The sequence below is a fragment of the Astatotilapia calliptera genome, chromosome 15 (genome assembly GCF_900246225.1).
Source record: "Astatotilapia calliptera chromosome 15, fAstCal1.2, whole genome shotgun sequence".
NCBI lineage: Eukaryota > Metazoa > Chordata > Actinopteri > Cichliformes > Cichlidae > Astatotilapia > Astatotilapia calliptera.
In genome coordinates this window covers 12,702,730-12,846,908 of record NC_039316.1, presented here as the reverse complement: position 1 = coordinate 12,846,908, position 144,179 = coordinate 12,702,730, and the positions used below count along the sequence as shown (strand labels likewise).

At 39.5% G+C, this 144,179-nt stretch overlaps 5 protein-coding genes across 6 annotated transcripts; 2 read left to right on the top strand and 3 right to left on the bottom strand.

The window, feature by feature from the left end:
* Positions 1-14,778: 14,778 nt before the first annotated feature.
* Positions 14,779-18,544, bottom strand: hlx1 (H2.0-like homeo box 1 (Drosophila)). Of its 2 annotated transcripts, XM_026142284.1 has the most exons (4): positions 17,941-18,544; positions 17,249-17,431; positions 16,896-17,080; positions 14,779-15,594 (listed from the first exon to the last, which is right to left on the bottom strand). In XM_026142284.1, the coding sequence occupies exons 1-4, from the start codon at positions 18,380-18,382 to the stop codon at positions 15,265-15,267; spliced, it is 1,140 nt and encodes a 379-aa protein (XP_025998069.1). In that variant the 5' UTR covers positions 18,383-18,544; the 3' UTR covers positions 14,779-15,264. The 2 variants fall into 2 exon arrangements, with proteins under 2 accessions (XP_025998069.1, XP_025998070.1); XM_026142285.1 differs by lacking the exon at positions 17,249-17,431.
* A 10,731-nt stretch (positions 18,545-29,275) lies between these two features.
* On the bottom strand, positions 29,276-38,336 carry slc35f6 (solute carrier family 35 member F6). Its single transcript, XM_026143132.1, has 6 exons — positions 38,103-38,336; positions 34,002-34,074; positions 32,505-32,676; positions 32,213-32,428; positions 31,933-32,043; positions 29,276-30,913 (listed from the first exon to the last, which is right to left on the bottom strand). Exons 1-6 carry the CDS (start codon positions 38,177-38,179, stop codon positions 30,429-30,431), a joined length of 1,134 nt encoding a protein of 377 aa, XP_025998917.1. The 5' UTR covers positions 38,180-38,336; the 3' UTR covers positions 29,276-30,428.
* A 25,094-nt stretch (positions 38,337-63,430) lies between these two features.
* Positions 63,431-110,011, bottom strand: kcnk3a (potassium channel, subfamily K, member 3a). The gene is made up of 2 exons (XM_026143329.1): positions 109,610-110,011; positions 63,431-65,870 (listed from the first exon to the last, which is right to left on the bottom strand). Exons 1-2 carry the CDS (start codon positions 109,890-109,892, stop codon positions 64,945-64,947), a joined length of 1,209 nt encoding a protein of 402 aa, XP_025999114.1. The 5' UTR covers positions 109,893-110,011; the 3' UTR covers positions 63,431-64,944.
* A 7,052-nt stretch (positions 110,012-117,063) lies between these two features.
* Positions 117,064-120,137, top strand: LOC113037551 (zinc finger BED domain-containing protein 1-like). The gene is made up of 3 exons (XM_026194778.1): positions 117,064-117,267; positions 118,232-118,568; positions 119,584-120,137. The coding sequence occupies exons 1-3, from the start codon at positions 117,064-117,066 to the stop codon at positions 120,135-120,137; spliced, it is 1,095 nt and encodes a 364-aa protein (XP_026050563.1).
* Positions 120,138-120,143: 6 nt separating this feature from the next.
* On the top strand, positions 120,144-121,592 carry LOC113006730 (uncharacterized). The gene is made up of 3 exons (XM_026142876.1): positions 120,144-120,286; positions 120,432-120,748; positions 120,957-121,592. Coding segments are annotated over exons 1-3 (675 nt in total). The 5' UTR covers positions 120,144-120,284; the 3' UTR covers positions 121,313-121,592.
* The last annotated feature ends 22,587 nt before the right edge of the window (positions 121,593-144,179 follow it).

The following is a 144,179-nucleotide window of genomic DNA, read 5'->3' as shown; positions in this document are numbered from 1 at the left end:
GGGAAGAGATCCCTCCCTGTAGCCTCAACAGGCTACATGACACTGCAGACTTGTTCCTCCGGCCCCCTCCGACATCAGCTCTGGGAATGCAAGAGTGATGGAGGGAGGGGGATTCCCATGTAGAAAAAAAAATACAAATCTGTCCAAATAAATAACCTGAAGTGGCACTCGAAGCGATGCAGTGCATCTCCATTTTCTGTGACTGTTTCCTGCCATCACACAGGATCACTTTATATCTCAATCCACAAGCTTGTACCAGGGGAAACATTATGAAGCTGATGACTTTTTGTTTCAGCAGGAGAGGAAGTGAGGGGTATGTATGCAACACCGGGTTACTACAGAAAGAGGCAGAGGTGTGGCGATTGGAGTGTGCAGGTCATGACCTCCAACTTGTAATGTTCACCTGATGGATGTTGTGAGTCCGAGGTCAACTGTGTGTCACGGGGAAATAGAGTGAAGGCCAGTTATGCAAGGCTGCATGTGCAGCAATGGAAAAAGCTTCAAAACAATTACATTTAGAGACTCATTTGACACTACCAGGAATTAGACTACTTCCTAATAGTGCTATTTGTGGCACTGAAGCAAATCATAATCTTTTTTTTTTTTTTTTTAAATAACCCGTGTTAATAAAGGGATATGAATTAGCAGCTATTAATAGATAGCTGCAGAAAACCACATGGCACATAAACAACACTCATGGAAAATATGTTTGACCATGCTGGAAGTTCAGTCCAGCCTAATCTGGAGAGCATGAATGACAAAGATGCATTAAAAAAAAGACAAAGCTATGATCAATGAAGCAGGAGATTCATGTTATTTTTGCTGGTTTTGCTATAGTTATGATGTACTTTCAAGGCAGTTACAATAGACTGTAAACAAAAGATGGACTCCCTGAGCCTTCACTTTAATGCTTTGGTACTCATTGTTAAACATCAACAAACATGAAAAACTGAAGATGCTTTTACATTATTGACATGCTGATATGTATGTATGTACAGTAGCAACCTGTTAATAATGAGGTAGACCTGTGCAAAACAACACGCACCTTTACTATGTATTTTTCTTTAAATACAACCATCAACTATAAAACGAACATCGCGCTGTGTTAAATAATAACTGAAACACTTTGGTCAACCTGTGTTGTTTTTAAATGTGCTTATAAATAAATGAATAATAAATGAATAAATAATTAATTGAAACTGAGATTATATAAAAGGTTTTCAGTCATGACAGAGCAAGACATTGTTAGGGTTTTTCTGTAGACTTCTACTGAGCCTAACAACCACTGGCTGTTGGAGAAAAATGTGTATTCCCTAACGAGTTAGTAGTGGTTCATGGAGCAAATTGGAAATGGAGTAAGTTCACCTTCAAAGTAAAAGTTCTGCCTCAAAAATGTAGCTAACATGTTTCAAAAGATGCACTTTTACTTTTGGGCAAATGGTCCCTGTTTCCAGTTTTTGTCACACTTTTCAGTTTCAGTAAAGAGAGCAGTTGGACAGTGTCTGTAGACAAGTCCATCACTTCCATTCAGACTATGTCTGCAGGGATAAGCAACCACTAGCGTCCGTGGAATACTCATTTTTCCTTTAGAACCAGTCGTTGCTTCTTGATTTATCTCTAAGTTTCACTCACTCAATCCTACATGGTTACCATGATTGTGTCACACACGTCTCATGGTTAGCATCCACATGTCTGTACAGCCAGACTTGTCTTTGGAATCAGAGGAGTCAAACCCCTGCAGTCCTTTAGAGAGGCTACAGTTTTAAGTTCTCCTATAAATGCTGCGGTAATTGCAGAACCATGGAAGTTCATAAACCAACATCACAAAGTCGACGAACACCTTGAGGCGACTGTTGTTGTGATTTGGCGCTGTATAAATAAAACTGAATTGAAGTGAACAGTTGTACAGACAGACAGCTTAATGATATTACACAATCTCATTTGTTTAGGATTTATACAGAAAGAGAGCGGGCGTGACTATAAAAACTGTGATTTGTGTTTATGTTTTCACTTCCACTGCTTACTTGGGTCTATTGGGTCCATCTGGCTACTTCTTCATGACAGAGCCTTGTTGTTGCCAGGTTTTAGCATTTATCTTGTTGGATACACTGCTGCATGAAAAACCCCAAGAAGGTATTCCAGCAAAAACAATCAGTAATGCAGCTGTCTGAAATTGTCCTTTAAAGCAAGTTATGTTTTTGCTTAATTCGCATATAAGAAAAATCAAAAGATGTATAAGATAATATAATGGATAAAACCAGCGGAGGAAGTATGCAGGTGTCTTAACATACAGGACTGTGTATTCATAGACCTACTGGGTTAATTTGAAACCCACCAAACAGTCACATCTGTGCAAACACAACTTTTGGATGTTTATCTTTACCACTTTCATTTCATTCAAGAAGGTTTCTGTCCTTAGTTCAAGTGCAGTTTTTCTGAAGTTGGTCCTTCTGGTGTTTCTGGTATTAGCACTAACAGCTATTTAATGTACAGTAGACGGAGCAGAGCAGTTCCTGATGAGGAGCGGAGCGGAGCAGCAGATCTGGGGTTGAGGCCTCCATATGTCCATAGTGGGAATAACTCCATCTCTCCCTGATAAAGGCAGCTGGCTCTGGCGACGCTCAGTAAAGTTTTATAGTCAGATATGCACAGATGATTAGGCCAGCTGCGCAGTGTCATATATTCCTAAACAAACCCTGCAGGAACTGAACTCTCACCCCTTGCGCATATGGGTTACAGGGCTCGTACTCACACGCTTGTTCGTGCACTTAAATATGTGCAAACATTACGCACAGAGACACACGCACACACATAGCAGAGCAAGAAAGTCACAGCGTCCCGATTGGCTTGCACGAACGCGTGGACTACGTGACCCTTATTAAACCAGTAAAAATTAGAGTATCTGTCAGTGCATCAGAATTGGCTTTACTGGAACCACTCAAACACAAATAAGGACAGTAATTATGTTCTCTCACCCGCATCTGAATCTGTCTGCTAAATCAGTTAAAAGGAAGTGGGAATAAAGGATGTGAAACCGAGCAGTGATTTCTATAAATCACCTGTTCACTCTCACTTGCATGTCTCCTCTCTGGTTGCTGTGGTGACGAGTGTGTGGCGCTTTTCTCTATCCAAATTGTTTTGATCAAAGGAGCTGTTTAAAACTCAGCAGCCCCGAAAGCCCCAGCAGTTCTCTGTTTATTTTGGAACAAGAACAAGACAAACCCAAGTGACGTTTTATTTATTTTCCCGCTCTTGCCCTCTCCTCCCCTTAACAAGCAGAGTTGTGAAGAGGAATTCCTTGATAATCACTCAGTATCAGTCCAAAGTGTGTGTTCTCCAGAGTGTTGACATCAAACACACACACACACTCGCATGTATTTATAATGGAGTGTGACCAGGTCTAATGCTACAACAGTCAGATAATGAGGGGGGGCAATATCAGATAAAAGCAGCATGAGCAATGAGGCAAGTGACATGCCTGATTGTGATTGGTCCCTGGGGTGGTCTAAATACTGCAGGCTTGCTGTCTCTCCCACAAATGTAAACAGGCCTGATTTAAAAGTGGTTTTGAAAATATTTTAATGATGAAAAAAAAAAACTCGGCGTTGGTATGCTGCGCTTCACCGTCAACTCTCGTTGCCATTTAAAAGTAGTGCTGCTTTACTCTGAATTTAAATAAAGGTTAGGGAACATTTGTGTTGCCTTTAAATGATAACATCTGATTTGATAAACGGAGAACATATGGTGACTTGTCATTTACCCAATGAAGAGGCAAAAACACTGTTAGTCATTTGACATAAGCAATAGGGGATATACAGTTGGTCTTGGTATTCACTGACTGGTGTTTCGTTTTAGCTGTTCTCTATAAAACTGCATCTGCAAGCCACGATAAGCACCGAAAAGGGGAAATAAGGAAACCTCAGACTATACTCAGCAGACCTAACATTTATCTTCTGAGAGGCCACGCAGGTGAACTTAGCTGCATTTGTCAGGTTCTGTCTGAGTGTAACACGGCTTTTTTGAGCTGTACAACTTAACGCATCATACGGGAAAAACCACAGTCTTCTCCTAACTTTAGCTAAAGGGTTGTTGTTACCGAAACCCAGACACGGATGGGATTCTGCACACAAATTCCCAATCTGCAAAGTTGAAGCCCTCCATACCAGCCCCTATTCCAGTAAACACATAAACTTAGCATTTTAAACAGTCAAAAAACAAAAATAAGCAATAAAATAAGTGTAAAAAATAACCTTGATAAGACTCCGGGTGGTAAATGACATCAAAACAGTAAATCCTGTGTTTTTGTACTATTCAGCAAAATTTATGACAATAAAGAGTAGCAAAATGTTTTGGACACACTATTTAGCTTCACTTTCTGAGTGATAAGGTGCCATTTAAAGGCTGGGTAACCCATAGCAACCTCCTAATTACAGCTAGTAAGGAAGTAGTTATATTTGCACTAATATTTGCTTTGTAAGAATTACCAATAGTAGAGTGAATCTACCCAGTCCCCATTCACCACTGCCTTTTAGGTGCATCACTGGATTGTGGGATATCTGTGTAGGGACAGCATTCTGGGATCATCATCGGACACTTTCTGATGACGAGCAAGATCAGAAAGGAAGGTAAAGCAGGTCATGGGTGCACAGTGTCCTCTGTTTCTAAGTCTGACTTACCTCTTGCTTGTCAAGGCTTCAAACCAGGACTGGAGCAGCTTTATGCAGTGCCTCTTACCTTCTTATTAATTGTACTGAAACTGGTTGTAATTCGTCAAAGTGATTCTCAATACATTGGAGTGAATGGTGCTAAGCAGCAAAGTAATTATTTGCACTTGCTTATAGATAAAAGCCAATATTTTAGTTTAGATTAAGCTTATATAACACCAGTGTTGGGTAAGTTACTTTAAATGAGTAACTTAGTTACATTACTAGTTACTTCTATCAAAAGTAACTCAGTTACTTCAAGTTACTTGTTACTTTCAAAGTAACTAGTTACTAGGGAAAGTAACTTTGGTTTAACTCAGAATTCTCTTGTTAATGTGTTGCTTCTGTAACTGGATACCCAGCCAGAGTGCCAGTCTTCTAGCTTGCTTACTTGCCACAAGTGCACTGTGCCACCTACCAATAGAAAGGAAAAGATAATGTGCATATTTCCACGAGAGAAATCCCACGCCTGGACCGTCGTTGACCGCCGCCATGATTCTAGCCTGTGCGCTTTTTATATCCAACACAAAAACTGCAGTCGTGGTGTTTTCGATTGTACTCAGAACTCAGAAATTCTGCCTTCTGAATAGGAAGATGTAGGTAACACCAGACTGCAGATGAGCTGCATACAGGGCTGGACTGGGACAAAAAATCGTCCCGGGCATTTTGACTGACCGGCACGCCATTATAGGAAAAATCATAAAGCCTTTGAATGAAAACAAACACTGTTGTGACAGTGATGTACACTGTCTTGATGGTATATATGTATCAATTTGTCAATCGTTTGTTGTAAGACTCAGATAATTATTTTTTTAAAAGCTAGATATTTTAAATGTTAATGCCCTATCTGCCCCCCTGGCAAAACTTTGCTAGACCCGCCCCTGCACAGTTACCAGCTGTCAGCTACATAGAAAGGGATCCTGGTGTTATTTGTCTCTCAGAAACAGTTCATAACTTCCCTTCAACTCGTTCATGTCACCTAAAAGGTAAACCTGTTTCACCATCACCTGTTCAGCTCTGATGATCCAGTAAGGACATCTCCTGGTTTCATCTTCCTTTTCACCTCAATACGAAAGGCGTAATGTTTTCTCTGAATACAGGACAATTCCGTTTTTTAGGGGACGGTTGGCAACTCTAATAATTAACCTTATGAACAAAATAAAGTTCAACATCAGTAACATCATAGCACCCACCCAGCTGTATAGAAACTCCGTCATGCTAGCTAGCACGCAGGACAAAAAAAGTCAGCATAACGAAAATAAACTCCACCTAAACTTGGTTTATATCTGACCCAGATAGACTGCAGGTCATAACTTCTTACCTGAAGTTCGGTTCACCTGACACTTGGACCGCCGGCCGCTTCGGGTCTCTCCTCTTGCCTCCCCTTTCCCTCATCCACCTGCTGGCCTCCACCACTTGCTAATGTTACTGAATCTGTGGAAGCTCCGCGATAGCCACCACAAGAAGTAACGAGTAACGACCCTATCTAAATCCTAGTAACGATTAACGCGTTCCTGGTTTTGGCATAATAACTAGTTACCGTGCTCGTTACCACAATAATAACGTAGTTACTGTAACGCGTTACTTAATAACGCGTTAGTCCCAACACTGTATAACACTGATCAAACACCTGAACTGAACCATAACAACACTAATGTGCTTTTGTTTTTTCTTACGGTGAAGTGTACCCATAAAATGTTGACAATCTGCAGATATATACTCATTTAACAGTGAAGGATTTAGGATGGGATGTTTTTCATATCCACTATCCCTCACCTTCACACTTCCAAACCATCTCAGCCTTGCCTCTCTAACTTTTACTCCAAACACATTGAAACAGAAAATTGCTAAAAGCTACAGCTCTATAGGGCCTTATTCATTCTGGGCTTTGAGTTCCTTTAGTTTTAAAAATTGTTTCATAACTGATAACATGCCAGCATTACATTTCATTCTAATAATGATGCAGCAACTTAGTTTCTAAGGGATGGAGCTTTATTACTTATGTTTCATATATTTTAATTTAACTGGGTTGCTAAAGTTGTAGGGCAGGAAGAAAACTTGTTCTTTTAAGTTAACCAGCTTCAACTTTGTGTCGAATCCATTCTGAAATTTGTACACGAGGCCTAAAATTTAACCTCATACTATGATATTCACATCACCGACAGAAATAACAATTTAATCCTCCTGAAAGCCAGAGCCAAGGTTGAATATGCTAGCAACTCTCTCATTTGCACACACATAACATCAACTCTATCTGATGCGTGGACATAGCGTACGGTTAGTCTAAAAGCCACAGGCACTTCGCCCCGGTTTCAGGCAGCAGAGTGAAAATTTGCTGCTGATGACAGGTCCAGTGAAATGAAAGTGCTTTTTACATCCTCCCTTTTGTGTTTGCATCTCAGTGGGCAGCCAGCGCTCGGCCATAATCCTCCTCCCAGTGTGTACATCACTCAGTGAATTCAACCTCTATGGAAACAGGCAGGCGGTCGAACCGCTGCCATTTCACAGCCCTAATTAATATCAAACCTCTGCACCATTTACAAATTACAGCCTATACCACATGAGGTTGGCTCAAGACAACAGTCTGCAGTCTGCAATAAAATGGTTCCTTCATGGCCACCTTAAAAAGCAGGGTAGGTCAGAGGACTTTTAGCTTGTAACTGATTACCATTGGCCATCAGCTCAGAGTGTGGAGGCAGTGTATTATTTGAGAAGGGTGGTGAAAAGAGCCTAAGTAGCGCTGTCCAGGTGGCAGATTCTCTGAGGGATTCTCCTCTGAGCGAGCCATCCAAGGACAGCCAGGAGAACTTTTTAGTGGAGGCAGTGGGGAAGGGTTTCTTTTCAGGCTGAGAGGGAGGAATGGGCCACCCCACAGTGCTCCGCTGGCTGTGGTCTGCAGTCAGTGCAGCAGTAGGTAACTGTGGAGCCAAGGTGGAGTGAGAAAGGAAGGGAGGAAACTCAGAGAGAAACCATGAAAAATGTGGAGCATGAAAATGTCTCCCTTGGTTTATGGCAGCGCAGCCTGGCTTCCAAGAGAAACACGTCTTTAAATTTAACTTGAGATGTTTCTCTCTCTTTTTTTTTCTTCCTTCTTCTTCTTCCACTCCCAACTGCTGGCAAGAGCCTGGTTTTGAAAGCAAAGCAAAGATGCTTGGAAACTGCGACCATGTTAAAAAAGCACTCAATAATGTGGCTTTTTGGAAATGTGGCGACAGCTTCTGTACGAGAGGGTCAGATTTCAGCGCTGGTGAACATGTTTGGTACTTGTGCAGCTGCAGAAAAGCCCTGAGTACCAGTAGTATTCAGAAAATCCCTTGATTTACACAGTGGTGGTGTATTTACTGAAGCCTAATGTGATGTGAGAGGAAGGGAATCGAGATCACGCAGATAAATATTCTGGGGATTGTTTTTGGTGATTTAAATTTCACATGCAGTATATCAGATATAAACTCTGGCTTGGCACTGTGGTCAGTTAATGTGCATTTGACTGTTTCTCCATAGCAACTTCAGCCACACTCTCCTCTAATACTCAGGGAAAAAGAAAATCCCAACTGTGTTTGGAATAAAAGGCTATAAATAAAAGACTTGATACTGGTTATTCCAGAGAATTGGATTAAAATGAGGGGGGGCGGCTGGAAACATTTTGGCCTGGTATCAAATTAAAGCTTTGTACCATGCAATAATATTTTGCTAGTCTCGGGAGGAAGTCATCTCTCATGCCAATGATTCAGAGCTCATTTAGGGAAAAAAGCATGCAGCCGATCTCATAAATCAATATTTGATGGAACAAACATACCTCGACACTCGCCTTCGTTAGTTACTGAATAAAATGCTCCATTGATGATGAACACATTTTTGGGGCTTTTTTAGTTTAAGGCACTCTAGCCAAAAGCTAACACCTCTGAGTGCAGCAGAGGCCAGAACATATTCATTAAGATCTAAGATATTCTAATGCTGTGTGCAAACACAGCTAGGGAGTGATCCGAAATGTCAGCAGTGGGACACACTTAAGTCATCATAGTGGTCAGAGTCCCCTTGCCTCATGTAAAGTATTTTGGTGCAAAAACTGATGACTAATCCAGAAAATTCCTCCTGAATAAGTGTTTTCCATGGGTTTCTCCAACACAGTGACAGTGTAAGAATTGTGTAAGATGACTGGTGACTGTGAAGCTGTGGTTATGAGTGCAAATGTCACAGTCAAAACTTTAAAACGGTGGATAAACACAGATATAATTTAAGGTCTGTTTGTGCCCACAGTCATGTGAATAAGAAAATTTCCGCAGGACTCTGTGCAGTTCTCACCTAAGTACACCCTTACTGCTTCAACAGGAATTAAGCGTGCCAGGTGCTACTAACCAAATGCACATGATTAACCTGAACATCTGCAAGCGTGATCACTACTAACAAAAGTATGAGTTTTGGCAGTTCTCTGATCTGGAGGGTTCAGGTGTGTTCTAGCACAATCCCACAATCTTCCCAGGAGTTGACATCCCGGCAAATTCACCCAAAGTTAAGACTGTGAAAAAAATCTATTAGCTATATCTCAGACTCATCAGGTTAGCTTGTTAAATGTTAAAGTTCATGACAGTACAGTTACTAAAAGACTTAACAAGTATGGGTTGTTGGAAGGGTTGTGAAAGGAAAAAAGCCTCTTCTCTCTAGAAAGAACATGACAGAGCAGCTAATGTTAACAAACCACAAGACTTCTGGAACAATCACCTTCGAACAGACGAGACAAAGTGGTGAAATGTATTGGTATAGTGCTTTACTTAGCCCCTAAAGAGCTTTACACTACATACAGTCATCCACCCATCCACACACTGGTGATGGCAAGCTACATTGTAACCACAGCTGCCCTGGGGCGCACTGACAGAGGTGAGGCTGCCGGACACTGGCGCCACAGGGCCCTCTGACCACCACCAGTAGGCAACGGGTGAAGTGACTTGCTCAAGGACACAGCAACTGAGACTGTCGGAGCTGGGGCTCGAACTGGCAACCTTCCGATTACAAGACGAACTGCCAACACGATCACCCCGAGCGGAGCTCTCACAGTGGAGATGTTTGGCCATAACACACAGCAACAACTGTGAAATATGGTGGTAGAGAGAGTCGGATGATGATTTGGATTAATTTTTCAGCCACAGGCCCTGGGAACTACGCAGACATTGAGCTGACCATGAAAGTATCGTAGAATGTGAGGGCTCTGCACGAGTCTAAATCTAATGCTGGGCAGAAACGATGTCATACAGCAGGATAATGATCCCAAGCACGGCAGCAAATTTATAACAGAATGGTTGAAAACCAAAATCAAGGTGTTGCAATGGCCCTGTCAAAGTCCAGACCTCAGCCCGACTGAATCACTGCAGCGCGACCTAAACAGAGTTGTACATAAACAAACGCCTGCAAGCCTCAATGAAATGAAGCAACATTGTAAAGAAGAGTGGGGCAACACTGAGAGACTGAAATCATATGAAAATGATTAGTTATTGTTGCCAAAGGTGGTTCTACAAGCTACTAAATCACGACTGTAGAGTCCTGTGAAAACGTTCATATGATTTAACACAACTTTAACACAAAGTATGGTTTACACATGGGTAACACCTCAAATGACAATGGGGCTGTTATTTTTCACATTTTTTTCCTTATTCTTTTTTTTTATGAAGCAAACATGACACAAATTAGACATCACTGGATAGCAGCGCACCTCTTCTAATAAGTACATGTGGACACAACAAAAAAAAAGGTTCCTCCATGAAACTACTCACAACAAGTTTAGTGGAGCAGCTGCGTCATGATTTCTGGAAAGAAACACTGCTTGTGACCTTTTCATATTAAGCACAGGTTACTTCTGTCAAACTCGTGTAGCAGTCCCATTAGATCAGCTGACCCTAATGCCAGCCCATGTCAGCTGATACCCTTCTGTACATTCTTTTTGGCAAATGTCATATCGGGCTTTTCCCATCATCATCATCCACTTTTCAAACCTGCCTCAGTTTTTTTGGCACCTTGAGGCAAGTGCCATCAAGTTCCACTATATTAAAGAGAAGATATCGCTACACTCAGTGTCTTCAAAACCAGGAAGCTCACAGTTAAAGTACCATCACCATAACAACCAAACAAATGAAAAACCCAGTGATCATCAAAATTCAATACATTTAGTTATGGCTCCAACAGCATATTTTTATACCAAATTCGCTTCTCGATGCAACCCTGAAAGGATGTTTGTCTCCTTGTATGCTCATTTCTTAGACAGTTGTGTAAACCACTACAACAATGAGCCACTAAACTGGATCAATGTAGGTAATGTAACTAAAATTAGTAACTGACTTTTATCAGATAAATAAAATAAAATGCGGTTCACTCCTTAGATAAACACCCTAAAGGAACCACTCTGTGTCCTTTGTAACCTTCCAACACACTTTAACCAGATATTCAGCTTGTAAAATACATGATGCATTGTTATTTAATAACCACAATAAAGGACTTAAAACTCTGCTGCTACACCATTAAAGTGCAACATTTGCATGATAATCCAATAAACTCATTTGAAAGGTCTTAACGTGTAAGTTTAAGCAGTTAAGTGCCAGTTTAACACTTCTTCTTTCTAGGCTGGTTGAAGAAATTCATGATCATTTTCTTGAAATGTTTACATCATGATCCTTATCCCTATCACCATGACAATTAAAGATGCTATCAAAATCATCTTCCAAAAGAGGAAGAAGCAGACTTACTAACATAAACCTTTATGTTTTTTTGCACGCAGCTTTTATCAGCGGCAGTTTCATAAGCACTTGTTCTGTTACTTTGTAGAGACATACGCAACACCATGGGCGCTAAGGCCTTGTCTGATGTGTTACAGCAACGCGGGAGAAATCTCCATCAGCCTATCGAGCAACTTCACAGATAATGCCTCAAAGCACTTGAGACGTCATGGCTTTTAGTCACGTTAATCTCTCAAGCACTGCTGACAGAAACCCCCTCCTCTGCTCTCACTGAGGTAATTTGTTGTACACAGTTACTTTTTCAAAGCGTTAAATATTGGCTGAAATCTGCGAGGTTGGTTTGTTTTATGGGTTGCCCTGTCCTGGGGCTGTCAAGAGGGACGTATAGGACAGCTTTTAATGGAGGCGGAAAGGCTGACATTAAATACAGGCCAGATGGACTTTCTCCTATCCTGCTCATAAAAGTTCTTAGGACAGTTCACAAATCAAGGCCTCTCAGTATTATGTTAAGGGTTCGGATTGTTATTGTTATTGTACATTTGCAAATACTAATGTAATTTATGGCTTTTTGAGGATAATTCGAGACTCAACCCACCCAGACATTTAATACACGAGTGTTTAACAGTTAATATTAGCTTGATAAAGTGCCCGGAGCTTTTACTGCCTTCCATGGAAACTGACTATCATAACTCTGACAACTTCTCATCCAGCAAGAATTAAGAGTGAAGAGGAAGATGAAGAGTGCCATCTACTTCTCTACCGTCCCAAGCCAAGTTTAGGAGAAGCGACGCTGAATCAAGCTTAGGGGTAAATAAAAGGCAGCAGGTATACTGTACGGCCAGGCATGGCGGCAGGAAAGTGAAATTCAAGATGCTAAAGTAAAACGGAAAACCCCCAGGTCTCTCGGGGGGCAGCGCTCTTTCCGGAGGAGAAGAGAGAGGACTCCGTAGTTGAGAAAGTTTCTGGTGGTCCAGGTTTTTTGGGTAACTCACTATGATGTTGCTGATTACATGACAAGAATGAGCGAAGAACTTTGAGTTTCCTGAGTGGATTAAGGGTGGAGATTAATTTGTGCATCACTGCAAATCATGCCACCACCCCATTTTCATTCTGTTTGGAAGATTTTAATCTAAAAAAATGTTTAAATGTTTGCGCTATCTTCAGCTACATTTATGTCATAGTCTGAAAATTGGGATTTATCACACATACTAATGGTAACTTTATAATGAATAAGGAATACTGTTACAGATTATCATATAGTCTTTTACATCCCTACATCCCCAGCAGGTCCCTGAGGTCATGTGATCATGAACTGGCGACTGTGCAGCATAAAAAAAACTGTGGAGTCTCTTTTATATGGCTGCTAAAAGCTCATTTTTTCAACATTTCTTTTAAATAATTAATAAAAAAAAAATCTTTATCTTTTTAGCATTTTACTGTGAAGCTCTCTATGATATTTATCTCGAAAGGGGCTTGACTTAGTGAAAATAGTTCCAGCTAGTCACGCTGTGATCAGCTTTATTGTTGTTCTTGGACTGAATTGATTAAACCCGAGTGAAAGCTGCACCTGTTTAAATCTGTGATTTAAGTAAATATAGAAATACCACAGGAGCACAATATTTGAAATATAGCAGGATTGTACAGATTGTTAACAAAATAAAATAAAATGCCTTTGAATCAAGAATATATATATATATATATATATATATATATATATATATATATATATATATATATATATATATATATATATATATATATATATATACACACGCAATTTTCAGTTCATTAATAGTTTTCGTGAAATCCTGGATGCCCATTGCCTAGGAGTACTGTGTGGCACTAACTCCAATAAATCCTCATACATCTTCCAGTGCTGGTGTTTAGGAGTTTAGGAAACATTGTAAAACAGTACAAAGCTTATTTATTAGCTTGTTTTCCCATAAAGTTCCTTCAGGCTTATTTTCCATCAACAGACCTTCTAGTAGCCGAGGCAGGTTGCTTCAGATTAATGCAAAAATTATCCTTGCTGTACAAGACGCACGACACTGGAGCTCTTAAATATATTTATACTCACATTAATAAACAACAGTGTGACTCAAACTGTCATCTTACACAATCATTACGCTGGCCTGCAGCTGGCCTGGAAAACACTTACACAGGAGGAATTTTCTGGAGAAGTCATCAATTGTTTTTTGGGTTTTCTTTTTTCGTAACAGAGTGCTTTACGTGACTCTGACAGCTATGATGACCACTCAGAAATGAATATTGATCTTTGTTATGACACTTACATTGTATTTAAAACTGCAGTATGAGGAATGAAGAGTTTGAGGAGATGTCACTGCGTTTTAGTCAAGATTTACGAGTGCCTTATAAAACAGAATTACTCCTACAGACACAGATAGACATAATAGACATGTAAAAGTGGGGAGTGTGTCATGACATCATGCTATTAAACATCCTTTAGCTCACTTCATTGCCCTGCACGTGCAGCTTTCTGTATATGGCTGCAACAATGTTGATTTTTTTCCCCTGTTGCCTTCGTGATTGGCTAACTGGGACATTTCACTGGGTCACTGACACATCATTTGATGCTGGATTATGAGCGGCATCGTTTATTTGTATTTGGTGTGAATAGTGACTTCAGATGGGAGATTATGAATAGATGTTGATTGTATCTGTCTGGATGCATAAAATATACTAATCCGGGTCCTCGCTGCTATCTGGAGCCAGTAACTGTATACAAACTGTAAATTATCCTCTGGGTGTCTCCCCCGTTTTCGGCACTGCCTGAATTAACAGCGTCCAGAGGACAGAAATGCGCTTCCACGAGGGCAAACATTTATTTACGGTAGATTTACAAATTATTATGTTTTAAAACTAATGTTGCATTTAAAATGTTTAAACAATGATAAGTTCGTTTGGTGTTTCCAAATAATAATAAAAAATTAGCTACATATTGATATTAATCGTCTTTTATTTTCGCAGATTATTCTTTTGGACAGCAGCTGCTATTAACCTTCATGAAAATAAAAAAAATAAATGTAACAAAAGTTACCTACATCATTTTTCTGAAATTTATTGCTGTTTGTGTTAGTTGAATTTTCTAGTTGCACTGTTTACAAGCAAACAGCCAAGCATGCATCGCACAGAATATCTTTGTTAATAGTGTGGCTATGATAGTAATAATAATAATACGATTTTCAAGGTAAGAAAACATTTTATTTACAACATTTTCAGTGCAAATGATTAACAAAATAGCATATATATATATATATATATATATATATATATATATATATATATATATATATATATATATATATATATATATATATATATAACATGAACACTGGCGTGATGTTCTGAGATCTCATTCATAACGTGAAACGAGTGGTTCATAACCTCAAAATAAAATTCACAACCCCGTATTTCCCTCGCATGAGGAAAACATCATGCACACAGAAGCTCCTGAGAGGAAAACGACAGTAAGCAGACACTGGAGGAGGCCGGAAGTCTGCCTTTTGTTTCTTTTCTTTTTTCTTTAAACTTTACGTGCACTGTGGTTTTATTATAAGGCCAAAACAGAGATCAAATTTAGTAAAATTCACACCATAATCTGCAGCATGCTGGGTGTATTTTGCAATAAAGCTGTCTATTTGCGTCACGTGTTTCCAGGAATTAAACCGACCTTTCAAGCTTAACTTCTCCACCACAGCAGCGGGAAGTGATACTGCTTCCCCGGCGTCTGAACATATTGTCGTTCTTCTGTCAGATTTATTTATTTATTTTTATAAATTCTCATTCTTCTAATGATTGTTCGTGACCTAAATACGTCCTCATATTAGCACCTGTGATGCCGCTGTGTCTGTGACTGTGGCCACCGTCTCTGTGCTGCTCGCCGGCGCGCTCCCGCTCATGATCACGCTGGGCTTATTGTGCTCAGAAATGTCCAAGTGTCCATCAGCGCTTTCCTCCCCGGCCTCGTCGGATTCACAATCGCTCCCGCCTTCGCTCTCACACTCAGACTCCAGCGGCTCTTTGGGCTCCCTGCCGCCGGACTCAGACAGACTCTTCTCGCCCTTCTCGTCCTTCTCCTTGTCCTTCTGGGCCTGCGCTTCTTTGGAGTGTCTCCACTTCATGCGTCTGTTCTGAAACCAAACCTTCACCTGAAAGCAAACATTTAAGTCAGGAAGCGTTAAATTCTTGTACTCCCCTTCCCCTAAACAACCCCTAAACCTTCACACAAACTGGAGCAGCATTTCAAGGGTTAAACAGTTTTTGTTCAAGGAAAAAAAAAATCCCAATATTTTCTTTCTTTCCTCTCTTGTTAAAAATGAAAAATAGTCGACACAATTCAAGGCAAACCACTGCCCAGGAACATTTCACTTTACCAGGTGAATCCCACTGGTACAAAGGAGCAGTCCAAAAGCAATAAACACCACAAATGCAAATGCAAAAGCAAAAGCTATAAAACCTCTGCAGATGACAAGAAGTTGGAACCCTCATATAAAATATATCCTCAAATGTGACATAATAAAAATATATGATTAATTAAATATGAGAATCTGTTTCTATTTTAGTTATTAGCATTAATGTTGCTTGGTGAGATTAAATGACGCTAAGTGAAGAAATGCAAACACAAAAGAAACGTGGCGAAAGGTTGCCCAATATAGGGTGAGATCTGGCACATGGCAGAAGGCCTCTTAGCCAATCACATTGCACCATACAGTCACAATGCTGCCTGAGGTGGAGGTAAAAGCCTGTTAGGATTTCAGCTTTGTTACTCATTTCCTTTTTTTTTCTTTGTTCTTTATATAAACGAGCCCAAAAAAAGACAGAAAAATGAAGAAGAAAAAAGATTGAAAACAACCTTTTTGGAGAATTACAAATGTGGGGAGGCACAAAAATCATCTGACCTCTTCACTGGCTGCAAGTGAGGACGCTGAGTTTGGCAACAGCTGGGTTAACTAGCCTACAGTGAAGTATGAGAAACAAGCACACTGTGGGTATTTTACAGTGTGTGCAATGATTTAGAGGGCAGAGAGGTCAGCTTTTAGAGCAGGGGAATTAGGCTAAACATAAACTTTGACTGGGCAATTTTATGGGGGTAAATGGGTTCATAACTCGAGTGTATTTAAAATGCCTCATGTCTTGTTGCCTTGACTTCTCCTGGATCTACTTTAAAAGATACCTTAGGTTACGTAAAATAAATATATGAAAGCGGGTTTACGTGAGCTGTTGATAAAATAAATTACTAATCTGCAAAATCTGTCTCTGAGATAATAATAATAATAATAATAATAATAATAATAATAATAATAATAATAATAATAATAATAATAATAAGAAGAAGAAGAAGAAGAAGAAGAAGAAGAAGAAGAAGAAGAAGAAGAAGAAGAAGAAGAAGAAGAATGACAAAAACAGGCCAGTGCAGGCCCCATCCTCCTGAGTAAACACTGCATCTTACCTGAGCGTCTGTCAGTCCCAGCATGGCAGCCAGCTGCTTTCTGTCTGGCTTGGTGACGTACTTCTGTATTTCAAATCTTTTCTCCAGTCCTTTCCTCTGCAGGTTTGAAAACACTGCTCTGGACCATGACCTTTTCCTCTTGTACGTCTGAGGCATCGTGTCTTTTGTGAGGACAGCGTATGGACCTAAATGGAGAAAAAAGAAAGAAAAGGACAAAAGAAAAGAAAACACGATGAGGTTAAAAAAAATAGACTCCAACAGTCATAGTGGACATTCTCAGCAGGTGTGTCACACATTAAAAAAAGATATTAGATTTTTTTCCGTCTGCTACAGTCCTATAGTGTGATCTCTACCTGGGAAGGTGTCCTGAAACTGATGCTGGCCTGATTGTCTGCTGCTGCTGCTGCCTAGTGAACTCATCATGGAGGACGCGTCGCTCATCCCGTGGTCTATGGAGGAGAAGAACTGGCTGGCTGAAGGCTGAACGGGGACGTGGATGCCTGACTGACGGTTCGAGCTAACGATGGATGCGAGATCTGTTATAGAGAGCGAGAGATGAGGGGCTTCAGTCAGCACACAATTATCGCAGAGACACACACTTACACCTCCGCTCTTTTCTGCCGGGGGCAAACATTGTCAAGTTTAAAATAAAGTTTGGGGGGATGGGGGGGACCTTTCTGACTTTATTACCCGGATTTGATTTGGTTAAAGTACTGCGTAACCATCTTCCAGCTGCGTTGTTGAAGTTTGAAGCTGATCCTGACCTCTGACCTCTTGTTAGGGGGGGCAAGAGAGGAGATTTCCCCACAGGACTCGTTAATGCGAGACTATGTGCGCCCGGACTCTGTCACCAATCTGTCAGTGCTATAAAGTGGAGCAGGTTGCTTCTGGTTTCAGTTTCTAAGCTTTGGATGTGATTTTGTGTTGTCTTCTTGTACAGCTATGTGGTATGATAGAAATATTTAAGGTAATAAACACACCCCTGTTTTGTTGTTTAACCGCCTCTAAAATGTAACTTGAGTGGGATAAAAACCTCTCCGCTCACCTCTTAGTGACGACTTTTCTTTGCATTTTGGATCAAAGTCTGTTGACAGTATCCGATCAATTCCAAATTTGAGGTCTTTGCTTGAAGGCGGGGGGACTTGTTGGGAGTTAAATGCCGTTCTGGGTACTGATGTTAGTTGTAGTCCGTGTCTGTGGTAGGGTGACGCCGGATTCACCCTGGCACCGTACGGCTCCGGCGCAACGGGAGAAGGGCGCAGCGGAGAGTTGCCCGAGTGCCCCTGTTGTGCGCGATGGTGGTGGTGTCCCATGTGCACCATGAGGGCCGACGATCCCGAGATGTTCTCCGCATCTCCAGCCTGCAAAATGTCTGCGATGCAAAACGAGGGTTTCTTCATGGTATCCACAGCGAAGCCCCCCGCGCAGTACGCGGACCAGAGGCTGAAGTTTGATGCATAAAACGGATTGAGCCCGGCCGTGTACATCCCGGAGCTTCTAATGCGTCGCGCTGTTGCTCAGAAGTGGGTATAAAAGGACAGGCATGTAAAAAAGCACGGGTAGCGTTTTAGGAGGACAGATGATCGTGCTCTTTGCGTAAGTGCCAAATCGCTCTCTCAACTCTGAAATCCTAACCCTGCAGTTCCACTCTGAAGTTTCTCCGCTGACACTGATTGGTCGCTGTCGGAGCCAATGGATGTTTTGCATTTGCTCACATCACGCCCTTGTAAATGAGGATGATGTGTAACATAGTCTCTCTCTCTTTCACACACACACACACACACACACACACACACACACACACACACACACACACACACACACACACACACACACACACACACGACCGGGGCTCGTTGGAGCAATTTTGATCCTGAGATGATGGATTGATCACTTAAAGAGAACCTCCTCCTCACTCATATCACCACATACAAAAACAGTCATTACGCACAGGGACTGTCACGTTAATTTCGATTCTTCTTCGTGGAAATTGACGCGGACTTTAAATATAGGTCTGTTTTTTGTCTTCTTTTTTTTTAACAAAACAAGTTTGCAATGAAAACGAAAGACGGGCAACACGCAGTGATGCGAAAATCACTATTTAATAATGAACTGTCAACTGTTAAAACTCCGGGCCCAGGAGAGTCTCTATTAGCTCCATCTCATCCTGTTTTTGATGGGCTGTGATTCGTGTTAAATGAGCGGATATGCCTGCTAGATTTGCCCCCAAAATAGAACATGTTTTAGTATTTTAGGATACAGCAGAAATCCTTATTTCTTCCGGAGCTGAGGGGGGGAAACTTTATAATGACTGTTAGAACTTCCCTTTTTCAATATTTGTGCAACTTTATCTCGACCTGCAAGTTGCACGGTGACGCAAATCCGTCCCCATGCTCATAATAAACAGAGGAAATCTATTCCCCTCTAAAACGAAAACACAATTAACTTCAGAGGCGATACTTCATCCGCAAGGCCCCTCAAGATGCACACACGCTGGGCACCGGCCAATAAGATTTTATAATCAGGGACTTTGCTTAGAAATGATCCTGCAGCCTGGCTTGGTCCCCCCCCCCCCCCCCCCAAAAAAAACCCCCCAACCCAAACAAACAAACAACAACAACAACAAACAAACAAACCGATTTTTAGCATCTCTGATCTGATAATACTGTGTTTCTAAGTGTGACTGTCTGCGCTGTCTGCATTTTGAGTTTAAATGAACTGCCCTTCACTTTCTTCTCCTCTGATACTGTCTTGTCTTGATTCTGTTTTCGGGTCCCCCTCCTCCTTCCTCAAAGACTCCGATTGCATGTTTCTCTTGCATGTGTTGAAACAATGGCTTCTGAAGTTCGCATTCATTTAGTCTTGATTCATGCGGGCGGAAGGGCCGATGACCCTGACTGCCCGCTATCATGATGTTTTCGAGTGACACTTTTCCGGGTTAAATTTAGAAATGACATTTAACGTTTGCCCTCCACCGTGCAGTCAAAACAATCCAGGGAAGAGGATGTAGCAGACGCAGCACGCCTCGAGTTATTTCAGGTGCAGCTGATGAGCTTTTTCGGTGGGAAGTTTATAAGAAAACAGGGCTTCAGATCGGCCTTTACGCACAGCTTGTCACTGCACAAACTGTGAATGGCAGGGAGAGAGTGGAAACTACCAAACCCATTTTAGCCCAGTCAAGTTTCATAGCTCGGGAGAGCACTCCTGCTTTGAAAATATAAGTTCTGGCGCACATTTATGAGCCAATCTGGAAAATGTAAGAAACTGCAGAAAGTGAGTATGAGAGTAAGAATTCGGCGCATACAACGCAAAAGGAGGCACGGAGAGAACAACGTTTTTAACGATTTTAAAGACATCAGGTCATAGGGCTTTTCGTGCCAAACAGCTTTTCATTTAAGCAATTTTTAAAGTTCTTAAAGTGACAGTACCGGTGTTCACCTTTCGAGGGTACCCCCAAAAGAAAAAAAATCTTTGGAAGGAAAAAAAATGCTGATTTCACAGATTTTACTGATGATTTGTGGAACTAATTCTTCACCTTTATCGCTCCTTTCCTCGGTGAGGCTGAATAAATGATGGCAGGTGGTACAGAGCCAGCGATTGTGCCTGGCTCTGGTTAAGGGACTGTAAGTGCATGAGACTTGAATGAGTGTGACTGGGGTTTTCTGAAGTAGTCTGAACACAGAATATGTCATCCAAATATCGTGTGTGTCACCTTTTAGTCAAGCCCTTAATGGAAGTAAAGACTGCTTATTCCACGATTAGTGCACCTTCCCAGTTACGCACTGTACTCCAAACCTTCTGTATGAGACAGAGATATTTTTATTTTATTGTACAGTTAGAGTTTGGCCTTCTTTGCAGGCTTAGAATTGATATGAAAAATGATAATCGTAATATTTAATACCTAACTAACCTTTCTGACTTGAACTTTCTAATAATAAAAAAAACAAATACAGGAAAAATAGATCTCAAAACATTTACAGTGCCTGCATATACACTATACGTGTGTATTACATGCAAAAATAACTGTAAAAAATAACTGTAATGTGACCGTGTTCGTGCAATTTTAGTATCTTTAAAAAAATCATATTTGTAGTGCATTTGGTTTTATGGGGCAGAAGAGAACAAGTGAGGGTGAGTGTAGGGGGAGGTTGAGTGAAATCTGGGCTGGGGGAATCACGTTGGGTCTCACCTACTGTGAAGGTTTTAGAACTGACTTCACTGTGCATGCACTGGGTTTGGTGTGTTCTCATCCTTCTAAGGGTGGTGTGCGCATTTTTCGGCTGCAGAACTGGTGCGGAGGCATCCCTCGGGCGTCATAGCTTCGCCCCCCCCCCCCCCCCCCACCCCCTCCCCCCGACCCCATTTTAAAGTGTACCAGTTTTGAAGTACAGCCGGTCATTTTACCTGTACTTTTTGTGGCTGTTGTTAGATTTCAGGACTCTGACAGATAACCAGTTTTTACATAACATCTTATATATTGTAGCATAAGGGTTGCTTTTCTGTAGAAGATATCCAAAAAGTATGAATCTTTTTTACTGTTCTGCTAGTAATACTTCTGTGCTCATAAACACAGAGTTCATTTACTCGTAATTGGAGGGTTTTTCAAAATTATTGTGTCTATTTCTTGATTTTCCTACATCACAGGTTTCGAAGACTTCTTCCATCAGGCTAAAATCTCTCCAACCTTTGAGTTTATTTTAAAAAGTCCAAGAAAATTGAGGACCCCCCCCCCCCCCCCCCCCCACCCCCGTGACTGAGGTCTCACCGCCCATTAAAAGACCAATAAAATATGTTAGAAGATTAAAACGCTAATGAGGGTTTAGCTGAACAATCAACTGCAGAGTGCAATCAGAGCTCAAACAAACAACATGAAACCCCAAATCTCAAAGCGTTCATGAGTCACATGCTAGCTATGGGGGGAAAACAAAGCCGTGCAATCTTGCGCTGTTGACTACCTGAAGTTTAAAGCGTCCGACGGAGCCTATTGTTGTCGCCTGATTGCTCGCTGTGTGTTTTTCAGGAAGTCTTATCAGGCGGAGGAAAACTGAATGAGCACCTCGCACCGTAGCCCTGCAGGATCACATGCTGCTGGACAGAATTAAACGATTTCCATTATTACACCGAGAATTATTGCTCCCCTCTCGTAAGGCTCCAGTTCAGGCCAAGATTACTATTTCTGGCAATGTTTGCCTCAGGAAGGAACTTTCGCAGATTTAATGGGACCTGGGCCATTGTACACAGCCTTCTGTATGGCACACTGCCACCATTTCCACAGAGAGAAAAAAGAACTTAGGGATATGTTTAAAGTCAGTTCAAAACAAGCCCGTCCCGTTTGTGTGACCCTGAACACATCCCGTGTATTTCAGACGCTGAACTCTGTCCGAGGTTGAAATGAATGGTCTCTAATTTACACGCAGGAGGTTAAATGTCAAAGTGACAGCAACCATAGTCTGCTTTTTTTTTCTTTTTTCTTTTTGAATGACTGACTGAATGAAACACGGATGATTGTTCGTCCAATTACGACTACTTTTGACCATATAGTAAACATGGTTATGGATATATGGATAACAGTATTGAGGATGGTTTTAACCTAGCAAAAGTAGAAGTGCCACAGCGCATTTAGAAGAGAACAAAAACTAAATCGTTCTTTAGGCACAAAGTGGCTTATTTCTATAACACATCATATCATTTTTACTCATGAATAAATCGTGGGTAAGCTCCGTTTTAATGCTTAAGTTATATCAGTGTGTTTTATTTCATGCCGATACAGGACATTAGATATGAGATAATTTAGCAGAAGGAATATAAAGTAAGATATAATAAAGAAAAAAACATAAACACGTGCAAATGTACTTAGGCCCTTTTTCATTTCTGACTCCGAATAAGCAATTTATATAAATATCCATTGTTATTACTAATCATTAAATTCATTAATCATAAATATTTATGTAATTAAATGAAACCCTTTTACAATTTTACATGCTCTGTGATCAGCAGGTTATGGGTTAAATAGTGATTATTTACACAGACAACATGTGGAATATTAATGACATACGAAGGTATGTCGAGTAGCTCCCCCCAGTGACAGCAATGAAAAACCGCTCTCTCTGTTATTGCGCCGTGCTAATTGTTTTAAGGTGGTAAATTTGCTTATTCCAAGCATTCAAAAGAACAAAGTGCATTTTGTTTTTATTTATTTACATTTTTAAATGAAACAATAAATTGCACGTTCAAAAATAAAGCATTACTCTGCACGTTAATCTCTTGTATATAAAGAAGCCGATTGTTTGAAAAGGAATGGAAAGAAGGATAAACTTATGTTAATCCCATCCCTTCGTCTCTTTACAGTAATTACAATATTCTTTTTTTTTTTCAATTAACCGGTTCATGTCCCATATATACATGTGTGTATACAATTTACCAACACCTACTTATCTGTACATAGAATCATTCATACACACAGACACTTACTGACAGTACATCATGCATATTTATCCTGTATTAAATAAATAATCCTTCTTATACTGTAATATATATGTATTCATGCTTATATGCGTTTTCAGTTATGAATACATACACATGTACACAATCATTCACATATATCAGTGCACCACACATACCATTTGGTACACTGATGAAAACATTCCACACACGTTTTATATACTTTTGATTTTTTTTTAAAGTATTTTTAAGACGGAAAAATGTTTGAACACTGATGCTGTTCTGCTGAAACTTTTCACTCCACAGACTAACACACAAAGGATTTTCATTGCTGTTCATGTTTTGCGGTCCTTTAAATAAAACCTTCCACTCAGATAGACACCTAACCCTGTATTTGAATAAACAGACGAGTATTTGCAGCTGGCTTGAAAAAGGGAAGAAAGAAAACACTTAAAGATGCCACTGTTGTTGTTTTACATTAGGACACTGTGTAGTTTTGTAGAATAAATGAAAAAACAAATCAGTCACAAAAATAGTTTTATGATTTTTGTTGCTTATTTGAGCCTCCTGAGAGCAAGCGTCCTCATATTGGGATACTGCATTTTTGGATTTTCTGCACCTTAAACTTTATTCTGCTCAATAAAGTGTTTTGTACTAATTTAAAGAGTGTTTAAAGAGTTTTTTAAAACTGTTTTCTGTTCAAAATTGCTGTTTGGTTTCTGTACTTAACATTTACAGCAAATTTCAAAAAGCTAGGAGAAAAAGTCGGAATTTAAGATTATTTTTACATTTCCATGGCTAGAGGAAAATTAGTTTTTTGCTGCCAGTATTCCTATTATACTAGCAAAACAAAAGAAAAACACACCAAATAAGAAAGAAAAGTGTTCAGTACTGGTACTACTGCTACAATAGTACCAGTAATCCAAACATATGGTATTTGTCAGGATTTAAGTATATAGCACTCAAAATTTAAAAGGTCACAAAGGCTTTTAGTGAGAATAAACTGAGAATAAACTATTTTTACTCGTGTGAGTAACATTTTTAATATTACAGGACAAACTCACATGTAGCTGCTGTTTTTTTATGTGCATCCCATGTCTGTTATGTATAATACTTCAATCCACTTCACCCACTTTACATGAAAACGTCAATTTTATTGCACGTTTTAATACCCCATTTATTGCAATGTTGATATGAGTGAGGACGAGAAAGCAAGGAATTATGGTTGCCACATTGCCACATGAATGCAAGATACATAAATAAAATAGAATAAATTTAAAAAAATCAGAAAATACCTTATACATATTATGGGAAAAGGTAAACTTTTTAGGGGTTTTCTGGCTGTCGGTGAAAGTCTAGAGTTGGCCGCATCTGCTTTGAATTAAAACGTCAGTTTTAGAAATCATGAAATCTGCAGCTTTTTTTGTCCAATAACCTGCTGATCGCCCACGTGTTTTTATAACTATCTGAAGAAAAAGACGGATTATGGCAGGTACCGAAAATGAATCCGTTATGCTGAGATCCTGTGAGAGTAAATCCCATTACAGCACCGTGTTTCCTTTTGTGGTATCTGGGTTTTCACTCTCTGCTCTGCGCAGTCATAGTTGGACACATTAAGTGATCATTAGCTGGACATTGGAGTGGCAGACTAATCACACTCACCACAGTCCGGCCTCTGCTGTAAACAACCTAAGGGCCACGCTTTAATGGAGGCTTTTAAAATAAGATGGTGACTCTGTGCCTTTGAGCAAAGCCGTCTGTTTACATTAAAACAGATTAAAGTCGCTTCTTGTACAGAGATTCGGGGCCCTCTGCAGCCCCAGTGTGCAAATGTACACACGTATAAACCCCGCGTACTGTAAGCAGCTGCGGGCTGAAGGCTGCAGGAGAGGAGCCTACTAATAGAAACACAAAAGGTCATAATAACAAACCATTAGGCTCGCTGGCTCTCCAGAGGGGTGCCACGAGGAGCATGAACCAGCAGGCCATTGCAGTCAGATCTGCTTAAAAATGTCATTTTCCAATTAAGTGGGGGGAAAATGCGCAAAATAAGTTCCTAAAAAGTCACACACTGTATAGAGATCTTTCTGCAGATGCACCGAGGGCACAAGGTTTGATGCAGAGCAGCTCAGCCTGGAGCTTTTAATAGTTCATACAGGCAAACCCGCTGCTCTCTAACGCTGGTTGACTGAAAAGGTTTGGTCTGCTTCAGATATGATAATAACAGCTTCCGCGTCAGTAAAGTTAAAGTGAATTGGATTAAAATGACAGGCACTAATTATAAGGTTGCAGGTCTATCTATCTATCTATCTATCTATCTATCTATCTATCTATCTATCTATCTATCTATCTATCTATCTATCTATCTATCTATCTATCTATCTATCTATCTATCTATCTATCTATCTATCTATCTATCTATCTATCTATCTATCTATCTATCTATCTATCTATCTGTTACTTTTGTTATACTTGTAGCTCGGTTTGTCTCTGGGGAGGACACACAGATCACACTGGGAAAAGTCAGTCCACAATAGCAGCTACTGGAAATCATTTTCCACGCTGTCCCAGGAGTGTATTTTTCTACGTCTTTATCCAGCTGTTCGAGCTGTAAACATGTTTCTCTCATATAAATTTGGTTTCGCGTATTGTAAAGAAAATAAAGAAAATGCTCCGAACTAATTCATTTACTCTTACTGAAATTAAAAACATGTCCAGACTTTTAGTTTATCCCCCCTACAAGGAAATAAAACCTCACATAAATTAAACTTAATCGATTACCTTTAAATGATTTCTCGACACATTTAACAGGTTTCATTGTAGGCTGCTTATTTTTCAGGGTTACTGATGTTACCCGTCGCTGTAATTCTTATAGTTGGAGCTATATCTATTACACTACAGTTATTTATTTTAGAATGTGAGTATCGCAGTACTGCAGACAGTATAACGCAGGCAATGACAGGGTCGGAGGCAATGACAGAAAGCAGCCACACACGTTGAAGAGCGGCCTTCTATTTTCAGCAAAATGCTGCCATCTAGCGGCCAGTTTCTTCTTTGCTGAGACAGACTGCCGGTCTGCAGTGAATGTGTTCGCATGTGTGTGTGCCTGTATTCCTCATGCTGCATGCCCCCATTTTTTAAGAACAGAAAGCAGGTCTTTGTTAGAGTTTTAGGAAAATAATTTAAGCCAAAGTGAAAAGTATTCCAAAAGTCTTAAATTTAATATTTCTCACAAATAGTAAACCAGAGCGTGGATCACATCTGTAATACTGGGAGTCACTTCTCTTTGGTCAGGGTGGAGTCCATTCACATTTTAGTGCCTGTTTCCAACTCCAGCGGAGCGAACACCTCCACACTTGACTGTTCCCACCACCATATTTCACTGTGGGTTTGATACACCGTGGGTAACATTCTCTCTGCTGTTAGTCTCCTTACATACACCCCTCTGTTACATCCACAAATCTCAGACTTCACATCATCTGTAAATGGGTCTTTTTTCCATCGTCTACTGTGAAATGCTGGTATGTCTCAGCCTGCCATGAGTGTTTGGCCTTGAGACTGTACTTGCCGTCTGAGACCACTAAAAAGCAGCATTCTTTGGACAGGACCTTTGCTGACTAGAGGCTTGTGTTCATTATTTAGCATATTTTGTATCTGAGATGAAGTTAATTTTCTATGAATAAACAGAATTTGATGGTTTGATTATCTAGTGGTGTGGTCTGTACTGTAGTCATATTTGGCCTGCCTGATTGTGGATTTAGCCAATCCAGTTTCCACAAAGTGTAAAAGAGTAGCCTGCCTTACACCGCCTCCTTAAAAACCTCCAGTTTAGTCTTCACTGGAGAGCATGAAAGCCACTTTATGAACTTAGTACTGATGCCATGTTTCCCATTATCCCATCAGGCAACCATAAAGCCCTATTTATACAAAAACAACAATTCAAAGTGATTTACTTAAACAAGCCTTTCATGATTGATAAAATCCATTTGAGTATGATGAACACTGCTTCAGAGGAAGAATACAACTTAAAGAAATCTGAACTTGATGTGACTCTCCTGTTCAACCACATGTCAAAGGTGCTCTATTGGATTGACATGCGAAACTAGCTGGATATTTTCTCTTTTTCTGACCTTTTCTCTGTAAATCTAGCTTTAGTTACACAGGAAAGTTGCCGTTGATGAGCATTTTCTGAAATACTCTTTATCTTCTTTATTTTCTTCCCAGTTCTACTGTTCGGTTTAAACTTCAGCAGGTTGCCTTACTTTGTCTGCTTGCTTGCATGAGTTGCTCTGATGTGATTGGCTGATGAGATATTTGCATTAACAAACAATTAAACAGGTGCACCTAACAAAGTAGCCATTGAGTGTATATTATCGCTTCTACATTCAAATGATGGGGTTTTATACTTAAAATTGTGCTCTTGAGCTTTTGGACTAGAATGAATATAATAGAATATAATTAAAAAATTCTCAAAGTCAAAGATCTATTTCTACCTGTTTTGTTACATGAATGCACCTTCATTTAACAATGAATAGAGCCTCTCTTTGCTCTTTAATGAGCCCAGTTTCTTGGTTTCGCTCCACATGATGTTAGATTCTGCTCCTCGTTGGAACGATCGTGATCACCTCCGTTCTCCTGATTTGTCAGCTCAGTTCTGGATTCAGAGCTGCTGACTGTGGAGGGCACTGTTGTCCACTGGACTACTTTTTATGTCATGAAAACTTTTCAGGAAACTTTGGTTAATTGCATGATTGAAGCTAGATACTCCTTTAAAAAAAGCGAGCATGTATAAAGTTGTTTTTGTTTTAAAGTTTCTCTAAATTTTTATGTTATTTTGGTTACAACAAATAAAAAACAGAAAAATAAAATTTACTTAAATAAATCAAAGTAATCAATCATTTTATATTTTTCAAAAATGAACACCTGTCGTCTATTAAACAAAACCTACAATAACATTATCTTGTTCTTCGTGTGTTCACATGGATAATTACCACGTGTCAATGTGCATGTGGTCTGTTAACACATTTTCCTTCTTCCTGTTCCGCTACACATACAAAGATCTCTGGGGGGGTTTTCAGTTTAACCTCTGACCTCTCGTAGAAGGGCTGTTGACTTGACTCAGGAAGTGAAAGCAGGTGTCAGCTGCTGGTGTTGGTGTGATTAAAGCTTTTTAATGATGCATTTTTCTAAACTTGAGGGTTAGATTTTGAACAGTATTCCTTATACTCTTTCACTATATTATCTTAAACAGGAGTTACTCAGCTGCTTGTTATGGGTCAGTAAAAAACTGGTGTTTTATTGTTTATTGTACATGATCATTAGTGCCGTTTTCTCTAATAGCAAATTTATGATTGAAAGGGAAAAAAATCTGGAATTAGCTTCTGGGTCTGAAAAACTCAGTAGGAATAGGCTTAAATTTGGGCAACTCCTCTGATTCTAGAAACAAGTCCAGTTTATAGTCATCTGTCGAATCTATGACTTCAGGAAAAAGATTCCTGCTAAGTTTATGGGCTCAGTCCCTAGTTTAAAGCTTTATTCAATATATGGTGATGTTCAGTTTGCAATGACCTAGCCACCTGCTCAATGGATGCCCTTCTCCTACCTTCCTGCACTGTCTGTAGCCAAGAGAGGCAAGTAACTCTTCCCTCAACACCGCTACTGTCCCTTTACCCATCAAAACGGCCTCTTTCACCCATGTTCTTTAAAAAAAAAAAAAAAAAAAAAAAAAAAAAACCTGGTCCAACAACCTTGATAACTTCAGGCTCATTTCTAACTTTCAGTTTATCTCTAAAATCCTGAATCCCACAGTTAAAAAAAAAAAAAAAAAAAAAAAAGTTTATTTATTATTAGCTTCTTTTTCCCCCCCCTCAGTTGGATTCACTTCCCGCTCATCACATCCACTTTCACAACATCGACATAGCGACACCCAAAACACTCAGTTTGAGGCTTCACGCGGTGATTTTATTAACATCCATGTTGGACATAAGAGTCTGTGCCTCAAGCCCACAGTCTGACTTCAACTGATTAAAAGAAAAGTAGCGAACCTTCACATCAGAAAGGCGGCTGCCTGTGAATAAAAGCGTGAATTGATAATAGTTCCCTTTTTCTTTTACTGAACATTACAGTCAGCACCTTGGATAACTAAACAGAGAAGTGGATTTACAATACAGAATACAAATCGATTGTACAGTCTTGACGTCTCCATCAGTACAAATAAAACTAAGAGAGGAACATAAAGACACTTCTTTTAAATTCAAAATTCAGAAAAGAACTAAAGTGAGGTGAGGAGAACGGGCATGCAGTTTGATTACGAAGGATATGTTAAACTAATGCCTCTGTAGTGTCGTCACAAGGGTGTGAATCATTTTGTCGCAATCAAACTGCGCAGTCAGCAAAATTATAAAACACTATGAGTGGCAAAAAAAGAAATGAGACACATGAGCGTGGTCCGTCATTCTTCAAAAAAGTCAAAGTGATGCTGACAGTATATTTTGGATGAAGATGTGGCTTAGCGTTTTGGCACTGAAAGTTCCATTTTCAAAGACAAACATATTTAAAAGGGTCGGGAAAAAATGCTGACATTGGCTTTTAATTGTTTTTATATAACAGTTATAAAAAAAATTAAAATAATCCCTTAAAATCTATCTCAGGCCACTCTTCCTAAGCACTGGCCGCGTTGATTGAAAAATTGCACACTTTGTAAAATAAACATGTTCAGTGTCTTACAGAATGTTAGATGAGGAGATTAATAAGACAGAAGCAGATGTCATGATGTTGTGTAACTATGGAAGTTGTATACAAGACAGTTTCTCAGCTTGGAAGTTGGGATTGGACAGAACCAGCGTTTCCTCCTGTTCTAGAAGTATTAATCATCTCAGCTTAATCTTGAAAAGAAACAAGCATATTTTTCTACAAAATGTCAACATTTTTATTTTTAATATGCTTTTCACACTCTCACCTGTTACAGCATTGTGTACCAGTTTAAATCTGAGATGTGAACACCTGATTTTTTTAAAGTAAACTGACACCAGTGTCTCTGGCAGACCGTCCACTAAACCGGGACTCTGTCTGTGCCGAGTGTGTCCCCAAGTTTTAGCTGTTGTCACCAGTCTGCACCTGGCCGTCATTCAGCAGTCTCTCTCTTTCTCCAGAGCCGCCCTCCTCTTCGTTCGCGAACCTAGCGCAGCACGGTATTCTGGCCAGCAGGGGGCGGTGCAGTCCGTTGTAGAGCGCGGTACCCACCAGCAGCACCAAGAAGCCCAAAACCTGCAGTCCGTGAAAGTGCTCCCAGCCCAATGCCAAGCTCACCACCCAGATGACCAGCGTACGCAGGCTGTCCAGCACCATACGGGTGGTGGCGCTGATCTCTTTAGTTACGCTGATCCCCGCAAAGTTGAAAAAGGCGATGCTGACTGTGTTGCCGAGCAGAGCCAGCAAGATGAGAGGCTGGTGGCCGATCTGACAGAAGGCATCCAGCGCGTCCTCCAGGACGTGCCGAGGGTTGTTGGCGAAGTTTCCAACAGGGATGAAGTACATGGGGATGAGCAGCAGCGACAGGACAAAGAAGCCAAAGAAACCTGGAAACAAATATTTTGAAAAAGAAATGTAAGTGTAAAGCCAAAACAATGAGTTTAAACACGCTAACGTGCGCCAATCTGAGAAAAGCAGGATCTGGTGATAAACTGCTTTTCATACTGTGGCTGAAACAATTCACAGTAGAAGAAATATATTGTTATCCACTATTTATGTAAAAATATTGATTAATGCTGCTGTGTAACCATGTATGAAGTTTGTGCCCTCTACACTCTTAAAAAAAGGGTCTGTTAAAAAAAATACATAATGCACTGTTACATGTGTAACAAGATTGCAAAAAGAACCTTTCCTTGTAATTTTTAACAGGTGAAAGCTTAAAAATATTAAAACAACTTTGTGGTCTCAAATCTGATGCAGCACTTCAAATGATACATTACACAGCAGTATAAATGCTAGGTTAGGCCACACTGCCTGTTGTGTAGCTGAGTTTCTGAAATATAAGTTACGGTCCCACAAAGGTTAGGTCTGTGTGCACGTCTCTGTCAGGACAGTGAGCGAAGACTTTTTTTTTTTTTTTTTTTTTTTTTAAACCCACGACACAGGTACTCCTGTGCAGTCCTCCAAAACCCCAACTGTGCAGATGACGTATGGATCTGCTGAATGCAGAGTTCACCGGGAACGGAAGAACCGCAAAACAACAGAAAAAAACCAGCATGAACAGCACAGACACTTGATTGTTTTTAGCACTCAGTTTCACTTCAGCTCTTTGTATGTTATAACATCGCCCTTCTCCACGGCTGACAAACCAGCAACAGCACACCACAGACCTACTTTTGACACTGCCTTCATCTGACAACATAAGTCTATTCTAGATGTTTGTATGAGGTATAAGACCTTTGCCCATCTCATTATTGACATTCAGTAAATACTGAGAATTCAGGAATGTAATCGTTTTTGTAGGTTTGTGGTTTGAGAGGATACACATCCACTCTAAAAAAAGTTCATCTCCAGCAGTAGAGATCTGATGTTGTAAGCTGGACAAAGCTCCTTATAACTGTCGTACCTTCAGTTCCAACAGCTCGGAGGGGATGAACGTCATGTGTGTAGACAAACTTTTCCTCGAGGACCATCTGCACTGACACAATGATCTGAGCCATGATGATCAGAAGATCTCCTGCAGTCAGACAAAAAACAAAAACAAAGCAAAACTGTGAGGGTTTTTTTTACTGAAACACTTTGCGATCCAATCATATCAAACAAACAAAATAAACAAATCAGATCCATATCAAGAGTTTAAAAAAAAAAAAAAAAAAAAAGACCCCAAAGAAAACAAAACATCTTACCAGTGATCACATCACTGAGTTTGTGTGAGCTGTCTTTGTTTCCGCTGATGAAGTCAGCCAGGCCCACTATCACCAGCCCCAGAATGGTGATAAAAATGCCGATCCACTGATTAGGTGCCAGGCGACGCCCCAAAAATGCCACAGAAAGTAGACCGGTGAAGATGATGACAGCTCCACGGAGCATCTGGAAACTTGAGGCGCTCGTCATGTTGAGAGCTGTGAAACAAAACGGTTTTAACAAGACGGAAGAGAAGGGTCTGGTGACCTGTAAAAAGATTCTGTGGACACTTACCAACATACATGATGGAGGTGGCCATCATGTCGCACATGGCAGGAGGGAAGAAGAGGAAGGGGTTGAAGCTCTGGCCACGATTTACCCTGGGTTCTGGTCGACGTTTGTCGTGGCAAATTAAGATGTAGAAAGCTGCGAGACAGCAGAACTCGCCCAGAAACATCCCCACCGCCTGGACAGTGAGAGAGACAGACAGAATGAATTATTCCAGTTATTCCGCAAAGAAAACTAAAGACACTCACGAGTTACTGTATTAATCCAGATGTATCTTTCTGTTTTCAAAAGTTTTCTGATGAATCTTAAAAGGTTTGCAGCAGTTTTCACTTGCTTGACCTCCCAAAACATACACCTGGGTTTTTCTGTATGGAGATCATTTCTGGCACCTTCTTTTGGAGTTTTAGCAGAACCGAAACAAGAATAAAAATGTAAATCCTCTTCATTAGATTTAAAAAACAAGCAAAAAAAAAATAGCAACAGTTTGCTTAGTTTACACTTCATTCACTCAAAAAGAATGGACATGTTTCTTTATCAAAGAAAAACCACCAAAAATGTAAAAAGTTCAGTGAAATGAAGTCAGGCCTCAGTTGCACAGCTCTAGAGACCTGTCTGCAACATTCCCCAAGTGCTTGGTTAGCAGATTCTGGAAGCTGAAGGAGAATGTTACACCAAAAACAGCGGTTGCCTTTCATTTGAATGGAAGACAACTCCTCTGCAAACACTCGCCTGAGCTGTACTAACACCAGAAAAATTACTATGCAAACCAGAAACTTAGACGTTATCACTGCAACCGATGCATTTCAGGATGCAGTGTCCATTTTTAGTTTGCATCATGCTTTTCATAGTGTCGCTACCGCAGTTTGCAAATGTGTGCAGACAAGTCGGCATCTTCCATGCAAACTGTTAGAGACTTACATAATCACAAAGAGGTTTTGAGTTTAAAGATACAGCTGTGACATGTAGGTGAAGCTTTTTCACTTGACAGACAAAAAAAAACAATTTAAAATGTTTAATTTCTCTGCATATATGAAATAAATATGTTAATATGGGGGCGACCGTGGCTCAGGGGATTGGGAAGCTCATCTGTAACCGGAAGGTTGCCGGTTCGATCCCCCTGCTCTCTCTGTCCTGGTCGTTGTGTCCTTGGGCAAGACACTTTACCCTACCGTCTACTGGTGTTGGCCAGAGGGGCCGATGACGCGATATGGCAGCCTCGCTTCTGTCAGTCTGCCCCAGGGCAGCTGTGGCTACAACTGTAGCTGCCTCCACCAGTGTGTGAATGTGAGAGTGAATGAATAGTGGAATTGTAAAGCGCTTTGGGTGCCTAGAAAAGCGCTATATAAATTCAATCCATTATTATTATTATTATTATTATTATTATTATAAATACAAATTGGAAAGATTTTCTTTAATTTAAAATAAGAACCAAGACATTATGAAAAAACTTTAACTGAGATCAAAGTGCTGAGCTCAGCTGTCACTAAGAGTTTATTACCATACCTGTAGAAATGGGTGAGAGAATGGACGCTCTGGTTCCTCCTGGCAACCCTTCGCATTGAACATATCAGCCCATCTGCCACAGAAAAAAAAAAAAAAACAACCCCAAACATGATTATTACAGCTTAATTATAGATTTTTAAAACAATAAAATATATAGTCAGAAATAACACATAAGAAACAGAGGGGTTTTTTAAGAGAAAATTAAAAATACATTTTCTTGTTTAGTATTCCTTCACATTATGCCAGGTTTTGGTTTGAACATGTGGTGATGAAATAATTCCACTTCACCTACAGGTCACTTGTTTCACTGCCTGCTGACATGAAGAACGGCGACAGAATGATTGAATGACGTGTCTTTTCACTCGTGAAGTTAATGAGTGCTTAAGTCTGCATAAACCTTTATTTTTTTACTGTCTGACAGCATGACTGGCATGTGAGCGTCCCGGTGACAGCGCGAAGCAGGACTGTGGTCTTTAAAAGTGACGACACAGCACTTTCTTGAAAACTCTGAGCTCATCAATACGCAAAGGAAACTTGAGTGGATCTGTCTGCTCATCTAAATCTGCTCTTGCTTTTCCTGTTATTTAAGGTTGGTGTGCTTTGGATTAAATATCTTTACATGGTGGGTAGATGGAAGTTGCACGAAAACTATCATCCTCCGAGCTGTAACTGATCCGAGTTGTGGGGCTTTTAAGGCAGCGAGGCAGCACAGAGATGCTGCTGGTTTCAGGTGAATGTTGTGAAATTTGACCAGGTAGTTGTCGAGTTGTCTCTTAAGTAACACTACATGACCCGTTTTGTTTGACACAAACTGCAATTAGCAGCAGAACTGAGATGTGTTCAGCTGACAAAACCCACAAAAGGACAAAGAAGTGCGTGTCAGGAAGCAGAGAGCTGATGTCCCAGAATATTGGAGAAGTTGAAAAAGCTGAATCTTTTGTTTCACTGAGATGACAAACCTCTTCCTATCATGACAGCAAAAGAGATCCTAAATGCAGTCAGCACTCATTATGATAATCTAGTCACCCAAGCTAAATTACCAACAATCACTGATTCTGAAACGTGCACGTTTTTATTTCACCCTGTGACGCAAAGTATGTTATATTTGATACACCTGTTTTTGATGATGACTTCCAACATCTTCAGTGTGATTTTTTCCCCCTAATAAATTGACATACACAAACAGTATACTACTGCGAGCACCATTAATAAAATACACAAAAATGCCGGATGTAGCAAAAATTATAAAAATGAATATTTATTTTTTAATTTGTTAAAATAAAACAGAATTTTACAGCAATTATTCAGTGTTTCGGGATAAACATGGTTAATTATGATTGGATTTTGAGCAAAAAGGTCAATTTAAAGACATCTATAAATTGGTTAATTGTCTTTACTGGACAAAAAAATATATCTGGTGATTTAATTATTTAGCAGCCAGTGGGTGACTCAGCAGGTTGTGGCAGTCCTGATAAAGACTGCAACATTAAGTTGATTTATTTGAAAGAGTCGAGGTTTTCTGTTTCAGCAAATGTTCTCTTTGTCCTCAGTGGCACGTGGAGTCCCACAGGGTTTGATTTCAGGCCCACTTGTGCTTTCTTTACATCATTCCCCTCTCACTCAACTGGTCGAAGTAGATGGCTCCCCTCCCAAGCCAAGAACTACGAGTTTTCTCCCTATTAAAAGGGAGTTTTTACTTCCCATATTTTCCAAGTGCTTGATCATAGGGGGTTGTCTGATTTTTGGGGTTTCTTTATAATATTTTATCAACTGTACCTTACAATATCACGACAACATCTCGAGTTGTTGTGGATTAGAGCTATATGAATAAAATTGAAACAAGCTGAATTGAATCTGTGGACATATTACTTTTATCTCCTGTATACGTTTTAATGTTTAAGCAGACAAGGAGGACACGTTATCTAAAAATGAAGAGTGATCTCTAAACAGTCAAAAGCAAATAATGTCATGCAGTTGCATTTCTTAGATAAATCTTTGCATCCTGTCGAGAGCTGCTTTTCAGTAGCAGTAGTAGATATTTTTTACAAAGCTTCTCAAGTCACATAAAACCTTTATTAACCCAACTTTGATTATCAAATTAGGAAAATTGATTTCCATCATCCAGCATTCAGTTTTTCTTTTTAAATATAGAAAAGCGTATGGACTGCTGAATGATGGAAATCAGACCAACAACAAGAGTGCAGACAGCAGCTGCTAAATGTTTAGCTAAAATACGCAGAATTATGGTTTCTGGACAATTTTCCATTCTATACCACTTCCACAGTATGGAGGTCAAAACTCTAGCCACACTTACATATACAACTTTCCCGCTAAACCAGTGGATTTCAGATTGTGGGCTTCATCTGGATGAACATATAACATATTAAAAAACATTTATTTTTGGTGGGGGTTGCTGGGCATTTGCTGATGTGGCTACAGACTAAAAGATCTTGCAGTTTTAAAATATTTAAGAAGCATTTTTTATTGTTTTCTGATATTTTAAAAACCAGCTAGGATCAAAAACAATAACAGGTTGCAAATATAAATATATGATAGTCTAGTGTTACGTTTCGGTGTGTCAGTGTTTTGTTTTGCATGGGTAGGGGGAAATGTTACGTTTCGGTGTGTCAGTGTTTTGTTTTGCATGACTTATGTATTTCCTGTTTTACTTTGAAAGTCTGTGTTATCTTAGTGTTCAGTTTACGTTTCCTTGTCTCGTCAGGTCTAATTTGCCCCAGCTGTGTTTCCCTCCTGTGGTCCATTTCCTGATTGCTCCCTCTATGTATTTAAACCCTGTGTTTCAGTGTGTCATGGTCGCGATCTCCCCCGTGTTGTAAATAGTTTGGTGTTTTTGTTGTAAATAAATAGTCTGTTGTGAATGGGTTTGTTAATACTTTCGTCATGGGATATTTTCGTTTTGGGATTTTGGTGGAGAGCCTTCGTGGTTTTATTTTCCTTATCTTTGTTTTTCTACGTTGCACCCCGGTTGCCTAGGCCGGGGTGTAACACTAGTTTTAACTACATTTAGTGATAAAGCCACAGCTGCAGTGCTCCTTGGTTACAGTGGCAGATAAAGCATTTGCATTGCTTTCAAATGCTTTCGGGTTTTGTCATGTGATAAACACTGTCTGTCTGATGATAAGCAAGTGAAATACTGATACCTCACATCTAAAAGTTTTTCTACAAGAGTTGACTGTAATGTTAATGTACTGATATCTAGTATTATTTAAAACAAATGTAATGTTAATACTCTGTATTTCAAATGAATCATGAATTATTTACTTCATCAGCAGGAACCAAAAGAGACTACTCTAAGGAGCTTGGAAAGAAAAGTGTCTGGACTTCTTTAAGTTGCTTGAGGTTGAGGTTCTTGAAGTTGCTTCAAGCAACTTAAAGAAGTCCAGACGGTTTTCTTTCCAAGCTCCTTAGACTACGATGACCTGGATGACTGAGAACCTTCACAGACATACAAAAGAGACTACATACCACCCAAGGAAAAATACAATTAAATAAACACCAGAGAGTGCAGCTGCTCAGCAGGTTTTCTGTGTATCATATGTATCATGCAGTTTCTGCTGAAACAACATGAACCAAATGCAAGAAACACGTGTAAATCAAAGACATAATAGACCAAAGTTATTTTTATGTGACGACGTTATTTTTATGTCTCGATGAATTAAATGAGTTGAACTGCTTTTTATTCCCCTTTTTGAAGCAGACAGAAGCCCGACCTTTACTTGGAAAGGAAATAAGTGATCTCACCGTTCCCCCCACAGTTTAGTTTCACATGAAAACAGGAAAGTCTAGTTATAATTCAAACTCACAGCTTGATAAATATGTTAATGTTAGCCGCTTACAAGCTAACAAGGAAACGAGACGCTATTGTTACTAGCTAACGGGGTAGCTCTACGTTAACAATCTGTAAGAAAATGCAATAAACGAACTACATTTATTAACTTCTCTAAACAATTAACTGGGCACCACCACCCTTCAAATTTTATGTTAAATCTGTAGTTCAGGTCGGTTCCTGGGTCCAAGCTCCAGCTACAGTAACTGTAGACACACGACACGGTAGGGAAAAACATAATTAAATCTACTCACTTGGCCGACAGCGTGTTGATGGAGCCGGTTGTAAGCATTAGTCCCGCGAGGAACAGCTGGTATTTTGTCCAAGCCATGATGGACGATGGATGGACCGGGACGAGCAGGAAACGGACACCACCGAGCTGTGTTTTGGTGAAATACACCGCTGTTGTTTACCCGCTCCGCTTGATCTACTCTGCCCAGCCACGCTCTATGAACGTCACATGACAGCTCATCGTCAGCTGACCGCCGAGAGTTATAGCTGTGTTACCTTCAGGACTCGTCGGAAATTACGCAACCCATTTCTTTTGATGATGAAAAATGAAAGTGAAAAGGCTTACTTTAAGAGTTTGAGATGGTTCAGTGGATGTATAAATGGAGCACAAATGGGATCCCCTTAAACAGATTTTTAGTTTTAGTATTGTTATTTTCCTCTGAATAATCAATTCTGTCCCTAGTTATCTAATATAAATTAAGTAAGTCAGCCGCAACCAACCAACGACATGACGTCACGTTCCCTACAGACAGAAGATGGCGCTAAACATGTTTTTTTGAAACGTTAAGCACTTATTTCTTAAATCTGGCTTCACAGAGAGTGTTAACTCTATGTCAGTTTTTGAGAGCAGGGTTCAATGGTGTAAATTAACCTTTACATGTGTAGCGTTCATGTCCCTTTAAAGGCAACTGGACAAGTGGAGGACAAAAGAATTGGCAGGCCCAAAACACAAAACAGAATCTGAAAGTCATAACGTTAAGAAAGGAGGAAAATTCTCCAGGAAAAACGTGACACAGGATCTGAGACATGTATCTGGACCATCAGTTGATTCGTGGTTTCAGTGGAAGGATGGCTGTCATTAAGCCATTAAACCTTGAGAAAAGGCTGAGGTATGCCAAATTAAACAAGAACTTAAGTGAAAATCAGTGGCAACTGGCCTAATGGAGTGATGAATCCAAATTAGATTTTTTTTGTTCAACTTGTTGTCAATATGTACAGAGTAGATCAGGAAAGATGTGTAACAGTAAACATCTACAGCCATCTCTTAAACACAGTGGGGGCTGCGTCATGGCTTGGGCTGCATTTCAGCTAGTGGTGTTGGAGATATTGTCAATTATGTACACAGAAAATGACTGTCAGGGTTTGATCCACCATGCAACATCTGAAAAACATCTGATTGGCCACAGCTTCATTTTTCAGCCTGACAGTGGTCCCCAAAACACTGCCAGTGCAGTAGAAGCATGCCTTGATAGAAAAACACACAGTGCAACATTGTATCAGTCGTGAACTGGCCTCCTCAGAGCACTGTGGGATCATCTTGACAGAGAATGAAACAAAAAGCAGCCAGCATCCAAAAAAGAGCTTTGAATTTCCTTCAAGAAACATGGAGAACTATTCCTGAAGACTACTGAAGAAATTAGATGAAAGTTTCTTAAAAGAGCTCGAGCTAGGTTGAGAAAAAAGAAAGAAAGAAAAAAGTGGTCGTAATTTCACTTTCACGGTTGTTAAAATTGTACAAACTCTGTTTGTGCTGTATGTACTGTTTATTCTTCCATGTATGTTTGCACATAGTTCAATAAATCACTGCACCTACAGTATTTGCCATTTTCCTAGTAAAATATACAGAAATTAGGGGTGGCTCTAAGCACACAGTACAGTAAAAAACAGTTATACTCTCAACCTTTGACTTTGATCAGATTAGAAGGGTGAGCTATGGAAGATATATAGATGATTGAATTTTCATATCTCTAGGCTCAAGTCTGGACTGACACATTAGCTTTTCACTGTTGTCAGTTACTAACTTCTACTCATATGGCATTTACTGAAAACTGTGACCAGTGTTTATCTGGTCTATCACTCTGATTGTTAACAGGCATATAATGTGACCTTTAAAACATTTTTCTCATTTTTTTCATAGTGTTTTTGCTGTTTCCCTGTTGCTAAAGCCAGAATAAACCAATAAAAAAATAAGAACATGTGGTGCATTCCTAGATTTTAGTGCACTGTGTGTAAAGTTTGAGGAACTGTATAAGGTAACTCAATTTATTATAAAGACAGTATCCTGCTGAGTCATTAAACACATCCAGTATACTATATTTGAGTTAAATACTAGTCTAGTGTCCTTGATATCTGCAGCTTTATCACATAGTGGTGAAGCAGCATATCATTTGAACTAAAACCCCTCTTTTCACTCATGTTACCATATCTGATTCATCATTGCTTTCCAGCTAATGCACTTAAGGCAAATGCTTTCTAGGGTCCCTAAACATAGCAGAGCAGGCACCATGGATAACCAGCAGGTGGAGTCAAAGACCAGACAGACCATCTAAGAACTCAAACTGGGACCAGAGTGTGTCCCCCCCTTTGTGGCCTCACATTGATTAAAATTAGAACAGGCATTCCACTTTCCATGAGGATGCTGTCCCATATTAGGTCAATCTATGGCTTTTCTAAACCTCTGAATAAAAGATCAGTGTCATTTAATAAAAAAAAAAACTTACCGGTACAGTAAAGTTAAGCATTTGAGGCTCTAGATTCACATTTTTAATGTTACTTGGACAATCCTCACTGGAATGACTCACACCAAAAGCCTGAGAAAATCAAGCTTTCACAGCTTCTATTTGCTGCAGGGATATTTTCAGTATACTTTCACTCCTCCGGTGTTAAAGGGTGCTAAACAGAATTCTTGGTGACTTCCCAGACAGCTGATGAGAACAAGGAGTCATCGCCTCAGTGACTCCCTGTGAAGTGTCTCATCTCTCCTCTCTCTGCAGACAGCAGTAAAACCTCTTGGCTCTTACCACTTAACATTTAGTTATCGTAAATTTGCTCAAGTGCTGCCGTGAATGAAAAAAATAAAGAGTTCTTTATACTGCTTGGGCAATGAGAACATACCTGTAATAAAGGAACAGGGAAAACAGTTTTTCACACCACTGTATACAGAGCTTCTGCTGTATTTGAACACTCAGAGCACTTTCCACTATGTGCCTCATTCACCCTAGCACTTTAAAAAAAATCTAACATTTATGCAATGCAAATGAGGGCAGCCCGGGGTTCAGTATTGTTCCCAGGGCACTGCAGTGCAAACTGGAGGAGCTGGGGATCGAACATTCAATCTCCCAATTAACGAATAACCCCGTTGTCCATTAATTGGAAATCAACTCTGAGTCAAAGAGGCCCTCATTTGTCAGTTTGATTTGTTGATTTGATTACTCTTATTTAATTAATAAGTCAATCTGAGTGTTACATCCACAAATTGATCTAGGGATAAGGGGAGTAGCATAGTATTAGATGGAGAAACATGAGGAGGTTGTTTGAGTCTGAAAAGATTTATTGCCAGGATGTTATCAATGAAGTACAAGTTAGCTTCAAGGAGAGCCAAGGCCAACGCACACATACATAAACAGACCCAACTTGAAATACAACACCATCAAATGATTAACTGAGGCAAAAGAAAAGCTACAAACATATACCTCAAATCCCTAAGAAACCAGTAAAATACAGGAGAAAAATGATTGGCAGCTCTCCTACAAGCGTCCTTTGGTCAATGTAACAGAAGACAGAGGAACAAAGGGCACATTGATCAAGTGTGATGAGTAAAAGCAAGGTAATCGGGAACATGAACCTTAACAAACAAACAAAGCAAAAGGCTAACAGCTCACTTTCAAAACACACGACACTTATATAGGCCCTGGAGGGCATCTATTAGCTGCAGGACTTAGATCTCAGCCAATGACATGAAAGGTGGAAACTTGAGGACCCAACAGAAGGGAAGCACCCAAAAATGGAAATAATCAGCGTCAAGTTTTCTTAATTTGAAAAAGTTTTTTGCAAGTGAAATTCAGCGTTTTGATATTTAAAAATAAAACATCTAAAAATGTTATTCAAATGAAGTATTTCATAATAAATTATTTATCTTTCTTTCTTTTCTTTTTTTTTTTTTAGTTTCAGTATTGGGGGGGGGGGGGGGGGGGGGGGCTTCAAACTCTTTGTTACATTTTCAGGTCCTTTTTTTCAGTTTCAGTCTTTTGACCCTAACTTTGTGCTGTGGGTGTACATCAAGGGGGAGGGGTGTAGACTAATTATTGACAGCTCCTGTGTCACGTTCGTTACAAGTTAAAAATCAGCATTTTGTTTGAAGATGGCCACCGATCCCGTGAAGGAGCTAGCACCAACAGTTAAGAAAGATGGTTTCTGATTACCCCATGATGGACTATAGAACAAATAAGTTTGTAACATATTGATATACACTAAGGTGGGGGAAAAATTACCCCACCAACAGCGAATAGTGTTATCTGATTGGATGGTAGTTCGCAAAGCAGCAAGATCTCTGAACTCTGTAAAGAAATCTAAGAATCGCCCAGTCATTACTGTATATTCTATTGAAATGGGATCCCCTACCTTAAAATGCCATTGCACCTTAATAGAGCTTTAACCTTAATGTATATCAGTATATTACCAATGTTCACCTGTCAATATAGTGAAATGGCAAATTAGATATAAAAAATAATAATAAAAAAAATGAATTTGAAGCCAAAACAAAAAAACTGTAAAAAAAAAAAGAAAAAAAGAAAAAAGTTTGCATTATTTTAAATAAAAAATAAAATAAAATATCAAAATTTCATTTTAAATCACTTTTTCAAATGAATAAAACTTCTGACAGCTTCTGTGTTTTCTTCTCTCTGTCATCATATTCAGTGTTAGTCTTCATGTCTCACTGTTAGCGTTTTTGACTTTGGTCACTTCCTGTTTTACTTTGAAGGATAACTTTCTCATGTGTCCTGCTTCAGCTTTACTTCCTGATCTTTTCTCTGGCTTGCCATCATTAGGATGTGACTGCTTTTAGTTTCACTCTTGTTCGGTTCTTTTCTTCTCCTTCGTTTCAATAATTTTATTACATTGTTGGTTTCTTTGCTTTGTGATGTGTATGTGATATTTAATATAGTGAAACCATAATTACTTGTATGAATCTCAAGAAGCATAATAAGTAATAAACCTCTTTAATGAGGTTTGTGATGAGTCCAAGGTTGACAATGTGTCTTCCTTTTACTTAAAAAAAATTATGTTGCATGATAATAAGGCTTTATGTGACAAGATGACTTTTAATCTTGCAATCAAAAATAAGTAATAAAATTATTCTTGTAATTTGGAAACAGCATGAAAGTCACTTTAACCTCTGTTTAGAATCACTTAAATCACCCAAAAAGTCTTTATACTTACTAACAAACTTAATATTAAATTACATTAAATTATCTGAAATATTTATTGACTTAAAAAAGTCTTGATACAAATCAATCAGTATCAACCTTGGTTGTTCACCTAATGTACTGTATGTAAACACTCAATTGATGCTTTGCGAGGCTGGCTCTGTTGTTTTATACTCTTCCTGTACTAGCTGTGGCAAACCTCACAGATGCTTTTCATTGTTAATGCCTTATTTGAAAACATCACATTGATTGTAGCAAAGCGATGAATGGAGCAATGGAAGCAGATATTGTATTTCCTTCTAAATAACTAACCATAAAACATCACTTCGTTAACAAGGCAATCAAAATTGGCTGTCACAACTGTCCCTGCCCTTAAACCTCTTCTACCCTGGAGGTCGCTGTAGCTGGATCAGGTAATAAAATCCAATCTGATGCTATTTTGAGAAGCTTACTGAATGGGGCACGCGCTGTAGTGATGGAGCTTTGTCATGCCCCGATGCGTGAGCATAGCATTTGTACTGCTTTATTTCTATTACGTCAAATGTATTAGAGTTGTAGCTGATTTTTCAAAACTTACGGTGGCCTGGTCGAAAAGTCCTACAAGTGTCTCTCTTTCAGAGTCCAAGTTTGCAGCTGTTACAGCCTTGCACTCGGCAGCCATAAATTAATTAACAGTAAATGAATAAACATATAAGCAATTACTTTAACCTACACCATGCTGTTATTAAATTATGCCATGCTGGACATGTTTGAGTTTTTCCAGCCTGTAATTGTTATTTGTTTCTGTTCAGTGTTTACTTTGATTTCTGTTAGAAATCTTACGCAAAAGTTCAGTAAGGAAGATCTGTAATCTCTCATCTGCCTGCTTTTTCCTGGGTGTTCGGCTGCTTTTCTTTGTAACTTTTTGGCTTTCTTTTTTATAACATAGAATATGTTAACATCTTCAAACCATTAATTAGGCTGTGCTCTGTTTTACTGCTCACTATACCTGACTGCAAAAGGTCACAAAATCTAACTTGACCTTGAAAATAATAATCTGCAGGGTTGAAGATGAAGCTCACTAAAAACTTAATTTCCTAGATTCACCACTTGAGGCTGGTTCTAAACTTAATTTAACTAAATTTACAGTATTTACAGTGTAGTACAAGACATAAACTAAAAAACTAAATTACATCTTCATAACAACTTTACAGGGAATGAGCTTTAAGTCATTCACCTGTTTAAATTCTATGAAGGCTTAAAATTATGAATGATTAAGGGTGTAGCTTCTATAAGGATGGCAACAGGTTGGTGCAGACACAGCTGACTGTACCCGCTAGGTCTTTGCTACATCTCAGAAGTTCAACTCTCTGAACTGGACTCAAAGCAGAGAAATCTGCGTCACTGTGTGACACCCACACTCTGTGAATGCACTTTGATAACCAAGCTAGAGAGAATTCACCACTCCGCTCTGTTATCCAAATACGGAAACTTCTTGAATACAAACAAACCAAAGAAGCTGCTTATGGCAGTTTCATGACTTTTACTCTACTCTTTCATCGTTCTGGGAATGAATATAAAAATTTTTTCATGTCCTTGGACATAGTTTCTCATGTGAATGGACTATAATGTACTAATCTGTGCCAATGCACATGAAATTAATACATTTTACGTTTAAGGGGGTAAAAAGTTCTGTATTTGGAGGCAGATGGGGTTAGCAATGATCATACTACCTCCCAGCTACCTGGTCAGGGTTCGGCAATAAAAACTACTCGGGTTCAGAAAAATCACTTTTCCACATTCTTCTAAACTTTTTTCTTGGTTGCCATGGTGAGGTAAATCCTCTCTGGACAACATATTTGCAGCAGAAACAAAATCTACTTCCCACTTAAACACATTAGTTTTAAAGTGATGCTAAAAAAAACTGTAACAAGAACTTAAACTAGATTTAAGTAAAACTGCCCAGTGGGTAATATTTGAATATATTTATTCATGTATTAATAAGCATATCACTAAAAGCATATAGCTGTATCTCTAATGAAAACAGAACCCCAAGACCCAGGTTTACCTGCTATACCTGCCAAAATTCATGGAGTTCAGCATAATTCAGCACTATGTGCATCACGTTTCACTTAAGTTGTTTTAAAGCTTGGGCCTTCACTTACCTTATCTTAGTAAGTACAGGCCTCTGAGGAAAAACGTCGCCCACTGCTGGTTTATGGTGTTTCCTATGTACAGTTTAGGGCAGCAAAATCTGTTTCTTTGAAGTCTTTGTGAACTGTAACGGGAAAAGAAAAAGGCCTAGCACACGATAAGGGCTGGCTGTTTAAAATAAGCGACTGGAGGCGTAATCTTCTGCCTAATGTGTCTTTTTCAGTTGTTTTAAGGACAGAAAAGTCTTAACTTTTTATGTAAAACACAGAAAAAAACAACTTGCATTGTATCTGCACTTACACTGTAAAGATTGACTGCTGGAGCCATATTGATTAAATTAACTGAATCAACAGATTGGATCAGCAGTACCACTGTTTGTGTATTATCCAATACAGAAACAGAATGAATGAATTTATTTGCTTTTGTATGTGTTTTCATTTTCTTTCAGCACTATCACTTAATCAATCCCTTAACCCTATCACCTTGTGGAAATCCATACCAATTTTGCCACAGTCAATAAGTAGACTAATGAACTAGTTTGATCAGGGGCCCGACAGAATATATAAGTGGTCTCATTACTTTATGGAGCTATAGGAATATGTTGTGATGCAGGCTGTGACCTCATTTAAGAGACAGAAATAAACCAGAAATAGAAAGATTAAACGCTATATTTATCTCCAGGTCATTTTGTCTACTGGGACAGTATCAATCGTTTTTATTGTCTGTTACCTAATCCAATAATTATAACAGGAAAAATAAAGCAATGACTGAGCCCTCCCCAGGTGAAAGTAGTTTAAACTTTGAGCCTTCCTTCACATGCAGTGGGCTCAGGTGAAGTGGATCTACGCAGCCTCTCTTGGAATCCATTTACAGTCCTCAAACAAAGCTCACCTGGATGAATGAAGTGTAAACACAACCCTGCATGTGCACTGCTTTCTGTGCGGCTGAACATAATGGCTTAGACAGCTCTTTCTCGACCTTCGTGGAACAGGCCAGGAATCATTGTGAATCATTAAAAACAACAATAACTGCTATTCCCAACACAGACAGAGATATTCCCACAGGGTCCTCTCGCTGTCTGGGATGAACAGTTTGTTACATTGAAAAAAAGGGATTGGCCAGCACTTGGATTTACGTAAGCATCTTGCGTGTATTTAACACAATTGCCTCATGCTTTAAAGTTAAGTGTAACTACATAGTGTAGAAACTACATGATATGCAGAGAGGCTAGATTAAATTGTTCATATCATGTTGAAGTGAAGAAAGTCAATAATATATCAATGTTAAATCCCGCAACACTGCACGGGTTTCAGACTCGCGCTCTTTAGATCGTGGTTTCAGGAAGGCATCCATCTCAGTCAAGTCGAGCAGCCACCTCTACTTTTTTTAGTATACCAAAAAAAGTAAATTGGGTGGTTGTTACATTAAAAAAGTCTAACTTGTAATTTGAACACAATAATTTCATGTTTCTATGAACGTAATTAAATCATGAAGAATCTGTACGAAATTCAACAACTTAATTTGTTCTTGTTGAGACGACATGATACAATCTAGGAAGAGTGGTTAGTTGCTAAACTCATGAAATTCACAAGATCGCACAAGATTTCAAACTGCAGGAAAATCACTGGAGTTATAAAAGGCAGGCAACTACACACACACCATGCGCATGCTATTGCTATTTATTGTGTATTATTACAAAAACAAAAAAATTCTGCATCAAATACAGGAAATCATAGCTTTCCTACATTTCCTAGATTGTTGGCATGGTGGTTAGTGCTGTTGCTTCACAGTAAGAAGGTTCTGTGTTCAAATCCACATTCTGGCTAGTTTGCAGGTTTCTCTCTGGCTATTCTGGTTTCCTCCCGCAGTTATTAGAGTTAGGGTTAACTGGTGATTCTAAATTACCTGTAAATGTAAGTGTAAATGGTTGTTTGTTTCTATGTGATAGACTGGTCAGCTGTCCATGGTGTACCCTGCCTTGTAACCCATCACTTCAGGGTTATTTCCCAGCCCTCCTGCAACCAGGATAAAGATAGAAGGATGGTAGTTGTTGAAGACCCATTCAATTTTTATGGTAACCAGGATTTAGACTTTGTTGAACATTATGTAATATGAAGACAGCATGTAGTATTTAAGTGACCAAGTAGTATTGGGGTAAAAGTTATTGAATAGTGTTGAAATAAAATGACATAATTGTGAAGGATTAAAATATTCCAAGAGCTCAACTTACTTCATCTGAACATGTTTCAATCGCGTTTTATGAACACAAAATGCACAGGTTTACTGAATATGAAAAAGTTGTGTTGACTTAACTCAGTTGTTTAAGTTTCTGCCAAAGCAAAACATTTGTGTGCAACCAATGTCCACTATTGAATCAAGTAAATCCAACATGGCCTTTTTTTCAGTGTAAGGTGGAACTAGAAAGAACATCAGCTGGAAACCATCACGACTCGTGTGCTGCTGACATACAGTACTAACTCAGCTTTAATCATGAAGAGCCTTTTGTATGACGCTTGATGGAAAGGACAGACCTCTTCATCTCTTTCACAGTTTAAAACATGTAAATGAGGCAAAAATGTGTCATTGTGGACTGAACTGCAAGTTGTTGTTTTTAATTACTGAGCAGTGGTACCCTGACACATACTTTTAAAACTTTTAGATTAAATAGAAACTGCTAGTGTTTTTTTTTTTAATATCACTTGATCTGTTAAAGTGGATGCCTCTCTTATTATTAGTATTACTACCACTCAGACCATCTCTACATTCACTTGGTAAACTACAAACTACTTTAGTATTTTTTTAACTTTTCAATAATGAAACTTTATTGTTTGTCCATCACTTCTCACTTCATTTACTCAAGTAATGTGAATGTATTGATACTTTAACTATTTCTACATCGTTCTGCTTTCTACTTCTGCTCCACTTTCTGCTAATAGCTTTAAAACTTCAGCAACTTATTTCTTTCTTCTTCTTCTTTTTGCAGTTTTCTGCAGGAGGTGTCTTCTCCTCTTCTCCTTCCTAAAAGGGAGCTCTTCATCCCCCTGTTGCCCAGTCCTTGCTCATTAGAGATTGTCTGATGTTTGGAGTTTTTTTCTTGCCATTGTAGGGTGTTTACAATATAAAGTGCCTTGAGTCAGTTGTTGAGATGTACTGGACCTAGAATTGAAGATAATAAAATATAAATTTACTGAGGTATTGTGTTTTTGCTCTACAAAGCCTTGTGACAAACTACGGGGACAATCCCAAAAGTAAAGTCTCCTATTTTTTATTTAGAAATTCAAAAAAACATTTATTTTCTATAATACTTACATAATTTAAAAGGTTGAAGAATTATTTATTTTTCTACATAATCACCATTTCAGTCGATGCATTTTTGTAGACGCTGTGGCAGTTTTAGAATGTCCACGCCATACCATCTCGCCGCCATGTTAATCAATTCCACTTGAAAAACTGATAATCAGGAAGTGTGAGCACCTCTATGAAAGCAGAAGTTTTGGCAGTCTGGTCTGGATTTAGGTGCACGTTAACATGATGGAACAATCTTTCCAGCAAATTCACATCAAGGTCAGGCTGTGCAATGTTCACAGGCCTCAGTTAAATGCTAAAGTTCAAGTACAATTTTAAAAAGACTGAAAGTAGGTTTTCCAGAATAAATCCTCTTCCCAGCAGTGATAAATAATTATGATTCAGTTACTTAGTAAAAGTCATACTTTCACTTTAGGTTAAATAGCTAAAGACCATGCCAGTGTTTCTACTTCTACTTCAATGGAGTTTATTCTTTAGTAGTGGGTCTAAAATACTTTTCCACTTTTGTATTTGATACTGTATTTGATGCAGTTGGTTCCTCTTTTCATGAAGTACCATCTGTACGGAGGCACAAGACTGCACATCAGCATCAAAGTTTCACTCGGTGTTTTCCACAAATGATATATGATTCTGATTGGGCCAATTAAATTCAACATATTTAAGTTATTTTCAGAAAAATGTCAGTGTCATTTTCCTTATTATTGAGTGTAGTTAGTTGCGCTAAAAAAGGGTTTAGGCTTGTGCTTTAGTTGTGTTGTAGAGTCTGACATTGTTTAAACATCAGTTTATTGGACTGAAATTTATTGCATGAGCGTTGAATACTGAGAATGGAAAATACAACAGATACCTCGAATTGTGCAGAAGAAGACTTCCAGACAGAGCCATGCTTTTAAATATCATTCTTTCCATATGAGAAATCTTATGAGTGAGTGAAAGGTCAAATAAACACAGAAGTTAATTCAAGAACAAAGGTTAAGTTTCCACTTTGGAACTCTAGGAAGCCTATTTAAACCTACTTAAATGTCTGAAGCATTATTCACTGCTTTTGCATGTTAGAGCAGGGCTAACAGCAACACATGTGAGATCAGAAATTCGTCCATATTTGGCCGTGGGTACAGATTCTTTGTCTGAAGGCGAGTTGCGATAATCTGAGTTGGCCACTTTCATAACCAGGACTAAATCATAGAGGACAGGCTTTAATATTATCTGTTCTGACAGATTACATTAAAGTGTGTTCAATGCAAATTAGAAGTAAAATCTTTGCGTAATTTCATGGTTTTTGTAATGGCACACAAACTAAAGGTTGTGTCATTTCCTCTCTCACAGCAAATTTACTGTTTGGTTTGCACATTTTTAATGGCAAAAAATGCCATTTGCCATTTTTTAATAAAATGCTGCATATTTTAAAATAACAATAAAAACCCCCAAATCTCTGACACAGACAGTCCTGACCTGCGACCCTCTGTCTCGCCTGTCCACTCGTCTTCTCTAATATCTGTTGTATCAGCAGCACAGCAGGACAGTTGTCGTGATTATGTATCAGCCACTGAGAGATGTCACTGGTTATGCAATCTCTCTCCAGCAGTACTCATTGTTCTAGTAGCCAGAACCGGGGCTCTCTCAAGTCCCTGAGTGACCTGAAGAGGCCCTTGAGCAAATAGTACTTGAAGAAAATCCACCCTTTGGTTTCCACGTGAGGGATTGGATTTGTATTATTCGCCTTTATTTTGCATCAGATCCACTTCACATTAAGAACTCAGAGGTGTGGTGCTGTTTTGGGCTAATCATGTATTATGAATCCATTATTTGATTTTAATTGGCTCTTCTTATGAGAACACTTGACAGTCCTCTCTGATCTGCAGTGGGAAATTAGAAAATTCAATTACTAACTTCCTCCCTGTCTGTCTGCTGTTTGTGCATTTTAAAGTAAATATGACTACTTCATACTTCAGCAACACTTGGGCAATTATTTTAAAGTAAAGTAAAGTAAAGTAAAGTAAAGTAAAGTAAAGTAAAGTAAAAGAGCCCAGTTTCTGGTGCTTGGCAGCCATGGTATTTTGTTTGATATTTGGACTGTGATTTTGCACGATTTCACCAATTTCAAACTCATAAACTCACACTTCTTTTTTAAAATTTAATATGAAGTTGCCTCCCCTGTTTGTCATGATCGGTTTGTGACTGGTGGGGGCTTATCGGGGATTAGGGTGCAATGCCTCTCAGTAGTTTTAATATTGCTGATTGTTTTTGTTTTTCTGTTTGTTTGTTTTTTTTTGGGGGGGGGGGGGGGGGGGGGAGTTTTCAGTGGCTGAAAGGGTGATGCTTAGATCCTCTTTTTTGAATGCAAAAGTTTCATATCTATGGTCATAGGAAGCTTCATCAAAATCTGAATCCTTATAAAAAACGCTGAAGGCTCAGAGTGTCCATTTAACACTGTGACATTTTGATGAAGTAATAAAAATATGATTGTGTCATATGGGTTTGATGTTTTTATTCGTAATCCTTAACAGTGCTGTAAAACAGGATTATGTGTGATTGCAGTTAGTACATCATTATTCACTGCCTAGAAATAGGTTATATTTTCTTTGTTCCTGATATTAAATCAGCACTGCGTATGGATTTCAGTCACATCAGCTCATATCTGGACTGATTATCTAACCAATGAGGTGCTTCACAACATGGCTGGGCTGTTCAGTGTACAGAAGGGCCTGGCCAATTTTCCTGCAGATCTTCTTGGAGGACACCTAATCACAAGTGACACAAGAGCAGCACTGCAAATTTGATCTTAATCCATCCTGAAGTCAGAAACATTTCCAAGGCTCTCAGTGGAGCTTTCTAGAGAAAAGGGCGCAACTGAAATGATGTTATGAAGGCTGTGATATGACACCCATTTCACCCATTTACATATGGTAAAAGTGAAAAAGAGCAAAAGTGGAAAAAAGACTGAATTTATACCAATCTCCCTGAGGGCAGAGCTGAGAGCAGCTTGTTTGCATGCAGGTTTTCCCTGTTGCTCTAGCATGTGGTGCTCCGCTTGTCACTGAATGTCAGATTTTGTTGACCTTGAAGAATGTGCTAGATGTTAAGTCCCTACTTGGCACTCTCTCGGTTTCCACACCAGAAGTTATCTCCTAATTCAAAAATGTGTAAATTAGAACTGTGATCAAATGTGGCAAGGATGTTAAACACACATACACAAACTTTTTATTTATTTATTTTTGGCTGTCAAAGTGGAGTTGAGTTTCCAAGGTTGACATATGACAGAGATTCCCTGCAGCTCTGTTGTCCACTGTTGTAAAAGCTGGTGTTGCTTTTTCAGTTTTGATCTCAATGCACTGTGACACTGGAGAAAGATTAGAATAGGTAAGGAGAACAAAACATACATCAAGACCAATTTAAATTAAGCTGGATATTAATTCTAACAATATTAGTAGTGAAACCGGCGCTACCTGTCCCAATCACAGACTCCTGCAAAAACGAATTAGAGAAGAACATACAAACATGAGATGCTCTAAAACCGATTTAAAATTCTTCCTGCTGCCACAGTCTTGAATTGAGACATTGAGTTATTAGCTTCAGGTATAAGGGTATATTATTAATTGCAAAGCCTTCTGTCTCCTCGGATGCATGGTTTTTGATGTTTCATGGCTGTGAATGTCTCTTTTGATCGTGCTGCTGCAGAGCTCTTCTATCAAATCATTCTGGCAAACCTCCTCATTAGTCATATATTATGTCTGACTTCACACAGAGCCACTGACACCAGATACTTTAATCAGCAAAAGTCTCATTTGTGACTACACACATAGGCTTGTCTGCTTGTTAAGAATGATATAATTAGCCAAGCACAGATCTAAATGCTCCTTCAGCTCCCAAAAGCAAACAACCGCAGAGGCACCTCGAGTCCAGCTTCGTTTAACTCTAATAAAGTGATCAGTATAGCTGTTCTCCCAGGTGATGCAATCAAGAGTACCATCCAGGGTTCGACAGAAAAGAGGATTTAAGTGGTTAGTTAGCAGGAAGTTCGATAGCTGTCACTCAGAATATTTTGGACAAAAACAAAGATGAAAATCCAAATTTTGGCGTCCATACAAGGAAGTTGATACATTAGACAAAATAACTTAACACGTAATGCAAGGAAATCTGACCAGAAAATGAATTGTGCAGGCAACCACATATGTTGTATGAGCAAACTGAACTTATTTATAATGTATGTTGTATTTTTGTTTGTGATGGATATTTTTCCTTGCAATATTTTTCCAAAAAGTAATCCTTTTAGGCATAATCGCTTAAACAAGCCTACATAAAGTGTAACCACTCCATGCTGGGTGCAGACTAGGCATCATAGTTCATGCAGCTTTTATGGTTTCACTGCAGTGAAATCAGTAATATTGCTCTGAAAGCTCTGCCCCATTCTCCTGCTTGTTCCCGTTTCAGTTGCAGCTTCAACCGATCAGAAGAACATCCCAGATAGTGCCAAGAGCTTGACTGGACAGAAAGCTGGGCTCATGACAGAAGTCGTGCAAGCAGAATGATTTCTGCAAAGATAGGAAGGTTGGGGGTTGACTGTACCAGACTCAGCAGTGGCAGAGCCAGGGGTCATAGTTATATAACAGCACTAATGTCAGACCTTCACATAAGATGTGACCCTCCCTACCATCCCTGTAGCTGAATGCCATTTTCCCTTTACCTAAAAATCACATCACAGCCGCTTCAAACCAGCCCTGCTGTCCTGCTGATTCAGGTGTAAAATGAGCATGAAACTGGCCAATGTGTTTTGACTTCAAAGAGAAAGTTCTTTTTTTTTCTTCTTTTTTGAAAATGTGTAGCATTAAATTCTGTCTGCGATTTTTGAGGCACTTACTCGTGACTGATTTTGACAGATAGGTCACACATGCACATCTGTACATGGATTCTTAGAATTATTTATTTGCCAAGAAACAACGATTCATCAGGAAAGGAGGAAAGAGAAATAGCAAGCCAGAGTTATCTTGTTTACTCACGACAATGACGAGCATGTCATTATTTCATGTGCTGAAATACACAGAAAAGCTCCAGGTGTTGGTGGGAGGAATGAAAACGCTGTCAGTCTTTGTGCAATCTTGACCTTTAAATGACTCCCACTGAAAATGAGCTTGTAAATTTTCCCTTGTTTTAGTCTCATTATTAAAAAATCCCCTCCAACTTTGACCTTTTCAGCAAAGTTTTACATTTGAAAAAAAAATTTTTTTTAAAAAAGCTTTGAAATTTCAACTGATATAAAATCTTCTTTGATTTACTGAATAATATTTAGTATTAACGAGAGCCAGTGTTGTATTGAATTAAACATCAGTCTGTTTAAACTAATGATGTTAGCAGTGTCATCATTGGTTAACTGTCACAGCTGCTGTCAGCAATCAATAAACTGGTAACAACAAACAGCCTGAAGAGAGACAAGGCAATTAAGGTAACCCTTCTGTTATGAATAAACAATGCAGAATTTTTCATTCAGTTCACTTATTATATCAATTGAAGACCACAGAAAGTCAATGACATTCAAAGACATCAAGAATTAACAGGTGGAATAAGTGTGGGCGACTCAAAAGTAAACCTTCACAACTTTGAGACAAGTGACTACTAGTGAGAGCAAAGGATACTGCTGACTGACAAATGACAGGGTAACAAATACATTACTTAAACAGGCAGAGCCTGGATCCAACCATCAGCAATAAAGCAATGCTGACGAGCAAACTGCTTCCTATGTGGACTCCCCTTTAAACTTTTGTTCAATGGCCCCTGGTTGGCTAACACATTCCTGATGAGTTTAAGGGCAGATCAACTTTATTAAAATGTTAAGTCCAGTTTATGTGTTTTTTTGTCCTTATTTCAGAGAGGATTATGGATTTCTATGGGATGTACTCTTGGCCCATCTTGAGGCTTCCAAATTGGACTTCAGAAGCCAACTGGTAACGTCACAGTAGATACGTTCGTCATTTACAGACCTTTTGCAGCCATGTGACAATTAACCACATGACATCAACTTGTCAATCATTTGTGGGCATCTAACAGTCATGGTGACAATCTAAACCCAAGTGAATAATGCTGCGTTCCAGGAACTCGCATGTCAAATGTAGCGTGTTCCAGAAAAGTGAGTAAAAGCAAGATTTGTTTTGTTTTGTAAGATAGCTTTGTGGTGTACCACCATCTTTACACCAAGCAAGAACCAGAAGTCTCCAGCAACTAGTCAGTTGGGGAATCCCTTGCAAGCAGCTGTTGTTTTTACCACTTCCAATATGGTGGATAACTCTCAAGCAATGTGGCATGACATCACACAATAAATCTCCAATGCTGTCTGTAGTTATAACTTGTTTGTTTAACCATTAAGGAACTAGGAATTCAGTTAAAACCCACCTCACCTAAGCTAACATGCTACAAATCCTTTTTTGTCCTTTGGTTTATGGAAGGCTTCAACACAGTCAGTGAGTGAGTTTGGTGTTGGTTTGACAGATGTTGTTGCCTGTGCACAGAGCCAGGCAGGCTGTTTCTCCTTTTGCTGACAATTTTTTATGCCAAACTGAGCTAAGCCACCTTGCAGCTGGTTGCATCCTCTTAAAGAAGAGGCAATCAAAAGTCAAATGTCACGTCAACATACTAATTAGACCATTAAATGAACAACTGTTAAATAAATAAACAGCTTGAGCACAAAAACTATCACCAACAGGTTCAGCTTGAAATCCTTTTAACCACCCACTGTCCTCTTGAACATATGCCATGCATGTACTATATAGCCGTCAACTTGTTTGGTAGCTGACACCAAAGTTGTAAGTGTTTAAAACATTAAATACCACACGCTGGCTGACAAGAAATTTAAAAAGGACAGGAAAGTGTCTGTAATTTGTAATGTTGACATGTCATTCAGTAATGCACAACAGCTTACTGCTTTTGTCAAAGGAGATGGTTTTCTGCACATAAGAAGACATTTCCTCTCTATGTGATTAACAGCAGGGAGCGGAGTAGGACATTAATGGCATTTTCCACTTGTGAGATAAGGGTCCTGGCAGACGGCTGTATTTTCAGCTTCCTGTGAAAATGAGTTGGCCTCGTGCAATGCAATGCGACTGAGATGTGAGAGGAACTGAATGCTAGACATTTAGTGGTGAACGTACGCCCTCTTCATTTTTATTTATTTCTTTGAATATGCTCTGCCATGCCTGAAAAGGACTCATCCAGATGATATTCTTTGGAATAATTTTAGTTTATTCTACAAGTTGCCAATCTCAGGAGACAATAGTGACAGCAAATGCGGGAGAACAAGGAAGGAGGTGATAATGTGGAATAGCGTTTTTATAAATGCTGGACAACAAAATATATAAAAAGTGACCAATTTTCAGGTACAAATGCCTTCAGATGTTTTGAGAAATGGCTTCAGTTTGATGGTTTTTTTCTCTGCTGACAGCTCCTTTCAAAAATCAGCGCCTGGATTTCACAGCATGCCGATTATATTCTTGAGTGCAGCGTAGAGCAGCCTTGCAGAGAAGGCCATTACTGTTCTGTACCTACTGTCTAATTACACTGTAACATATTTAGTCCACCTGTATTGTCTTAACATGCTGCTCATTTCTAACAATGTTAATGTTATCTGAGGTGAGAAGGATACGTCCTTTTGTTATGTTCATGTAACACAAAAGTATGAACGTAAGTAATGGAAAGTAAGTAATGGCTTGATGTTAGCATCACCTCAGATTGAAGTCTTCTTGTGCTCTTTTTGTGAAGCTTGGCCGTCCAACCATGAAGAACTGCAGCCTGTCAGATGGTATTTGTGTCCTCGAAAAGCTCATAACTCTGTGGACGCTTCCTGTCATATTCTGTAGTTTTCTTTGATTGTGTCCACAGTCCCAAAAATACTCATTGGGTTTTGTTCATAAATTTGTCTCCGAATTGCGTTGGTCCATTTCACCAAATAGTGCAGAAATAAATTAGTTAAATGCATCAATGATTAAATACATAGCAAAAACATAATGACATAATGTCAGTATTTCTTTTGTTAATTTGGAAATTACCACAAACATTACATGCAGATTTTGTAAACCTATGCTAGACTTTCTTTTTTAACAACATTCCTATGAAGCAGTGTGGGGGAAAAAGAAAATTTTACAGTTCAATCGAAAAGGAGGACACATCGTTCCAAATTGTATATGTAATAGGATCTTATCATTAATACAAATGATTACTTTCGGGGAAAAATAAAGAGGGCTGGACTTCTCTCAGATGAATCAGTCAGGCAGCAGTTGCCAATAAAGAATGATAGAGGACGATAAACACGAGGAAATGGAAAACGATAGGCTAAGAAACTGTCTCGTCAGTAGCACATTTTTGCTTGTTTATTCTTCAAGAAGCAATGATGGACCCAACCACAGCACTGTGAGAAATAAATGAAGCAATTATGAAAGGCCAGCTGAGCTCATTATTAATGCTACAGTCACAGCAGGAAACAGTGGTTGGAGACCAACAACACAAATAAAATTAATGCAACTGTGTGCAGTGAAATTGTGATCTTGTTACCCTTGAAATATTTGATTCAAACACGAGGACCAGGGCTGCAATCCCTTTGAGTTATCTGCCATCTTCAAACCTACTTTGGTGTGTCAAACAGCGATAAAACTCCAATAAGGTGGACTCAGTCCACTATCAGTCAAGTTGATGAATATGCCCAATCAGTTTGTAATAATACAGTGATTATCTGTGCTGAATTCACAGAAGATAAGGTTGTTGCACACCCAGACTCCGAGTGACCAGCTGGTCACCACAACTATTTGTAATTGGTGCTAAAAGCAAAAAAGTTAAATGCAATCACTTGGCAACCACCTTATCTTGGTGGGGCTGAGCCATAAAACATGATGGACGGAAAGTACAGTCTATAATAAACAACACAGTTAAAGTTTAGTGGCTGTACAGTACAGTTTCTGGTACAGCCAGTCAACTCAATTGTAATTAAATCCCTGCACACCTATTAAGAGAACACAGTTTGTGCCAAGTCTATCATATCTCCTACATGAGTTTTTGAGACCTAGACATCATCGGTGTAATTTAAAAAAAACAAACATCTAAATCCTTATTATGTATATTTTTTGTTTGCTTGGTGTTACGTGTCTGCAGGCTGCATGTTTTCTTTTCCTCTCCTTTTGTTTGCCATTCCCTTAGGTACGCAGACTGCAGGCTGATGTCAATTTGGGGATCTCCAACTAATTAGATGAGGGAGACCCTGATTGGACAAACCAGGAGGGCACACCTTGATAAGGAGACTCACCTGTGGCTGGGCGTGGCTCTCTTCCCTCCTTCGAATTGTTTGGCACATGTGTAAAGTGCCTCGGCTGTATTTCTTTTGTTTGATAGTTGTGGTGGGAGTAAAGTGGACTAAGTTTGGGGACCCCATACACTTACTCACGTAGAGTCTTTTTGTTAGAAACACTAGGTAAGTAGGTTGGTGCCACCCATGTAATTTTGAGCTGGTTTTGAGTTGAGGTTTAGGGTCTTTCCCCCCTGTTTTTGTTTTTGTAGGATAATACCTCAGCTAAGTTTTGTTTTTGTCTTTTTGGTGTCCCTTTCTCCCCCACATTTGTTGTTTGAATTCGGGTTACTTATTTTGTGAGAGCACTGCTATTAAACTTTTTATAACACCTGTACCGGGTTTCCAGAGTTGTTGTGTTATCACCTCCTGCCCTCAAGGAGACGTAACACTTGGATAAACAAATAAATTACACCCAAAGAGTGGAGAACACCTAGGACCAGCAAGTATGGTTCCATGATCTCATGAAGAGCCTCAAATACACAATGAAAACACATACACAAAAAAAGGTGTTGAAAAAGCTCTCACTTTATTCCCAATTCATGCTTTCCACATCCACGTTTCCCCAAGAGTTGTATGAGTCAGCGTGGCATAAATTCAATTATCTGCCCAAATTTAAAAGGGTCCACAATGACGCAGTTTGGAGACAAACTTAAGTAGGCAAGGATGAGATGGTTTGAACATGCGGAGAGGAGGAATGGTGGATGTAATGGGCAAAGGATAGTAAATATGGAGGTGCCAGCCAGGAGGAAACGGGACTTCCATGGGTCTAGTGAAGGAGGGCATGCAGAGGGTTGGTGTAACAGAGGAGGATGCTAATAATAGGGTGAGATGGAGGAAGATGATCTGCTGTGGCGACCCCTCAAGGGAGAAGCCAAAAGAAAGAGAACCATTAACACATTCTCAGGATTAATTATTATTTAAATTGTTTCTTTTTGCAAGCTTTTTTTAAAATTACATAATGTACAGTGGGGCAAAAAAGTATTTAGTCAGCCACCGATTGTGCAAGTTCCCCCACTTAAAATGATGACAGAGGTCAGTAATTTGCACCAGAGGTACACTTCAACTGTGAGAGACAGAATGTGAAAAAAAAATCCATGAATCCATATGGTAGGATTTGTAAAGAATTTATTCGTAAATCAGGGTGGAAAATAAGTATTTGGTCACCTCAAACAAGGAAAATCTCTGGCTCTCACAGACCTGTAACGTCTTCTGTAAGAAGCTTTTCTGTCCCCCACTCGTTACCTGTATGAATGGCACCTGTTTGAACTCATCATCTGTATAAAAGACACCTGTCCACAGCCTCAAACAGTCAGACTCCAAACTCCGCCATGGCCAAGACCAAAGAGCTTTCGAAGGACACCAAGAAAAGTATTGTAGACCTGCACCAGACTGGGAAGAGTGAATCTACAATAGGCAAGCAGCTTGGTGTGAAAAAATCAACTGTGGGAGCAATCATCAGAAAATGGAAGACATACAAGACCACTGATAATCTCCCTCGATCTGGGGCTCCACGCAAGATCTCATCCCGTGGGGTCAAAATGATCATGAGAACGGTGAGCAAAGATCCCAGAACCACACGGGGGGACCTGGTGAATGACCTGCAGAGAGCTGGGACCAAAGTAACAAAGGTCACCATCAGTAACACACTACAACGGCAGGGAATCAAATCCCGCAGTGCCAGACGTGTTCCGCTGCTGAAGCCAGTGCATGTCCAGGCCCGTCTGAAGTTTGCCAGAGAGCACATGGATGATACAGCAGAGGATTAGGAGAATGTCATGTGGTCAGATGAAACCAAAGTAGAACTTTTTGGTATAAACTCAACTCGTCCTGTTTGGAGGAAGAAGAATACTGAGTTGCATCCCAAGAACACCATACCTACTGTGAAGCATGGGGGTGGAAACATCATGCTATGGGGCTGTTTTTCTGCCAAGGGGACAGGACGACTGATCCGTGTTAAGGACAGAATGAATGGGGCCATGTATCGTGAGATTTTGAGCCAAAACCTCCTTCCATCAGTGAGAACTTTGAAGATGAAACGAGGCTGGGTCTTCCAACATGACAGTGATCCAAAACACACCGCCCGGGCAACAAAGGAGTGGCTCCGTAAGAAGCATTTGAAAGTCCTGGAGTGGCCTAGCCAGTCTCCAGACCTCAACCCCATAGAAAATCTGTGGCGGGAGTTGAAAGTCCGTGTTGCTCGGCGACAGCCCCAAAACATCACTGCTCTCGAGAAGATCTGCATGGAGGAATGGGCCAAAATACCAGCTACTGTGTGTGCAAACCTGGTAAAGACCTATAGTAAACGTTTGACCTCTGTTATTGCCAACAAAGGTTATGTTACAAAGTATTGAGTTGTATTTTTATTATTGACCAAATACTTATTTTCCACCCTGATTTACGAATAAATTCTTTACAAATCCTACCATGTGGATTCATGGATTTTTTTTTCACATTCTGTCTCTCACAGTTGAAGTGTACCTCTGGTGCAAATTACTGACCTCTGTCATCATTTTAGGTGGGGGAACTTGCACAATCGGTGGCTGACTAAATACTTTTTTGCCCCACTGTATCTATAATCTGAATGTATTACTTATGTCTTAAAGAATGTTGCATTCTCAAAGTGGTCTATGGGTGAGGACAGTAACATAATACTGGATGGAGAGCCAATGTATGTAGGCCCTGGAAGGCATCCATTGCCTGCAGGACTTGAACCACAACCAGTGACATGGAAGGTGGAGGGAAGGGAAGAACCCAGAAATTGAGACTTAAAAGCAGCTTAATAAACGTTAACCCCTTTATATACCCTTTAGATTATCTTAAAAGAATGTAACAAGGAAAAGAAAACCTCTACATCTCTAAATTAGCTGCAGCTTCTTGATTGTGTTTTTATGCTGTGATGTGAACATAAAGACAAGGTATAGAGAAACTGCTGAACTGCAGAGTGGTGCTGAGTGCAGTGCTGCAGGTCAGTACTTGCAGGGTTAAAGGATGGAAAGTAACGAACAACAAGAAGATCTCGGCTGATCATCTGTGCACTTTCTCCTTGGAAGTGGAGCGGAAGAGTTTACGGTTTGCAGCTGTGAAGGTGTGACTGTGACAGTTATATAATAATTTTCAAAACGGATGAATACACTGCAAGTCACCCCATCCTAACTTTGGTTATGTAACATGTCACTGAAGCCTGCACGGCTGAAAAGTTAGTCGTGATGAAAGGACTGGTGGCAGTCAAATACAGATTCAGGGAGTTTTTGCAACATGGGTCACATAGATTTATTATTCATTAAACATAATGGATTTGTCTAAAAATTTGAGGCTTTGTCTACATAGGGTGTTTAAAAAAATCTGGATGTACTCTTATTTTCTGAATACCCATAAAGCCAAAATTGAGATAAAACACAAAGTAGAAACAAAAGTAGGAAAATCTTTGACAACCAAAAATACTAGAAAACAAATTAAGATAGAAAAAGATAATTTCTTTAACTTAAACAGGAACTAAAGGCCTTTTTTTTCCTGAAGCTAATGCATTTTGTTTATGATGCATTAAATACATATTTTATTAAAGCCATTCTGCATTGAAGCAACTTTAATATGTAAAATATTTTCTCTTTGGGTTTAGAAAAAACGGCTGTTGTGCTGTTAGGAATTTTCAGCTCAATGAATATCTGCACTGTGACTGTTGAGGGCATCTCATTCATTATTAAATCCCTGGAAGGTACAAAGAACAATGAGTGTTGACTTCCCCTGCAATCTATAACACACTGAATACTGAATAAATGTAGAAAAACATGCATACAGTAGCTGCCCAGGAGGCTGTACCAGAGTATGTGTAGCAGAGTCTCTTGTTGCTCTAATGCTGGATGATTTGAGCATTTGCTATGAGTTACATTTAACCATATGCACACAGACGGGTGTAGAATTTTTTTTTTATTGCAGAAAAATTGGGTAATATTTTTTGGGTAAAGTGCTTTAATTTTTCAAAATAAAAGACAGCTTGTCATGTTTAAAACAAAAAAAAAGTCACTATGTGGCATTGTTAGGGGCACATTTCTAAGCAACTTTATAAAACTTGATACAAAAGCAAAGAAAAGCAACACGTAACATCTGTCTTCAGAGGGTGGAAAGGGTTTGGTTATGTTTTCATTTAGACAAATCATCTGAACTGGTAAATTATTTAACATTATCGCGGGAGATTTCCTGTAAACAAACAAAGATTATGTTTACACAGACCGCCATCCTTTAATTGTAAAATAATATGCTGAATGTGTTTCCTCACTTATAAAATATTTACATATTTTTAAATATTTAAAATCCCACGTTGTTTACATTTATGTTTAACTGCTAAACAATTTTTTTTACGTCTTTCTAAGCGCGTTTCCATCCTATGGGTGTCATTTAGAATAAAAGCATTGTTGCTAACTTGCTCTTTCTTGATTTTTCATGTAGTTTTCTGTTTCCTTTCATGAAGGTATATTTTTCAACATAAATATATTCAACTACTACATTTTATTTGGCCAAAGTAACGCAAACCTAGACACTGGTGTGACCAAATATATATTCCCCAATTGGTTGTGATTGGTTGTTGAATGATGCCACTGGCAGTTACATGGTGAATTTGGTGTCAGAATGGTATATGGTGCTACACCCAGAGCCACTGAGTAAGTCACTTGTGTCAGCGAGCGTTCAGAATTGGGTTTGTCACGGCAGTATTTAACAGCAAACAACAAACTGTCAAATTTTGATAATTATAAATCTATAACTATATTGATTTATTATATTACCATACCAGATACAACTGTATATGTGATTACATCAATATGTATACATACAGTAAAATATGTGAGGATTTGTCTGGACACTTAACCAGAGCTCTTGAATAGAATGCATTGATTTGAACTATTATGAGGCTCCATGATCCGCCATTACTGCAACAAAAAATAGAAAAAGGTTCATTGGAGTGAATGGAGATGATGCGACTGTGTAGTCCATACAATGAAAAAATATACCTCTACTGCTGTACACAAAAAAATTGCGTTACATGTATTTTCAAAATAAATGTAAAGCTGGAAAGTATGTTTTGTTGTGTGGATTTATTGGTAATTGAAATGTGTTAGCTGAATTTTCAAGTGATGATGATTCATCTCAAAAATCACGAGACACTGCTCTCCCATATATAAGCTGCCTTTATAGGTTAAAGGTATCAGTACTGGTATCAACACTACTATCTGTATTTACTTGGTATTGGATCGACACCAATATCATGATTAAAAATTAAAATAATACACCAAAAGCATCAAGATCAAATTTAAGACACTGTCCAAGAGTAATAAATGAGAGCCATGTTAATTAAATCATGTTTTATTATAGTTAAAGAAAAAACATAATGTTAATGTATAGTAACACACAAAGCTGACTGTTCATCACTCGGTTCAAAAGAGATGCTGAACAATGTTAACAGGCATATTGCAGTTAATGAGAACATTCCAGTACAAAAAAAGGATGAAATGTGACACTCTGTAAAGTAAAACTACTAAACTAAAATATGATAAGCTAAAGATTATGTAAGAAAACTCTTTCAGAGAGGACTGAAGCAAAAGTGAGCACTGCATAAAGGCCTCAGCTAGCTGAGCCAAGTGCGTTTAGACGGGGCTGGAGCAAAGACTCCATAAGTGCATGAGGTGCAAACTGTGAGGCCATCAGTAAGTGAGGTGGACGCCTGATATTCTCAGCCATCGGTACTGAATTCAACATTTCTGTGTAGTAAAGTGGGAGGAGTTAATTGGGGTGTATCGCCAACATAATGTGACTCCATTAAAAAAATGGTTCTCCAGTGTATGAAAGCGTGTACGACAGTCCTCTAAGGTGCTTTGAGTAATGCCTTTCCACTACACGTAAGTGAGCTTGCATGCTCTGATTTAGACTATGGGAATACAGTTGTTCTATATGAAAACATATGACAAGCAACATGTACATAAGATAGTTTGATGCACACGAAGAAACTTTGCAAAAGAAATTCACAGCGCTTTGCAGTGAAGTCTGAATGGGCTGTCAGGGAGGCCTTAGTGGTTGAAGACACTGTCGCAGGTTTGATCCCCAAAATGTTCTTCAGCAAACCTGCTCAATCATTCTCAGTCATTTAAGCACCTACACGGTGGTTTAATCTCATGGATGGAGAAAATAAAGTAGTTAGCAGAGCAGAAAGTTTGGTTTAAACTTGAACTGTAGACACACAGGAGACACTGAGATCAATTATCTTTTAAACGTTCACTGAAAAAATAGGTTTTCGCTCAATAACACCTACTAGTGTCCAAATATATACAAGCTTTAATTTCACTGAAGTGACCATACTCCTTACAACCAAAGATTTATTTTGGAAAATGTGGATTTAAGTTGTTTTTTGTTTCAATAAAATATATCTTGGCAGGGATTTTATACAGTTAGTACACCCTACTTAAATGTGTCTCACAGTGTATTTTGTCCCTTTTCATATTCAAACAAAGTTCCGCCTCATGAGCACAGAAAATACTGAGTTCAATATTAAGATACTCGATATTCAGAGGTGCAGAGAGATGCACGTGGTTTTTTCCCCCTGTCTTCTAACAGCAATAGTTGTGTAACGAATGCTTCTAAAACAACCATTAGCGTCATTTCTCTGTAACATCAGTAACAATGTTAGCGCTAAATGGTTTGTGCTTAATTAATGGAAGTTAAATACATGGCTGGAGTCTGAAGGATGCATCCTCTTCAGTGCCAGAAAGAGGCAAACGTCTAGAGTCCAACATCTCTTCAGGATGCAAATAGAGTTCCCTTGGTGTCCACAACTAATCTCGCACCACAGTAGGAGGGCTCTCCCTCACTTCAAGTGGGACTTCATCTAAATGCACAAAGTCCTCTGGGTTTCTAGATGGAACATCTGCGTTTATTGAGTCTTCTGTAGGTGTTGATGCTGTGCAACCCCGTGGACACAGAGCTGATGCCCGAGTGGCGCTGCAGACAGCATACACAGCCGTTAGAGTGAAGGGGATTGGAAAAAGCCTCTCCCTGCTCCATGTAGGTGTCTGAAGTGGAGAGGTCGCGGGGGATGATCATAGGTATGGAGTACTGCAGCTTCTCTCTACTTTTGTACCAAAGACAGGAGCACATGGACTGGAAATGAAGCACCTCAGCGTAAACGTTACGCAGACCCCGGCTTGCCGCTCCGCCTCCCCCGCTTCCTCCGATCGCACTCCCTCCGCCGACAAACCCAGAATGCGTGGAAGAAGGAGAGGCCGGATCTACGGAGCAGTTGATGTGTCCGCCTGCCTGACCGTTATGTGCCAGTAGAGCCCTCTGTTCAGCATCCCTCTTCTCGTCCTCGGCGTTCATGGTCATGAAGCGCAGCACTGCTAAGTTGAGGAACGCTCCAATCACGGCCAGACCTGTCAAGATGTAGATGAAGCTGAAGGCCACGTACTGCGGCTTCTTCTGCAGAGCGTGCTCATTTTGCAGCGCCACATAGTCCCCAAAGCCGATGGTAGTGAGCGTGATGAAGCAGTAGTAGAAGGCGTGAAAGAAACTCCACCCCTCAAAGTGGGAGAATGCCACTGCGCCCACACATAACGTGCTCATGCAGGATATGAAACCGATGGTCACCATGTTGACCATGGAGACCTCAGTGCGCCTCATTCCAAGGCACTTCTTCAGGCGGTGGAGCAGGTACCTGACAAAGGTGTTGATCCGCTCACCCACGCTCTGGAACATGACCAAGGTGAGAGGGATGCCCAGGAGGGCGTAAAGCATGCAGAACATCTTCCCTCCATCTGTGCTCGGGGCTGCATGGCCATAACCTGAGGGAAGAAGGGAGAAAGAAGCAGGGTTACTGGGGCAGAACTAATTAAATCTGCAGTGCAGAGGACAGGGGTCTGAGAAGAGAAGGCTGGAGGCAGGAAAGATATGAATGATTTGTATTCTCTGAGCAGCTCTTCTGATGAATTCAAAAACCCTTCATTTCACAGCGGCAGTATGCAATTGGAGATGAGAATGCACAGCGGTGTGGCGGGAAGAGCCGAGTATTGATGTCGTGTACAGGAGAGAGAGAGAGCTTGAATAATTCATTGACAATCGGTGTCCGCAGAGTGGCTTCAACTAATGAGTACATTTGCACCTAATTAGGACTCAACATTTTCCAGATCAAATAAACAGGACACCGTAGGGTAGTGTGAACATACCGGTCTTTTTGTTTGTTTCTATAACACCACTTTTTGCCCCACATGGTATAGAAACTCGTTAGCATTGTGGCCGTTAACAGTCAAAGCCCCCCAAAAAAGTATCTATGGCACAAAATATATCAAAAAGTGGGAGAAAATTTTCCTGTAATTTATCCCCCATAAAACAGAGAGCAGCTGATAAACCACTTACTGTAAAAACATACTGTCAGGGAGATGTGTACTCACTGAAATGACCTGCAAGCACACACTACCTCCTACTTTATGGCCTGACTCAGAGATTTTGTAAAGATACAGAGCATGGAGCTCCCAAATTTCAGGATGTATTTTCAGGTTAATTGTCAGCCTTTTGTGTCATAACATCATCTTCTCATTATTATTGCCCAGCAGGATATGACTCCCTCGCAAGCAACATCATTACAGCGTGAAATATGTTCCCAATACGAGGACCTGTTGCGCGCCGGGACGGAAAGATGACGTCCCCGATAACAACAGGCTGGGGAAGTGGAACGGGCTGACCAATAGTTGAATGTAATTACTCCTGGGTTGATTTAATTCTTCTGGCTCTGGTTCTTTTGCCGTGCTGATCCGTGCGTTTGAACCATCTGTCTGTCTGGTGCCAAATATGTTTAAAGCTTTCCCAGTTGTGCCGCCAAAATGAGAGTCATTACGACTGATGGATCTCTCAGTAGAAGGAAAAACCTGACCTGTTCTCCGAGTGCGAGGACATCTTGCTTCTTTGTGGCTTTGCCTATTTTTAATCTCATCCCCACAAAGACATTTATCACATTTTCCAAAGACAGAGAAATTACCTCTGACTGCAGTCTTTTCTAAGTAAGAGACTGAGTCTCGGGACAAATGATGACCTTAGGTTGAGCTTAATATCTGCACGGGAGTGCTTTTAAACTTGAATAAAATTAGCATTCCTGGTGCAGCACACGTACTATTATTCCATCACTTATTGGTTGGGATGGTTAAATAATTTACTTTTAGGTCTTTCAACAGTTTATCCATTAGGCCTGCAATAATTTTTCCAGCTGTTCTCCGTGACTGTTATTTGCTTTCAGCCATTACTTCTAGCAAACTGCTTAAACAGTTTAATAATTTGAATTAACGATTTTAAACATTTAATCAGCACTTTTAGCTGTTTATCCATGTTATCTGGCCAGCTATTTATTCAGTACATTTAGCTCTCTATTTCAGCCGTCTATAATGTTAATCTTTTAAAAACTAAGTTTGTAATGTTACCTATTAGAACCATTTTTCTCTTGCTTTCTGTAAGCGATTACAGAGCTAACTAAGCAAACTGGTTGCTGTTTTATTAACCATTTAAAGGACACAACGTAAGTTGTTAACTCTCTGTTCCAGTCACGCTCCATTCCTTTGAGGATATTTAAATCTTTCTTTTCACTAACATGTTTCAACCTTACTGCTATACCTCGTCCTGCATGCTGTATTCAGTTCTTACAATATACTGTTCAAAAGTCTTGAGTCAGCTTTAATTTCTTTACACTTTGCTTCCATGAAGCCAGGCTTTCCTGTCAAGTCTTTCAAAGTTTTTCTTTGCACACTGGCTCCTTTTTTTTCTTTTTTTTACATTTTCAGCCCAATCTTTGTACCTGTAAAAACACAATTTGTTCCCATTGCTTTAGCTGAATCTATGAAAAATGACAACAATAACCCAGCTGATTCCCCGGCTCTTTGGGAATCCCCTTGGGTGATTCCCAAAGAGCTGGGGAGCTTCTAGCTAAACTTGGCACACTTGCTGTGCAATGTGTCCTTAGAAATCAGAGGAAACTGGAAAAGTGACGTGGCAGTGAAAGTGGGAGGCCCAAAAAACTATTGACAACAGATGAACAGTATCTAAAAATTAGGACCTTATGAATAAATAGGAAAAAGTCCAGCAGAGACCCGACAAAATACAAGAGAACTGGACTGAAAATCTGTGGCAACATTTCTTATGTAGTGATGAAATGAAATGTGAAAGTTCTAGTTAACAATGAAGGAGGATACAACAGTGAGGGTCTACAGCCATCTTTAAAATACGGTGGAAGTTTGTCTTGGATTTTTGGCTGCATTTCAGCTGGTGGTGTTGGACTTATGTGAAAATTTCTGAAATTATGAACACGGAAAAGTACTGTCAGATTTTGATCCACCATGCAGCACTGTGTGGAAAACATCTGATTGGTAATGGCTTCATTTGTCAAATGGTAATGAACCCAAACACACTGCCAGTGCCGTGAAAGGATCCCTGGACAAAAAACACACACAACGTAACACTATCAGTCATGGATTGGCCTCCCCAAAGCACAGACCTCAACATTATTGAAGTAGTATGGGATAATTTTGACAAAGGGGCGACCGTGGCTCAGGGGGTTGGGAAGCGTATCTGTAACCGGAAGGTCGCCGGTTCGATCCCCGGGCTCATCTTCCTATCAAAATGTAATGAAATGAGACGTTTGTACAGTTTTGTAATCAGTCATGTGCATTTGTCATTATTATAATAACTGACTACTGACTTGCTTTTTCTCCAACAAATGCTGCTAATCAGAAATGCATATGGTCAGTCCATCCCTCCGAACTTCCATCTCAGTGTTACTTTTTATGCATATATATTAAAGTCATAACCTTCTAAGGAAAATTTTCATTATTACTTTCATTTCAGAAGGTGCAGCTCAAACTTACTTCTGCATTTGAAATTATTTATTACTGTCCCCTCAGGCCCCGCACACTGCTAGTAGAGAAGAAAAGAAGAAGAAGTCATTGAAAGTTAACATAATTAGTCACAGTGCAAGAAAAGATGTTGGGGTGAAATCCCTGAGTGTGTTTCTTTCTCTAAAGTGTTAGCGACACACAGGGTTTTGTGGCTCTCCCCATAAAAATAAAAAATAATTCCTGATTTAAATGTGGCCACCAGCCTCTTTGAGGTGCTGCAGTATAGCACATGTGCATATGTGATTTCAACAAACTAACCAACCATCAGTCTTCAGTGGAAAAGTCTAGAATGTCCAAGCCTGGCGAAGGCGCCATCAGGTCACAGCTTTGACCAGGAGCGTGTTTGTTGTTTTTACATTGATAGGGTTGTGCAGGGTAAAATGCATCCCTGTAGGTGAGACTGTGAATGTGCGTTTTGTATCATCCATATGCTGTGAATGACCTTAGCTGTGCCTTGTGCCATCGTGTCACTATGTGGTCACTCACAGCACACTGAAAAAGTCAGGAGTGTTGTCATAGTGTGGAAGGAACTTTAATATTTTATCTTGTCTGTGATGTTATGTTGTGGGTTTCGTTAATATTGATTTTGATTATTTATATTTTGTATACACGCATCCACACATGTGCAGTAAAACCTAAGCGCAGTTGTCTTTTTCTGACAATGTTGTATTTTATTCTGTTCTGTTTATTCTTATTATCTTATCCTATTCCAGTGTTTTTCTTAATTTTTGCTACTGTGTCTTTGCACTGTCCACTTTCTGCTGCGACACAACAAATTTCCCACATGTGGAACGAATAAAGGTTATCTTATTCTTTTATTTGCATGCTTTTATTAAAAGAAATTGTACTACTTCCAACCTGCATCTCCATAATTCAACGAATGACCTACACCTGCTCAGTCACCCAATATAAAAGGAGTCCAGTGTAGCAGTTGGCACAGTGGGATCGATACATCACATAGACTCACTAGGGTGGAGCCCCAATGGAACAAGGAGGAAGTGGCAAAATGGACTGGGAAATCCAGTTAAAGGCAATAATAGTGCGGAAAGTGACAAGAAAGTCATTGTTACGATGGCTTCTTGAGCATTTCGTTTAAGACGGTGATGCCTGTGGACATGTTATTACTGTAGACTGGCAGTTAGCATTGCGTGCTTTTAGTTTTTGTTATTTTAAATATTCTACACTTAAAATTCTTCCTTGACTTCTGCATTCTGAGTAGGGTAGGTTTCTCACCATCCAACTAGCTCACAACATTTGGCTCCATGTGACTTCTTTCTTTTTCCTCAAAATATAATTTCAGTTGAAGGGTTGTTGTTTTGACATAATAGACGTACATATCGCAAATATGCACGTGCAGCAGTCACATTTGGGACTCCCAAAAGATGGGATCTAAAAATAGGAGTACTGTAACATGCTGCAGAACTCATTAGGGAGATGACGGTGAAAGGAATGGCCAAATTTAAATTGGGAAAGATTTTTAAGATTTTTACCTGTAAGTAAAAATAAATAAATGCACTGATTAATCATTCATCATGGAGTAAGCAGGGCAGTGTATGCTCAGGTGAGCACAGAAGTTGAGCTGTAGGCCTGTTTGGAGCTGTCACAAAGAGCATGTGGCCTGTCGAGACAGGAGGATGACCAGAGTGACAGTGGCACTCGTCACCGGCGCACACGGGAGCTGGAGGCAACACCGCCAGCAGTCCTATCACCATGTGAGAGAGTGAAGAGTCGCACATGACAAAATCATCTTCGAAAAGGCCCCCAAACAGTGACAAAGTTATCATGAGACAGGATGTCTCCACGGCTTGTGCTGGCATGCAGGGGAAGGCAGCAGGGCTGTTCGCTCTGTTTGCATGGATTATAGTGACTGGCAGAGGAAAGGTGCAGCCTCATCCGTCACAAAACAATAGAAGATAAAGAGGTTTTGTTTGAACAACCCCTGACTGTCTGAAACTGAAGTATTAATCCAGAAAAGATCTAGTTTCATATTCGCCTCTGTCAGTGCGCCCCAGGGCAGCTGTGGCTACAATGTAGCTTGCCATCACCAGTGTGTGAATGTGTGTGTGAATGGGTGGATGACAGAATGTGTAAAGCGCTTTGGGGTCCTTAGGGATAGTAAAGCGCTATACAAATACAGGCCATTTACCAAATTGGCAGTGTCGTCATGAAGATATTGCCACAAATGTTTATGCATATTTGATGGATTGATCATGGGGGAGGTGGGACACTAATCCCCCGCTAAAATTATCTCAGATTCTCAATTTGTGTTGGGATTGTTGCATGATAGAAAACCAGCACTGAAGGTTTTTGCCGTATCCCGAGGCTGATTGTCTCGTAACCCAATTCCTGTAATTATCATGTGAAAGAAAATCTGAAAATTGCATAACTGTGGAAGGAGATAAGAGTTTTCTAAATACTTATTTGGCATGGGAGGCTAATGAATTTCAGCAGAACACAGGTGCACCATACACTCAGACCCTCCTCGCTGCTGCCTCTGATTGCAGAATCAGGATTTACAGCCAGTCGCTTAAGCTAATGCCTCTAGCAACAGGATAGTGCTAATTTAAGTGCTGCAAAACAAATCATTCTGCAGAGAGAAATATTCCCCTGTGATAGCCTTGCCAAAATTTTGTAATTTGGAGGTTTCATTTCAAGATTTCAATCCTGGCCTGTAATACTTTTGGGCTTTTTTTTACCCTGTAATTCATTTCACAGTTTTTAATCCGTATTCACTTTAGCAGATGGGAGCACAGCTTTATTCAGTGCTGTGCCATATTAACCCTCGATCAGATTTTCCAAATTAAATGTTTGATACCTTCCAACACTGCTCATCTGTAGCAATGCAAATACAAAACTGGTGCTGGTTGTCATATCTCATTTATGACTCTAGTTTGCCTTTACAGATAACAATTCAGTGTATACAGTTCCTTCCTGCTCCTTAAACAAAACATTAACCGCTTTCCCAACTGCATCTAAAGTCTTCATTACGCTGATTAATTAGGCAGGGGCAAAACGGGCTTTGAAAATACATCAAAGAATGGCATAAATGCAGCTCCCAGGGCTCCAGTTCTCTGTCACTCAATTAAATTTTCATTGATTACCAGGCACAATTTGTTCTCGCCAGCAAGACGAGGAGCACAACCTATTCATCAGCTCACCTAATGGGAAGGGATTCTCAAAGAGGTGGTGCATTTATCAGGGGCTCTTTGTCAGTAATTTGTAAGGATAGGCTGCATGCAACTAATCCACAGCATACACCACAGAGGTAACGTGTATTCACAATATGCGACCATATATGTAAAAAGATCCAAAATCTCAGGATATGGAGTCTGTAACTTAGATGCTGGTGGCAGCACTACACTCTCTAGGGTAGGCAACTGATAACGTCCTTAAACATCTCTGCATCCTGAAGCCCAGGCAGCACCAAACTTGGTAGTGCACTCATCAGTCTCTCTCTGTGTATGTGTGTGTATGGTTTCACACAAGACTGAGGGACAAAGGTGAAATGATTGGAGGGTTTGGTTTTCTTTTCTTTGTATTACTGAATAAATTAGAAGCTCTCAGTGTGAGGAAACGATGCTGTTTGCTGGGTAGCATGTTAAGGTGTTCTAGAGGCATGTGCAGCATTTGAATGGTCTATTTAATAAGTGTGATGAGAATTATTTCAGATTTTAAGCTAATATTTTGACAAAATTAGCATATTATCCTATTTACTGTGTGGCATAAAAGATTGTTATCTAAAAAGTTAGAAAAATCTTACTTAAATAAAATTTAAAACAACTATTTAGTAAAATATGTAACAATAAATAAACAAAGGTCAGAAACCAAAATAAAACATTAATGTCTGTCATGTAAAAGACGATGTCATTCACAGACTGTGAGTACACAGAGGCCCGCGCTACGATGCATGATTTCTGTCTATCCAATTTTTAGTATTACAACAGCAGTTCACTTCCTGCCAGGGTATATTGTCATAGTAACTTATGCTGCAGACCTAATCTGCTCTAGATGCGGTCACCCTCTCGATTAGAAATCAGCAGGTATGAAATCACTGCCTACTGAGCAATCAGGTCTCTGGAAAATGGCATCACTGATCCTGAAAGACCCATCAAGGGCATCTAAAAGTCTTTGTGCTTCCCAGAACAGGTTCAGTAATAAATATAAGTTATTAGAAGCAACTTTATTATTGTTGTTGTTTTTTTCTTGTTGGTTCCAAACATTTGTTGTGTTGTACAAGTATAAACACATGATCCTAAAGCAGCGATTTGTGCTTTTGAGCCTTGTATTGAATTTGCATTTACCTTAAGCCTAAAGTTTAATTCTGTCTTTTATATTTATTCATTACTCTCAGTTTATGAAACTCTAGCGCGGCTGCAGGTAAAATAATAAAAACTGCTGATCTGGCTGCAGCAGCGGTATGTATGTTTAACTTTTTCATATTTTTTACTATTATATTTCTCTAATTTAAAATCATTTGTGAAATTTAGCTGCTCTGCTACCAACAGACCCGCCCATGTTTGTGATCGGTCAGATTCTGCCAACACGATCCCTTTTAAGATCGTCTTCTGTCATCTCGGTTCTGTTTCACCTCCCAAAAGAAAAATGATTACTAGGGTTTCCAAAATTACTTCTTAAAGATGAGGTGTGGTTATATAACTGTAGTCAAAATTAAATATTTTTTTAATTAATTTTTTGGGGGAACAAGAGGCTGAGAGGAAACACTTACAGTGTAACACCAAAGCCTTACAGTATTTATACAAGATGCGCATTTTGGAAGGAGTTTGAAACATGCTGTAAATATATAGACTAACATGCTAAACACAGCAGATGCTCAGAGGGCTAGCTACAAGTATGATATCCTGACATGCCTTGCATTACTCTAGCCCCGCCTATCTCGTGTGTCATGTTGCACCATAAAAGGCTGAGTAGTTTGACACCCAGCCCATGAGTCCTGGGGGGAGGAAGTGCCTCTTATCTAGCTATGTGTTGAACTACCCAAAAGTGAATGAGTGGAAAAAACTGCAAAAAGCTTTGGATGTGCATACAAAAACCACCTGTTTCTATAGACCTACTGAAGCAGCATACCTAGAAGAGTTGTAATAATTTGCGCTGAGAGGGAATGGCTGTCAGTGTGTAATGCGGTCGTGATCTGTAAACAAATTCCTTCTGCAAAGCTGAAGTGTGCTCTGAGGTGTTGGACACAATCACAATATTCAGCCGTATATGGCCATCCTAGTTCTTCAATGTACAGGTGGCCAGAGGAGGCATCCCAGCGTGACGTCACCCTTATCTGCGTTTACACCATCCCTGAAATGCTGAGCAGATTGGGGAATGTTCTGTACAAGTGTGCAAATAAACACATCATCATCATGTCATCCTCTTGGTACAGACTGTATTTGAGCAGCAGCCCAATCTGCTTGCCTTCCCCGCAGCCCGCTTTCATCTCTCGTTGACTCTGGCCAAAGACATCATTGTATGACCCAACAAACTGTAAGTCTTCTCCACTTGTAAGCATCAAACTTTTCGAAGAATAACACCTAAAGATGGCACATTAAAAGGCCATTATGACATTGTATTTCCCACAAATACAATTCCACTCTTATCTAAAATGTGGACCTAAAGCCCTCCCCCCCCCATTAATTGTCATTCACAGACACTTCAAACTCCAGACGACCTCACGATTGTTTATACAGTACAAGCACTCCAGCTCAGCACTGGTCCTCCCACCTCCCTCCAGTACTCCGTTTGGCTTTTGACCCACAAGGCCTTGCTGACAGCTGCTGCGTAATGTCCGTGTGTGTGTGAAAGGCAGGAATTCTAAGACCAGTTTTAGTGGAATATTTACAGTGAGTGAGTGAGTGTAATCACGAACTGGGAAAACAGAAACACGCTTGCTTGATTTATTTGAAATGAGTTATGGATTTCAAAGAAATACATTCAGGCATGTTGATGACTTCAAGTAACTCCAGTGACCTGAAAAATTAGAGTTCTCATATGCTGAAAATGTTTAATTTTATACAAAATGAGGAGAAATTCACCTCTAAGCTCCAACCTGATTGCCAAGATAAAGATGTGAAGTGGACGCAGTTTCTAAGATTCCATTTGTTCCTCCCATACAGTAAATTATATACGCTATACACATCATGTACACCTTGCTATTACTGAGTTGAACCGCCTTTTGCTGTCAGAACTGTCTTAATTCTTTGTAGCACAGACTCAAGAAGGACGACACGATAGCATTACACAGATTCGTTTCCTGATCGTCCCAATCCTAACCCCATTCCATATCCCAAAAGTGCTCCATTGGATTGAGATCTGGTGACCATAAAGGCAATTTGAGTACAGTGAACTCAATGTCATGTTCACCTAATGTGTTTGTGACATGGTGCCTTATTCCAGAAGATGAGTACACTGTGGCCATGGTCACGGGAAGGACATGGTCACCAACAAGACTAATATTCTGTTAAAATGATGTTTGGCTGGTACTATGGTACAAAGTGTGGCAAGAAAATATCCTTGACATCATTATACCACCAGCAGCAGCAGCCTGAACTGTGCTTTCATGTTGTTTACACCAAATTTTTTACCCTACCATCCAAATGTCAAAGCAGAAATGTTTTCAGAATGTTTTTTTCTGTCTTCTGTTGTCCAATTTTGATGAGCCGGTTTGAGTCGTAGCCTCAGTTACCTGTTTTTAGTAGACAACAGCAACTTCAGGGTTAAACAGGTACATTCAGACATGCTCTTCTGCATACTTTGGTTTAATAAGTAGTTATTCCAATTACCATCTTCTTCCTAACAGCTTGAACCAGTCTGGTTATCAGCCTCTGTCATCTGACATCAACAAGGCATTTTCACCCAGAGAACTGCTCCTCACTGGATATTTTCTCCTTTTTAGACAGTTAGGAGAAAATAGGGTTGTGTGGGGAAAATCCCAATAGAAATACTCAGACCATTCATCTGGCACCAACAACTATGCCATATTACAGTCTCCTTATCACCTTTGATGATCTATTTGAACATACATAAATGCATTAATTTGCTGCCATGTGTTCAGCTGATTGAATATTCATGTTATCAAGCAGTTGAGCACCTAATAAAGTGACTAGTGACTTTAGAGAAGGTCTGAAGAAAACCTGCATTAATTGTATTAATAGCCTTCAGTGGTGGCTCCTCTGATGATAAAGAGTCCAGAAGGAAAATGTTTACTGAGATCATGAATCAAGTAAGATTCATGAACTCCTGATGGGTTTATGGTGTTAATCATTTGCTTCAAACCCTCTGAAAAACTACTTGATGTTAATTTAGCAAATTATTGTTTCACATACCAATCTTTGATCAGCAGCCATAGCTGTCAGATATTAATGCTTCGAGTAGTGTTATTGTGAATGTGTCACATGTGTCATATGTCTTAGATTTTTGACCTCTACATTATCAGTGGGACTTACTTTTCCTGAAAAACAAAAATGCCTGATGATTGGTTTGTTTGTTTGTTTGTTTGTTTGTTAAAGGGAATTCTCTTGCAATTTCATGGGTCAAGTTTTAAAGGGTGACAAAAAAGAGTTTCTGACCAGGCATCCTTATGTGACAAATTGCAAGTGAGAGTGTTGGTAAAACAGACAATGGAGCAGATATTCTGAGCGTTGGGTTACAATTGCAGTGAAATTGGCGTCTCAGACACATACATCTCTCACTTGTCAAGCATTTAATAATTGGACTAATTGTCAACCAAATCACCTGTTCAGTCTTTCCAAAAAGGCTATATTTGCTTTTTAGGGTGCTTTATCTTGACCAAAAAGCATCCCAATTTATATGAGAGACCCATCTTGCTAACCAACCTAGGGTTTTAGCACTGGCTTCAGCTGATTATCTCAACCCTCTTGTCCAAAGATAATGACAGCAACAGTTAAATGCTGAACTCAAGTACTTAAAAGTAGTATTCCACACAAACAATATTGATTTAATGCACGCAGTGTTAAGTCAGGAGTCGCAAGAGACGGGAACTGGGAACTGGATAGTGGTTCGGTCTACAACGTGGATATGGACAATGCTTTTAATTTATTGCACAAAAGGAAGAGAGCATGATGGTAAAGTGCAAACTGCATCCAGGACAGAAACAACTGCTTTATGCTGCTAACACAACTTCAGCTCTTTGCAAGCACCTGCACAGCATGCTGGCTGTAGGCTAGCCAAGAACCTGGAGTGATATTAAAGCTGAGTGAATACCGACCCCAGCCCGGGAGCCAGACCTTGAACTTCAACAGGTAACAAAGTCAGTGATGAGAAGTCTGGCTGCATCCTCCATTTCTATTTGTTCATGTTCCTAAAGTAGACTCCCTTAGGCAATCACTTTAAAGTATCTCTCTCTTGGTTTTCATCTTTGCCTTGTGTTGTCAGCTTTGTGTTCATACCTAAATACTAAGAGAAAGATCATACAGTATGTGTGTCCTCATTAGGACAGGGATTTGTGCTGATGTGTGGTCTAAAGTTTTTTATTGTTCAATGATAATTACGAGGCAGTGTATTTTAGGTCATATTAAAGAAAAAATCTAAGTAATGTCAGGAGTACTGCACTGACCACAACAAAAAAGGGGAAAAACATTCAACATGCACAAACATTTGACCACACAACATGAAATTAATTTGCGCAAACGTAGTCTTTGATATGCCGCTTAGCAATCATGGTCACTCGCAAAGCAGAGCCAATGAGAACCCAACGAGAATTGGGTGGTGACATCATTTCTTTCAATGTTTCTTTTTACCAATGACCACAAACATTTCCTTTGCTTTCAATACTAGTTAGCTTAAATTAGGGGTCGCTAAATTTTACTATAAAAAGAGACATTTTTGAGCTCAAATCGACATCATGAACAACTGTATAATTTAAATCTGTACTAACGTTTGTTATTTTTTTGGTAATTAAACTTTTCTTTTTCAGTTGTATTTAAGAAATTATAGAACTAAAAATGCAACATTTTCATTTTTCACTTTATTTATTGGTTTAAAAATTGTATTAATGAAATCTTGGTTTAAAAAAATTAATTAATAATAATAAAGTAATTCAATGTTTGTTTGTTTTTAATTAGCTTTTTAAAATTTGTAAACTGAGAACATGAAGTCTTGGCCCTGATATCTGCTGGCCACAGCCCCAAAACACTGTTTGTCATCTCAAGGCAAAGCCATCAGACGATAGATGGGTTCCCATTAAACCTTAAATAAACCTTAACTCAAGCCAAAACATATCAACAGGTGTTATTTGTCTGGACATGCTCAATGAAGAGAGCTTAAAAAGGTGCCTATAAAAACAAAACAAAACAAAAAACCAACACTATCCTGCAAATGGGAGAGGCAGAGCAGGAAATAACAGTTTTGACTGGCAGCTATAGAGTCCCTGGCTCCTTTGTACAGTACAACACATGACTAGTCGTGTAAATCACTGCCGTCAGTGTGTGAATGAACAAGTGTATTTCTCTAGCTAATAAATTAAAATACTGGCGATAGCCACTGGAACCCCTCAGCTTCCTAGCAGACACACTTATGGTATCAGTTTCAAAATCCTACATTGCCCTGGCCTCAAGTCAAGATTTTCAGAATACTGGACCTCTGATCTTGAAGTCAGGGTCACTGAGATTTGAAAACATCCAAGATTACTTGTTGGTGCACCTATGGCATCAACTTGAAATTCCTATGTCACCTTGTTCTTGAGTTAATGCTCACCCGCCTGCCCGGGTGACGATAGTTCCCCATTGCTGTAAAAATCATAGCCTTTTTTGACTGGTAGTAGCGTCAGATCTCAGAACACCCAACAACATAATGAACTGGCCTTTTAACTGAGATTTCTTTGCAAGGCTGTACTTTGACATACTGATAATGATGTCAGATTTGTCAGCTTCTACATTATTCAGATGATGCTGTCAGCTGACTGTGAAATAGTGAGAATAATCTCTTCAATCAGGCTGTCATTACATGCTTCAACAGTGAACAAGGAGCCTGTCCAGCCGCTGAGAGCGAGCGAGAAAAAGTGGGTGATGCGGGATGTATTCATCACAGGCAATCTGATGTAACGCCAGAGGAGACAGCGCATTGGCAGAGCGTCTGTCTGGGTTCACTTTAACTTGGTTACCCCTGTGTGGGCCTGGGAGCATGTGCTTTCATCCAGCACACAGCTGAGGCCCAAACACAAGCGTTCAGACCAAAGCGACCAGGCGTCAGATGTGAGAGCTGCGACTCGGCTGCCAGTGCCCCAAATATACCTGTCTCGTAGTAAAACCCTTTCACTATCATGCCATACAGCCGCAGCATCCGCTATCTGCCAAATCGCCTTTGTCCACAATAGAAAGCACTGTGGCTGTGTCTGTGTGTGTCCAAACATCCAAGTCATATGTTTTGCTTTCACTGTGAAAAAAAAACCCCTATCAGCGTCTATTTCCAAACGTACTCCTTAGGTTCCTTTTTAGGGGATATGAGAGGAAACCTTGGCAGGCCACAGTTTTCCATGAGGTCAGTAAGCAAGGCATTCCAAGCAGAGTGTGAGATCTCTGGGAGGCTTACCTAATTAAAAAAATCATGTGATTTATGTACCTGATACACAGTGGATATGGACTTGTTTAAATCTCACAACACAGCTGTATTTAAATGGGTTCACATACACTAACACTGTACACAACACGGAGGTAAGAGCGGAGAGGAGGACAGAAGAGGACAGTAGGGATGAAATATGACGGGAAGTGAAGAAATTCAAGGTTAAGAAATATCACTTAAAAGTAAGACAGATTATGACTTTATCCTGTATCGTGTCCTCTGAAGCATTGTTGTGAATTTAAAAAGGGCTATTAAAGAAGTACAGACGCATTCAAGTCTTAATTTAGGTGGGAGGAAGTCTCTAATTTGTAGTCGTGGCTAATGTAGGAGCTCGAGTTGGGATTTCTTTTCTACGCTTTTAGGAGGTCAACTCAAATAACAGACGCATCTGTTTCAAGTGCTCCACTTGGGCTATCTGCTTTAAAAGTGTGCCTGTGTGGGCAGGGAGAGTGAAAAAATCAGGAGAAAGGGAGAATATGTTGTGTAATATGATACGGGAATTTCAAAGAGTTTCTTTTGGGAATAGATACAAATTCTCTGGGTCGTGCAAAGCATCGATGCCGGTAATAATGACGCATTAAGCCAAAACAAGCAGAGATTTACACAATAATGACACGATCTGACTGCTGAATGAGTCTGGGCCGAGTCATAGCCAGGAAGTGAAGAATGTCGAAAAGCTCGACCCATTTGATAAAATATCAATTAGAACTGTAAAAATAGCTTTACATTGAGAGGTATGCCTCAGTGTTATGGCTCAGTTTCCCGGGCATAGATTTAGCCGAATCCTAGAGCTCAATGGCAGTCTTCATCAGTTTTCTTCAGTCTAGGACTAGGCTTTATTCAAGGCTTGGAAAGTAGATTTATATGTAGCAATTAAGAGTGTGACTTTCAGTGGGCAGTAAGAGCAGTGGATAATTGGCTAGCCGGAAAGATAAAAGTAATGAATAATGAATTAGTAATGTTTAAAAAGAGTAATATGTGATTATAACCTTTTTGAATGCTTTAGTGAAATAAACAAATATGTAATTTAACTAAATAAGATTTAATAAAAGGACAGCAAAAAACACAAGGAGGCACAATTTTAGGTAAGAACAGGGTTTTAGAAACTCCAGTGGAGCCACCGTTTAATAGGAAAACAATTAGTATCCCCCGGCTGGTTGCTGGAGGTTTCTGGCTGCCGCTTCAGTAAAACTGGTTGCAAAGTAGTTGGTAACTGTATGCAAACATGTCAGGATCTTCCATACAAACTGCAGGCACTGATTGGTCTTTAGACCTGTGTAACTGGATCTTTGGCATAAGCCATTAAGTATAGCTCATACAGTATTAATTAAGAAAGACCATCCCCTGCAATGGTTGAGCTGGATTCGCTAGTACACCTACCAATAATGCACAAACAGTTGAGGTATAATATTTTGAAATAATCAAATCCCCCTCTAAAGCGGTCGCATCAGGTCAGAAATACAAACTTTAGTTCAATATACTGTCCTGACATGCAAATAAGGTTGGGAATCACAGGTTTGGTACATTTACTCACAGGTGTCGATGGCGAGGATGACGAGGACAATTTTCTGTGGAATATATAAAAAGCACAGACACACTTACATCTAGGCTAGGAACTAGGTCAAGTGTGAATGAGGAGATGACTGCTATAATCCACACACTATGAAATGCCTTTTGATCCATTTGGACTCCAAAAGTGTTTTGTGTTTGTCACGTGCGATGACAGCTAAAGCAGCAGATGTACCGCAGAACCTGAGCAACACTGTATGGTTGTTGATCCTGACACACTGGAGGGGCTTTGTCTAGTCCAGCGTGTTAAACAAAATACATAACAAGACTGCTATGATTTGACTTTTCTTTCGATTTATGTTTATTTGAACAGCAGTATTATTTTATTCAGCTGAATGCCCTGTTAGAAAATAGCTGCTGTTTGTCTTGCGATCATGTTTCCATGACTATTGCTTACCCTTTCACATTTATTTACTCTGCATTTATGACTTTCCTTTATCCTCTTCTGTATCTATTTATTCTGACCCCTCAGCTGTTAATTCAGTCTTGTATTTGCTCTGTCTTTACAGCCTGTACCTGCCTCTGTCACCTGATTCCAGTGATATACGCGTGCTCGCTCTGGCTCATGTTCAACTGGTTCAGTTGTTCAAAGGGAGCAGATGCTGTCCTAAACTGACAGACGGAGAGGGGGGCGGTCTGGAACATAACACAGAAAGATCAATTTACTCAAAGCAAAAAGATAATATGGAAAAACTCAGAACTAAATAAGAGGCCATAGAAACACGAGGAGGTGCAATGACACGTGTCTCGCTACGTAAACAACTTAAACTGTGCCCATGTTCATCGGACCCAGTCCCGACCTGTGGCTTTTTTAATGGATTGTGAACCTTTTTTGGTTATGTAGGCCACCTCTCTGTCGTCTTTCCAGAACCATTATTATGATTTACAAGAATACTGAACAGAAGCTAGTTCCATCCATTCTCTTCCAGTTATCCATATGCAGGGTGGCTTGAGCCTATCCCAGCTACCACAGAGTGAGAGTCGGGGTCCACCCTGCACAGTGGGCTTTCCCAAGTAGTTTTAATGCCTAAACCATACACTGTTTATAACTATTGATTAGTCAAGTCTCAAAGTGTGCTTTTTGGGTTTTTTTTTTTTAGTTTATGCGAGTAGCCAAGACCAGAACAGTAGTGTGGGGGCTTGATACAGGATTAATAGGCACAAGGAAAAAATGCCAAACACATATCCATGCCACACGCTTGATTTATTGATTAAGACAGAACCGGTGCCCCTACAGTCACATCATGTCGTTAACTTTACTTCTTCTGCAAGAATTTAATGGCACCCAATGATGTGTGCAACTCAGAAGCCGCTCTATATACATAAATAGCGATATCAGATGGAAAGAAAGTTTAATTACCAGAAAGTTGATCCTGTTCATCTGATGCGTTTATACTGGGAGAAAAATCTTTCATTCAAGTGAAAAGCATACATCCAGCTGAACAGACTCAACCTTATAGGATTTCCTTATTAAGCACGCATCAGAACAAACATTAGCTGCGTTTTATTTTAATTTTCAGTACAGTTCAATGGCAAAAGAGTCTGACTTTTCATTCTTGTGACTTACAAGGTGCAGTTTGAGAAAAGGACTCCTGTGTTAAACTAACTTGTCAGAGGTAAGCAGGTTTCCATTTGCTGTCCTCTGATGATCTCAGCAGTTCAAGAGGAATTTTTAAAATGGAATTTGATAAAGACATTTCCAAACACAAGCCCACATGAGAGAATGTGTGGGTGCATCACAGCACTCTCGCAGAGATAGGAGCATGTGTGGTCGTCAGACAACGGCTGGAGACACAATTGCCCATCAACATCCTGGCTGAGCCGTCGACCAGGCTCATTGCCACATTGTAAAACTATCATATGTCGTGTCATGTGATGCACAAGACTAATGCTGGCACCTGACTTAATGACCAGAGGCAATTAAATCATGTAATGGATCTTATTAAGGTGTTATATGAACCCTAAAAAGAATTAACTATTCCTTGTGTGCCTCTGCAAAGACAGTATGTTGTTCTGTTTATCTTGTGATTATTTTATATTTCTTGTGCAAAACTGACAGATAAATCTGAACAAAAGAGCAAAAAGCATTTGGCTTAATGGTTTTTCATAAGAGAGTCATGCTGTCATTCGCAGCAGGGATTCAATGCCTCGATTGAAATGGCTGGAAAAGCCAAACAATAAAAATTGTGGGAGCACAAAAGTCTTTATCAGCAACAAATGTCTTTTTCAAGTGCAGCATGTTTATTGGATTTTCTGAGCTTGTACTGCATTTCTTTATACTTGTTCTTGTTAAGTTAAAGATGACAGGCAAATATAATGTGTGTGTTAGAGGTTAGGTGTACCTTTTAATATCACAGGTTTTCAATATCAAGTCAAGTCAGGCTGACAGTGTGCTAATGGGGCAGCTCTGGTTGTTTTTTCTTTATTATTCAATCATTTTATACACTCGAGTGTCCCTGCTCGTCCAGGTTTTCTGGTCTTATAACAAGAAGGGTGTTCAGCCCTTTGAACTGACCTGCCTTTGCAAAATGTACACTAATGCATCACATGTCAATAAATGTTCCTAATCAAATCCTGCAAGTGTAGTAACTTTGGAAAACTGCTACAGAATGACTATCCAGTTTTCACTGTCAGGTCTCTTTGTCACCTTGGTGAGGTAACTGCTGCCTCGGGCAGCCCATATGGCTGGAGCAAAGAGACAGGGTGCCCCACCCCCTCTCAATCTGCTGGATCACATAATATCTGCAAATCGCTCCGTGGCATTCATGATAACCTACTTGGAGAGCTGGACTCCAGACTTCATGTGTTTCATTTAATATGTTTTGCCTGATACCATACATCAGGCAGTCAATACTACTTATCGTGAATCCTAGTTTGAAGAAAACACCACTTTTGGTTTAAATCCTGTCTTGACTTATATTCTTATAATGTAACAAACTCAGTGCGTTAAACAAAAACCAGTTTTCACTCCAGTTTACACTTTATATTTATTAGAATCAAACTGTCCAGCTGATAAAATATTTGGCTGATACAGCAAGAATGGGCATATATTATGTGAACAAAATGAATTAAAAAGTAAACAGCCAGTGCTGATGAATGAATTATTTAAACATTACACACACGAGAACAGTTCCTCTTTCCTATTTCAATCCATCACAGAAAATTAGTTTGATCTGCTACGCAACTATAACTGTTTGTTTTATCCAACGATGACAGCACAGCATCTAAAACTGTAAGAGAGTATTCACTGTGCCACAAACTATGATTTTTCACCTTAATAAAGTCCTTCAGTCATTTTATGATGATCTTTTTGATCTCTAACAAGTTTATGCTAAAAGTTACCAATACTTAGTCATACCATAGTCTTATGTTTAGATTTTCAGCACGGATTTGTAAATGTTTTGAAGAGAACAGAAAATATTTCTGTCATCCTGAGTTGTATTGGTGTTGAAAGATAGCAATATTCAACTAAATCTGAATACTTCTTCATGTCACTAGATAGTGAAATCAGTCTTGTTGGGCTGAATTTCATCTCACAGCACCATCCATGTTTAAAACAGCTATATTTTTTGTTGCAAGGCCGACTTTGTTAATCATTAGTGCGACAAAGTCATGCATCGCTGTTATCTAATACGAATGCAAAAGAGTGTATTACGAGCCTAGACCCTACCAGGTCTAAGCAGACCATCCAGAAGAAGTGTGTCAACAAAGTGAGATTAAAGCATTAGGGAGGTACGTTGAGCCTAAATTCTACATTTTATTGTCACAAGCTGAGTGTCGTTTTACGTGGTAAAATCACCAGGATAATTTATGCTGAACAACCTGATCCTAAGCATCATCATCATCATAGATTATTTATATAGCACTTTAAAAACACATAAGCAGGCTATGTTCAGAGTGTAGTTTATCAGTTGAAAGCGACCACCAAATGAAGCACAGACGTAAAGTTACAGCAGTGCAAACTGTGCTTTGTACTGTTACTGGAATTTGCATTCAGATGGTGATGCAGAAAATGGATACATTTTTTATGTTTAATCATAATTTACTCCCAAGTCTTTGTTATTTATCACCAAGAATAGCTATCCATCCAATAGCAAAAGAGCTGAACACTGAGTAATTTTTAATGTCAATGTGTATGCAGTTTAGAGTTTAGAAATAAACAGACTGCACTGAGCGATCATATAAATGCATTCATATGTTTTACTGCCTTGTGTAAATATGTTTATTTCACCACTTAGCAGTGATGATCAAATTTAATCAAATTAAAATTATTAATATTAATTAATTACCATTAGACCCGCTTTCTTTCCTTTTATTTATTTGGCACCACAGCAGAAAAACGGCAAATGTCTTTAAGTTATGTTTCAGGTACTTCAGTATCTTGCAAGAAAAAGGAGCTGCAAAGATAAAGGGAGTAATATTTTTTAACTGGCAGGTAATTCCAAATGCAACGTTTCTACCAGTTTAACAAACATCAGCAAACACACAAACTGCTTGTGTGAAGATTGTCGCACAGTGTGTTGCTAGCTGTATTTCACAGGGAGAGAAAAGAAACAGCTAAATTCATTCAGAGATGGAGAAAGATAAGAAAGACAGGGCAGTAAAGGAAGAAGAGGTGGTGAGGACTCGTATTTGATAAACTGGAAATTTAAAGCTTGAGGTTTTTAAATCAGATCTTGGGTGTAAACATGTGACATGTCTTTTTCATATTGTGAAATGTGCTGCAAAACAAATTGAGGTAGACTAACTGTGTTATTATAAGGATGCATAAAAATCCTCTGCAGGTTAGTGAAGGATAAACAGATTGCAGTACTGTGATGGATTTAAAGTAAAGGCCAGTGTGTGACTGGTGCACAGTGGCCATCTAGTATAAAGACAGCATAAACAGTGTACTGTCGGTATTGAGAATGGAAACCAGCCAGGACAACTCATGAAACATCTGTTTACATCTGGTTGAATTCAGGTGTTTAAATCTGCAAAGGGCAGCAGGTCTGTACCTTAAGAAAATCTACTGGAGCTCTCAATAGAAATTATTGTGAGCTGTGCTTCCTTCCCCCACGCTGAGCCATTAAAACTGTTTTTAGGGTTCCCCCACTCCCTGAATTCCACTCTAACTCCTGACTGTACTTGTTTTCCTGTTTAGGGGCAAAGAAAATACAGCTTTTTTACTCTCCTTCTTTTTCTCTGCTCATGTTCAACATAAATAATTCAAGCTAAGCAAATGTATTCAAATTCTTTATGCCCTTCTACTGATATTATTTAATTATTACATTAACATAGAACAAGGTTCAGCAAGCTTTGCACAAAAATAGCTGTTAGAAACATCCTCCAAAGAGCTACTTTTTACTTTCTTGCTGTGAGTACATTTCAGAACTTGTACTTTTTCACGTTTACTTTAGTAAAAAATTTGAATCAGCACTTCAACTTTCACTGGAGTATTTTTCAACACTGGTATCTGTACTTCTACTTAAGCACAGAATGTCTGTAATTTTGTCACCTCTGGCATTTTGCTTAAAAGGAGAATGCGTCATTTTATGTGAGGACACACAGAGCCCGAGCAGGAAACCTGGGTTAACAAAGAAAGTTGATAACCACCAACTTGATACCTGTTATCTCTGACTGGGATTCTGTCAAGCAAGCTAACACAAAGAAACTCTGACAATGTTAAACTTGCTTTGTAGTAGACTGTTGTTTTGAATGTAGTGATAAACTCCCAGGTATGTGTCTATCGTGCTTCTTCTCTATTAGAACAAAAGATCAGTGAGCGCTGCACCTACACAGCAGCTTCTGTTTTTGATTTCCGCCACACAATATGACAAAATATTTGTTATCAACTTTTCTGTGCCCTGCAGCCATGAGAAACTGAGAATGCAGTCATGTCCAATACTGAAACAAAAATAAAGAAGCTGTCAGAGTTTGCAAATTTAAAGACAGACTGGTCACACAAAACTGAACTTTACTTAGACTGACTGCAAAGTCCACATCACTGAAAGCCATAATGCAAGTTAATTGAAAACCAAAACTCCAGAAATGAACAGGTAGCATATAGGCGAATATGGAAGCTGTTAACACCACTAAAATCTTTTATTTTTTTGCTGTCCATAAGTCAAAATTTCAGGTTATTGTCTCAAAATTGGTTAGAGAGTTATCTTGAAATATTGCCTTAGGAGGGTTATGGTTAGGGTTCATCTAAGACTTTAAAAAATATAACCCAACATTTTCACTTATTGACTGCAAAAAATGTTTAGGTTTTTTTCAGCTGGAGGAGGAAAAAAGCTTTCACTGGGGTGGCTAAAGAGACACTATTACAAAGACAAAGGGGAATGGGCATTACTGATGCCTCATTGGCAATTGGAAACAGAAGGGAAACAAGACACAGCTGAACCTAATCAGGACAATCACAATGAAGAAGTAAACCTCAAGCATGACAGACTATCAAAATAAAACAGGAAATAAAAGGGAAGCCCCTAAACACAGAGGCAAAGAAACCCCAATGTAATACACAGGAAACACTGGAACAACCTAAAGGTGATCACAACTGATAAGAAATACCCAAGTAATAAAACTAAAGCAGAGGCTCAAAAAGAAATACAAAAACCAAACCCTGTAGACATGATTGCAAAATAGACTGCAAAAAAAAACTAATTCAGCAGCAAATGAAAAAAAAAACGTCCCTGTTTGTACTGTCTATATTATAATATATTGTATTAATATTATAATATAGACAGTTATCAAGGATTAGGATTACGTGTAGGAATTTTCACTTATTTGATATACTTCTGAAACTGTTTTTAACAGAAGAACTGTGCTGCCAAAATGCATTTTTTAAATAACAATTTATTATATTTTATTTATTTATTCTTTATTTGAAACCTTTTCGTGTTTGTTATTCTACAAGCGATGACTCAAAAACAGTCTAAGGATGTGTTTAGTCCATTTAACCCAAACTCTGGCTCATTTTCCCCCTTGGTGTGATTCGTTTGCGCAGATGTGAACACCATATTTGATTGGGCGCATACCAAGACGACCACACAGAGGCTCTTTGGAGGAGGTGCTTTAAGTGTGGTTTCAAATAAACTGCAGAGTGTTTCATTTGTGGTCTGACCGCAGTCCAGACCAACTGTCAGGGGTTTGAGCTAAACAAAAACAACTTTGCTTTGTATTCTGGGATGCAGCAAGGTATCCCAGACTATATATGGTAAATGGCCTGTATTTGTATAGCGCTTTACTTGGTCCCTAAGGAACCCAAAGCGCTTTACACTTTCAGTCATCCACCCATTCACACACTGGGGATGGCAAGCTACATTGTAGCCACAGCTGCCCTGGGGCGCACTGACAGAAGTAGAATAGAAGAGCAGAAGTTATAACAACTAGCATTGAAATGAATGTAAATTCTCCATGCTCTCCAATAGTCCAGAACACAGCACCTTCTTATTGTGTTTACTTTTGTTGCTCCTGCTCCAGACACGCTTTGGTCAATAAGCGGACAGATTATTCTCATGTGGTTTTTTAGCGACATATTGGTTTGAAGGGACTTCACTTGGCTGTTTCTCCGTGTGAAAACAAACCAAACCATAGGAAAAGCTTTAGAAATTCATCAACTGATCCAGACCAGAGCTATCAAACTATAGGTGTGAAAATGCCTGAAAACTGTGACAGGTGAACAGCAACCTGCTAAGAAGCTGGTATGAATGTCGCTGTTGTCAGTGTGCATGTCGTCCACCAATCAGGTAACTTGATAGTTCAAAGGTGTTAATGCCCTGGCACCATTTTCCACCAGCACAAACCAGCATGTAGATAAGGAGCAAACACTCTGACAGCTGTGATATTAGGATTAGTCCAGAGAAAATAGCAGTCTGTTGTTTTAGCCCACGGTTCTCACAGGACACTTGTTTTCTTTTGTGGGTTTTTTTTTTTCTTTTCTCGTTGGTTTTTTTTGTTTGAATGGAAATTAAATGTGTACTCATATTCTCATGTTTCATTCGCAGCCCTCGGGGGTAAACATGACTCACCTATCACTGTTATTGTTATTATCATTACGCCCCGGTGTGTGACAGTCCACTTCATCCAGGTTGGCTTGTTGAGAGATTAAACAGATGCTGGAAACAAATTGGAAAACAAATTCCCCTGGGAGACGGTATATAAGCCAGGCGAGCTCCAGTCGCTCGGCTCTGTCGGACTGAATCATTCCAGCGCTCAAAGCCAGTTGGAGTAGCGTAAAACTAATACAACACCCGGGTTACCAAAGCGTTCAACACAATCCCCCTCTCTGGATGCAGAGAAGTTGGAGCCGTCAGGAGCCAGTGAATTGTGAGAAAAATCACTTCAGGTTGTTATGATAAGAACGGCGTGGACGGCTCTCATTTTTAGTGTGAACCATAAACATGCAGTATTAACTTCTCAGCGCTCACATCAGTGTTTGGACGCACTGCGCACAGCTGAGAAGCCTACTATGTGTGATATGGACAGAGCTTTCTTTTTTTGCCACATGTATGTTCTGAGGCCAGGGGGGAAAAAATAGCTAAGGCTACTTGGGCTCCACCATCGCTGGGTGCCGGGAGAGACAGCTCACTGCTTTGGGCACACAATCAGGGCTCAGCTGGCATGAACACTCCCACCATTACACAGAGAAATCTGTGTGAGGGGTGCATTTTATGGCACTGTGTTTCTCTGGGAGATTTATAGTGCGGTCGTGTGATAGTGATGTAGACCTTTTAGAGCTATAGAGGGTAATTACAAATGATATGGTGAAATATTTGTTTAGATGTAGATCATTTCTGGTTTTCTGATGTTGTTTTGCTCCTGATTTCTTGATTGAATTAGCTTTGCATGCATCATATCCTACATCTAGCTATGGCTCTGTACAGTAATGTTTATGGAATGGGTTATAGAGGGTTCACGCGCAGCACACTCATACCAGAGTGGCCATTATGAGCTATGGGATGAAATTTTCTCATCAGCATTTTAGTCATTTCTGTCCTAAATAAACAGGCAATTTGCAGCCGAACGCGAGCTGTAATATTTTGCTTCTTCTGCATGGTTGAGAGAAAGTGTCTGTCCAAACGTTTTGTCAGTGCTATCCATCACATTTCTGCAAAATTTAATAAACACAATGCAAGTCCTATCAGACAACTCATGTGAAATGCTTTGCATGGATTTCTGAAATTAATGCTCATAACCTATGAACTGCAAAAGCTTGGACGTCATCCGCATTCAAATTTCTGAGAGGTCAAATCTTTTGTAAGATATACAGTATTGTTGAATTGAATTTGTAGCCTGTGGGGACTCCTGCTAGAACTCACCAACGTGTAGCTTGGTTGAAAATATGCCGTAGAGCTAATATCTGATTTTGTAAAAACCATCTTGCAGATGTGTGTATCCAGGCTTGTTTTTACGTGACAGATGTGGGAATGAAAAGGGAACATTTGCTTGTAATGTGCTTGAGAGTTGGCAGACATGCTCTTTGCGATGCATTTTTAATCCAAATCTATGGTTACAATTGCATCAGATAATTTTTGTCCTTGAATTTAACCATGTGACAGAGACAATAAACATAACATCCATCCATTTTTTTCTGTGTGCCCATTACATAATTTATGAATGAGTGTCCCTTTTGAACGACATGACAGTAGATTTAAAGGTGCAGAGAGCAGCCACCACAGAGTTCTGGCATTTCAAACCAAACAAGCTGCATCTTTCCCTCCCTTTGTATTTCATTAACAGCTAGAAAGGTTATATTAATTGAAGACAATAACATCAGCTCAGCTTTTGCCACCACTTTCCCATCATAGTCTTCTTTCAGCTGCTTCCATCATAGATCTCCACAGCAGATCATCTGCCTACATCTCACCCTAACCCGAGCAACATCCTCTGTTACACATACCCTCCACATGTCCTCCTTCACTACATCCATGAACCTACTATCTTGCCTCACTGACCTTTTTCTCCTGACTGCTCAACCTGAGCTGTTCCTCTGATGTGCTCATTTCAAGTCTTGTCCTGTCTTCTTATTAAGGTGCCAATATACTCACAAATGTTCGCTTCGCTCACCACTGCAACCTCGATCTCACAGTCACTTGTATTTATACCCGCTGCTGCGGTATTCTCCTGAACAATAGGTATCGCCACTCAGACAATATTGCCGCATAAGCGCTGACACAGGAAGAGAAGTCGTCAAAATCGGAAGCCAAGACTTTGTCAAGTGTTATTTGCAAAGTTTGTGCTGGAATATAATTAAAATGGTGTTAAAAAACCAACACAATCATACACTTGTGTCTTCAATGCGATGCGGCAGATTAAAAAAATGGAGCGGTGCTTGGGTTGCTCTCTGGAGCTCAATAAATTCCAGCGTGGTACCGTGACAGGATGCCACCTGCACAACAAGTCCAGTCAAGAAATAACGTTCTGACTTTAACCAAATAGAACACTTTTGGGATGAATTAGAGCAGAGACTTTCTTGTTCAACATCAGTATCTGACCTCATCTCACAAATGTGCTTTTGGAAGAATGTTCAAAAATTCCCATAAACACACTGCTAAACCTTGTGGAAAACTTTCCCACAAAAGTTGAAGCTGATGTAGCTGTAAAGGCTGGGCCAACATCGTATTAAACCTTATGGATTAAGAATGGGAAAGGGTGGAGCGCCCACTCCGGGTCGGGGATGAGTTCCTGCCCCAAGTGGAGGAGTTCAAGTATCTCAGGGTCTTGTTCGCGAGTGATGGGAGAAGGGAGCCGGAGATCAACAGACGGATTGTTGCTGCGGCCGCAGTGATGCGGACACTGCACCAACCTGTCGTGGTGAAGAGGGAGCTGAGCGCAAAAGCGAAGCTCTCAATTTACCGGTCGATCTACGTCCCTAACCTCACCTATGGCCACGAGCTGTGGGTAGTGACCAAAAGAATGAGATCGCGGATAGAAGCGGCGGAAATGAGTTTCCTCCAAAGGGTAGCTGGCCTCTCCCTTAGAGATAGGGTGAGAAGTTCAGCCATCCGGGAGGGGCTCGGAGTAGAGCCGCTGCTGCTCCACATCGAAAGGAGCCAGTTGAGGTGGTTCGGGCATCTGACAAGGATGCCTCCTTGGCGCCTCCTGGGTGAGGTGTTCCGGACATGTCCCACCTGGAGGAGACCCCAGGGCAGACCCAGGACACGCTGGAGAGATTATATCTCTCGGATGGCCTGGGAATGCCGAGGTGTTCCCCCGGATAAGCTAGAGGAGGTGGCTGGGGAGAGGGAGGTCTGGGCTTCACTGCTTAGACTGCTTAGGCTGCTGCCCCCGCAACCCGGCCCCGGATAGAGCGGAAAACGATGGATGGATGGATGGATGGATGGATGGATGGATGGATGGATGGATGGATGGATGGATGGATGGACGTTACTCAAGTACACCCAAATACTTTTGGCAATATAGTGTATTTTAAACTTATCTATTTTCACTACCTCTACTCCTTGTGACTGTTATGCCCGTATCCCTCTCATTCACATATATGCGTTTATTTCTACTAACTTTCAATCTTCTCTCCAGATCATACCTCCACCTCTCCAGATTCTCTTCTACCAGCTCCCTGCTTATCATTACTTTCAGGTTGCAAGGTTAAAATTTAATTCTTGAGCAAACCATCATCATATGTATTTACGGCTGTTTTGCTGCGCTCCTCTGCTCTTTGTTTAACTGTGCATGGCTCCCAGGCCTCTAGATTAACCTAAGTTTTGTGGCTAGATGAGGGGAGTGGATGGATTAGAGCAGGACTGGGGAACTCCAGGCATCAAGGGCCGGTGTCCTGCAGGTTTTAGATCTCACCCTGGGTCAACACACCTGAATCAAATGATTAGCAGGCCTCTGAAGAACTTCAAGACATGTTGATGAGGTCATTTAGCCATTTAAATCAGCTGTGTTGGATCAAGTACACATCTAAAACCTGCAGGACACCAGCCCTTGAGGTCTGGAGTTGCCCCACCCCTGGTTGAGAGTAAATTTTGTCACTGGTTTACCGCCAGTACATCCTGTCCTAAGCATTCAACTACTCTCTCTGTCCCATGTACTTTTTGTTTGAACTCTATTTCTTGGTTTACTTATACAGCATACGTAAGTCTACAAACTAACTGCATCACCGATTTGCTGATTATGTATCTCATTTCTTTTGTTCTTAAATACATTTGTTTTTCTTATAAGTCTTCTACAATCTCCATATTTTGCCCTTCGCTTATAGCTTTTAGTAGCTCGGATGGAGAAACAAAAGGCAGTGGAACAGCTGCAGAGACAGAGCTACATGAAAAGATTTCATATAAATGAGGTAAATGACACGAATAAAATACTGTTTTTGTTCTTTTTTTTATATTGCAATCTAAACTCTCTTGGTTGGAGCCTTTCATCAAGCGTTCAGTTTTATGTTCACACTTTTTATAAACAGGCTCAAACTGAGAGACTTATGTAAATAAACCTGGCATGATGTTGTGGATAACTATAAACACAAAGGGAGTACGAATTCATTCTCTGCTAAAGACCCCATTACCCCGCTTTATTTTTTAATACCCAATAGATCTGTGCTGCCATATTAAAATTTTAAATCTCACTTATAGAATCATTAAGAGAAGGGTAGCAGAGCAAATAAAAAAATCTGAAGTTTAAACTGCCCAAATGGCACAAATTATGCTACCAGAACATAGCAGATTTGTCCTACAAGTAATTTTTATGAAGTCTATATAACTGCACAGATACCTAGAAATGCAGATTCTTTCAACAGTATGCAGTGTGCATCCATCTCTATGTCATGTAAGGACCGTTATCATGTTCTGGCAGAAGCGATGAGTGAGTGTGGTTGCAGCTAGCTCAGACATGTCTGTTATACCACCTGGAAATATGTGACTGAACGTTTTAATGGCTTTCGGACATCAGTGATTACGAAAACAAAAAATCCACAAACTTCGATGACCAGAACAGACAAAGTTGAGACAGGCTGAGATGTCCCAAAAGTAAAAATGTATAAACAGCTGTCTGTTGTATAGAAAGTAAACCACAGAGATGTCTTCTTGGCTGAAATGATTGCATTCAGTTACAGAAGTTAGAGAAGCAGAGGCATCTTATCACATTGTGCTACAACCTAAAACCAAATCAATCGGTCAAATAAAACCAGCCCAGCTGGGTGGGTGGGGGGCACACTGTAATACACACATTTTGCCTCTACTGTACATTGCATACCCAGTCAGAAAAACAAAGAGGTGTAATATTCACAGCATTATTGCCAGCATTGCACCTGGAGTTACGACCCAACTGTCTGCACAAGTTCCCAATACCTTTCCTTTTCAGGTCACGAGAAGAGAAACACGGCGAACGCAGCCCAGTGACAGTTTTAACAAGCAGTCAGTCTGCTCTGTGCAGAGATTCACACATCTCATCTTCCAACAGCAGCCCTGTCTTTTATAACGAAAAAAAGACAAGTTCTTAATACTGTCATTAAGTAACATGAAAGACCAAAAGACAAAAAAATGAATTGGTCCAGCTGACAAACACAGACTGTGTATTCAAAGCCTGATGTATCTTGTTCCTAGAAGTCATTATGGTCTGTAATTGAATTCAAACATTGGCAAAACCAGAGTTATTATAGTTTTATAGTTCCTAATTACTTTTTATTCTTATGTTGTTTTGACTTTCAGTTTTGTTTTTAGTTCAGTTTAGTTTCTGTGGTTTGAAATGATTTCGTTTCGTTCTAGTTTTTATTGATTTCACCGTTAGCTTTCCTTTCCTTAATTATTCTAATATGGAGAGTATTTGTCAGGGGTATATTTAAGACATTCAGAGGAAATATTATAACACAAATGCATCACTTTTTGAAGACAGCTGACTCGCAGGAACACAGATATATGTTTTCAATAAACAGATGCGCCATGGGCCTGACCAGAGGTTGGGATAACAAATCTGACAAAGACTAAAGTGCTGTTGTGTCCTTCAGCTTAATGAAAGCCTAGAAACCAGGTGATGTGTTATGGACAATGAATTTGATATGAAATTTAAGAAACTGTGATACACTGAGTCTAAGACAGTGAAGTGCAGAGGAGGCAGCACACGTGCTAAGCACACCTGGCTATGGGAAGGTGTTTAGCTCAAACTTCCTGCGTACAGCTAGTAGTTGGGTTTGACTGAGGTCAGATGGCATTCTTACCATAAACAAACTGCTTTGGAGTGTCTCTGGAATCTCAAAATAGTCTTGGTGCAGTTGTTTTGATCCTCACCCGATTATTACGTTCAGAACCACATGGAGGCTCTGATAAATCACAGTTTGATTTAAACTAATTAAACACAAATTTCTGCTTATAGTTCTCATTTTAATTTCATGTGTATTTGAAGATATATGGTACATACACATGCCCACTTTTGCTCTATCCCGCAATGGTAAAGAATCTGACCCTGAATTCAGAGCAAATCTGGATCAAGACTGACTCCAGGCATTTAGCCTGATTTAGACTTCTGCAGGAAATCCATATTATATTTTACAACATAAGTCGAAACACTTTTTAACCCTACGCTGTTACCTTCCATGCCATTTAGTCATTGTAGCTTGCGTGGACCCGATGTATAGTTAGAGTTCTGAGAAGGTACAGATCTGACTACGTGGAAGATTAAAGCATAAGGTTGGAGGGTTTTCCGGTGACATCCTAAGTTATAATGTAGATTTCCCCACAAAGGTCTGAGTTAGGCTTTTCTCATGTCCCTGACTTTAAGAAACAAAAAAACAGACAAACTAAAATAAATCACATTCCCAACAGAGTTAATTAGCAAATCTAACAACAATATTTTACATTTAGAATTTATTTTAAAAACTGTCACAGACAAACAGTATAATCCCACAAATTCTTTCCAATGCACCCTGAAATATTTCTTTACATTGTTACAGTGTTGAGTTGTAATACATATTTAGTGTCTGATGAAGCTAGGACACATCTCAGTTAATCTCAAATTTCCAATGGAAGGATTAGGACATTAATCGAGCAGCAGTGCCCAGCGCTCACTAAAAGCTCTGGGTTGTGAAAGAGGCTCATAATTCAATATTGCAGGATATGAGATTATAGGCATTCTTACATTTGGAGAAAAAACACAGGAAAGAGTTCATATTTCTGATCAAATAAACCATAACACAGCCAGTTTACCCCAATATAGAAAAGATTTCATGCTGTATCCTGTATATTTATACTCTGGAACAGAATCAGTGGGAGATCTCACTACTGTGTACTATTTTATTTGGTTAAACTCCAACCAGCTCCTGCTGGGATATAAAGTCTAAAAAATACAATGTCATGTTTTGTTTAGAGAGTCAGGCAAGTACTCAACTTTCCATAGAGGCAGTGGAGCATAAAGCAGACGCACAATAGGTAAACATTGGCTGGTCATGTGAACGAAGCAGCAGCAACAGCAATGAGAGTGACTTCTATCAACTTTCTCAGACCTAACTCCTTCAGATCCAAACCAGCAACAACCTGCCTCAGCCAGTAACAGCTGCGCATCTTTCAGTATTTATGCACTTAGTTTGTGCCTGTGGTTGAGTGTAAAGGTTTGCATCTTCATTACTAATGCAAAGAACATACAGTGCTGTATTTTTAATTTGAAACATTGAAATTTAGATGCAAAATGTCTTGTAAAAGTTCGTTTATGTGGCGTGCTGCCATCATAATTAAAAAGCTGGTTACTTGCTTAACCCAATTCATAACAGAGAAAGTTTGGCCAACTTTCAAACACTTTGACTAAAATTTCTGAATATTTCGTATTTAATTTAAAGTTACATCAGCCAATAATATCGCGAAGGCAGAAAAGAGATCTTTGACTGACAACTGATTGTTGGTTTACCTTTAATAGTAAAGAAGTCAGCTAACAGTCAAACAGACCTACAGTCATATGAAACAGAAGAGAGTATATAGAGCCGAGTGAAAACTCACTGTGACCACAGGATTTAAGTGGGCAAGTAGCAGACAGGTGCTGCGAATCAGATGCAGTTAATAACCTTTATAAAGGCAGAAGTTTTGCGGACTTTGCTGGTATCAGCAGTCCACTAAGAGTGGACTGCTGTAAATTCACCCCAAGGTCTTACTTTACAAAGCTCAGAGACTCTTCAACAACTCCACAAGCTACATCTCAGACTCCACGGGCAGTTAGCATTTTAAATGTTTAAGTTCATAACAGCACAATTAGAAAAAGACTCAACAAGTACGGCTTGTTTGGAAGGATTGCCTCTCTGAAAAGAACATGGCAACACATCTTAAGTTTCCAAAGTCTCATCTAAACAAATCACAGTACTTCTGGAAAAAGGTCCTTTAGACAGACCAAGCCAAAGTGGAGATAGTTGGCCATAATGCACAGCATCACATGTTGGGAAAACCAAACATAGCATAGCAGCCACAGGACCAGGGCACCTTGCAGTCATTGAAGGAACCACAAACTCCTCTGTATACCAAAGTATTCAAGAGTCAAAAAGGCCATCTTTCGCGCAGCCAAAACTTAGCCAGTAGTGAGTCATGGAAAATCAGAATGATCCCGAACACAACAGCAAATGTACAAGAGAATGGCTAAAAACAGAAAAGAAGCAATAGATTTTGCAATATCATTAGCCCAAGTCAAAGAATTCGACCTGACTGAAATTCTGTAGTGTGACCTTAAGAGCACTGTGCATAAAAAACTAGCCACAAACCTCAATGAGCTGAAGCAGTCTTGTGAAGAAGAGTGGGTCAAAACACATATGTGCAAGAAGCCCCTGTGAGCCAAAGGGCTCAGGCTTCAGGCTCCTCTAAAACGCATATATTATATTATATATAATATATATGTATGTATTCCTATTATGGATTTCAGGCACATGGCTGAGGAACACAGTCCTTTCTGTAAGCACAGAAGCCCCACCCACATCCTGCTTAAATGTTTTGTTTGAAAGGGTGACAAATCAGAAGAAGGTTGGCTTAGAATGAGAACAGGTTAAACAGTTTGTTACAAACAGATGCTGAACAGCGCTTGACTGTACTCCAGTAGAGTTCACAAATAAAAAACATGGAACTGAAAATGAGTAGAAAGTGTGCACTTTAATCTGCAGAATGTTAGGACAGATTTGCTTTAAACATGGATGCAAAATACACTATCATAAATTACAGGGCGAATTTTGGGGAAAAGTCACATGGTAACGCAAAGAACAACATGAAATCATTGAAACGGAATTATAAATACCAGCCCGCCACTCTGGCTTCTAAAAGCTTTCCATCCAAACAATGGGTGGCATCAGATGTAAACCAAAAGAACACCAACTCTGTGGGAGTTCAGACAATTCATCACTTCCACCAGCACATGACAAAAGGGAAAACATTACATTCATCTCTATTTAGAAAACCTGTTTGGGAAGCTACCCCTTTACTTATAACCGTGTAATTGCAGATAATTAGCAGCGACCACAAAGTGAAGTCAAGCTTTATGTTATTATAGCTCACAATTGTTTGCGGCTTCCTGAGGAAAAACATCGATCATTACCATAAGTCCATTATAGATCAATACAACAATATTTAGCATCACCACAAGGAGACGAGGGGATTTAAAAGGAGCTATCTCTCTTTCAGTGGGATTTTTATGTGCATTGCAGTATGTCACATGAGCTCGGCATTAGTGAGCCACATCCGCTCAATGAGATACTACAGTTTCTAATCATATGTTCATACTAAGACTACTGGAAGTATGAGTCTGGGAGTATATTACATAACTTTGCTTGACTGGAAGTGAGAGTAAAATGTATTTTTCAGCTAAACTCACTGTTCACAGTGATTGGGACTTTACGGAGGCATCAGAACATGGCCAATTAAGATAATAGAGATTATTTAACTGATTTTGCTTGAAACAAACTGGAAAACAAAGACCCATCAGGTGGGAGGACTCAAAAGTTGACATTATATCAATTTGAAAACCTACACAGAGGCTTCTATGTAATATTTCTCCTTTTTTGATGATGTCTCCCTCAGTGACCCCATCATCTGCATTAACCAGTGTGCCTTATTCAGCTGTCTTCCTTTCCAGATTTGTGATCTGCTTGTAACCTCAGTGACACAGAGCTGGACGAATAAAACAAAGAAAGCTTAGTCATCCGTTCAACTCTTCAGGCTTTCAAAGACGACCCTGTGAACACACTGTCTGACTGACTCTCAGTCTAATCATTTGTTTTATTACTAACATGCATATACACACTTTTTGCTGTGATCTTTATGGCTTGGAACTGGTATGTGCTATGGAAACACACTGGTATTATGTCACTCCTGTAAAAATGAGAAGTGGAAAGGGTTGTCTTTTTTTTTCAAGGTGTATGTCACATTACATCCAAGTGTGTCTGCATGATAGGTTTGGAGGGCAGAGCCCAACATTCAGAGTGCAACACTGGGTTATGTAAGGTAATTTGTTCTGTTTGGGGGACCTTCTGTAGAAGCACAGAAGAGTTAAAGTTACCTTATCCCCGAAATCTCCGAAAAGATAGCAGCTGTTCCCCAGCAGCATCGGGATCAGTTCACCGCTAATTCAATTAAACTGTAAACTAAAACCACTCTGGTTGATTATAACTATTCTTTCTTTATTTGCTGTAAATGAGTTTTATAATATTTGACTATTTTTCATTTGAAAACTGTGTTTCGGGAGTTCTCATTATAAGAGCAACGTTGATATTTTGAAATAATAAAAAAAACAAGGATTCATTAAAAATCATTTATGTATCAACAGCATTAAAAATAATTCAAGTGTTAATATGGAATACAGCTGTCATCTTACGTGTCTTCTTCCCCTTAATTTAGAGAAAACACATGATCTTGATTAGTTATTAATAAAGTGCAAAGCGACCTGAAGGATGAAAAAGGCTGCAGATTTCTTGAATCTGATTAGACACGTGACTTGTCACAGAAGACTGTGTGCTCTACATGTTTATTGTGTTTTTGTCAAGCATTCAGTTTGTGCATATAAATCCATATGAAAATGAATTTTGCATAAATTTTGACACTTAAAATAAATTCTTTATTTTGTCATTGAGTTATTTTGTTAGTTTGTCATGGGCATCTGGTAAATTGGTAAATCATACATTCTTATATAGTTCTATACTGTGTATTGTGTATTTTGTTGTACAGTTATTTTATTTTCAACTTATATATTTTATCTTATTCTTTCCCAGTTAAATTTACCCTTCATTCTAATTTGTGTTGTACAGTTATTTCATTTTTAACCTTAATTTTTTATATTTTATTCCTTCCTAGTTAAATTTACCCTTTTTAATTTTTCATATTTATTTCCTATCTTATTCATAACCAGTTGTCCAAGCATTTCACTGCATATCGTACTGTGTATGACTGTGTACGTGACAAATAAAATTTGAATTTGAATTTGAATTTGAATTGGTGCGACATGCACATGTGCTAGAAAAGCATAGCAGATACTCATCTTGTGCATATTTGTCATTAAGTTATTACTCATAATTCATCCTATTTTTAATTGCACAAACCATTTTCTATGGTTGCCATCTACAGCAGCTGCTCGGCCCATGCCATGAAGCTCCTGATGCACAGTTTTTGTGCTGATGTTAATGCCAAAGGAGGTCGGAAACTCATGTCTGATATGGAAGAAATTTCACAAACTGACTTGTTGCACTGGTGGCATCCTATTACAGTACTACACTGGAAGTTAGTTGTTGTTTAGAATGAGCGTTTCTTTCACAAATGTTCGTAAAGAAAGCCTGCATGGTGTTGGATGTTATACTGTACATCTGCTGCAGCAGGACTGCCTGAATTTTGTCTATGTCTAAGTCTGCAGGTATGTGCAGATGCAGGCCAGGAATTTCTATGACTTGGTTTAGTTGACATGGGTAAAAATTGTGGCCAGTGAAAACACCAGAAGGGTGTAATGTGGCAACTACCGTATAGCCTCCCTCACACTCATACAGTATGCATCTTTACTCTTCTTTTTCTCCCCCCATAAACGTTGTTTCTTTCACGATATCATTAGCTCACATACTAACTTCATTAAGTACGTGAGGTAGATGAAGTCATTAATGACTATAGAATAAAGTATGAATGAAATGTATGACTAAATGTGGCCTGTATTCTAAAGCACTTTTAGTGGGCAGTAAGACTACAAAAGCACTATATAAATGCTAGTGCGTCATAACGTAAAGCCAGCAGAGGAAGCAGAAACCCACACTCAGGGCCACTGAGGGAAAACACTAATGCATATGTGCAGTTTGCTGCACAAGCAAACCTCAAAGCTGGAAACTTTTTGGGCTCCAGGCGAACAATTTTCATTCAAGCAAGCAGACACCATTTTTAGTATCCAGTTCTCCTTAATTCATCCATGAGTGGCACCCACAGAGAGTTTGGACCTTAAGGAGCTTGCATAACACTAGTGGACGGAGATATGCATCCAGTTTTCTATTCTCATATTGATGTTTTAGGAATTCAGTTAAAACTTTCACTACAAAATGAGTGGGAACTGCACATGTCAAACACTAAGATGGGATCACATCGGCCATAACACCAATGACTTTTTGAGTCATTAGCCTTGCAGATGGTACAATCATTTTTTTTAAGTTGTAGGTATTTGTGCGCCTCATGTAGGCAGGCTCCAGCCACTGTCACTGAATAAGAAAACCGGAAGAAAACAGGTGGAAAATGATTTCTTGGTAACACCTCTGGACTGAAACGTGGAGTAAAATTCAAAATTAACAAAAAAATTTGTTTTAAAGTTTACTATTTGTCAAACAAAAATAAATAAATAAATACATAAATAATTGTTTTTATCTTTGCTGATGTCTTTTCACTTGTCTCTTCACCTTCTTTTATCTTCCCAGAGCCGACACTTTCTCCGCTCTCCTCTGAGAAGAGCTGAAGTATTCGTCTCGGTGCGCCCACGAGGAACATCCACTGAGAGTTACGTTCTTTGTGCACTCAACCACTTACTGCACTAACCTCTTAAGCTGACTGAATAATAATGGTGATTCTAATGTAAGTAATTAATTGTATTAATAATTCAACACGTGCCCTCGTGCGTAATTATGCAACAGCTAAAAGACGGGTTCGTGCCTGCTGCCAAATCAAACTGCTGCCAGCAATGGAGATAGAGAAATGATCCGATATTTTATTCAGTTCCAGCCCACATATAGAAACATTAGAGTCATTGACCCAGAGAGGATTTGCTGAGCACGCCTGCTCATTTTAAGCAGCAGCATACGTCACATGCATACACTAATGTGCTTACGCACTTGGTAACTGCCCAGCACATCAAGAACTGATGTACTGCTGGTGACAGAGTAACTAAACCAGCGCTGGAAGGGCTTTCAGCACTGTGATCCAAGCCACTTTTAATGTGATGGCAGAGTATGTCCTGCAAACAAACTAGGGGATTCTCCTTAACACTCCAAGGCTTTATCTTGGGATTATAATGACTAGTAGAGACAGCATGTCCCGCACACATTTGGATTCAGTTTCTTTCTCCTCAGAAGATTAAAGATTTAAAGAATACAGATGATGATGTGTCTCTATTGAGACAATGAGCTCACGTCTACTGAATCAACAATAGGCAAACAGCCAAATGATCTTTATACAAGAACTATTTAACAAGAGGTGATTCACTGTCATAAAAGTCCAAGCAAAACATGCTCTTTTTTTTTTTTTGAAGTAATGGTTTTCTAACTATAAACATGTGGGTTTAGATCCTATTCAAAAGAAAAATGTTTTTATGAGCCCAAAGCGAAGGTTAATGACATCAGGGATTAGATATTAGATGATCCTGAGGAAAAGAGATGCTTATTTTTTTATTAGTTTTTTTCCTCTTTTGAAATATTGAATTTTCTGCTGAAAATGCAAAATAAAAACTAACTTTTTGCATCATTCACCTAAATAATACAGTTGCAGAAAATAGTTTGCAGACCGAAGTGGACATAGCCCAATGAAAGACATGAAAAGAAAATACAGATGTTGATTTTGGGGGGTCTTTTTAACTATTTTTGAGATAGGACAGTGGAGATTCAAACCTAGCCTTACGGTGTATGGGTTGCCTGCTTGACCAAGTGAGTCATAGCAGTACAAACAAGGTTTTGGTTTTTTATTTTATTTTATTTTTTTGAGGTACATGATATGATATTACACATGTGGGAGGAAAAAAACTTCAATCAACAAGAATTTGAAGTTGAAATGGTTTTTATTTATTCATTTTCAATTAGCTCGTTCATGCATTTTTCTTCTGTCCTGCATATTTTTTTCTTCTCTTTCCAGTTATGTTTTCCTCATTCTAGTGAGTGATCTACTGAAGAGTGTGCTTTTAATGAGAGTATTCCATCTGTAAGAACCAGCTCCATAACTCACAGTGAGGTCTGCGGTTTATTCAGAGTTACTGGGACATGTTCCTGTTGAATTTTCCGTCTTTTATGAGACTTTTTGCATGATTATATCACCTCAGAAAATTGTAGTTATTTATATGATGGTGTTGGAGAGAGGAAGCAGCAACTGCAAAGAAAGATTTCTTCCACTGATTGCTGATTAAATTCAGGCTTATGAGAAGGCTTGAGCTTGTCCAAGCTGTCATTGGGTCAGAGACGGCACACCATTATAGGACATGTTTTAGAAAAGGCTTGTTTCTTTTTCTTTTAGGTGGTCCAAGTGTTTAAGACAGCTAATCTAAATATATTGTAATAATTATTCTATGAACATATAAAACAACATTTTTCTTTTCAGTATGTAGTTAAAGAGTGGCTAGAGAAAAGTTATTGTTATTGGTGAATTAACAATACCGTTAATCTCTATAAAGTCATGCACGTGAATATGTAGGTAGGAGACAAGATTTTAAAGGACAGGAAGTAGAGGTAAAAGAAGCCTTGCAGTTTGCCTGTAGCTCCACTTCCACTGACCAGTCACTTTTATGCAGGCTTTAGGTGGATGTAACTGAACAAGAAGGTGAAAAAATGCAGTTTTGTAATACATCTTGGATGTAATCTAATTACAATTTAGCCTTGTATTATCCATTCATTCTCTTCCACTTATCCTTATCAGGGTCTATCCCAGCTGTCATGGGGCAAACTCCACACAGAAAGGCCCCAGTTAAACCCAGTCCACGCCACTATGCTATCCAGCTTTGCGTTAGCTTTTGTGAAGCTGTCTGGATTTATAAACACTGACTGGTGCAAAGAGCAGCATGACTACTTCCTGCAATGAAAGCCCTTAAAGCTGGGCCTGATGCGTTTCCAGGCTGTGATGTCACCAAGGTGTTGCTAGTGTTAGGGTTGTTAAAACAAAGGGAAAAAAAGTCTCATTTCAATTGTAGGTTTGTCTTGACACTCAGAACTGCATTAAATTAAAATGCACCAGCTTGTTTTATAGTGTTAAAAAGGAATTGTGGTAAATAATGTTGATCAGTTGGTTAATATTTAGTTTGCATGAAAATATTAGATCTTTGTAAAGCTACAAATTTACAAAAACAAAATCTTCTAAAACTTAAAAAAATTGCAGCTTAATGGCATTTTGTGCACCTATAAACATTATTTGGGAAGTTATTATAAAGTTTATTACGGTGTTTCAAAGACCATATAAGTAGGGGTGAGGTGCCAGTGATGTCACAAAATCTGAACCTAGTGATGGGTCAGATGCGTCCTGTTTTACTCAGCTTTTACTCAGCTGTGTGGTCAGTTGATTTTTTGTTTACTTTTGCTGTCTTTTTTACCACGACCAGTCACAGCAAAGTACCTACCTGGACCTGGTTTTGCTGGAGATTTCTTTCTGTTAAAAGGTATTTTTTCATTCCCACTGTCGCCTGGTGTTTGCTCAAAGTGGGTTGTCTGATTGTTGGGTTTTCTCTCTATTATTGTAGGAGAACTATCTTACAGAATGAAGTGCCTTGATGCGACTGCTGTTGTGGTTCGGTGCCAGATGATTTCATTTCTGTTCCATTTAGACACTACAACATCCTGATTAGGCTGATTAAAAGATTGTAGTTTGCAGAAATTGGTCTCTGTCTGTTGCTGTGCATCACAGGACCAGTGTTGAAGAACATCTTGTGCATCTGCGATGTGAGCAGCTTTCACTGTATATGTGACACCAAATGTGATTTCTATCAAACATCCAAAAACATCAATGTTGAGAAAAGTTACTTGAAATTTCGATTCAGCGCTGCCAATCAGTAATCTACGTGAATGATGTCATTTCCTTGGTACCTGGAAGCTGAAGCCCTCAGCTACAAATGCTACAGCTAAGCTACCAGTATTATAGCCAGTCATGAATGCACAAGTTGCTGAGTATTTTCACAAATAATGAAATCCTTGTGTTATTAGCTGAATCACTTGGTGTTACTATCAGCAAATGTACTCTTGAAAGGGCCAACTTGTTGCGATCTGGTTTTGAGTGTGCATTCCTCTGCACCATACCCTGCCGGGTTACAGGAAAATGACGTCATTCACGTAGATTACTGATTGGCAGAGCTAACTCGAAATTTCTAGTTACTTTTCTCAAAATTTTTAATTAGTAAGTCAAAATTTCGAGTTATGGATACTTTTATTTTTGTGGCGGAAATGGCCTTCCATACAACACTAATAGAAAAATTCTTAGTTTTTTATTTTTGCTTTTTAAATGTGTTTTTCAAACTTGTGAGAACAATAAATATCATTTGTTTTCTTTCTGCAGAATTCTGTCTGGATTCAGTGAAAGTCAATTCAGTGAATGTGTGAGCGTAATTCCGGGGAACCAACCGTTTAATTTGGCTTGTGTAATCATACAGTGATATCATATTGCTTGTTACACAAAGACTTCTATAGTGTAAGTCAACATATTATATGATGGCCATCTGCCCACGACTGCTTCTCATGACCTCCAATTGTATGCCCCTGTCCTTCTTTCTGTTATGTAACAGTCCTCTGCCTGGTAGAGTTCAAGGTTTGCCCTGTGGTGTGGCAGTGATAAGAAGTTCACCCCTGGGGTGAGGATACAGGGAAGATGACTCTGTTTCAGATCCCCGCGAACCCCCACATTTTATAATACTCAGTTCGAAATCGTGCAGAGGCGCTCCCCAGGTGGCATTTAGAGAGCATTTTCTTGCCCAAAGCTCATTAATTTTTTTCCTTAGAGGTGTATCCCACATTGATTCCATATTACTCCCACAGTTGGGTTAGTAAATATACACCCCAACCTCTTCCTTCCCTTTTCTCTTTTAGAAAACGATGTGTGCTTACTGGCTGTAGCTTCTCCTGCCTTTGTCAGTTACATGGATCGGCCAAAACATTAAAACCACCTGTCTAATACTGTGCAATTCCCCCTTGTGATGCTAAATCATGGCTTGGATGTAGGACCTTGAAGAGTGTTCTGACTGTAGGGCCTTTTTTTCCTGAAGGTCAGGGTGGGAACTTAATGTACTGGGCTTTTAAAGGTGTATCTCACAGACGAGTCAATTACTCAAAGTCTTTGAAATGTTTTTAAGTCATTTGGGGTATTTAGCACAACATTACATTGTATCAAGATGATCCCTGTTATTACCTTCTCCTTTCAGTGATTTTAATATTGTGGCTCATTGATTTATCTTAAATTATCATTATGGCTTGCAGGGACTGATTCTGTCATGTGCTAGCTGGCAGTTGACATGGAAAATTCCCCATTTTATTCTTGATACTGAGCTGTTTGCACATCATACTGAGCTCTCTGGTCCTTGGGGGTGTCCTGCGTTGGAGCGGAAAGTCCTGAGGCCTCATTCTGAAAATGACTTTAATTATAGATTCAAAGAATAAGCGAGGAATTAAGAGGTTCTTGTCTATTTTTACGCTTCAGCTTAACAAATTAGGCGTTCCACTCTCATATCCTGAAGCAATATTTGGACTTTGCTATAAGCCACGGCTGCGTGATATTATGTGTACAGTACAGTGTCCGTACTGTTGATTTCATGTGCCAGGAGTCCAGTGGAACAGCGAGGCTCTGGTGTTGTCATTAATACTTAATGGCAGACTGAAACGCCAATCACTGTATTTGTAGCAGCCTCGAGGCTCGCAATTACAGAATGCAGTTACAGCCACCCGGGGGCTGGGGTAGTGTGCAATTAGTTGCCTGCATCTGATAGGGTTACAAGTCACAGATCAATAGTCATTGCTGCCCCGGCCACTAAATACAGGAGGAAGACTCAGATAGGAGATGAAGATAGGAACAGCTTCTGACAGATAAGGACAATGTGATGTAGGGAGACAGTGAAGCCTTTTTAAAAAATGTATAGAAATAAATGAGGTGGTGTAATCTATAAAAATATGACTTTATGAGCAAACAATCTGAATTTGCCACTTTCGCTGTCTAGTAACAGAGGTAGCTTATCTGTTTAAGAACTATGGTTTATGACTTATATTGGATATGGTTTTTGAATTATTAGTATCTAATGAAACATTTTATTGGTATATATTAATATGCAAACCATTTTTTACTATGGTAGTACAATTGTTTTTCTTAATTGCAAAATGTGCAGTTTTAAAACAGCCTTTAAGTGCACGCATGGTTCACACAGAAGCTAATCAATTGCTCCATTACTTCTGCTATTTCAGTATGTCAGGGAAAAGCATTAAGTCTGTGAACAGTGGACTGTTTAAAGACTCTTTGAAAATTCAGGCAATATCAAAAAAGATCAACAATTTGTTGCACAGTGCTTTAACTTTTCTAAATATTTAACTTATTTAACATTCGCTGCTTTTTATCATTGTTTTATGTCTCTACCAAATCACTGGGGAAGTATGTGACTCATCAGCTGCTAAATGACCTACCATAGTCATCCACAAGTTACTAACTGTGTGTTTTATGGCGTGAATTATGTGGGGAAACCAGCATTTTCTCACTTTCCCCCTTGTACAGAGGATATTTTGTCTGAACTGACAACCTGGAAATCCAGACTTTGTAGAGTGATTGTGATTGTATGCAACTTCCACCTCAACTTTTCTCTCCTGTAAAAGATGTCATTGTGATCTCAATGGGAATTCAATCATTCTCAATGGGTATAATTGCATTTTAAAGAACCTACACTGAGTAGAGCTACCTGTTGCAGCCGTAATCTACTGTATAGACAGATTTACAGTGAAGGATGTGCTAAAGCTGCAGGGAGCTGCAAATTTGGTGATAATTCTCTGTGTTTGCATCAATACCACCCCTCCTTTCACTCTGATGCACATTCTCATGGCTATTTTGAGCATAATGATAAAACAAATGGTTATAACTCTTTTAAAAGCAAAATGAGCTGATGTAAACCTGGCCTCAGATCACAAGACAATTTGATTCATTACAGTAATTAAAGTTGTTTTTTTTTAGTTCCATTTTTCTGATATGATGTCAGACTGAGTAAAGCACGGAGAGTGCTATGGAGGAAAATGAGTAAAGCTGACCTCCAGTGAAACCACTAAAGCAAACAGGCTAATTTTCAAGCCTGATAAAAATTGAGTAAAGAGCTACCAGGCTTGTGGTGTTGTCCTTGGACCCTTCGGAACAGGAGAAATGCATTTGAGCACAAATGAAGATGCAAATGAAGGTCCCAATAATGCAGAGCTTTTCAGTATTCATCACAAATTCACTGGCTGAAGTTTTAAATCCTTCATATTGTGTCTCAACATGTACAGAGAGATTTTCAGATTTTTGAAGCTCATGTCTAATGACAAAGTTGTGAGCAAAAGAATTCTTTGGCGAGAAGTTTGCACTTAACGTTTACGCAGTCATTGGCTTCAAATCTGACTTTTAAATGATCCTCTATAATGCTGGAACTCAAAATAAATGTGGCCACTTCCAGCTGATGTAACATCCAAAGCTTGCTTTCCCAGTGAGCTCTAACCTGACTTTTTGGTTACTTTTTTGTTTTTGTTTTTTTGATTCAGGCACAGCACTCCTACCTTACCTTTGGTATTTCCTGACAGCAGAAGTTTTCCAAATGTTCTCCCACCTTCCTCACACACGTATTCATAAGGACTGGTGATATTGAGGCACAACTCTCGGATGAGCCTGCCCCTCAGTAGTCTTCCAGAAATGTAGCAATCACATTAAGTATATTTCCCTAACTATGAATAAAACAAATATAAATTATTTAAACCCTTATGGTTAAAGACACCCACCCCACACACACACACACATGCTACCTTCATATACTCTTAAAATACTCGGTTTTCATGTCTCCTGGCAGATTTGGCTGTATCTATTTTATTATAAACCTGTTGCATTGATATGTTTTTAAATAACATGATATTTTATGCTCTGTTTCTTTCATCTGTGCTATCACTGATTAGACCAGGACATTGTGCAGTGATCATATTTTAATGTGATCAGCAGTGTTGGACAAGAATTACTTAAATCGGGGTACCTCCTCCCTCATATTCAATCGCGTTTTGTCTTTATACTCCCAATAATCTAAAACTGCTCCACAGGTTTATTTGATAGTCGAGACGAATTTTCTTCGTTTTGTGCAATAACCGAGAGTCAAACTAAAGTCCGAGTTTCCGCAGAGTATCTAAGAAGTTGCTCTCTTACCTATCGTCGTGATCACAGTGATGGCGAAGTAAAAGGAGCCGGCGAATTTCCACTGCATGCCGGCTTTGTGCGGCTTCAGCTGCAGCACCACTTTTTCCAGCTCGTCAAAGTCCTCCGAGGACAAGTTGAATGTCTGGAGCAGCTCCCCTTTCTTCAGGTGCAGCTCCATCCTCTGGGTCGTCTCCTCCTGAGATTCCAGGGCGTCGAAGATCGCGGCTCCCACGAGCAGGTAGGTGAAGGTGCAGATGATGAGGGCGAGGGTCCTCACGTTTTGCCTCTTCATGGTGGTGTGGTGTGTGTTAGGGGGACAGGCGGAGTGTCAGAGCGGGTCTTGAGGACGGGGAACTCGGCTGGCTCATGGCTGTGCTGCTCTGACGGAGCAGAGGAGCTCTCTGATTACTTTATGAGCCGAGGAGCTGTTCATTCAGCACCACGCCTCCCTCACCCACCAACCCACCCCCCTCCACGCATCCATCCCACCTCTCTCTCACACACACTCTCTCTCCGACTGCATGAATCCCATTTTAATTCTCCTTATGAAATACTGTGGACTCACTGAGAAACTGAGAACACTGAGCCCCAATGCTACAAAAAAAAAAAAAAACGTCAGCCTTTAATGAAGCACAGCGAAAAAATGTATGCCCACATTAGGGAAAAAGAAATGGAGGATAAATAATCTCACTTTAAAAAAGTATTTAAGGTATTTAAGTTACAAGAAAAAAAAACGTTACATGCGAACCAAGAAAAAAGGAAAAACGAAAAAAAACTTGATTTTGACTATTTAATTTTTCCTTTTACTTTGTTTATCATAAAAAAATATAAATAACCCAAGACATCCACATGCAAAATGTTTTTACAGGATTTACAGGCACTAGTAGAGAGGTGAAGAGTTTACTTCTCACTAAAGAAAAACCTCTTATAGAAAATAATTTTTAATGAGATACAAATGAAATGTAAAAAAAATGCTACTTAACAATCAATAACAGTTTGGAAATATTTAGAGAATTATCTGTTGAGTATTGCAGCATCGACAGCGATCAACTCGAAGGGAAATGATGACGGAGGCAAAAATGTCCTTAATATTTTGGGAACTTTATTCCTCATTAACACGCGGCAAAACTTTTCTTCATAGGTGCCGTATCTATTTCTCTTCTTCTTCCGTTTTAGGAACGTACAATGAAACAGTGCCTCCTTGTGGTGAGCACTAAAACACTGTCTCTGTTAAACCACAGTAACCATAATGCAGTTAAACAATGTACAACATGAGTACACACAACGAATATCTTAACACCCCCTCTTGTACTCAGGTTGCTGGAATCTAAAGAAAAGTTTTACAATGAACGATAAACAGTCGTACAATCTCTACCACACTTCCTTTTCCCTTTTTTTTTTTTTTTTCTCCTTTTTAAGCACCAAACATAATGTCAGCAAACTTAGCAAGTTTTAGCTTGGAAACAGGTTTGGTCATAACATCTGCCACCATTTCTTCAGTGGCGCAATATAATAGACACATTTTTCCTTCATTTACAATGGACCTTACAAAATGATATTTAATGTCCACGTGTTTGCACCTCTGTCGGCTCACAGGGTTTTTAGCCAGGGCAATTGTTCCCTGGTTGTCCTCGTACACTATTGTTTGAGTGTAGCTGTAGTCATCTATACCTTTCAAAAGCTGTTCTAAATATATACACTCTTGCATTGTGGAAGCCAGAGCCATATACTCTGCTTCACAGGTAGAGAGCGCCACAGTGGGCTGTTTCTTGGTCTTCCATGAAACTAAAGAACTGTTGTTACATAGACGTACACAGTAACCAGTAGTGCTGCGTCTGTCGGCAGTGTCACCTGCCCAGTCAGCATCACTGTAGGCCACTAGACCCAAATTTTCATCTGTGTTTCTTCTAAAACACAACTTCTTATCTTTGGACCCTTTGAGATATCTCAACACATGTTTCACAGTTCCCCACTGTTCTTCTGTAGGCTCATGGAAATGTTGCGATAACTTGCTTACCACAAAACTCAGGTCAGGACGGGTACCTGATGCAAGGTATATAAGACTGCCTACAGCCTCTCTATACATCCTCACATCTCTTATCTTAGTAGCACCTTCTGTGTAACACAACTTCTGATCACAGGGAGTTCCTCTGGGTTTACAGTTCTGCATGTTAAACCTCATCAGTATCTTGTTGACATAGGTTTCTTGTGACATTGTTACACATCCATCAGACTGAGTGAAATCAATACCCAGAAAATGCTTAAGTCTGCCCAAGTCTTTCATCTTAAATTTGACTGAAAGCATTTCTTTCGCATCCTTCATTACCTTTTCATTGCCAGCAGCAATTATCAGGTCGTCCACCCAGATGATCATAATCACCTTACCATCTTTTGTCTCTTTGGTATAAACACAGTGGTCTGCTGGGTTTTGCCTGAAACTGTTCGCTGTTAGGTATTCATGCAAAATCCTATTCCAGTTACGACCAGATTGTTTTAACCCATACAAGGATTTTTGTAATCTACAGACTAGCCCTTCTCCCTCTTCATAACCTTCTGGCTGATCAATGTAGATTTCATAATCAATGGGAGCGTGTAAATATGCTGTCTTCACATCCATTTGATGGAGTAACAGGCTCTCCTGCGCTGCTTTCTGTAGCAAAACTCTTATGCTAGTTAAGTTGGCTGTTGGTGAGAATGTCTCTCCATAATCTATCCCCGACTGTTGGCTGTAACCCTTGGCTACGAACCTTGCCTTGTATCTGTCGTTTCCCTCAATGTCACTCTTAATGGAATAAACCCACTTTCCCCCCACTGTTTTCTTCCCTTTTGGCAAAGTGGTTCAGGTGAAAGTGTCATTTTCCCGTAACGAGTGGATTTCTTCATCCATGGCTTTGATCCAGTTCTTTGAGTTAGCTGATTCTATGGCTTCCTTAAATGTGTTTGGGACACCACACACTGCCCTGTAGCAGTAGTCTATGGTAGTGTGGATCTCATCGCTGCCACTGTTGGCAGCTACAAAGTCATTTAAATGTCCCGGTTTTCTTCTCTCCCTAAGAGGATACCTTTTGTTGACAAATCCATCACTTGTCACACTTGTCTCTTTTCGTTCACGCTCATCAGGTATACCACTTTGTGGACTTGTGTCTGTCACAATAGGTTCTGGAACCTCATTGTCCTTGTCACCTTTCTCTGAAGGTCTGTTAGCCATAGGCTGTCTTACTCTGCTACCGTCATCATTTAGTTCTCCCTTATCTGTCTGTGTTTGTCTTTCTACATTTACTTTGCTCACAAACTTAACAAGTCTATGTTTCTGAACTTTCTTAGTTTCAGGGTGGTAAACTAAGTAGGCGGGACTGTTCTTATCATAACCTACAAAGAAACCTTGGTCACATTTTGAATCAAGTTTCCCCTTGTCCTGTTTGTATGCATAGCACACAGACCCAAATTTCTGCATTTTTGACAAGTCTGGCTTTTTACCTGTCAGCATTTGGTAGGGTGTTTTCCCTGTTCGCTTACTAAAGCATCTGTTCCGTGTTACAGCAGCAGTTTGAATGGCATAGTTCCATAGGCATTTCGGTAGCTGACTCTCAATTAGCATGCACTTGCCCATCTCGAAAAGAGTACGCCACCCCCTCTCGGCGGTACCGTTCTGATGGGGTGAGTACGGGGCTGATGTCTCATGCTTAATGCCATTTTTCCTTAACAGGGTTTGGAAATCTCTGCATGTGAACTCTGTCCCATTGTCTGATCTAATGCATTTTACGTTGCCATATGGTGCAACATCCGCTAGAAATTTCTCTGTTGCCTGCACTGTATCAGTTTTCGTCTTCAGGAAATATACAAACACTGAGTTTGAATAATCATCAGTGAATGACTGCACATATTTGTACCCATCAATAGATTCAGTGGCTATCGGACCTGCTAAATCTGTGTGTACCATTTGTAAAGGAGCCTTTGCTCTTGTATCCGGATCTCTGTTTCGGGTTTGTGCAAACTTTCCCTGGATACACACTTCACATTCCTTTTCAGGTCTATCGGTTCTCCCCTTAATCTGCATACCGTTAACCACACCTTGCAATCTTACTACATCTTCATAGTTGCAATGGCCTAATATCTCGTGCCATGCCTGTATGTCATGACAGGTGTTACACTTATCATTACCCTCAACTTCAGTCTGCAAATAGTACAACTTGCCATACACATGAATGTTAAAGTTAGTACCGTCTTTGTGGGTCAACGTGTCCTGCCCTTGTTTAAAGGTGACTGTTGCTCCTAATGCAGTGGCTGACTTTACAGAGAATATGTTCTGGGGGTATGATGGAATAAACAGCGCATCTTTCAGCGTTGCTTTGCGTCGCTGGCCTGTATTGTCAATCAGGAACACCTCTGCGTCCCCCCTCTGTTGGGCGACGCCTCTGCACTGGGTACCGTCTGCCAGTTCTACGCTGTGTGACTCCGGTCTGAACGCGTCGTCGAAGCTCTTGAACTTGGCGATGCTGTTAATGATGTGTGAGGTAGCCCCAGTGTCCACCAACAGGCCTTTCTCCTCAATGCTGTACGCTGACTGCTGGACTTTGATGTCTACGCCCTTAATCCTGAAGGCATAATCTGGCGTTTCTGCTTTGGATCCGTTGCCGCTCTCATCTGCGACCTTCCGCGCGCCATCTTGTTTGTCTTTATGTCTACACGTGGTATCACTGTGTGTGCTGCTTTTGCAATGACTGCACCACGTCCTCCGTCTGCACACTTTTGCTCGGTGGCCTTTTAGTCCACACTTGAAACACACAATGTCCACATCGCTCTTGTATCTGCATTGTGCGCTGGATCTCGTGTGCTCACGGCCGGTTCTTCCTCCTGTTTTCATTACGTTGTCGCTACACTCGGACGCGCTTGACTTTTCAGTGTCTTCGAAACTCCGTAGCTTTGTTTTGAACTCAGCAAATGTCATATCGTCTTTATCGTGAGTAACGTGTATTGCAAATGGCTTAAAACTTTCAGGTAGACCTTTTAAAACCATAGCAATCAATAATCCATCACCTAAAGTCTCACCCGCATTGCGCAGTGCTGTAATGGCGGCCTCTGCTCTGATGACATAGTCTGTGACAGTCTCTTCCCTCTTTTTCTGAAGCGATGATAGCGTGGTGTACAGGTTGATGATTCGGGGCTTCCCCTTTCCAGCGTAGTAGTCCCTCAATATTTCTAATGCTCTTCTCCCATTATCAGGGGCATCTCTCATAATCAGTGAGAGGCTTTTATCGTCCAAGAATTGGATTAACTCGGCGTAAGCGTCGGCGTTCTTCTTACCGTCTGCTGCTACTTCAGCCGCGCCGTTCGGTTCCTTCAGAACGGTGTCTTTTAATCCCAACAAGTGCAAATATCCTAGCACCTTAGTTTCCCAAAGTTCATACCTGGTCTCATCTCCGTCAAACATGAGTCGAGGCAGCCTGCTTGCTCCTCGTTGATCCATGTTGCTATTTAACCGTTAGCCCGCTATCCGTTGTGGCTCCGGATCTTCATGAGAAAAAACTCTTCTTCGAGTCGGCCCTGGGCCCATAACCTGTTGAGTATTGCAGCATCGACAGCGATCAACTCGAAGGGAAATGATGACGGAGGCAAAAATGTCCTTAATATTTTGGGAACTTTATTCCTCATTAACACGCGGCAAAACTTTTCTTCATAGGTGCCGTATCTATTTCTCTTCTTCTTCCGTTTTAGGAACGTACAATGAAACAGTGCCTCCTTGTGGTGAGCACTAAAACACTGTCTCTGTTAAACCACAGTAACCATAATGCAGTTAAACAATGTACAACATGAGTACACACAACGAATATCTTAACATTATCTGTTTGCCTTGTGGAGCCAGAGGAGACGAGTGTTAGGGGGGGATCTGTGACAGAAGGACAGCAGCGAGAGTGAAAGGAAAGGTTTACAAGATGGACGTGAGACCTGCTATGATGTGTAGTTTGGAAGTAGTGGCACCGACACAAAGACAGGAGGCAGCGCTGAAGATACTAAGATTTTAGGTGGGAGTGACTAGGAATGACAAGATTAGAAATGAACACACCAGGGGGACAGCTCAGGTCAAACGGATTAGAGACGAAGTTAGAGAGGCAGGCCTAAGGTGGCTTGGTCATGCACAGTTGAGGGATGATGGAAATATTGGACAAAGGGTGTTTAAGATGAAGCTGCAAAAAAAGGAGGAAAAGAGGAAAACCACAGAGAAGGTTCATGGATGTAGTAAAGGAGGACATGCAGAGCATTGGCTGGACAGAGGATGTTTGGGATAGGGTGAATGAATAACTCAGGCAACTTCTAAAGAGAGCAGCTAAAAGAAGAAATGTATAGTATGATCTATTACCTGATTTACTATAAATCTGAAAATCTCTCTGTACATGCTGAAATCTAACCACAAAAGCATATATGAAGGATTTAAAACGTCAGCCAGTGAATTTGTGATGAATACTGAAAAGCTCTGCATTGGCTTGAGATGAGTTTGTTTATTTGCACTTTCACCTTAAATGTGACAGAGAGGAATACGCAAACACAGCCTCAGGAGCCACAAGCTAGTGTACTCCTTGTGCCAGTTCCAAGTCCTGATCAAAAATCAACATGCTGATCCATCCACTGGCGCAACCAATTGGGAAATACCAGAGAAGCTGAAAGTACCATATAATGATCTTTAAACAATGTGGGTTTTGTTACCTAAAGCAACCCCTTACCCCTGCAAAACTTTTAGGATACAAGTCATAATATCCTCTGAACATGAACAAAAAGAGTGTCGTTTTATTTTATTGTTTTTATTTTTAAAACCTCTGCTTGGCTGGTTTAGGCCAAAAGTAAAAGGGAAGTTATCTTTATTGCATAAAACGATAAAGAACTAATTATATCTCGTGCACTTGTAGCAGCATGCTGTGCACTCATTGCAACGTATCGCCTCTCTCTCTGTTTTTGTAATCTTGCAAGTACTCTGCTTCCAGGTTTCATAGCTACACTAACTATTCATGGAAAAAATACAGATTATAAAAGCAGTACTTCAGTGCCAACATCTTTTTGCCTGTCTCCTTGCTAATTATGTCACTCTAAAAAGCAGGGGTGGAAGTAACGAATTACAAATAATCACGTTACTGTAATTAAGTACATTTTTTGGGTACTGTATACTTTTACGAGTAATTTTTCAAGTGTGTAATTTTACTCATACTTGAGTACAACTTACACCATGTAATCTACTTCGCTACTTATAAAATCAAAAGTCACTACTGAGTACGCCCACAATTTGAATTAATATTCAAACCTTTCGTCTGCATTTTTGCAGCCAATAAGGCCGTGCAATCGCAACCGCGCCAATTTAAGACGTAAGCAAAGAATAAACTCCGCTGCAGCAGCAGGCACAGGTGTCTGGAGGTGCTAAATGGTGGAGTATAAACTACTTTATAGACGGAAGATTTGGAGACAAAGAAGCCAAAATGGAGACAGAGGATAACACTGTCAACCATGAAAACGACGTAGAAAAGACGGAGGACGCGTGCCCGTGGCCATACCTGGAGGAATTTTTCGTGTACAGAGGGAGAAAAGGAGACAGCGTCCAGATGCAGTGCAAACTTTGTTTGACCTCTACAGTCATTTCAGCTTACAAGACTTCAGCATCTAATCTAAAAAAACACATTGAGGTAAGAGGTTTTACAACTATACGTGTATGATATTGCTTTCTTATTTTTCATGTGTTTTAAGGTTACTAGTTTGGCTAAGATATTGTCACCGCCATTGGTTAGCCTGATATTAAAATAAGACGGAGCTAGCTAATGTGCTTGTGTGTGCATGCATAATTGAGCTACAATTCGTAGGAATGTTTTAGCTTATTATTTGGATAACCACCGTCATTACAATAAATTAAACTTGTAGTCATTTAAAACTCACAGGCCTACAATCAGCTGGCCTATATATATATATATATATATATATATATATATAACTTGAACACAGTGCTGAGCTGCATCTCAAATTAATCTTCCAGCTCTCAGCTGACATGTACCAGAGCCCGATTGATGGATCAGTTGATCAGTATCATTGGCCTGATATAGGTCTATCATAGTGACGTGGCTCTTAATCAGTAGGGTTATATGTTTCCCAATATGATATCTTTTTTTTAAAGAACATAATGTGGATTGTTTTTATTTGTTAGCTGTATGGGCAGCATTTTTGTGTATGTGATCCCTTTTCTTAAATTAGATTTGCTATATACACATATTTTGCTCTCTTAGTATTTTTAGGACCTGACTAATACTGAAAACTTTAGGGTGATACTGATAAAAAGGAGTTAAAAATTTAGATACTGATACATTGGTCGATACTCTTTTTACAGATAGTATACATATTACAGAACTTAGAATGTATACAGAAATTCATGTTTTTTGCAATGATTGTTCAAAATTGGTTTACACTTGTAAATAAATACAGCAATATATCTGCAAAATTTGACCAATTCACCACTCTTTTATACTATGCTCAACAATCAAAGATTAGCTCAAGTCTAGTTGAATAATGTTTTAAAAATGTGTTTTCCTTTAGTGTTAATCACAGTGATGTTATGAAGTAATGTATGAACCTGACGTATGATAATATTTATCTCTACAGAGGAAACATCCATCGAAGATTGAGCAGTACAATATCACTGTGGCATCAACATCTCGACAGCGAAAGACCACAGCCACACCAAACAAGCGCTCAGCAAATACGCAAGCCAAGTTACCAGACCTGATGTTGAGAGCTGCAAACAAACATGTTCCACAAGCAACTGTTGACAAGCTTGTCATCAAGTTCATATGTGAGGGTCTACAGCCATTTGCAGTGGTAGAACAGCCATCTTTCAAAGAATTGGTTACCACATTACAACCTCAAGCCAAAGTCATCTCCAGACCCACTGTCCGTGCCAGAATCTGTGAAGCTGCTGATCACATGAAGATGACTTTGGTTGCAGCTAGGGCTGCCACGATTAGTCGACTAGTCACGATTATGTCGACTATTAAAATCGTCGACGACTAATTTAATAGTCGACGCATCGTTTGAAGCTTTGTAAGATCACAAAGGACGCAGGAATGCGTAGTAGGATTTAAGGGTGTAATAACGGACTGAAACAGAAGATGGCAGCACTGCATGTACAAGGATGCCAGCTGCCGTTAAACCCCGAAGAAGAAGAAGCTGTGTCCCAGAATTCATAGCGCAGCCCAGCGCAGTTGTCAACAATGGCGGCAGCTAGTTAGTTTTAACTTTACTCTTATTATTCTTTCTGGGTCACAAAATAAACGTTTAACATATTTTCAGGCGAGAATGTAGCTGTGTAAACCTCAAATATCGGCTCAGTTTATCAGGACACCACATATTTTCAAAAGCTCTCCGACGTTTTCGGAGCCGTCTGTTACCCACTAGCTCGTTAGCTAGGCGGGGGCAAGGCTAACTAGAGCCGTGAGAACACCGGACTCCCGGCAAATCGTTTTCAAACCCACCACTGTCTTTCGCTACTCAGGTTAAACATGATATATAAGTCACTTAGATAACTTAAAATGTTATTGTTTGGCTTTCTTTAGTATTTTATTTGTTCCTGAGTAAATCGGTTTGGCTAAGATTAAAGTTATAGTTTTTGCACAGCTAAATAATCTTCAAGCAGACAGCTGATCATCAGAAGTTTGAGACGCTGGATAATATACTCCGGTGTCCTGTTATATTTTAGAAAGCAAGGAGTTTATTAAACTTCACCGAAACAATCTGCAAATTTCATTAAAAATAAATAAACTACCATCTTGTCTTTATTTTTAGTTAGCACAAACACTTCAAGCTGTAAGCTAATGATAGTTATATAAGACCAGATGCTGCTGGTGCAATAAGCTGTACGCTGTACGTCCAATGGATGATGATCTGATTAGTCGACTAATCGCAAAAATAATCGGTGACTAGTCGACTATCAAAATAATCGTTTGTGGCAGCCCTAGTTGCAGCATTGGATAAAGTCAAATTTGTTGCTACCACTACTGATTGTTGGTCAGCTCATCAGAAAAGTTACCTTGGAGTCACATGCCATTGGATAGAGGAAGAGTCCCTGGAAAGAAGATCTGCAGCACTAGCATGCAAAAGATCGAGAGGGTCTCACACATTTGACATGCTTGCTGGTGCGCTTGATGATATCCATTGCCAATACAAGATTAGAGGCAAAGTTGTAAGAACCACAACTGATAGTGGATCCAACTTTGTCAAGGCCTTCCACATGTTTGGGGCACAAAATGATGCAGATGAAGCTGAAGATGAAGCAGACCCAGAAACTCTTGACCTGACTGACCATATTGACTACCATGAGGCAAGTGCAATTCTTGATGAAGACTCTGGTTTGGAGTATCAACTTCCGCCTCATCAGCGATGTGCATGTCACCTGCTAAACCTTGTGGCAACATCTGATGCTGCCCTAGCAGAGAGCATGAATGACACCTACAAGAGGCTCTCCCGTGCAACCTTTGCAAAATGCCAGGCCATTTGGAACAAAACTGGCTGATCTCATTTGGCTAATGAAGTGGTAGAGGACAAGTGTGAGCTACAGATCATTCGTCCCAATGCAACACGATGGAATTCAACCTACCTTGCCATTAATGAGAAGGGGGAAGATGCCACCAGGAGCATTTGTGAGGAGTTCAAGGTGAAAATGTGAGTAAAATTGGACACCTACCAATATGGTTGCAAATTTTGTGAATTTTCCTTAATGGATGGTTAAAAACGTGAGCAGACTCTTAATATTAAATCAGAAGATCCCTATTATAGTCATGGTGGGTTTTGTTGTTGTGTCTTACAGGTTGAGTCCTGCAGAAGTTGCATTCCTAAGGGAGTACTGTACCACCATGAAGCCACTGGTGAAAGCTTCAAACATCCTTCAGTCTGAGTCCACTTCCTTTATGGGATGGCTCCTGCCAGTAATCCAACAACTACTGTCCAAACTTAGCAGGCTGGAGACATCAAGCAAGACATGCGTGCCACTCATCAGAGCCCTGCAAAATGGCCTTCAAAAGCATTTTGGAGCGATGATTGAGGATCCAGAGTTGGCTGCAGCTGCAGTCCTCTTACCCAAGTTCAAGACTTCCTGGACTGACAGAGCAGATGTAATAGAGGCTGGTAAGGATTCATGTGATCCCATTTTTGTGTATTTTTACATTTGAACACATGCTTAAGTGAGTATTTCACCTAATACATTGTAAGTTATTGATGGTCTGTCCTGAATACTAAACAATCCTTTTTGAGAATTTGCCGATTTTAAATTTGTGTTCAGGAATAATCACTGAAATTTAAATAACAAAATTGTGTTATCTACTTGCAATTACAGCCTTGACATACATCAAACAACATCTTGAAACGACAGAGCATGAGAGTGAGGATCAGCAAAGAGAGTCATCTGATGAAGATGAATTCTTCTCCAGACCAATCTCCAGAAGGCTGCAAAGTGCAGTTGAGCTTGATGGTTATCTTGCTTGTGCCACAGACACCATGGAGCTGCTGCACTCCTTCTCAGCCATCAAAAACCTCTCTCTTAAACTGAACACAGCTCTGCCTGCTTCTGCTGCGTGTGAACGACTTTTTAGCTGTGCTGGTCTACTCTTCACTGCCAAACGAAGTCGGATTGCCTCTGTTAATTTAGAAAACCAGCTCTTGCTGAAACTGAACAAAAGGTTCAGAAAGTAAAGTGTGAATGAAATGCTAAGAGTTTAAGACACTTACCTGCCTGTTGTTCAGTGTATGGGGAAAAGTTTAAATGGTTCTACGCATGTTCAGAAACATTTTTGTCATTGTTTTAACAAACAAAATTCCTTCTTTTATATCTACATTTATTTACAAAACAAGTTACCTTTCTATACCTTGTTCATCTGAAAAATGTGCTTTGAACATAAATATTTATACTGGTGAATCGAGTTGAATGCCTGCTATTGACAACAGAATAAAACATCAGTCTGTTAAAAAGTAATTAATACTCTGAGTAGTTTTTGAGAACAGTACTTTGTACTTTTACTCAAGTATTTTTTTAACACCAGTACTTTTACTTGTAATTGAGTACAATTTAACCAGTGTAACAGTACTTGTACTTGAGTACAAATTTTGAGTATCACCCTAAAAAATTATTCAGGGGCTTAGTAAATATCATTATAATTCTAAGTTAGATGACCTTGATTAAATCTTTGAAAATCACAAAAGTGTTATCTTGAGTTGAAAATACTGAAAAGAATGCTTAAATTTTCAACACCAGTTTTTGAGTTGAACTGAGCTCTTTTGTTCAAGTTTATTTAAAAGAAAAAATTCTGTATTTGAAACACAGGGTGCATTATTTAAATCTACTCAATATATCTCATAGAAAGTACTCAAAATAACTGAGAGACTGGTATTCATATTTATCATTGTCTTTAACTTTAATTATTAATGGTTCAAAATCAATATAATTTTGTCCCCCAATACTAACTTAAAACTTTGAGTAAGACTAATGACCTTTGGCATGTACCGCACGCGAGGAGCATGGCCTCATGGGAGATTTTCTGCACGTTGAACGAGAGAGACACACATCCACTGCAGACTTGGTAACGTTTTCAGGTAAGTGACCAATTCTTACATTAGCTGTCTTTATCCACACCGTTCTTCTATAACATGTTCTGAAGAAAGCGTTTGTCATGGTGGCTCACTTTTCGCAGCGTGTTTGTGCACGTTAATTTAAGTTTTCAACCCGTCTTCCAGTCAAGGCGGCGGGAAACCGCGCCCTTTTATCCTTTTACGTTCTGAGTCGCTATCTGCGTTCCGGGTTATTTGACCGGAATGTCCCGGTACCAGCGACCTGACCGTTTAATCGGGGGCATTTTAGGAACCACGTGAAAGCAGGTGTGCTCAGACATTTCTAGAAAATGGCCCTGTTGAGTCGCGGTGCGGGAGCTGCGGTAGTCACGCGGCCTGACTCACTCTGTCAGGTTGTTCAGGAGGAGATGAACAGACGTCATCAATGGCTTTGGTAACTAAGAAGACCTGCCCGCGGAACAGTTCATAGCAGCAACCATGCTGCTTAGCTTTCTTGTTCTATGTGGGGTCTTTCAGAGCATATAAGACGCTGCTTTCAGCTTTGTCCCGAACAGGGCCAGTTTTTGAGAGAACGCTGACAGGACCGCCCGGGTCAGCAGATTACCTCATCCAGGGCCGGTCCAAAGTACTATGGGGCCTTAAGTAAATTTAGACTGGGGGCCCTACTTCCTTTCAGATCCCAGAAAATAATGAAAAAAAAAAGCTTTGGTCCTTTTGGTCAAGCCAAAAGTACCATCATTTCCAGTATAGTTAGTATAGTATAGTTCCAGAAACACTCAGTTTATTTAAATCCAGGTTGAAGACTCACCTATTCTCTGCTGCATTTGAATAAAGCACCAAATCCACACTTTTAAGCTTAAATTTCAAAACTTACATTTAACTACTGATTTTATCTACTGTTGTGATTTTATGTTTTGATTTTATATACTGTTTTGTTTGTTAGTTTGTTTGTTTGCTTGCTTTAATCAATTTTAAATCATGCTTTTTATTTGTTTTTGTTTCTCTGTAAAGCACTTTGAATCACCTTGTTGTTGAATTGTGCTATACAAATAAATTTGCCTTGCCTTGCCTAGTTACTCCCAATTTACATAAATAAATGTTTATTTCAATCCAAGCTAAACTTTCTTATAAGAGATTGGTGTTATGGCAGATTACTCAGTGACATGTTTTGTAATGATAAAGTTTTGATTTGTATTTTTTCAGCACCATCTTCACCACCAGGAAAAAAATCTGCATCAACTACAAAGTAAAGCAGGTAATTTTACTCAGAGGACTTGATGTGTTAAATTTTGGAAGGATATGATATTGTTTTATACAAGCTGAGTAGTGGATGGTGATACCACCTAAATATTTATACTGGTTTTGTGGTGGGTTATTTTAGTCATACAAATGCCAAATCTAAATTTTGAGAATTTTTCAGTTCGGTAAATATATTGATGAGTTCATGGCCTGTCATCCAGTGTCACCATGAGTATAGGCGCAGCCCTTTAAGTGGGTATTCCCCTTGTGCGCGCAGCACTGAAGTATTTTAGTCCACGCCCACCTGCTGTGTGGGCCTCACCCTGGTCTAGTATAAGTTACGGTGAGACCAGGAAATCGGCTCTACCGTTTTTCTTCAGCCAGCCAGAAGATGTCCAGCGAGACCATCCGTCTGTGTCCATCCTGCCAGACCGGCTACATCATGTCGTATGACCGACATGCCGTCTGTGTGGGCTGCCTCGGTCCTCACCATGCGGACCTTGCCCTCACACCTTAATCCTATTGCTGCTCCTGTTAGCTCCTCCCGCCAGAGGAAAAGCAGCGGAGGTCAGCCTTTTTCAAGGCTGATGCTGAGGAGGCGTTCCCACTAAGAGAGGCACTCGCTGGAAGAAGCCATCGAGTTCTTTGATGGTGGGCCGGAATTGGATGATTCCACCCACCGTGAGGAAAACGGCAGTGGTGGCAGCTCCACTGCCTCCCAGCTGGGCAGCCTGGTGACAGAAGGGTGGATGAGCCGACGCTCATCCACCCCTGGCCTTCACATGTCGGCAAGGACGCCGCTCCCAGTTGTTGGTGCGCTGCTCCTGGATCTGCCTGGCATCATCCAGGAGGCAGCTGGTGAGAAGGAACTTCCCGTCCCTCAGCCTGCTCCACCCCCATCTGATGATCGTGGCTCAAGAGTTGGGAGTTCGCCTTGTAATCGGAAGGTTGCCGGTTCGAGCCCCGGCTTGGACAGTCTCGGTCGTTGTGTCCTTGGGCAAGACACTTCACCCGTTGCCTACTGGTGGTGGTCAGAGGGCCCGGTGGCGCCAGTGTCCGGCAGCCTCGCCTCTGTCAGTGCGCCCCAGGGTGGCTGTGGCTACAATGTAGCTGCCATCACCAGTGTGTGAATGTGTGTGTGAATGGGTGGATGACTGGATATGTAAAGCGCTTTGGGGTCCTTAGGGACTAGTAAAGCGCTATATAAATACAGGCCATGATCTGGCGGGAAGGTATGGCTCCACTCACTCTCGTTGCCCAGATCCCATCTGGCCTCAGTTCCCAGGGATGATGACCAACCTCTCTGAGGCAGCAGCAGAGCCAGCGAAGATTAGAGCGCCGGTCTCTACCTAGGGCTTCACAGAGGGCTTCACAGACCGGAGTTTTCCGCCTGTTCCCCCTCTGGAGCCGAGCCTCGCTTCAGTTTTCGGCACCAAAATGACCAAGGTCGTTGGACAGCGACCGGCCCATCTCGCCAAACTTGACCAGCTGATAGCAAGGTTCACTGATCGCGCACATCAATGCACTGTTCAGTCAGCTGCATTGCCTAACAACACTGATTTGCTAGCGTTTGTCATCTCCAGGAAGGTGGAGGAAGCAGAGCTGCCAGAGGAGCTGAAAGGCTTTCTCTGTAAAGCCGCTGACACGATTCTGAATATGTGCGCCACTTCAGCGGTGTGTTCCTCTCGCATCGCTGCCTGGCAGACGATGGTTCAGAGGGCAACCTGGCTCCGCCTCTTCCCTCTAAGATTATACAATCTCACAGGGAAATAGTGCAAGCAATTCATAACATAAAATTTAGAAGCTTAGTGGAAGATAATACTTTATGTTAAGGGTTTAGTCTGCATACTGAACAACTCCACTTATATGGATTTATGTCTGGATGTGTAAATTAATCTTTTGCATGTTAGAAAATAAGGTCCAGGTTGCAAAAAATGGTAGATTTTTATTTTTTTATTTATTTTTTTTTGATTGAATCAGAATTTTGGCCTTCAGATTTTTTGTCCTCTCCCATCCAGGTCAGTGCAGCGTTTCATAGGATCACGACCCTGAACCTTGAACCAAAGTTCATGTCATCGTTGGACTTGTATTCATCCAAACTCCTGTCCTTATTTCAAGCCAAGAAAGGTGCTGCTGGACAACGCCACAGGGCACAGTTAAACCTTCTGCTTCAGGTAAGGAAGATTGCATTTTCTAACCACAAAAACGTTCCAACACAGCATTGAAGAGACCCTTCCACTAAAAACGGCTTTTCTTAGGTTTCTGTTCAATATTTTAGCTCCACAGGTGTTCTTACCTTGATGGTGGGTGTGAAAACAGGTCAACAACAGAAAAAAAATAGTTATGTTTAAGCTAGAAATGGTAAGTCATGTTTTAAATGTGCAAATTTTGCCTCAGTTGAGACTTCCTGTTTTACAGAGTGGAAATTCCATCGAGAAAAAACGAGAAGTCATCATCAGATGTTTCATTGACCATCTGGGAGAGGATCCAAGTGCCTTAATCAAAACCTTTGAGGTTGGTGCAATAAATCTGTTTTAGGAATATTAGTACCGTATTTCCCGGACTACAAAGCGCACCTGAATATTAGCCGCACAAGCTAAAATCAGGGGAAAATCCTGGTTTGTACATACATTAGCCGCACCTGACCAAAAGCCGCAGGTGTTTCAATGTTGACTTATCATATGTAAGAGAATATGCACAAAGGGAATTGTCAGGAAAGAGATGGTTGTTTGGAGACACACCCCTTTTATTAATATTTTGAAAAACAAGTTATGGGTACATATTTGCATAACTTTTTAGGTATATGTACAAGTAGCGGTAATTACAAGTAGGACACATGTACTGTGCTTCATAAATGAGTAACAAATGTAGTACATAACAATAACCTGCAGCACACCAGAAAAATAGATTCGGACTACCTTTTAGGCTCAGGTGCAGCGACACGGCTTTAACAAGAAGAAAAGTCAGTCATTCACCATCTTTCTCTTCTTCCTGCGCACTGAAACCACCAAAGTCCTCTCCTCCAGTGTCGGAAACGAACAGGCTCAGGATGGCTTCGTCATCCACTCTCCGCTTCTCTCCTTCGTTGTCACTTTCAAAACCAAAGAAATCCTCATTGTCAGTGTCAGAGTCGAACACCCTCAGAAGGGCCGTGGCGGTGTCCTCCTCTCCATCATGCAACAGTCCAGCCCTTCAAATCCGTTGGTGATCGTGGATGTTTTCGCACTTTTCCACGCTGTCAGAATCCACCGGTGGAATTGAGCATAACTTGCTTTTCGCAAGTTTATCACCGCTCGTCATCCACGCCTCCCGCTGAACGCGTAGCGCTACTTTGAAGTTTGTTTTTCGCGCTACTTGTACGGCACTGTGTTGCCTGGCAGATGGACATGTGACCAACATACCACTCTTGAACCCCGATACTGTGTGTCTGATCACATGCCCTTCCGCCAGGCAACAGCGGAACAAACAAAACAAATCTTACGATATGACAAAAATCATGGACAATCCATAGAAAAGCCGCACCTGACTAAAAGCCGCAGGGTTCAAAGCTGGTGCAAAAAGTAGCGGCTTATAGCCCGACAATTACGGTAGTTTATTTTAGCTTGTGAGATCATAGAAAAGTTTTAAGATACTGTTCTAAAGAAAAAAAAAAACACTTCAAAGCATACAAAAGAATAGCATTTGCATTTGCTATTGCTATAAGATTTTGGAGCACAGTGTCTACATATTATGAGTACCGGTGATGTCATACAAATCAAACTTTTTGTTTCAATGTTTGGAAATATGTGAGCTTAAAACAGTTGTTTCTCTTTTTAAAGGACGGTGCTGATGCTGTCTTTGTTGAAGAGGCTTTGGCTGAGGAGGTGATGAAGATTTACCTGCTGCAGAATCAAGACAGGTCAGGCGAACCTACTGATGTGGGTATTGTTATTGAAGGCGTTACTGTTCTGGGCAAACTTGGGAATCTGAGCAAAGCCTGTTGCTATCTTTTGGGACTGTGCTATGCTCTGGATCTGAAATACCCCAAGAATTTCAAATGCACATTTGAAGCATTTCGAAAAGTGTTCATGGAGCTGGATCCAGGAAACCTTTCTGTCAAGGTTCAAAGACTGAAAAATGACCTCTGTTCATTGTAGACAAAATTTCACAGGGCTGTTCTTAAAGTGTTAGACTTGTTAAGTGACATGTAATGCTCATCAAAAGGTTCAGTTGCGATATTACATTGTTTTGACATTCCTGTTCATAAATAATGTTTGTACCATAAACTGTGTTTTTGTATTAACTTTCCAGATTCACATTAAGGTGTAAATGGGAGAGTATCATTATGGATGTTTTTTGGTCTGCACATCTCTGTTGCTTGTGGGGCTCGCACACAAGAATTTCACTCGCATGTGCTGTGCCAGTGTGCCTGCACATGTGATGTGACAATAAAAAGTGATTTGATTTGATTTGGTCACTCTTTAGTTATAATCTTCCCAATTTTTTGGAATCAAAATAAGATGTTCAAAAACTATGTCACAGTGCAAATGGTTTTTTTTTTTTCAGGATTTATATCTTTTTGGGATCTTAATTTTATTTTTGTCATTTGACCTTTTCTGAAAAGGTAAAGCACTGCGTTCACTTGAGCCACTTTTATTCTTTGTATGGCAGGTACATTTTTCTTGTTGTTAGCATCAATATGCCAGTTTTACAGAGTTTTATCAAGCATGCCAATTTGGATGCAATTTTATTATATAAGGCTGTTGTGACTGAAATTTTATCCAAGTTTTATCCACTGAATGTAGAACAGATTTCAGCTCACTGTGTTCAGAGAAGGAATCTGCTAAATGTGTGATTCACAAAAAAGCTGTTTAAAATAAATCATTGTGAACAATGTTGAATTGACGTGGTTCTTTTTTCCTGTGTGTGTGTGTGTGTGTGTGTGTGTGTGTGTGTGTGTGTGTGTGTGTGTGTGTGTGTGTGTGTGTGTGTGTGTATAAATAAAATAAACACTTAATTGTAATTAACGTTTTTGCTTAAATTAACTTAAAAATATTAAGTAAATTGCACCATTATTTAAAAACAAATAATTGTAATGGTGTAGGTTAAATGTGCCAAGCATTTCAGCATTTCCTAATTAATATTTTATGTAGTTTGAACTTTTGGTTACTGTTGTTTTAACTTAGATTTTCAATTGTATTTACTCAATTTTGTATGTTACTGTAACATCTTTAATTGTTCATAACAACTTATTCCATTTTAGTTGGATTTACTCAATTAATAAGGTGTATTTAAGAGATGTGATTGTTTTTGCATTTACTCATTATTTTTGAGTGTAAAAGTGTTGCACCAAAATATTTAAGTAATTATCAGTTTTAGTTCTTAGAGTATACTCTTTCCACCTCTGCTAAAAAGTAACCAAGAAATGGTATATCTCACTGGACCCACATACCTGAAGGCTGCTGCAGAGGCCTGGCTTAAAATATTGTATGTAAAACTACTCCACTACATTTTTTAAAGGGGGGGGATATTAAAGTTGTGTAGAAACTTAAATTTTAAGCCGGCAAGATTTAAAAAGGGGGAACCATGGAGAGCATTAAAAAAAATCCAAGCTGTTTTCTTCACCAAACTTTTTTTTTTTGTTCAGTTTTCAGCTTTGATGAACACGTAAGGCAAGGCAAGGCAAGGCAAGTTTATTTGTATAGCACAATTCAACAACAAGGTGATTCAAAGTGCTTTACAGAGACATTAGAAACAAGAACAAATAAAAAGCATGATTTAAAATTGATTAAAACAAGCAAATAACCTAACTAACTAATTAACAAACAAACAAACAAAACAGTATATAAAATCAAAACAGATAAAATCAGAACAGTAGATAAAATCAGTAGTTAAATGTAAGTTTTGAAATTTAAGCTTAAAGTGTGGATTTGGTGCTTTATTCAAATGCAGCTGAGAACAGGTGAGTCTTCAACCTGGATTTAAATAAACTGAGTGTTTCAGCTGATCTGAGGCTTTCTGGGAGTTTGTTCCAGATATAAGGAGCATAAAAGCTGAATGCAGCTTCTCCGTGTCTGGTTCTGACTCTGGGAACTGATAAAAGACCGGATCCAGATGACCTGAGGGATCTGGATGGTTCATACTGGGTCAGGAGGTCATTGATGTATTTTGGTCCTAAACCATTCACAATTGTATCGTCTATTACCTGAATTATACAGGCAGTAATGATCAGGTTCATTAATAATGGACAATAATTGTTAGTTCAGCCATATAATGAAGTTCCACGCTCAAACTACAATTTGAAAAAAAAACTTCAATTCCAGAAAAAAGACATCGGACATAGAAACATAGTGCAGCCCATTTTCTTTTAAGATGGAATCAGGTGAATTCCTGACAGACTACAGCTGCTTTTGGTGACTACTGACCTACTTCAGCAGAGCAGCTGGGGGTTTAAAAAAAAACAAACTTTTTCATTCACATTCACTGCTGGGAGCTGTGAGATGGTTTTATTGCATCAAGGATTCATGTCCATCTATAACCGATGCTTTCAACATGACTCACCAGAACATTTCCACAGTATCCAGCTGTTTCTTCGGCTCCAATAAAGACTCAAAAGTCTGCTCTTTGACCCCAGCTTTTCCCAGCTCGCCAAGGCAAAACCAGAAGCTGCTCCTCAGAGTTTTCAGCATTACTGAAATATTCCATGTTTAGACTGAGGGGTAATTTAGCCGCAAGAGGTGTGCGAGAAGTAAATAATGTTTAAGCTGAGACAGAAATCATGACGGCAATAACGCAAACACAAACGGACAAAATGTCAAGTGAAAAGTCCACTTGGGCCAAACTTGATGACCTCCAGAGTCACTGGTTTCCAGTAAGTGGTTCTCTGACAGGTTGTACGTCAGCGGGAGATGCAGCCACTGTTTAGGGATATCGAGCAATCTTGATAATGCTCATTTTTACTTACAAATTACTGTACTGCACGTCGCTGCCTCAAATAAATGTTTTAACACAGGAACACAGACATACCGAGCAAGAGGAATAGCTTTTTTTTCTCAGGGAACAAAGTGGTTGTATTTCTTCTGATTTTTAGCTATATAAAGCCTATTTCTGTGTGAATGTGAGACTAGTTGTTAACTCCCCAGTGAGCCATTTCTGAGAAATAACACACAGCATGTCAGGAACTCGAGGACCTTTCTGTATCTCTAACTTTATCTCTGCCAGCCTGTGACAGACCATGACATCTGTACTGCACGTCGCTGCCTCGATTACTGACTGATAGATTCTGGCCAATCTTAAGTTCCACACCGTGAGCCAGGCTAAAAATAGCTCTGGCTTCAATAAACAGGTCAGTCAAGTCAACCGTGACTGAGCCTGAATAAATCCTCCCTTCACAAACCGAAGTGCTGCCTCAGCCGATCAATACATCAATTAATCCATGACACTTTGATCAAACCTGTGACTTTTTATTTTAAATAATGCTCTTTGAAAGGTAGAGACTCATTACCTGATTAAAAGTACCTGCACTTTAACAGAATAAGTAAATATATATATTTTTTTGTGAATAGCAATGCTTTATATTATTGTATTATAATATTTTAATCATGTGTACACAAGAAGAATGATTAACACAATGTAAAATCTTGTAACAAGGTTTCTATCCCTCTCAAAATCTTTAATTGCAAATAAATGTTACAAACTGATGGGTTTGGGAAACGAATAGTTGAAAGGATTATATTTTATATTAATGTAGCCTATTATAGTCAGTATTTAGAACATGGACAAAAAAGACCAGTCGTCTACTTTCAACTATTCTTCATCCTGATACAACACCAGAGGATATTTGTGACCAAGTAAATCTGTTAACCACTACACTATGGAGACACCTGTTCGATAAAGAATGCAAGATAATTAAAATAATGTAAACGCAATAAAAGGTGGTGGTGGTGTGTGTGTGTTCGGGGGGTGGGGGTCCAATGCTGAACCAGGGTGTGGATACTGGGGAAACAAGGAGAGAGACTACGTTAACACGAGGAGAAATTTAGACAGGTCTAACAGTGCTTGGGCCCTGACTCACCAGGATAAGGTAGCAGAAAATCTGGCAAGGAGTAGGCTTGGGTTCGCCCTTAAATGCTGGCTTGTTGCTACAGATGATGGTTTGCAGGTAAGATTTTCCAAGAGCGGAGAGAATTTGAATAGTTTATTATGGCTGCCATGCAGATACTTCTTGGTGTTATCACTCAGGAATCTTCATAAGCACAACTGACACTTTAACTGTACCCACTGCCTTTCTCTTTGTCCGATTGTCTTTTCACATTGTTTTTAAACCTTTTTAGAATTTCTGCAAATGAGCAAATAAACAAACACCATACACAAACTTCTTTTCACCCTCCTGTGCATTTTACCTTATGCTCTTACCAAGGTCTTCTGTGCAATTCATTGTCTTTTGGAGATTTGTTGCTCTCTATCTAATGCCCTTTTCCTCTTTTATTTATGCTTTGTCGATGTGCCTCTAGGGTGTCCGGCATTTTGGGTCTACATAATAACTTTTGCTAAATGCATCCTTTTTCTTCCACTTATCTATTTCAGGGTTAAATAATAAAATATTCTATAAAAACACACAGATGCTATAGTCTTGTACTATTAAATATCACACTGACATATAATATGAACTTTTTTCTTTCCCTCTACTACTAAACTGATTTTAGCTATACATTAATTTAATGCTTTAAAATATTAGAAACATGAACATCTAACAATAGAGTTAAAATAAAACCTACTAGGTTTGAGGGTTTTCTAAAGAAATAAATTATGGACGTAATCAGATTTGACAATTCATTAAGAACACTAACAGTTTTAATGTGAGGCTTGTTTGGTTGGTGTTCTTTATTTTGTATTTTATTATGTTTAAGCTGAGAACTGGCCTCAGCTGCAAAGTCCTGCAGACCTGCTGCAGGCTGATCAGGGTTTTTTTCGCCCTCCGCTGTTTAATCACCAATACATCTTCATGAGTCTGAGCACTTCCTGCAGCTATGGGCCCGTCATAAAAAGTTTTCCCGTGTTAGGATTTGACCTGCGGCAGTTTAAGCAGGGCATCGAAACTGAACCCTCATTACTGTGATCTTGAAGAGGCTCCACACAGAAGTCAGAGCTTTGATGTACTTTGAACATCATGGATTTTCAGAAATGTTAAAAACCACACTGCTTTAGCTCCTAATGGCAAATATCAACCAAGAAAAACAGATTTAAAGGTCATTAGACATGGATTCACAGCTGTTTTATTTATTCTAGGCTCTGGGTCTTTAATACCAATGTCTAAATTGTAAACACTTTTTAATGACTCAGCTTTAAACGGAATCTCCCGACTGCGCACAGTGAATGATGTTATACTGCAAAATGCTATTTACTAATTGCACAACTTAGTAAGTCAAGGAGACAGAGGGGAAAACACCAGATATAATGAGTCACACCATATTTGCTGTGCATCTTTAAACTGATTTACCTGTGAGTCATCCCCTCTCACTCAAACAGGTCTTCAGTTAGAGGAGATCCTCTCTGAAATGTGTCCTCTGTGATGTGCACAGGCACTCTGATGATCTTAGAGCACTCACTCAAAGTTAAGTAGGAGAAACAATAGATGTAGGTAGGTAAGCAGGCAGCTGTGCGTGACTCCATCTGAACAGGAAGAAGTGCCATGACCTTCTAAAAAAGTTGGCAAACCTCATCTTGACTTTGACAGGATTTTTGCTCCTTAGCAAGATAGAGCCATTATATCACTGGTAATACAGCGTAATGCTTGGGGTTTTCTTGTTGTTTTTTTGTGCTTCAAAGCATCACTGCATCCCATTCACAGACAGTGACTGGTCATTTCTCTGTGTATGGTTTATTTAATGAGTCACAAATACACAACAATGACTTCTTCTTTCCTAGCGGTTCATAAAGTTTCCTGACATCTTCATTCATCACTCGGTCGAGTCGTGTGAGACCCAGGGGCCACCTCAGCATCTTCATCTCCATGGTGTGAAGAACTTGCTCGTGCTTGCTCATCGCTGGCCAGCACTCTGACCCGTGCAGCGCCACTGAGCGCACGATTGACTTGTAGACTTTCGCATTCTCTTGTCGCACAGGACTCCAGTTGCACAACAATGGCTGCACAGATTAAAAGGTGGGGTACAAAAGGTTGGAGTGCACTACTGCCATCTTGGATTGTGAAGGCAACTAGGAATGTGAAATTCTAGCTGTGTCCTAATTCCTAGGCTACATCCTTCAAAGGACCAGGCCTTCGCAGTCTATTAGGGTCGGGTCCTCCGAAGACTGAGAAGGCCGGAAGTGCGAGGCTGTGAAATGGGACGGTCTAGCCCACAGATTTGCGTCACCAACTGTCTCGGTGGAGTTTAATAAACTCAGCCTTCTGCTCCTTGCTCCATAAAATATAACAGGAGACTGGAGTAAATTCTCTACCATCTCACACTTCTGTTTAATCAATTTTCTGTTTGACGTTTATTCAGCTTTGTGGAAACTATAATCTCAGCCAAACCAATTTACTCAAGAACAAATAAAACACTGAAAAAAGTCAAACAATAACATTTTTAAGTTATCTGAGTGACTTACATATCATGTTTAATCTGAGTAGCGAAAGACCGCAGGGTGGGGGTCTGAAAACGATGTGCCGGGAGTTCGCTGTCCTCTCCGGCTCTAGTGAGCCTTGACCTCCCAGTAAGCTATCGAGTTGGTGGGTAACAGACTTCTCTGAAAACGTCTGAGCACTTTTGCAAATATGTGATGTCTTGATAAATTGAGCAGATGTTTGAGGTTTACACAGCTACATTCTCGCCTGAAAATATCTTAAAAGTTTAGTTTTTGATGCAGAAAGACAATATTAAAACTAAGTAGCTGACGCCATTGTTAGAAACTGGAATTGGCTGAGCTACGCTTTGAATTCTGGGATAGGTTTGCCCACGAAGGATACACCCGACCCATCCTTCAAATCCGGGGAAATGAAGGACACATTTGTTGGCTACATTTAGAGCAGCCTTCGAATTTGGACAGCCTGACTGTGACGTAATCGGCCTTCAAATGCAGCCTCGGAATTGGGACACAGCTTCTGATTTCCAATTTCAGATGGAACGCACAGAGTTTCTTGTTGGCATCCATTCTTTAAATCACTGCCATCTTGTGGCCGCATCTGGCTACGGTCTCTGGAAGTAGAATTAAGTCTGCTTCACTGTGTTTACATTGGAATCCATATCAGTTCTCCTGTAGATATTGACAATTACCCATATCACAAGGCTCAAAGACTTTAAATTCAGCTGTGATTTATTTTAAAAATGTTTTTACTTCTTTAAATCTGCAATTATAATGTTGATCTATATCATACCAATAGGGAACATTTCTATGCAGAGTAATTACTTTTGTTTTTGATAATCTACAGTTTCATGTTAGTAAGATGAGGTGTTTTATTGCTACTTATACTAAAGTAATGGTTATAAAAAATTAGAAAAAAACTTAGAGAAAAACATAACTATACATAATGATACTTTATAATTCTTCAGTCAGGAAGGTGTGCAACAAGCTGCAGGAGGCTGTGTAAATTTAAGAAGCAATAGCTCATAAGTAAATAAAAACCTGATTTATGACTTAAGAATGGCAGAAAATGTTTTGTTTCGTTTTGTGTTTTTTTTTTCAGCAGTCGCAAAAATTTCATACTGCGGGCTACTGCAAAGATGTCAATCTACTCTTTCTTTAACACCAGAGGAGTCACCCTCTACTGGCCGATCCTTGAAGTAAACAGTACTGACAATAATAGAAGAGCTTTACTATTTTTGTTTTCTGTTAAAAATCTTTATTTATTTACTTATTTATTGCCAGGTTGTATTTGTTATCTGTGCTTTCAGTGGCCTGAGCTAATTGATGTCATATTTCGATGAGCAGTTAACTCCAGCTGTGTTGCCAGTGTACATCTACATGCACAAGTCCTGGACACACACAACTCGGCTGACTAAACTTTACTGGAGAACACGTTACATAATGCCATGATACGAGGACATCATTAGGGCAATGCAAGGGAGACAGCAGCCATCCCGCCCCGAGTGTTCAACCCCCACCTTCATCCCAGCCTTAAAGCAACCTGGGAGTGGCTCCCTTCAGCTGCCTCCATCCCATTACACTTAAGGGTTTAACATGGCCTTCAGCTTCCCAGTGATGTTCAATTAGAGTCTCTCATTTTCCCATCATTTGCTCTGCCTCCGTGACTCTGCCACTGCCCCTGCTGTCATTTTGTAATTATTCCAAATACCCCTTCAATTAGAGAAGAATCTGTTTATTAGCCTTCACACCCCAGTGACTGAGACACACCTGTTCGGCTCTGCAGGATGAAGGAATGTCACATTGCACATTAATGTGAATATTTTGGTCAGGAGACTTTGGTTCACTGGTTTTCATCTGTGACCTCTGGACATTTGGAAAGTTTGTTCTGATTGGGCTGTACCACCATGACATATGGGTCAAAGGTAATCTCGCTATGAACGAAGTGTGTTATTTCGGTTTTGCTTTTTGTTAGATTATAAACAATTAATTCTGAAATTGATTGTTTTCTCCAACATTTTTCTCCTTAATTGGGCAATTTACTGACCCCAAATTAGGATTCCAAACACAGAAATACTGCAAGTATACTTTATTTACCAAGAATGACCTCTATTGGCAGGCAGTATATAGCAATAAACCACAAGATTAAAACCACCTGCATAATAATTTATTGATCCCCAACAGGGTGTAGGTTCTTAATCAGATTTGGTCAAAACTCTTTCTTGTGCTCCTTAGAAAGTCCCATTTCTGTAACGATGCCACTTTTTCCTGCAGGATGGAGCCTGAAGTAGAACTTTGTATTGTGGCAAGATAGTAAATGTTCTTCACCTGATAGTAAATGTTCTTCAACTTTCACACTTTGCCTCTGCAAAACGTGAAATAGGCATGCCAGCAGAAGTCTTAGTAACAGCAGAGGGAGATATTTTATCTTAAACCAACATGAAAATAATCAAAAAAACACACAGATATCCATTGTACATAATAGCAACACTGAGCAAGGAGTGTTAGGACTAGTTATACACACTGATGGGTGATTTGTAAATAAATTTAGTAGTAGAAGAAGAAGAAGAAGAAGAAGAAGAAGAAGAAGAAGAAGAAGAAGAAGAAGAAGAAACTGTAAGCTGGGAACGGGAAACAAAACTTCAAAGTAAAACAGGAAATAACCAAAGGATACTAATCCTAACCTAAATACAAACTCCTGACAACAAAGCACGAGACATGGAAATAAAAAGGAACCAAGCTAAAATAATAAATAAATAAACAGAACAAGACAGACGGGATGTTGATACAAAGAACATGAGAAATAAAAAGAATCCCTGGAAAAATCTACTGAGAAACTAGACTTGATAAGGTCACAAAAAAAAATTATGGAAAAAAGCAGGAATAAAACTGCAAAGACAAGTATAGAAAGTCTGAACAAAAACTCAGAAAATGAAAACGAGACACTCAAATAATCTTCTGCTGGAATAAAGATGAGCACAGTGACATGAAGATAAAACAAAAGAAGCAATCTAAAAAGAACAAAGAAACCAGCTCGCAGAGGTGAACCAAAGCCACCAAGAAGCAAAAGTCTTGCAATCAAAACACACTCGTGTCTCACTTCATCCCCTGAGTGAGCCCCTCAGAGGGACTCAGGCCAGGCTACATGCAAATAGCTCACAGGAGGTGGGGACAAATCAGCATATTTATAGATCTGTGTAGAGTTTAATTTACGTCTAAGCTCTTGACACGAAGACATGAGTTTTAAGAGTTTAATCAATATCTGGAAAAGGATTGGGTTTGTTAGCTTGGGAGGGATTTGGTTATAAATGTAAAAAAAAAAAAAAATCACATATACAAATAAAATCCCTCACAACCTCACACAGCACAAGATGACACATTTCTTTAAATAAAAATTGATCAAAGAACCTGACATAATTGATTTCTTATTTAAAAAGGGCAAACAGTATAGTGATAGAGCTGAGCTACATAAAGTGCAGATTATTTGACAACAGAAATCTGATTACAAAAATAGCCGGTGATTAATTCTCTATCAGCATTCCCTGTCCTCTCCTCCTCAGCTAAGATAACACTTGTGTTAAATACAGTTACAACTACGCTTACATCATCAGTGACCCGCCATGCTCCTGTCTGCCTCAGCCTTTGTCCTTCATCACAAGTCATCCCTGCTGCCTACATCAGCACCACACACTCTAATCAACCCTGTCACATGTCTGTTGCGTTATTACGTAACACGTGTCGCTCTACACTGTATGAATATTCCAGTGTGGAGCGCACTTGCCCTGACACCAGCTTTCCTTCTCATAGACCTGAGAAGGAAAGGGCCTGACCCTCATTACATCAGCCTCAAGTGAGAAAAGTCATACATTGACTCTGAGAGATTGATTCAGCTCAAATTGAAGTAATTAAAGACATCCTCCTTCATCAATGACTGTACTTAAAAAGATAGACACCCTCCAATTTAAAAGATTTTTTCCCCACTCACTTTCCATTCTCAATTGATAATTTTAGCCCCGTACAGAAATATTTTTTAGCAGGCATCGTTAACCCTGATGCCTCAGATCTCATCCATAAGAAAACTGCATAAATTTAATATCACAAGATACAGGCAAGTACCCGCATTGATGTTTTTCAGTGACATATATGAATAAAATTATTTCATAAATTTTTTTTAACTTGTAATTCATCTTTATTGTGGGTGGAAAAACATAGATGAATATGTAGGTATTATAGTGGTTTTTATACTTGTATCCCAAGGTTTCACATATTAACCTTCCCCATTTTAACTGTTGCAGTCATCAGTAATTTGAGACCTCAATGAGCATAAACCATTTAATTGGATGAGAAACCATATTTCATAATTTCAGTGAATCTCCAATACCTCTCTTTAATATCATAGAACTACAAGGATTTCTCTGAGCCAGTATATGAGCCAAAAGGTATTGGCTGAAGCATTTGCTTATTACGCCAACCCTTTTAACAAAAGATATTTTTGCATGCAGCTCCTGTACACAGGGCTCGAAGCAAAGAATAAAACAAAGCAAAGACAAACAAACAAACAAACAAAAACAAAACAAAAACAAAAACAAAACAAAAAAACTTTCCACCTTAGATAAGTAACTACATCAAAGCAAAACAAGAGTTTCAGTATTATTATTTTTGCTCTTTTCATTCTTGATTTATATATTTTCTAATACTCTATTTTTAAACCTGTTTTTAAACAAGTAAAATGAACTACACCTTTTTAAATCACTGTCATAACTATTCCACAGGTTAACTCCTCTAATAGAAACACATCTCTGCTTTATATCTTGGTTTTTTTTTAAAGAAATCTGTTCTCCTTAAGTCATATTGACTCTCCCTAACTTAAAACAGCTTCTGAGTACTGAGGCAAAGCAAGTTATTTTGTGCTTTATACATTATCTGTGCCATTTTATATTCAACTAAATCACAAAATTTCAGGTTATTCAGATAAATAAACAAAATGTTACTTGGTTCTATACAATTTGATTGACTTATAATTCTTATAACTCTTTTTTGTAACTTGAAAATAGGAAGAGTGTTCGTTTTATATGCATTACCCCATATCTCTAGACAATAAGTCATATATGGAAGCAACAGAGTGCAATAAAGTGTGTATAAGTATTTCTTGTTCAGGACATGCTTTGTTTTATAGAGAATAGCAATGGTTTTTGACATTTTTGTTTTCACATGGTTTATATGAGACTTCAAACTCAGATTATCATCAATTATCACTCCAAGAAATTTATTTTTGTACTCTTTCAATTTCAATTCCATTAACCCTGATTTTAGATACATTTTTCATTTGTCTAGTGCCAAAAATAATCAATTTTGTTTTCTTTATATTTCATGATAACTTATTTATATCAAACCAGTTTTTTAATATATTTAAGTCCTTTTCCTCTGTAGTCAGAAGCTGTTCTAGGTTTTTACCTGAGCAATACAGAGTGGTATCATCAGCAAACAATACACATTTTAAGAGTTTGGAAACACTAGATATGTCATTTATATATAATATGAATAATTTAGGGCCCAGCACAGAGCCCTGAGGAACACCACAAGTTACCTTCAACTGCTTAGATTTTACATTGTTGATTTCGATATATTGACATCTGTCATCCAGGTAACCTTTCATCCACTTGCATGCTATCCCTCTTATGCCATATCTCTCTAGTTTATTCATTAATATAGAATGATCAGTTGTATCAAACGCCTTTTTTAAGTCTATAAAAACACCAACAGTATATTCCTTATTGTCTATTGCATTAGATATCCCTTCTACAAGTTCCATCACTGCCATCGAAGTGGACCTTTTCACTCTAAAACCATATTGGTTATCACTTAGGAGATTATGCTTCTCAATATATTTATCAAGTCTATTAACAAATAACTTTTCTAAAATTTTGTGGGAGTAGTGATATTGGCCTATAATTGGTAAACTGACATCTCTCTCCGTTTTTATGGATTGGAATAACTTTTGCTATTTTCATTTGTGAGGGAAACACACCAGTTCGAAAGGACAGGTTACAAATGTATGCGAAAGGTTGCACTATATATTCTATAATACTTTTAACTAATATCATGTCAATACCAAAACAGTCAGTGGACTTTTTATTTTTAAATGTTTTCAAAATGTTAATTATTTCTCTATGAGTTACAGGACACATTCTGAGTAATACGTTTATTTATTTATTTATTATTTCTTGACTCTGGAATTTCTTTTGCTAAATTAAATTATTGATCTGTGATGCTTTCTAGTGATTTTCATTAAAGGACAATGTTTTTCATATAGTGAAATTACAGTTGATAAGAATGCATCATACGCACTATTTGAATCTTCATTTGCAAAAACCTCATTCCAATTGTGTTCCTTTAAGTCCACCTGGAGGGCAGCAATGGCTCTTGTTGTTCTATGTTGTATCATATCAAATGTTTGCTTCTTTTGTTTAGTTTTAATCCCAAAATAATTTTGAAAAATTGCAAAAACAGGAAGATGATCGCTTATATCAGTTATAAGAAGTCCACCTACTATTTCATAGTCAATTTTATTTGTGAATATATTATCTATCAATGTAGCTGCATCAATTGTTATTCTACTTGGTTTTATAATTACAGGGAAAGGGGAGTTACTATACATTGTATTGATGAAATCTGTTGTTTTCTGATGTCCATTTGGGTTTAGCAAATCTATATTAAAATCACCACAAATTATTTGCACTTTTTTATCATTTAGGTTGCTAAACATAGCAGCAAGTTTTTCATTGAATGTCTCAAGGCATGATCCTGGTGTCCTATAGATGCAACTTATAATTATATTGTTAGCTTTTTCAACATGGATTTCAATAGTGACACATTCCAATACGTTATCTATGGTGCTTGACATACATTCAATCAGACTACATTTCAAAACTTTATCTACATATAAAGCAGCGCCGCCTCCTTTTTTTATTCACCCTGTTCATTGTAAATAATTCGTATCCTTCCAGTCCCATTTCACTAACTTTCTCATTATCGAGCCATGTTTCTGATATTGCAATTATATTAAACTTTTTTAACTTACTTAAACATTCTGTAATTTTAGAAAAAAAATTTATACGGGCTTCTACTATTGAAATGTATGACCGACAATGCATTTGCCATTTTAATATTCATATTGAATTGGTCGTCTGTATAGTACTCACAAGTATTATTGTTGTTATTGTAGAAGTGGGTATCTGGGTCAATGTTACTTTCAGGGTCATGCATGTTGTGCTCTGCATAGTTAAACATTTTGAAGTTTGTTTTCTCAGCGTGTGTGACAAAATAACCTCCTTGACAGTCCTTTTCATAATCAAAGTTTTCCTCTTCAATATCGGAGCGTGTGGCATGCTGCGATATGATGGCTCTGAATACTTACATTCTTCGTTTGAAGGAATTTTATCACTTGCTGTTCAAGTGTTTGCAGCTCCTCTACCGGGGCATCTTCACCGTCTTTACCTCCGCCAGCTGTTACTCTGGCGTAGGTTCGGTGTTGATTTATGACTAAATCATCCATTCTTGTGTATTGTTCAAGGTCCTCGATTCGCCGTTCCAAGTCGTCTATTTTCTTGTCCTTCTCCTTTATCAAGTTTTTTAGTTGTTTTATTTCATCCATTAGGTCATGTAACATACCTTGTTGTTTAGCCACTTTGCTCAGACATGAAATTAAGCGTTTTCCTAATCTCCTCCAACTCCTCTTCAACTCCTGGGTTTGCTTTTTTAGGCGGCATTTTGAAAAGGGTGAGATTGGTGTTACCTTGTGATGGCCCATTGAAGTCACTGTCGATTTACTTGTTAGTGCCTTGCTAGAGGAGCCTGGGCCCAGTGGTTGTTGGAGGATCCTGGGCCTAGTGGCTGCTGGAAGAGCCTGGGCCTAGTGGCTGCTGGAGGATCCTGGGCCTAGTGGCTGCAGGAGGGTCCTGGGCCTAGTGGCTGCTGGAAGAGCCTGGGCCTAGTGGTTGTTGGAGGATCCTGGGCCTGGTGGCTGCAGGAGGGTCCTGGGCCTAGTGGCTGCTGCAAGAGCCTGGGCCTAGTGGTTGTTGGAGGATCCTGGGCCTAGTGTCTTAACAGTAAGTGTCTGACTTACTGTTATCACATATGTACATTTTCCCTTTTATGTTGTTTGTTTATGATTGTTTTTTGCTATAACCAGTCTTGCACAATGATAACAGCCTCCTCTACTTTTACTCATAGTGAATCTAATGTCAAAAAATGAGAGAAACAGAGAAATATTTGTATGACTAGCAGTTGTCACTGTATCTTATTAACAGAAAAAAAAAATGTCAGTGCTTCTGTTGTACCTAATAACATGTCGATGGGACTGTGGGTCCAAGTAACACTTAGTGGCTCTCTGCTGTGTGCAACTAATTGCACTTTAGTTCAGTTGTCCCTTATGGTACATCATTCCAACATGTCCTGATGAATCCTCAATAATCCAGAAAAGCAAATCCCAGAAAGTTGATTTCCCTTTGGAGAAAAGATTCAATATTCACCCATCTGACTTCTTCAGACTCAGTTTACTCCATGTTTAATAACAATAATAGCATTACTTACGTCAGCATCATTCATTTCATGATCGTTAATATTAATGATCATGAAGCTGAGGATGGCTTGGAGGAGTAATGAACGATTTCTCCCACTGAAATCCAGCCAATGAGCAGAAGGAGCTTTCTAGGACAATTCCTTTCCCATTATTTTACCCCTCAGTGTTTTGAACACACATACATGTTAAAGTTAACCTCTTGTGTACATTACATACTCTATATTCATCATTTTGAACTATACCCCAGTAGCTTTGCATGATTCACAGTACAAATGCATCTGTATTTATCTTATACTTGGCTTTGGTGCAGCCCCCAGGTCATCCTCTATCTGAAACCAGCAGTATTAGCTTCACTGACTTCATCTTCTAGCCTTTGGTCTGATTGGCTGCCCCAGAAGTCATGTGCTTGGATATTACTCTCCCAGGAAAAACTGCCTTAAACGGAGCCTCAAACTTGAATTCTTGAACTACGTGGATTACTTGCATATTACTTATTGTTGACTTTGATCTTATGTAGGCTGGACTGGTAAAACTCAAATTTCTGTCAGTGTAAGAAGGTTTAACTACACATTTAATCAATGAAATATCTTAATATAAGACAAAAAGCACAAAGTCAACAGTAAATCTTAGTTTTTCTACATGATAAAAAAAAGGGTGCTCTAATAAACAAAAGAAACTTGTCAGTAGGACTCTTTGATCTTAAACTGTACCATGTGTGTAAAAATTAAAGAAATTTATCATTTAAATACTTTGTACTGTGAATGGCCATGGGGGAGATTTTTATCAGTAGTAAAAGCTCTAAAACCTGTTAAATTGCAGTCAAAAGTCAGAAATTTATGTCTTCATTCACATTTTCCAAAGCCATCTAATGGACTGGATTGGAAAAAACTTTACCCAAGATCAAAAGACAAGAACACTGACTATTGCTTGCAGAAAGTGTAAAAAAAAGAAAGAAAAAAAAGATTACATGTTACCTTTGAGTAGAGTTGGCAGGCCACATGATAGAATTTCATCCTGGGCAAAAAAGGGCTGCAGCTGCAGCCCTTGACCATAATACCTCCACAGACACATTTATATGTGGAGAGACATATGCACACCACGGTCTGCTAATATATGTCCCAAACTGTCACTTTGTGCAGAGTACATTTCTTTCCCCGCTGTTCTCTCTGTGCAGGGGTTCATTTCCCAAAATATATTCAGTCTATGACAGAAAGCTCATCTGACATTAACCTCATGAGATTTTTTCCTCACTGGAAGATGTCTTTTTCTGGTTTTACGCTGTCTCAAACAATCAGAGACGCACCTGTGAATATGCACACATTTTGAAACACAAAGCTACGTAAGACGAACACAGAACATCTTGTACTAGCGCTGGTCTTCCACAGGGAAAGCATTCTTGTTTAACCCCGAGGAAATGTGCAGATTATGTGTGTTGTTCCCATGTGTGCCTTAAACTTGGGGGACGTCCCTTCTCATGGGCAGTATTTGTGCTTATTCTACCCTCTGTGCTTCACTGTTATTTGTAGTTTTTGATGCAGAACTACAAAAGTAAACTTTACTAATGCACAGCAAGAAAGTCCTTGGTTTGAATCCTCGGGCCAGCCATGGGTCTAT

Coding starts and splice junctions, on each gene's coding strand:
- slc35f6 (XM_026143132.1), bottom strand. CDS start 38,179: ATGGCTTGGACAAAATACCAGCTGTTCCTCGCGGGACTAATGCTTACA. Junction 32,677..34,001: donor TCTCTCACCCATTTCTACAG/GTATGGTAATAA, acceptor CTCACTGTCCAG/GCGGTGGGGATGTTTCTGGG. Junction 32,044..32,212: donor ACTCAGTGATGTGATCACTG/GTAAGATGTTTT, acceptor GTCTGACTGCAG/GAGATCTTCTGATCATCATG.
- LOC113037551 (XM_026194778.1), top strand. CDS start 117,064: ATGGAGACAGAGGATAACACTGTCAACCATGAAAACGACGTAGAAAAG. Junction 117,268..118,231: donor ATCTAAAAAAACACATTGAG/GTAAGAGGTTTT, acceptor TTATCTCTACAG/AGGAAACATCCATCGAAGAT. Junction 118,569..119,583: donor TCACATGAAGATGACTTTGG/TTGCAGCTAGGG, acceptor TGGCAGCCCTAG/TTGCAGCATTGGATAAAGTC.
- LOC113006730 (XM_026142876.1), top strand. Junction 120,749..120,956: donor AGCAGATGTAATAGAGGCTG/GTAAGGATTCAT, acceptor TTGCAATTACAG/CCTTGACATACATCAAACAA.
- hlx1 (XM_026142284.1), bottom strand. CDS start 18,382: ATGTACACGGCCGGGCTCAATCCGTTTTATGCATCAAACTTCAGCCTC. Junction 17,432..17,940: donor AGAAAAGTCGTCACTAAGAG/GTGAGCGGAGAG, acceptor TCTCTATAACAG/ATCTCGCATCCATCGTTAGC. Junction 15,595..16,895: donor TGGGACTGACAGACGCTCAG/GTAAGATGCAGT, acceptor GTTTGCTTTCAG/GTGAAGGTTTGGTTTCAGAA.
- kcnk3a (XM_026143329.1), bottom strand. CDS start 109,892: ATGAAGAGGCAAAACGTGAGGACCCTCGCCCTCATCATCTGCACCTTC. Junction 65,871..109,609: donor CACTGTGATCACGACGATAG/GTAAGAGAGCAA, acceptor TTCTTCCCTCAG/GTTATGGCCATGCAGCCCCG.